The sequence below is a fragment of the Pseudonaja textilis genome, chromosome 11, assembly GCF_049901715.1.
Source record: "Pseudonaja textilis isolate UNSWEBS1 chromosome 11, rPseTex1.2, whole genome shotgun sequence".
In the NCBI taxonomy this organism is placed as follows: Eukaryota; Metazoa; Chordata; class Lepidosauria; order Squamata; family Elapidae; genus Pseudonaja; species Pseudonaja textilis.
In genome coordinates this window covers 8,962,224-9,106,402 of record NC_142000.1, presented here as the reverse complement: position 1 = coordinate 9,106,402, position 144,179 = coordinate 8,962,224, and the positions used below count along the sequence as shown (strand labels likewise).

The window sequence follows — 144,179 nt, the reverse complement described above, 5'->3', positions numbered from 1 at the left end:
CACAGACCTTTGCATTTTTAAGCATTCACACTGAAAACTGAATGGGAGGCAGCTAAATATTCCACCTGAATTGTTGCATTAGCGAAGAAAGATTAATGAAAGTTCAGGATTAACAACAGAGGCAGCTGAAATCAGCCACAGCTACTTGAGTAGAGCTTATTCTTATGTGTGTACCTTTTTATTTTTATTTTGTAATAACTTTCAAGTTCAAATCCATCAAAATGTAGAAAGGAGAAGAACCTGAATGCAAACTTCTCCCACTGAGCTCTCGCAGTACCGATTATGAAGACAATCCTACCCTTGAGAAACAAGGGGAGGAGTGTTGCTTTCCTTATGCAGATAAAATCACCCAACTCATTTCTCTCTCCATAATTTGGTTCAAAAGGCAATTTATTTTCCCATACCCTTACATCAGAGCATAGCTACTCTTCATTTTATTAAAAGAGTTATAAACTGTGTATCAAGAATTATGAACAACTCTGTCCTGGTTTCTTTCCAGCTCCTTGAGGGTAATTTAAAACAGAAAGAGAAAACAATAATAAGGAAATGTGACCCTGCATGGGCCATGAGAATTAAGTAGGATACCAAGAGATATTTCCTGGCTCCAGTTTTTTGAAGAGCTTTTCATTGGTCTCACAAGGCGAATTAAATAAAAAACAACAACACCTTATTGTTCTCTGGTTTTATCTCTTACTCTTTTCAAAGCAGCAAATTTCCATCTGGTGCATTTTGGACTTAAACTGTCCTACAAACCAAGAAAATTTAAAGAGTTCCTTTTAGAAGTGCCACACAAGCTATAAAACCTTGACTTTGCATTCTTTCAGGACCTGTGCATGCAGCTCTATTCAGTTTATCTCAACCACCAAAGACCCATTTCTTCTTTCATCGAAAGTATAAAGATCCAAACAGTATGCACTTCTTCAGTACAGAAGAAGCTCTGTACTGAATGCTGTTATTATCACTTAAAATGAGCCATATCCCTGCATGATTCATGCTCAAATTAAATCATTTCAGTCCCCTTTCAGCTCAGTGGGAAACTCTGTAATGCAACAAAAACTAATCATATTCCAGTTATATTTGATGAAGCTGGATTATAGCTCAGTCTCCAGCCTTAATATTGGTGTAGCTATTGTGCTCTGTGTGTATGTGTCCTGGACAATCCATCGCTCTGCATTAGCCTGGTATTTTAGGATTCAATTAAACCTCAAGGATAGACATCAAATGAGATACATGCATGCACACAAATGCACACCCACTTTTAATCTCCAAAGGAAACAGAAAAAGGGAGGGATAACACAGAAATATAAAAAAACCCTTCCAGCAATTTATAACAATAGATTATACCTAAATAGACTATGGCATGATCCAGTCTCACCCAGTTGAGACTGGCCCATCCCACCTGTGCTGGCAGGCAGGGCATACTGAGGATTCCATCAGCCAAGGAATTTCAGCTGATGGGCACCAGGAAAAGATGGGCTTCTGTCCTCTAGATGGAACATCTTATCCCTTAAAATGAGATCGATTCCCACTCTTTTCATTTTTCAAAAGAACCTTCAGAACCTCCCCAAAGCGGGGAGCTTCATACTGGAAGCTGTTGACTAATTCAAATTCAATACCACCTCTCGTGTGGGCGTCTCCCTTTCTTGCCATCTTGTCCTCATGATTTTATCTATTAATGTTATATTTTTTATAATCGATGGTTTCAATGTGTTTTGTGTGCGCGCGTGTGTGAGAGTGAAATACCATTATCACAAAATCTCCAGAACCGTAAAGACTACAAACTTGAAATTTGGCATGTATGTTCCTCTTGGCTTCTAGGTGCTCATTAAGAAAGGATTTTTTGAAATGACCATCAGAGCATTAGCATTTCCTATATTATTATTATTAACACACTCTGATGCTAAGGAGTTCTACTCCCCCTCCCCACCTGAAAAGAAATCTCTTCTAAATGCCAAACACAAGCAGAGGAGAGGAGTTTTCAGTTTTAGTTTTAGTTTCACAGCACCAAGCAGCTTTAGTGCAGAACAGTTGAACTAAGCCACACCCAGGCTCCTTGATGTTTCCTTCTTGCTTACATAGCAAATACTGTTTCAGTTTCCAAACAGCCCTCGACTCTCTCACACACTGACAGGATGATAGTCAGATGAATACTGATGGATGCTGGTAGGCAGAGGCAGAATTTTTTCCCCTTATTTTCCTCCCAAAAAACTAAGCCCGACCACATAGTTTCATAGTAAAGTACGGGTATCAAGCTAGTGTTTATATATTGTAAGTCATCTAGAATCATTGGATACAAGATGGGCAGAAAATTCATTTTACAAAGAAACAAAGCGAACAGTTAGATAAGAGATATGAGAACCTTCAGCAGCACAATGGGTAGAGCAACAGACTCAGAAATGACCCCCCCTCCAAGTTCTCAGGCTGTAAAGGTGACAGTGTGAGATTTGTACTCAAACTTGCAAGAATCTGTTAATCTGGTAGAATTAATTTATCTGATCATGTTTCCCAGTTAGTTCACCTGATAAGGCTGGAATCAAAGAGGCATTCCCCATGGAACTGTTCTAGGTCCAGACAATCAAGATGACATAAGAGAAGTGAAAAGCTTTGTCTCTCACACACACAAGAAAGAGGGAAAACTCATCAGCCATGACACAGAAATTTAGGCATCAGGAAAAGCCACCAATTTGAAATCAACCTGCGAATTAGAAAAATAAAAGTGCAGGAAGAAAATTTCTGAAGAACCGCAAAATCTTTTGCAACCACATTGAGATAAGGCTCTTTTAAAAAGGTTAGGAGTGAAAAGAAGACTAGGGATGACATGATAGTAGCCTTCCAAATCTAAGAGATGACCATAAAGAAGAGGGGGGCCGACGTATTCTCCAAAACCCCTGAATGCAAGGCAGAAACAATGGATGGAAACTAATCAAAGAGAAATCCAACCTAGAACTAAGGAGAAATTTCCTGACAGGGAGAACAATTAATCATTGGAACGTTTTGCCTTCAGAAATTGTGGGTGCTCCATCACTGAAAGTTTTTAAGAAGAGATTGGATAGCCATTTGTCTGAAATGGTATAGGGTCTCCTGCTTAAGCAGGATTTTGGGATAGAAGACTTTTAGGATCCCTCCCAAGTCTGTTATTCTGTAATTCTCTAATTGTAAGGAGTGTCAGAGGGACGTGCTAGCTCAGTGGCTAAGACGCTGAGCTTGTCGATCAGAAAGGTCAGCCACTTGGTGGTTAGAATCCCTAGCGCCGCGTAACGGAGTGAGCTCCCGTTCCTTGTCCCAGCTTCTGCCAACCTAGCAGTTCGAAAGCATATAAAAAACGCAAGTAGAAAAATAGGGACCACCTTTGATGGGAAGGTAACAGTGTTCCGTGTGTCTTTGGCATTTAGTCATGCCGGCCACATGACCATGGAGACGTCTTTGGACAGTGCTGGCTCTTCAGCTCTGTAACGGAGATGAGTACCAACCCCTAGAGCCAGAAATGACAACCACATATGTACGAGGGGAACCTTGACTTTTACTTAAGGAGAATCAAGAGAATTCTGCAAGATGAAATGCTGCTGCCTAAAACCTCATTTGAGACTGCTGGGCCTCTTGAAGGGATTTCAATTCTACCAGGTGTGCTAATGCTCCTTTTTTTTCTGCTGAAAGGCAAAAAACACCGACACCTAAAAGAGGCAGCCCAGGAAACTATTGCTAGCCCTGCAAAGTTTGTTCTATTCCACTCAGCTGTCATTCTGACATTTCCTTGCAAAATTTAGAAGGGAGGGGGATCTCCTCTTATTGAGATTTCTCTTGGCGAGATGTTAGCAAGCTTCAACATTAACAAAACATCCCGTAAATGCATATTGTGCTTATCGATTGAGTCCTTCAGTAATTCTCAGGCAACCAAGCTTCAGGGCTCAGCTTTGTTTTCTTGAAAAACCCAACACGCACTATCAGAGAGCCTGCCTCTTTTCATAAAGCAATGGATTGCAAGTGCTGTTGAAGAGGATTACAGAAACCAGGAGTTTGCACTATAAGATTTTACTTTTTAGCGTCTTAATACACACAGGGTAACTTTGCCCGACCCTCTCAAATAAGTAAATAAGACCATCAATCATCCTGCTAGGGATAAACCCTAATTCCTAGCCTGGCTAACAGATTTTAAAGGTCAAGGATGAACAGAAGTGTTTGGCTTAATTTTAAATGCCATCGTTAGTCTTGCAAGAGATCATGGCCGTTTATTCCTACCCTGCTTACTTTCAGGAAGCTACTTAAAAAGGGATACAAACTTAAGATTATGAAATCCAAAGCAGTATCCGGACATTGAATTCTTTAAAATAAAATAAAAAATCCACTTTTAGGGCAAGGGAAAGAGGTTTCTCAGGTTTGCTGGGAAATGTAAATGTTTGGAGATTTACACCAGTTCATCTGGTTCAGCTATGGTTTCTGAAATCAGAATCCATGCTGGGGATAGCACACAAGCAGAAAATGAATATCTGAGCTATCTTCTACCTTTTTTTTTTACATACAAATGGAAGAGGAGGCGGACATTCATTGGGGTGGAGGCAGGACCATGTTTGCAGCAAGATTCTATTGCTCTAGTTCAGTGGTCTTCAAACATGACAGCTTTAAGATGATGTGTGGACTTCAACTCCCAGAATTCCTCCTCCAGTTATGTTAGCTCAGGAATTCTGGGAGTTGAAGTCCACAAGTCTTAAACTTGCCAACTTTGAAGACCCTTGTTCTAGTTCAACAGAAGCAATGGGAGAAAAACCTTGGCAGGAAAAAAAGTTATCATTATAATTGTGCTTTTTTTCCTTCAGCCATGCACTAATCATGCTAAACAGAATATCTACCCCATGGTATTTTACAATGCCATAATTCATTGCAGAGCCTGATTAGAGCTTAACAGGCTGATCTCATGGTGCACCCATGTAATTTTCTTGATTACTATTTTTATAGTTGCCACTCCCTTCTTGTACAATGTTTTTCAACTTCCTAATCTAGCCTACCCTTCTGCTCTTTCCTGCTAGTGTTCCATCCAAGTATTAATCAGGGACGCTGAGCTTGTTGATCAGAAAGGTTGACAGTTCAGCAGTTCGAATCCCTAGTGCCGCATAACGGAGTGAGCTCCCATTACTTGTCCCAGCATCCACCAACTTAGCAGTTCAAAAGCATGTAAAAATCCAAGTAGAAAAATAGGGTCCACTTTGGTGGGAAAGTAACAATGCTCCATGCGCCTTCGGCGTTTAGTCATGCCGGCCACATGACCATGGAGACATCTTCAGACAGCACTGGCTCTTCAACTTTGCAATGGAGATAAGCAGTGCCCCGTAGAACCAGAAATGACTAGTATGCAGGTGCACAGGGAACCTTTACCTTAAGGCTTAAGGATACTTAAAAATCCAGTGCCACACCAACATTGACAGAGCCAGCTACTTGAATATAAATAGACAAATTGCCTGTGGTCATTCCTTGATTAGGGTACGGTTCCTTGCTTGTCTGATGTTAACCCCACCACTCTCTACAGCAGGGGTGTCCAACCTTGGCAACTTTAAGACTTGTGGACTTCAACTCCCAGAATTCTCCAGCCAGCATGGGGAATTCTGGGACCATGTTGGCTGGGGAATTCTGGGAGTTGAAGTCCACAAGTCTTAAAGTTGCCACGGTTGGACACCCCTGCTCTACAGCATGGATGATGTTACATAGTTGGGTAATGAAATATCTGTGTGGGATGATAGGTTGCCTGCAAATTAGCCAACACCTGAGGGGGTTTGTAGTTTTGAAATTTCCATATTTTGTAAAATCAGTGGGAGTCAGCAGAAGATAACTAGAAATGAAATAACACATAAAAATCCAGATTATGCTCCCTTCCTGCAGGATGGCAAAATGAAGCTACTGTAGCTGATATGTTAAAGCAAAGTGATTGGATGCATTTAGGCTACTAAGTAAAAGGCACGGAGGGATACACATTAGATCTGGCCACACTACCAAAATGATTGGAAGAAGCTTTTTGAACTTCCCACATCTAGTATTTCTTGATGCATACATAACTTTTTCCATACAAGCAGGTCAAAAGGTGCAGCTGTATTAAGAGTCACGTTAAAGATGTCTGCTTTAATTGTTTCATTCATTCAAGATGACTCTTGTTTTTTTAGGCTTGGGCAGATGCCTGAAAAAAATCATATTTTAATGAGTAACAGAGGGGTGCTATATTTGCATGAAGTCTGAAGCACATCTGCCTAATTGTCCTCAAGTATACAGAGTTATATTACCTGATAACACTCTTCAAATATTTGAAGAGCTGTCACACAGAGAAGAAAAGCACATTTGAGCCCTTCCCCACATCTAAATGTAATGTTTTGTTTTGTTATATAGTCATTCAGTTGCTTTTCATTGCTTGGTACTTAGACATAGTTTCTTCACAGCTGGATCTAAGTCCCTGTTTTCTGAGTTCTTGGAAGTTCATGCTTCCTTTATCAGTGATTCCACCAAGCCTGGTCCTCTGTTGGCTTCTTTTTCAATTGCCTATAATTTTTCCAAGCATCAGGTCTTCAATTCATCTTCATACTATGCATCCAAAACAATTAAGCATTTTTATCGTTAGTGCTTCCAGTGGACCAGTTGAGTTTTATTTTCATATCAGATGACTTTCTTCTTCAATCCAAGGTATTTTCTCCCACAGTTTCCAAGACATCAACATTTCTTCATTTAGCCTTTCTGATGCTCCAATTTCCACAGCTGTGTATTAAGATCTGGGAATTACTACTATTTAAGCAATATATGTATTTCTAAATTCAGCGTGATGAAATGGCAACTTTATGAGAAGGCAACTTTCAGCAGAAATATTAGGAAAAAATATTAAGCATAGTATCAGGATGAACAAAATGGTGGATTCTCTCTCTTGGATGGTCACTTGGGATGCTATAGCTCTGTGATTTTGGTACCCATAAATAATTCAAGAAGAGGTCTTCTAATGGTCATTTATGCTATTATTTTTATTTTATTAATTTTTTAATTAATATCCAAGATTTGGGGGAAAGGAGTACCAGCCAAAGCAAATGAATATCAAGGCAGTGTGTGCATTAAATCCATCACATTTATTTATAGATGAAGAAAGCAACATTTCTGTCAAAACCCAAAGTTGCTTGATGTGTGAATGAAAAATAGCTTTTGACAAAAATGCACTGGTCTAGTCAACTAATAAATAAAGTGTCATGTAATAACTGTGTTCAAAAACCATCCAAGAATGCACTAGATATGAATGTTGGATTGCTTGTGTAAATGAAACAAAAACACTGTTTTCAAGGAGAGTGAGAAGATTTGTGTATTTTGCTTGCTAATGTAACAGGATGGAAAAACAATTTGAAATGCTGAAAACTTGAATTATCCAGTTCAAGGATGACAGGTACACAAGCTCTTGTTTTAGTAATGTCAAAATCATTTTCATTAAAAGAAAATGTTGCTTAAATCAGAAAGACTGTATTGCAAACTTCATTTACATGATGTTACAATCATTTTCAGAAGTAGAAAAGAAACTCCTGGATGTTTTAGATGGAAGCCATGCTTAGAGTTAATTAGCCGATTAATGGATTAATGTAGTGGGCGTAGGAGTCAATAACATAGGCTATCCTAGGTAAACTGTCATATACTAAAGTGTAAATGAGAATCCAAAATAAAAATCAAAATTAAAGCAAATTATTAGAAACAAATATAGGTAGTTTGCAGATGTGTAGAGACCTCTAGTGTCCTTTAAAATATGAAATTCAAGGATGTCTGTCTAAAGACAAATGAAGAAACCCTCATGTTGAAGTTCTTCCCTTTTTTCGTTATATTTTTTCCCCTTCTGAGACACTACATTAATTAAAACCAAATGAGATAGAGAGAGGAAAATAGGCTCATAGCAAGATTTAGTCAATCCTAATCTGCTGAATAAACCACAATGTCTGCAAGTCAGAAACTAATATGATTTGTTAGCACAGCCAGTAAACTCAATTTATGGTTTTCTCTAGTGTTGAATCCCAGAATATCTCTTCTCTATAACACAGCTACCAACAAACATTAATGAAAAAAAAAATGTTTGATATAGGTTGTGGTGCTTGATCAGGGGGCTGGACTAGAAAACCTCCAAAGTCCCAACTCCATTCCATTCCATTTAATCTTGATCCTGGGTGAATTAGATGCAGGATTCCCGTCTTCTTCATCTATCTATCTATCTATCTATCTATCTATCTATCTATCTATCTATCTATCTATCTATCTATCTCTAATTTCTTAATCACCCATCTCCCTCATTTTAATGGGTATAAGAAATGACAAATTCTAAATAAGAAACTTCATAAAACCATAATACTACACCACATTGTATTCTGTCACACAGACAAAAACATCCTTAATATTTCCAATACTTTATTCAGACCTTCCATGAAATATTTCCAATATCAAAACAAAGACCAGTTGTATTTCAAATAATATGCAGCCTTGCCACAGCATTTTACTTGAAGTAAATTTGAATTAAAATAACAACATTAAAATAATTACATTGTCCCAAAGACAAAAAATACTAGAAATATAAGGCCCCAGATTGCCCACTTTACTCCTCCCTCAACCAGTTTCCATCAACTCTTGGCATTCATGTCTCATCCACCATTTTGTCAAACACTGGACCTGAGGGGGAAAAAAAGTAATATCAATTTCTGAGGTAAATAATTTCTCCTTACCTTGAAAAGACACTTTTTTCATTTCTGAAGAGACCCACATGAGCTGAGAGAATTAAATCCCCAAAGTCACAGTCTTTAATTTTTGTATTCAGAGGCCATGTTTCAGAAAACTTTGTTCTGACCTAGCCTTGTGCTGTTAACAGCTAATTGGTAATCAGAAGGTGAAATTGTTCACAGGTGAGAGCAAAGACTTATCAACTACAGACATCTCTAGATGAAGCTGCTATTTAAAGCCTGGGAATAGAGCAGTTTTTTAAAAATAATAATAGAAAACTGGGCAAGCCTGCTTAGAGTATTAAGAATTGCTTTGCTGAATCAAGCAAAGGATTATCTAATTCTTAAATCTTATCTCAAGGGCTATCCTCAGCTGCTGGGAAATATGCCAAGAGAACATGAAGTTGATGGGTTGACTTTATCTTTCATCCCTGTTTCTTTTATTCCAAAGAGCATTCTGGTTGTACTGAGATAGAAGCAATGTTTATGACAGAGTTTAGTGCATTTATTGTCCAAACCAACTGTAATGTATAACCCACAGTTTATGGTTTGCAATGTTCTGTGAAAGCAGTTTCTATGTTGAACAGAGTATGATTTAATAAAGGTTTGAATCACCTGAGTCTCATTTGCATTGGAAATTGTTTATTTATATCCTGCCTTTATTGTTTTTATAAATAAGGCAGCAAACATATTCAACACACCTTTCTCTTCCCATTTTCCCCACAGCAACAACCCTGAAGTTGTTGGTTTGGACTGAGAGACAGACAGTGAATGGCCCAAGGTTGTCCAGCCGCTTTCAGTTTATAATCTTAATTCAGTTTGAAATTCAGTCTGAAAGCAGTTAAATTGAACTATTGGCGTGAATAAATTTAGTTTTAAAATGTGAACTGGTTTGCTGATTGCATCTCCATGCATATGTGCTGAACTGATTTGTAAAATTGTTAAATTGATAAAAATTGAAAACACAGTCTGAAAACGTGCTTCCAAGGAAGCCTACAATTAAACATAGTGATCTGTACTTAGAGACAATGATACTACAATGACAAAACATGCTTAGGGGTGTCATGCCCTCAAACTTACAACATGTGACAACACATGTAAATGGAGTTTACATTGCAGTGGGCAGGATTTATTTTGTTGTTCCCCCTTCCACCATCATGGTCAACTATGGGATCAGATCACATATGCTAATAAGAACATGGTTTGCTCAATCCAATTTTTTACTTTCACACCACCAAATGAACCATTATAGGGACTGAAATCCATATAACCTGAATACCACTAGAAAATAATCCAGAGACAGAAAATTCTGTCTTTGCTGCCCTCTAGTGTTTCACTGAGATTTTACAACCAGATAAAATAGAACCCGTTTGTTAAATAGTTGACAATGTATTAGAAATTGTCTCTCTGTGCCGTTTCCTTCAGTAGGCTATGTGTAATTGAGAGATAATTCTATTTTCTAGTACTAGGGCAAGTAAACCTATAAAGATTGAATAGCACGCTGTAGTTGACTATCTCAGGATCTTGTCAAAGTGTTTCAGCCTAAAGTATTATTAAATTGAAGTCAAAAGATATTCAAGCCAGCTCTCTATGTCTTCCTCTTCGATGTAAGTTTTCTAATTTTTAGAATTATTACTAATAATTCCTGGAGAAAGGAGCAGTTTGTCAAATATGTATATTTTAACAAGTGTTTCAAGAAACACATTTGCTACAGTGAATCCCACTAATGAGGTTAGACTGCCATCTACTGTTTTTCAGTGAAATAGCTTTAATAGAGATGGAAACAAAATCAGTTTTAAAATCCCTTTTTTGCAATATCTGGGGGGGACGGGACAAATTTGATCTTTGTGTATCCCAATAGGAAAACAGACCTGGTCAGCATCTCCCCAGGAACTGTATCTAATATTAGATACATATTCTTGCATTCAGGTTATGGAGGACCCATAGCATAAAATGACCAAGTTCTCATCCTTTAGAAAAATTCACTGCAGTTTTTACAGGCATGTTGAATTGAATTCTTTATTGTCATTGTATGTATATACACAGTATACCCACACAACGAAATTCACATAACACCCAGAGACCAGACCCAACACACATGCACACATGACAATCCCCAAACACCCCCAACCAGCCAAAATTTTCCACTCCTAAAAACACACAAGCATCCACACAACAGACCAAGTAATACTGTCCAACAGCTCACTGATGGTGGTCCTTAAGTTCATTGTTAAATGCAATTATATCTCTGGGATAAAAACCGTTCGGAAAATGTGTGGTCCAAGTTTTAATTGTTCTGTATCTTCTGCCAGAAGGCAACAGTTCACCAAGATTGCAAGCAGGATGGGAAGAATCGCTTGGAAAGTTGTGCAACTTCCTCAAACAGCGGGATGCAAAGATGTCGCCCGGGGTTGGTAGCTGGAGCCCAATGACATTCTGGGCAGTTTTAATGATTCTCTGTAGAGCCTTTTTCTCCACTACAAAGCTGCTCTCATACCATGCAAGGATGCCATATGTCAGGACACTCTCAATGGTGCTGCGGTAGTAGGGCAGAAGTAGATGCTGAGATAGACTTATCTTCCTGAGCATTCTCAGGAAGTACAGCCTCTTCTGTGCTTTTTTCACAAGCATGTTAGAACCTTTCTAAGATAATGTATTGGTAGAAATATCCCAGAGTAGCAAGCAGAGTTCTCAGACTGCAAATCATCATCATCATCATCATCATCATCATCATCATCACCATCATCTATGTTTAATCATATGTCTACCTTCCATGTATCCCTCTTTGAGGGAACAGTATTATAATTAACAGGCTGTTGCTGCCAAACACTCAAGAAGTTTGAGGGCATATCTTATATCATGAAGGGCCCATATGAAAAGATTATTTGTCTTTCTTGGAAACCCACAGTGAGAACTGGGGGGGAAAAAAAAAGATGTTTAGCTATAATACCCACAAAGTCACCTCTGAGCATAGAAGAGCCCTTGACTGAAATTCTCAATAAAGGAAGGAAGGAAGCTGAACTTCATTACTTTGGTTCACTCTTCCTAAAGAAGCATTTTCAATGTCGTGAAATATGTCACTGTGCTCTAGTAACAAGAACCCTGCAACTTCATGGCCCTCCTGAGTTTTGTGGAAAGAGTCGTTTGGAACAGTTACTGCTTACTCAAAAGAAACATGAAGCATAACTCCATCCGTTTACTGAATTATTCATTAGAAGAAACACACACAAATCTCTGTGTGGTTGAGAAACAGAGAAGATCTGCAGGTACGGGAGGTGGGTGGAAAAAGTGCTTTTTTCTGCATCGGTTTGCTACTCCTGTATTTAAATTTGTGTGGAAAGTTCATTTTTCTTTAATGGCAGCCATCATTTACCAAAAAAACAGAGACATGGTATGTAAACCCCAGACATTCAGGTTTCCCTGGATGAGTTGGCTCCCTTCTTTTGATTTTCTTTTTTTAAATTATTATTATCATCATCATCATTATTATTATTATTGTTGTTGTTGTTGTTGTTGTTGTTGTTGTTGTTGTTGTTACTATTTTAACAGGAGGTTAAAATGTGCCTTTGAAAACACACAGAAAGTAAATAAAAAGCAAGGAGAGTGAGAGGAAATTATTCAAGTACTGGAGGAGAAATTACTGCAGGCGACAGTTTTCACACATTGTTGCTCAAATCAGGCTTACGAGATGACAGTTCTAACTCTCCTGCCGACTACATTCATGGTGACTCTATTACATTATTTACTTCTTGTAAAATAACATTCTATTACAGCTCTGGCAAGTTGCTATTCTGAGTTCAAGGATAAAATATTCTCTTCGTCTGTAATTTGGGGCTCCCAGCTCACTACGATAGATCTGTGGAGACCTTTATTAAGAAGATTTGTGTACCCTCTCCATTTTACTGCCTCAGGAAAAAAGAAAAGGAGGGGGAGAGACTAATTCTCAGATCATTAGATCCTGCTAGCTGTGATTAAAATTGGTTCCTAGGTCAGAGGAAGGTCACTCATGCCCTAGTCATCTCTCAACCGGATCACTCTAAGGTGCTGTCCTATCCAGAAGCTTCAGCTAATTCCAAATAGAGATGTGTAGGCAGTTACGCGTGCTTGTAGAAAAGCACAAATTGCTTATCAACAAGCTTCCAGGTCCTAATCAAGGTGCTGGTTTTGACCTTTAAAGCCCCACAGGGCAAGGGACCAGGAACTCATTGTTAATTGGTTCCAACAGGCACAACGATTAATGAAAATAACGAGTACCAAACAACCTACATGACTAAGGCATGACCCTTTGTTTCAGCTGGAAAGGGTAATGAGCCATGAGGCAGATGACACTCACAAGTTCTAGCCTCTGTGTTGAGTACAAAACAAACAATGAGTACTGGGATAAAATTTTTGCATTAAAATGCCTCAAGTACCAAATTTAATGAATTTCAAAGCGGTCAAGTACCAAGATACTGCTGCATTTGAGGGACATGATTATATCTACCCATTCGTTCAGATCTGGAAGAAGAAGGCATGCTACAGGTCCTGTTGTGGCAGCTCTGCTGGCAGTGGACTCAGACAGTGAGGAGGTTGGGGAGGAACTTGAGCTAGTTCTGGAGTCTGGACAAGGCTCTGATGGATGCTCTGCATTGGAAGCAGAGAGAGGGCCAGGGCCATCCAATATTTCCCAGCTGCCTTTGGAGCCTGAGTTAAGTGGGGAAGAAGAACAGCTGGAGCCTGGTCCATATGTGTGTATGCACAGAGCTGTCAGGAGAGGAGCACTATTAAGGAACAGGGGCCACAGGGGGAGTGGGAGGAAGTAGGAGGGGAAAGGCATATGTGGACCCTGAATGGCCCCTCCCTGGGGAGTAAATAGAAGCAAAAGGGGAGTGATGGTTGCAGTAGGCAATTAGTTTGCTTATTATTATGAAGATTTGCTTATTGTGGTTCGTGTCTCGGAGACTCTTTTCCAGGAATTAATGTACAGCTTTGCAGGAATGAATTCACAGCTTTGCATCTGGAAGCTCTCAACCTGGCAATTATCCAAGGAGTGGTAAGGTCTTTTCTTGCACTTAACCCTTGGAAGGATTAGTGCCGGTACTTTTCTGTGTGAATGCTATGAATTCACAGTAACTAAATAAAGAGGGGGTTTCGGGACAAGGAGTCTGCTAAGCCTGGGTCAGAACAGGTCCCATCTCCTAGGGAGCAACATTTGATGGGTTCCAGGAAGCTGGCCTTCCCTGCCATGGCACCTGGCTTATGGAACAACTACACACGCATATACACTGAAGTGAAGCTGGCTCCATCCCTATTAATTTTCCAGAAGCCCCTCAAAATCAGGTTTGGGAGTCCCAGAAGACCAAAAAGGTACTGAGGGGATTCCAATATTGTTAAAATATGCTGTATTCTCTTAAAAAAAAACCCTTTGTGGGGGGTTTTCTGATTGTTTTTTATATGTAATGTGTCAGGGCTCCGACAATATACCCCCATTCAAATCATGAGTCTCTAGCTGTATCTCTCAGTGTAAAAAAAAAATTGATTTATTAGGAGTGACCCTGTTGGCGTTAGCTGGGTGCAGCCGACTCTAAGGCACATTATTCATCTCACCCTTGACTCTGGTCTCCCTCCCGCCCCCTGGATGTATATTCTCCAATAGGACGCATCCATAGCCAAGAGTCATCAATCATGCTCTCCAGTAATAATCTTGCACGGCAACAGCTTAGCTGCCTAGCAATTATCTGAAGCATTTAAGGAATGCCCTACTTTCCCTGCTCCCTTTCTGCTGGCAACTAAAAAGATCAAAGAAGTATTTTTTAGTTGACATAGTGGTTTTATCATTTTAATGTATGCCACCCATATCATCTTTTTGTGAGGGCAGCCATATACATTTGATCAATAAATTAATTAATTAACATGCTAAACTGGATTAAATTGAAACACCCCTTGTGGCTTTTGCTAAATGAGCTACCTCTGAGCAAAGAAACCATGCTTTTGATTTCTTGTGATGGCCTAGCTTGTATATCATGCTAAGACAATAACTGGATTTCTCATAACACAATGAGCTGCAAACGGCCTCATCTCATTTTAGCCTAGCCTAGTATTTTGTGCAAACCCAACCATTAAATCAGAATGAAACATTGAATGGATTTTGATACATCCTTGACAAGAGATGGGAGCTCGCCAGCATGGGGCACTTTAAAGCATACAGAATTGACTCTTGGCTGAAACGATTCAGAATACATTTGTAGAATTCACTAGTGTGAGATGCCATGAGAGGCACCCTAGATAATAATTACCTCCCCTTCCTTTTCTGTCATTGTTATCTGACTTGTTCTCTTGAGTAGCAGGCATTTAAAATGGAGCACGGTTGAGAAGCAGCTGTTCCTATTTCCTTCTGTCTTTCTAGGTTTCTAATTCGTTCATTTTTAAAACAGTCTTTTTGTAGAGGGGTCAACATTACCCAGTGGCATGTTTAGCACTTGATAACTGCTGCCAGATTATAATTAGCTAGGGGAGAGGAAGAGAGAGTGGCATATAAGAAGTTTGGGTGACAATTGTCATGGGATTGCGTGTCCTTCATGATATAAGATGAATTCCAGCCTGCAATAGCACTTAGACTTATATGCCTCTTCACAGTGCTTTACAGCCCCTCTCTAAGTGGTTTAAGAGTCAGCATTTTGCCCCCGACAATTTGGGTCGTCATTTTACCCACCTCAGAAGTCAACCTTGAGCCTGGTAAGGTTTGAACTGCCAAATTGCAGGCAGCCAGCAGTCAGCAGAAGTAGTCTGCGGTATTGCACTCTAACCACTGTGCCACCATGGCAAAATTTTTAGATTGATAAAGATAGCCAAATCAAAAGACTCAAGATCAGGACTAGATGAGCTTCCTAGGAGATGGTATATGACAGAAATATGTTGGCATGAATTTTTGAACTTGAAGGATAAGCTCATAAGGGTTCACAATATTTAAACCCAAGGCCAGGTCAGACTTTTTCATTAATTCTAGTTGATGGAACAGATGACACTCTTCTTCTTTTCATTTCATTTATCCCCAAGGTAATAGAGATGTGAAAGAAGATAGAAGGATAATTTGTGCAGCATATATTGTTTTATTGACCAACAAAGGGGACAGACAGCTAAGACTATTTTCTTCTTTCTCCTCTTAGGACTGTTGCAGTTCACTTAACAGATAACAGATAATCAGAGTTGGAAGGACTTTATAGACTGCATCCATGCATCATGCCAAGCTGTAAAGCTATTGTTTATTTTGGCTGTGAACCCATCCAGCTTCTTTTCAAAATGATCATCCATCATGATAAGTTATACTTTTTGTATCTTTATATGTTCAAATTCCAGTTGCAGCATTCACAAATAGGTCATGTAAATTCATGGCGAGAGTTTAAAAAGCCTGCTGAATAGTGATACTGCAGACAAACCTGCAACTAACATTTATGTAATTCAGTATGTAAATGCTAGCAACAGGAATCCTTTTTTATTTATTGCAAAGGCTAGCACATTCATCAACTTGCCTAATTAAAATTTAGCAATTAATGAGTAGGGGCCAAATGGCACAGTGAGGTCAGAAGCAGCCTAAGCAAACTTATCATCAATGTGGAGTACAGTGGAGTTTCTAAAAAGTTCAGGCTTTGCTTAATTAACCAATCTAATTACAGCCTTGACATCACCAAATGTAAAATGTTCTCTTCAAAAGACAAAAAGTCAAAGGTTTAATAGAGCAAGCAACCTTCTTCTTTTTTTCTAGGAAAGCAAGACAGAATTCTGAGTGGATGGCAAGAAGCTTTACTAGGCAATCAACGGAATTGTTGCAGTATTTTTGACTGAAATTAAAGCTAAGCAATAGAGAAGAATCCCAGCGCAACAAAGGAACTATAAGGGAATAAAAACTCATGCATATTCTGGGACATGAACTAACACCAAATCAAGGCATTTAATAATCATCTTTCTTTGCTAAGATGTTAGTTTTTATTCCATGGCCTCAAGCCACTAGTTGTGGGTGGGAGAAAAACATGTCCATCTACAAAGAAAGCAAGCTTTGGGATTATCGTTTCATTGATCCAAAACACACACACACACAAAAGCAGAAGCAGAAATATTGTTCTTGCTCTATTTTCTGTATTAAATAAAGAATTACTAGGGGTGGGGAGAGAAGGGAAGCACTGATGCTTGCTGACTACAAGGATTCAAATCTCATTCCAAAAGAGATTATAGGATATTCAGTTTTGTCCAGATTTAGTTTTTTGGTCTGGGAAAGAGAAACAAATGCTGGTTGAAAACTTTCAGAGTCAAGGAACAATCTTTGGTTGGGTTGTCTTTGTACAAATCAGATAAATAGATGGAGAGGGAGGGGGGAGGGAGGGAGGGAAGGAGAGAGAGAGAGAGAGAGAGAGAGAGAGAGAGAGAGAGAAAGAAAGAAAGAAAGAAAGAAAGAAAGAAAGAAAGAAAGAAAGAAAGAAAGAAAGAAAGAAAGAAAGAAAGAAAGAAAGAAAGAAAAGAAAGGGAACAGAACTATACAAGCAAAATCAGAACCATGAATATAATGGAAATTTGATGGATGGTGGTAAATCCATAGGTTGATTACAAACCTATAAAAGCTTCTACAAGACCAAGCTATTCCTCTAAGTTTTGGGGGGAGAAAATATTAAAAGACTGGCCAATTAATTAGGTTGAATTCCTAAGAAGGATTCCAGTAAGAGAATGTCAATTTATCTTACAAGCATTGCAGCACAGGTAAAATTGCCTTTTAGCCACCTCCTCCTCCTCCTCCTCCTCCTCCTCCATCATCATCATCATGGTATTCTTTCTAGATTAGGTAGTGACGTAAAAATCCCACCATGGTGATTTGGTTCTAAAAATAAATAGATAGATAGATAGATAGATAGATAGATAGATAGATAGATAGATAGATAGATAGATAGATAGATAGATAGATAGATGATGGATGGATAAATAAATAAACAAATAAATAAATAAATAAATATTACTTGTAGAGAGCAATTTATTACCTTTTTTGGCATTTATACACAGGCAAGATTTCTTGTCAATTCTCAGACAAGAGAGCCAATGAGAATATCACATTGGTAAATTCATATATACATTTTTAAAGGGACTATTTAAAGACATCAGATCAAAATATTCTAATGGAACCACCCTGGGAACAAAGAAAGCAATTCTTTGCAGATCAAAACAACATGGTTTTCTAATGAATCTCCTTTTGGAGAACATCCTATAGTCGAGGAGCCAACGCAAATACAGTAGTTGCATTATTTCATATAAAAGTAAAGTGGAAAGGCGATGCTTAAGAGTCCAAAGGCCACAATGTGTTCCAATTCACTTTCTCAGTAATTGTGGTGAGGGAAAAAATAGACCTCTTTTTTGAAGTTACACCAGAGGTGGTATTCATCTGACCAGTTCTGGAGAACCAGTAGCGGAAATTTTGAGTAGTTCAGAGAACCGGCAAATCCCACCTCTGACTGGCTCCACCCCCATCTAGTCTCCGCCTCCCATTGAGTCCCAGCTGATTGGCTGGGTCTTCTTTGGTTGCCCTGCACAGGAGAATGGAGCTGGAAAGCAGGTTAGTGGGGTGGGGAGGGAATGGGGATTTTGCAGTATCTTTCCCTTGCCACTCCCACCAAGCCACACCACGTCCACCAAGCCATGCCCAAAGAACTGGTAGTAAAAAAAGAAACTGAATCCACCACTGAGTTACACCAATTTTTCCCCCTATCCAGAGTCCAACAGGAGATTCGTGTACACGCACAAAGTCTGAAGTTTTGATGGCCTAATTTCTAATGTGAGTATATAAACTATGTTTTTGATGAGTGAAGACAGTTTTTTTGTGAAAGATTTCTGGAGCCTGATGGGGTCTTATTCATTTTATTTGTATGTTTCCATATTTCCACGGAATCTTACAATTACAGCAGAATACTTTGAACAAGAACAACATTATTTCTCAAAGGATTTTGCATTTTGTAGTGGGGTGGGGAACAGCTCTATATCCAGTGATCTGTGATTCATGCTTGAATTATTTTTTCCTTCTTCAAATTTCTGGAAACTATCTGAAGATGCTAATCATTACAGTTATAAATCTAGGAGAACAGCTATTTGATATCCTAAATTTCTTAAAAAGCCAAAAAAAAAAAAAAAAAAAGCCAGCTAGTTTTGTTATCCTTTCTCTCCCCCTCTCTTTTTACTGGCTTTATTTTCTGGTACTAAAGAGTTTTCAATCTTCAGATAAGATCATTTATTAATAGTAATCCAAACAAGCAAAGTTGTTCACCATAACATATAGCCCAGAAAGGGTATAGGAAAGAGCAATAAATTAGTCTTTGATGAAAAAGTACCAAAAGAGCCTCAAGAAAATCTTCACATTTAATGATCCAGCAGCTTTAGCGCTTGAAATTTATATACTGACTTTGGGCAATAAAGCAAAGATAAAAGATTCAGTCTCCTCATTGACAATCCCTTTTATAAAGATGCAAACCGGGAGTGTACAGAAGGATGAAATTATTATTCATTTTTCGTTTTTCTTTTGTTCCCTTTTAAGATTAGGAAAACAGAGAATTGGAAAAGAGGCATCGAATACCTTCTCAAAAGATATAGCCTTGATTTTAGGACTCATTATCCTTGCATTTGAATGTCCAAAACAAAACAAGTGTAAGTTGTTCTTCTTGACAAGATGTGCATTCTTCTAAAGAAAGAAGACAGAACAGTTGAACCTTTCTAATTTACTGAAGGAGAAAGGTATTTCAACACACCACTGTTCCTATTTCTAATTCCTCCAGAGCATTACACATTTGGTTGTTATAGCTGCCTTCATTCGAGAAGCTGAGAATGGACAGAGAATGTCATGAGCTAATCAGGAATTGTTTGAGAGAATTCCTTTTTTTTTCTCTCTCTCTCTCTCTTTCACTTGATCTGCTCAATCTGTATTTTGGATTCTGTGAATGAGGAGACGGTTCATCTTCTTCCTTGCAGTTGTGTGCAGAGCTTGAAGGTGAGTGATCCTCAGTACTTTCAAGAGGTAGGAATTACCAACATCTGATGCCATTGTCTCCAGTCTACAACACAGCCCTTTCAGCAGGTCTGAGAAGATTCCACAACCAATTGCACCCAGATTCAGGGCACAAATAAACCCCAAATGGCCTCACCAGCTCTCAGACAGAGTGCTAACAACCAGATGACTGTAAAGAAATATAATCCTTCCATCCCTCCTCCCGCCCCCACATCCTATTACAATCTATCCTTTCATCCTTCTACCATCAGAACTGATGAAGCTTCTTGGATGAGAAGCAAAAAGTTTCCTTCTTCCCCCTCAAGGAAAAACCAGTCCAGTTGTCTTTGGAAAAAGACACCCATTCAATCAACAGTAATCAATCTTAGGTAAGCCAAAACACTGAACACCATCTCACTTCTTCAACTTCTACCAAAGGGCACACCTAATACACTACCTTGTGTGTTATCTTTGTCATTTATATAGAATATTTTACAATTTCATTGATTTTGGACTAGCATGTTGAAAAAACTATCTATGACATGGATGGAAAGTTTTCAAATCACTCTTCATACAGAAAAAGTAATCCATTTCATTCTGCTTTGTTTTTAAGTGTTTTATTTTTGACCTATTTTATTTTATTTCTTCTTTCTCCCTTTTTTAAATTTTTCTCTCCCCTCCCCACCCTTCCTTCTTTTCTTTTCCACTTAGTTTTAGGCAAGCAAAGCCAAAGCTTGTCATTCTTTCAGCTAAGCTTCTCTCGCTGCCTCCCCCAGACAAACTCCTTTCAGCTTGAGGGCAATGACACATAAGGGAAGAAAGGACCCGATGAACTTAGGGGCTCTGATGTAGAACTGCTTTGCCATTTAACTGCAAGTGTTACAAGACAGAACCAAAAATAATCTCCAGGAAAAAGACAATTGTTTTGCACAGCCCTTGTTCATTTATCTTCTCTAGCTGTTGTTCAGGGTCTTCTTCCAGGTGCAATTTTAAAAAAAGAAGAAGAAGAAAGATCCACAGTGTTTTGACATTTAAGCTGGAGGAAGAAAAAAAAATAACAATTACACCTTTGTTCTGTCTCTCCCAACCATGATCTTGAGCAGAGTGTAGAAAAGGGTACAGGCTGCAGATAAAAGATCAGAGTTGAGTTTCTCTTTGTCTACCCATCCATTCATTTTATTGCTCCAGTCCATCTGTCTTTTAGTGGCTTCCTGATTGTATCAGATGTCACTTTAAGTGCTATTGCTAAATGCCAAAGGATAATTTTGCATAGGACTGTGCTTGCCTTACATTGTTTTGCACTGATTTGTTAAAGGAGCTGGTGGATTTCCGTATTAAGACACAGCTCTAAATATATGAACAATACAGTTCTGCGGAACCTAGGAAGACTACTGCGTGGACATGTATAGGTTGCCTTATTAAAGACTTATTATTCCTGCCTTTCTAAAGTATTATGTAAATCAATTCTGTGATTACAGCTCAGGGTGCTATGCAAACCCCAAAACTGGATTATTAAATAAATCAGAATTAAGTTAACCACAAGTGCAAACATTACCTAAATGAGAATCTCTTCTCTTCTCTGATCCTTTCTCTTGAAGCATGGCTGAAATCTTTCAAGACAAGGCATTCTGAGAAATTGCTCAGGCTTGGTCAGATTCCAGTTTATCAGGGGGTTTTAGTAGATCAATCATCAGGGGATGCTCTGAGAAGACTCTTTGAGTGTAGGAATATTTATCAGATCTGGAAAAAGAATCTGAACTATCTCAAAGGTAATTTTTTACAAACCTGAACATCCTTCAGATATGTGGATTTCAGTATCAGAATTCCTAGCTGCCATAACTATTACTGAGCATTCTGGGTTTTGAAATTCTAGAAGATGCCCACATTAAGGAAATATGGCCTCAGTTGTCGCATACAAACTCTCTGGTTTAAGTTTTTACATTTTGTGGTAGTGCTGATAAAGCTCTTGCTGTAAATGCTGAAGATCTGCTGCTAGTCTATGGCTATTGTTCTAGGTTTTTAGTCAGTATATTTCCTTTTGTCTTGGCCAATTGGATCTATTCAGCCAATGAGAGGTTAATTGATATATCATATCTAAACAAATCATGATTCAGTGTAATATGTGAACCCAAACTGTGTTAATCATGTTATGAGGTCTAAGTACAGGGTAACATATACTTTGTTCAGGTATTTTCCCACGTCATTATAATTGTGCTTTTAAAGTTGTAGTAACATTTCGGCAGAATCTCATCTGCCATCATCAGGCTTCTGTATTGTGTTCGTCTGTGAGTCAGACTTTCACAGCCATTTCTGTTTCAAATTTGGGGCTAGCCATCTGCTGTGCCAGAATGGTTTTCTCTTCATCCGGATTGGTTGGGAGTCTTGGTCTGTGTTTATTGGTCTTGGAGTTTGCTGTGTTCTGCTTGATTGGTGTTTCTAATATCTTCTGTCTGTTTTGTAGCTTTTTTAAAATCTTGATTGGCTGGCAACATTGTGTTTCCTGTATTGGAGGCTTTTAGTGCGGCTTGGCTCTGAGTAAACAAATGGCTATCATTTATTAGGAAGCTAGGTTTCCTCTGGATGCCTGGTTGGGGTGTGTTTGAGCTAGAGTTATCGGGGGAGTCTGTACCCAGGTGCTTGGCTGGCTTGTGGTGTGGAGATTTTTTTGCTTGAGAGTGCAGGCTTCCAGATAATTGACAGTCTGGTGGAATCATCTCTTCTATTCATGCTTTCAATCTTTTTTCAATCTCTATGGCTTCTCTGATAATTCTGTAGCTGGGATTTTCTATAGTGGCTAGGGTTTTGGTGCCATTGAAGTCGATGCTATGACCTGTGGCTTTCATGTGTTAGACTAGTGAGGAAGTGTGGTCCAGCTTTTTTATGGCATTTTTGTGTTCATCTAGGCAGGTACTTATTCTTCTATTGGTCTGTCCATTGTATGTGGCAGGGCATGATGCACAGGGACCTTCATATATGCCTTGGTTTTCCAGGTCAATTTTATCTTTGGGGTTTCTTAGGATGGCTGCTATTTTTCTGTTTTTCTAAATAGCAGTTACTCCAGCAGTTCTCATCTAATTTCATGGAAGAGAACCTGCTTTTCAAATTTCCTTGAGAGGTGATTTTTTAAAGATATTTTTAGACATTTTCAAGTTATCAAAATGGAAAGTCACAACCCGTTTACTCTTCCTTTTGATTTATCTACCATCATCTCACTGCTCCCTTCAATCTGTTCTATACTAAAAGAATTTTCATTTGCCTTTCTTATGTAAACAAGTCAATCTCAGAAGTAGTGAATACATGTAGTTCAAAACTGAATTGTTTGCTGGATTATTGGTATTCTCGAGAGCTTGGCTATTTTTCTGCAGATGTTTTGTTACCAAGCTAGGTAACATGGCAGAGTGAACTTCCAGATGTTGTTGTTGATGGATTCCAGCCTGGTAACTAAACATCTGCAGGAAAATAACCAAGCCCAGAGAATACCAAGAATCCAATAGTGAATCAATCTCCTTAGCCTGTCCCTTACAAACTATAAAATTTATTTAGGAATGTATGAATCTCTGGAAAGATGTGGGTTGAGCCATCTATTAAATGAGGTCTAAATATAAATATGACCTCAGGGAAATGATTCAAAGATGCTATCCTATTGTTTGCACTGAAGCACAATTCAATTATTCATCCAACTTCCATTCATGGGTCAAAAGAGCATCATTTCCTCTTGGATTACTGAAGTATTATGTCTTTATCCTCCTCTTCCTCATGTCTCAACCTTACTTCTTTTGTTAGCAAGTGAAAGGAGGGGGGGGAATGCCTCTACTCCTCCATCAAGTGAATGCATGGAACTTGCCAATGGTTTTGTGATTGCCATGCAGAAATCACCTTGCCATGTACTTCTCTAACAGAACCTTGAGAACAAACCTGATTAAGTTACGGTTTGGAATGAAAGCATTGAACAGATGGATACAGGTCGCTTGGGGCTGCATAGAGGGGTGAATCAGGAATATGTATGAAGGTTGCATTGGGTTTTGAGGACTTGTTTCCCATATGAAAATGCCAGCGCATCTGTCTGTCTGTTGTGGGCTCGAAAAAGAAACGTCACCTGTAATCTAACTCCGATTTGCTGTCACTGGTATCAGGAAATCAAAAAAGGTAAAATAGCATCTGCTATAACATAAGACAGAGCGTTCGCCCTCCCCAAGCCAAGGAGAGTGAGTGGAATGAACAGAGAGAACCAATGTACTAACAGAGAGAACCAAGTACTAATACCACTCTATAAAGCCTTAGTAAGACCACACCTAGAATACTGCATCCAGTTTTGGTCACTACATTATAAAAAAGATGTTGAGACTCTAGAAAAAGCACAGAGAAGAGCAACCAGGAAAATCAGGGGACTGGAGGCTAAAACATACAATGAATGGTTGCAGGAACTGGGCTTGGTAGTAAAGAGAAGGACCAGAGGAGACATGATAGCAGTCTTCCAATATTTGAGGGGCTGCCACAGGGAGGAAGGGGTCCAGCTATTCTCTAAAGCACCCAAAGGCCAGACAAGGAATAATGGAAACTGAACAAGGAGAGATTTAACCTGGAAACAAGGAGAAACTTTCTGACAGTGAGAACAATCAACCAATGGAACAGCTTGCCCTTGGAAATTGTGGGAGCACCATCACTTGAAACTTTCAAGAAGATATTGGACTGCCATTCGTCAGAAATAGTGTAGAGTCTCCTGCTTGGGCAGGGGGTTGGACTAGATGACCTACAAGGTCCCTTCCAACTCTGATTATCTGTTATCTGTTTCTAGCAAGATTGGCAGCTGGAGCTTGATAGACTGTGTGTAGAACAAGACCTGGGGACATCAAGCAGTGTTTTGCAGCTTTGGGAAGAGGCAAAAACACTTAAAAGGAAGATGAAGGTAGCACTAGTCTCTTTGCTGCTGGACTGTGTGGCAAGACATTTGTTTTGTTATTTTTCCTTTGCCAAGGCTGATTATTAATACCTTGAATTCTTCCATCTGTCTGATAATATTTGATGACATACTGACACAACTGATATTAAAGTAATGTCAAAATTGGCCTTCGCTTATTCATAGTTATAGGCCGGATAAGTACAGGGAGTAATGTTTTCAGTGCTGTCATAACAGTCACCAAACAAAACAGTTATTAAGCAAGGATTATCTGTGACAGAATACTATGGTCCAGGATTAACAGCTGCAAAAGTAAACATTTCATATGTAATCCAGGAGTTCCTTACCAGCTCATTGGCCGTGATGACGACCAGAAACTCTGATCTTGAAGCTACAAGATCCTCCTAAAGTTTATTCAAAACATAACCTTTGATCCCCAATGACATTTGATCTACCCACTTGAGCTGGACATCATGTATAAAAGTCTTGTCCCTATTATAGTCTTATTCCCTCAGGACGTATTTATTGGCTCTAACAGTTGCAGAAGCAGCATCTTTGGTTCTATAAATACCATGAATGTTGTACACATACTTGGTAATTTCAAAGGGATGGCCAGCATTCTAAAAATACAAATATAAGGTTATGTCTCAAAATACTCTAATCAGTATGTGACAAAGACAGTGTGAGGCTCTATATGAAGATAATGCTGAATCATCTGCAAATGATGGTTGGATTAGAAGCATCCTGCATGCAATTGGCCTACGAGCTTGTTACTTGATCTGATTTGTTTGTTAATGTATTAATGAACATATCTAAGGCAATAAAGGGTTGCCTTTTTAAGTCTGGTGGTCAACCTTGCAAATATTATATGGCATTATATTATGCATTTGTACCACAGGCAATCTGAAACAATAGTCAGTAATTTTGAAACTTATGGAGGGACATGCACAAAATGTTATTTTTACTTCCAGAACAAGTAAGCTCACTTGCAAATAAATAAGTAGCAGGGGTATAACCGAATGGTTTTCTGTAACCTGTAGTCATTGCTGAAGGGGGAATTCTGTCTTTAAGAAATTGTCAGAGAACCTTTTTTCTAAAGGAATTGTCAATTTCTTTGCCCACAAATATGAGAAAGAATTTGAGATGTAACTTGCGTCCATTTCTAATTTGTTAGTGATGATAATTGTGTCAGGGGAGAGGTACAGTAGATGTGTCCCATGGTTTTAAATTACATTGTCATCCATTAGGTCAAAAGTTCTAATCAAGGATGAATTCTCAGTATTCTTTTCAAATACAGCTGCATGTGAAAAATGCAAATCCTTGCTGTTATTCCTTAACATGACCACATGATAGCAGCCTAGGAAAACCAAAGACTTTTATCCTTAAGCTGGAATGACAGTGAATGTTTTAACTTTAGTTTTTTCCTGTTATACAGTAGAGGGCAGCAAACGAATGGACGGGAAACAGGTACAATGGTCTCACACATAGGTAGTCTTCTACTTACGAACCCAAAATTTCTGTTGCTAAGGTGAGACATTTGTTAAGTGAACTTTGTCCCTGTTTTATGACCTTTCTTGGCCCAGTTGTTAAGTGAATCACTGCATTTGTTAAGAGGATCTGGAATTCCCGTTGATTTTGCTTGTCTGAAGGTTGCAAAAAGTGATCACAAGGCCATGGGAAATTTATACAACCATCATACATACTTGCCAGTTGCCAAGCATCTGGATTTTGATCACGTGACCACGGGGATGCTGCAACAGTCGCAAGTGTGAAAAACTATCATAAGTCACTTTTTTTCCAGTGCCGTTGTAACTTTGAACAGTCACTAATTGAACTATTGTAAGTCAAGGACTGCCTGTACTAAGTTGAAAGGAAAAAATCAAATATTTGAGGAAAATCAGCATGTTTTCAACTTGAAATATAATATCTTAGGACTATCTGTATTGATCTCCCTATATATATATTGGTCCACATATTTATTTAATATCCTCTTGCTTGTATATTGCTGTTTTACCTTAGCAATCAAAGCAGACTATACAAAACTTTAGTACATAAGAGTAATGATGTTGACACATGGATATGACAGGGACATATGCAAGTTTATATAAAAATTTGAAAGGAACAAATGTTATTTCCTTGGATCCTTATTGTAGCTCCACTCAGTATACCTACTAATTCATTAATGAATCTCTTACAATGAGTTACGAAAAATTAACTCCTTAACTTCAAAATTTAAGGAAGGTCTTCTTACACTGGAATTTCTTAAGAATATTAATAATTGAATCCAATTATTCCTCCAGAGAATACAACTTTCATAATTTCTTATGTCTCATTAAGGAACACTAAGCAGGAGGTCATATCTGGACTTTCAGTGAATAGTGAATAGGGTCATAACTAAGAAGAAGGCATGACCATCATATTAATTTAATTTAATTACTCCCCGAAGTCTCCTATAAAATTTTCAAAAGCTTTCTAAGCTGTACTAAAAGTCTCTACAACAGACTTTTTTGTTTTTTCCCCTACCTTATTCTCAGAGTATTTGAAGAGTTGCTTAAAAGCTTTGATTTGGCTGTTAAAGGTGACCAAGAGCATTATTGGCAACTATTCTTTGTTAAATATTTTTAAATCACTCCAAAACTGTCTAGCTGCCCTTACTGAAAAATGCCAAAAGGAACTCCTTCCTTGTGTTTTTCTGTGGAATTTTAAATATGGAAAACCAAGGAGGATGTGGTAATCTGGAAAACAGGAACACAGTGAAATGTACTTCTGCACACACCCTATTTTCTCAGTTGAAGGTCACCAGAAGGAAGGAAGGAAGGAAGAAAGGAAGGAAGGAAGGAAGGAAGGAAGGAAGGAAGGAAGGAAGGAAAAGGAAGGAAGGAAGGAAAAGGAAGAAAGGAAAAAAGACAATTTTATTTTCTTTCCCTCCTCTTTCTTTCTCTCTCTCTCTGTCTCCCTTCCTCTCTCCCTCTCTCTCTTGCACATCAGCACAACAAGATACAAGGACAGTTTTTTCCCAAGTGCTATCACTATGCTAAACAACTAATTCCCACAACATTGTCAAATTAACTACCAAGACTCTATTACCATTCTTCTTCTCATCTTTACTAGTACCTATCTCTTCCCACTTATGGCTATATCCATGTTGCTTATATTTTTACAACTTATATTGTTTTTGTTGTTTCCTATTATGATTTTATTGTTTATTAGTAACCTATGTCTATCATCACTAAATGTTGTATCTTATGATTCTTGATTAATATATTTTATTTTTTCTTAATGTACATTGAGAGCATATGCACCAAAGACAAATTCCTTGTAAATCCAATCACACTTGGCCAATAAAGAATTCTATTTTATTCTATTCTATTGTGGTGACCTTCAACTCAGAAAATAGCAGGGTTATGCAGAAGTACATTTCCCCGTATTCCTGTTTTCCAGCTGACTCCTTGATTTTCCATATTTAAAATCTGACAGATGAAAGTATTTTCAAAAGCAAATTTTCTTTTATTAAATCAAATGAGAACCTATAGGGAAATATGTAGATTCATTTTTCTGCATAGCATTGATATTGGACATTAGCTTTTTTTTAAAGAAAAAAAAGTTGCACCACTCACAAAAAAACTGCTATTCTTGGCCTTAAAGCTGGTGGATTAATATGAAAAATTAAGCCATGATACTGCAGTTGATTAAACCCTTCTGAGACATCACTTGAGGGAAATGTTTTCTCAGAGGAGTCCTAAAATGTGTTCTCAATCTTCCTCCTCCTTCATTAAAGATGACAAGAGAGCAGCAAGCGAAGCAAATCTTAGACAGAGCTTGAAGTTCAGAAGGTAGCGGCTAAATTGTTGTTTCTAAAGCTATATATTTGGAAGCAGGAGAATTTGCCTGTCAAAGTGGATTAATAATGCATGCTTGGGAGTAAAATCTTTCCCAAGAAAGAAAGAAAAAAAAATTGTCTCCGGGTGGAACAAGGCAAAAGAAATAAAGAGAGCAACCAAAAGGGAGCTTCATTATCTATTTAAAACATTTGGCAGTGGAAAAATCTGGTTATTAGGCTCAAGTGCGTGTTATCATGAAAAATACTCTACTAAAGGGAAGTCTGTGCCTTTGCAAGTGTATCTTGTGGGTAAAACAGAGTGTTCGAAAAGCCTGGCATAATTCCAATCAACATTTGGTTCAGGAAATTTCAAGACAAAAAAAAAATCAAGAAAAGACATGTATGAAAAACCAGCCTCAAGAATAACAAACTTTTTCAGCTTCTCTCTAACCAACTCAAGAAATGAGAAACGGCTACCATCTCAAAATCAGAGAAAGCAGGGTAATTAAGTAATTTCAGAAGAAGGAAAATATGGGATGTTATCAAAGAGATAAGAGCCTGCAATCTTAATTCTATCTTTTTTTAAACAGACTCGTTTTAATGAGCTGAGAGTTTTGTACACTGCATTCTTAATGGAGGGTTGGATGTTGAGAGTTCACAATCTTCCTTTCCTTTCCTTTCCTTTCCTTTCCTTTCCTTTCCTTTCCTTTCCTTTCCTTTCCTTTCCTTTCCTTTCCTTTCCTTTTTTCCCTTTCCTTTTCCTTCCCTTCCTTTTTCCCTTTCCTTTCCCTTTCCTTCCTTTCCTTTCCCTTCCCTTCATCTTTCCTCTCCTCTCCTATTTTGGTTTTCCTTTTAACTACTTTTCAGCATCAGGGCCATAGTCTCTTTCTTGAGAGAAAGAGGGAACTTGGAATAGTGATTTCAACAACTTCAATTCCTGTCTTTTTCTCTAACATTCATCCAAGCTCCATTTGTATTCTAGTAGTCCAAATCCTCCACTGGAGGCTGGAACAAAGAGGCTTTTAAAGGCAGATCATCTCCATCAATGGCAGCCTCCAAGCTGTAGTTGCCTGCCAAAGAGAAAAACAGGAAGGAAAGTGGCCAAGGCATCACCATAGGAATTGAATTCTAAACTAATCAAGACAGAGAAAAGGAAGTAGAATCAAAGAGTTGGAAGGGACCTGGGTGGTTATCTAGTCCAACCCCCTGCTCGAGCAGTAGAGTCTATTCCAAATATTAGCCTCTACCTAGGATCAAACTCACAGCCTCCTGATTGTGAGGAAAGAGCTCCACCACTAGGACATCGGAGTCCTGCTTATTTTTACACAACATATAATTAAACCTTGGGATTCATTTCCACAAGATATGGAGCTGGCTACCAGCCTAGCTGGCTTCAGAAAACGGGTTGGACCAATTCATGAAAGCCATGGGAACCTGTGCTATTGACCTTGATGACATTGTGATTGCCTCTGCGATAGTCATCTGTTCGGAGATTAGTAGGCTTCTTGTAAAGATGGTTGACTATGATGAAAATGAAATGACAGGCTATCACTAGATAAACCAGGAATCCAATTCAGCAGACCCTATTTATGTCCTTATGACTGAGGTCTCTTACCCCTTCTGTTTGTCTGCCAATGCTGGACAAGACTGTAGATTACAATGCTGTGACCACTATCTTGCTTGTTTCTCACAAATACATACGAAGCTGCTTGAAAGGGGATTTAAGATTTGTCTTACAAATTTCTGCCATCAGAAACATAATGTGCATCAGGCTTACATTAATATTCTACCTTCTGCATCGTTTCAGACTGGTTTATAGAATTTATTCAAAGAAGTAGATGAATGGGTTGATTGGATTCACTGAACTGAGTCAATTCAATCACCTTCTTCTATATATCTGTGCATACATTTAATTATTGGAATGGATGGAACTGGAGGAATAGAGGTGGAGATTTGTCCCAATCAATTCAGACTTCTGGATTCAGTTAATTGTATGAATCGGTCTGAGCAGTCAAACTGGACAGAGCTTTCAAACTGAATTATAACTCTGTATTCTTTTTTCATACCTCCCGTTTCTAGAATTGTATTCTTTTTTCCTTTGTGAGGAGCGATTTTCAAATTTTAAAAGTTCTTCAAATGACTATCAAGATTCTGGAGGTAGAGGTAGATATCAGGAGGACTTTTAGATAACCAAGGCGAGATCCAACCTAGAATTAAGGAGACATTTCCTGACAGTGAGAACAATTAACCAGTGGAACAGCTTGCCTCCAGAAATTGTGGGTACTCCATCATCGAAGAAGAGACTGGACAGTTATTTGTCTGAAACAGCAATAGCACTTAGACTTATATACCACTTTATAGTACTTTACAGCCCTCTCTAAGCGGTTTACAGAGTCAGCAACAATCTGGGTCCTCATTTTACCCACCTCGGAAGGATGGAGTCAACCTTGAGCCTGCAGTACAGCACTCTAACTACTGTGCCACCAAGGCCCTGGTATGGTGTCTCCTGCTTGAGCACGGGATTGGGTTAGAAGGCCTTCAAGATCCCTCCCAACTCTGCTAATCTGCATCTAGAAAAAAATGGCTGAAATTTTAAAAAGAGAAATGCGGATGACAAATTAAAAGGCTGACTTAGATACTTTATCCTATTATATTTATCAAAGAGGCTTGTTAAAACCTTAAAGTACTCTGTGTGATGAGACAAAAAAGAAATGAAGATAATTAAAATCCTACAACAAAATTGAACGAACGTTGAAGAAAAAGTGATCTAGTCAAAGGACGTGGAAATTCTGGAAATGTTATATATAACTCACCACATTGATAGATGTGTAATTTTAAGATTTTTTTTTTTTTCAGGAAAAAAAAACCCTCTAGTATTTTAGAAATTGACAAGGGAGAAAAAAAAGCCAGTTATAATAAAGTGGGAAGAAGAACACTTTATGCACGACTATATTTAAGAAATCTGAGCTTCTAGGTGTGGTTTTGTGTATACCAGTTACACTTCCACTAAACATTGTTGGTTTGGATAATAATAGCTGTGCTTTATTTTTAAGAATAAACTTGCATGGTTATTTGTTCTTTAAAGTACTGGTGACACTCCCTTCCATGTATACACAGCATCAGCTGCAGAAAACAGGGCCACAAAGTAAGGTTTCACAATTTAAGGCAAGGCACGATCCCTACTTGTGGGATATGTAATTACAGTGGTGTTCTTTGAATGGTTGCCTTGAAAGTTAAATGCCAATTAATGAATGCCAAATTTGAAGGGTGTGGCAGAGATGATAGAGGGGATTGGGGTTTGGTTGTTCAAGAAGCCAGAGACACAAATGAACACATCACAATTTTTTTTTTTAAAAAAATAGATAAATTGAAAAAGACAATTTGGGCTCTCCCTCAGTACAGATTTTTATGGGAGGGGGATGGATAACATCCTATATATAGGAGCAGAAGAGAGGGTGGAGTAAAGAGAGTTATAAGTCTGGAGTCATTATGTTGTCACAAACAATCCAAGTCCAACCCCCCCTTGAATTCCATTGACTCTTATCTAGCACCAATTTAGTACAGGCTGTTAGTTGACTAGATTCTTGTGTATAAGCTTCAGCAATAAATCCTTTAAACCACAACTTCATGTATGCATCTGATTCTTTGTTCCTGACATTATGGGAGGGTGTAGAAATGGGCTCCCTATTTTTGCCACAATTGCAAAAAATGTATTGTCAGGCTTTCTAATTCCTAATTGCCCAGGAAGGCTGACATATATATATTTGTGTGTGTTTCTATTAGTCTGTAAAGTGACTTTTTACTAACTCTCTTTCATGGAGATGGCAATTAAACACACACACACACACACACACACACACACACAACTTGAGATATCACCAAGGATTCAGAAATAAAGACAGATCCCGAACAATTAATAGACAATGGAAGAGACAACCATTGTCCGTCTTTAATTTCAAACTCATTTGATTTTTTTTTTTAAGTTGCATCTTAGTAGCTTCATCCTGAAGTTTTCAACTTCCTTTGCCCCAAGGGGTTTCTTCTACCATGGTAGAAAAAGTAGGGCACTTTGGCGATTGCAATATGTCTTCATAGAAGATTCAGTGGGTTTTCAGCCATGTCCCAGAAAAACCAGGCAGTTACAGAGAAAGGTTCACATACTTCACAAAGCTATAATGTGGTTTATTTGGTTTTGGCTTTCTAAAGGAAAGCAAAATGTATAAGGCAGGGCCGCATGTTGTCCTCCATTTGTAGCCCTATTATAGCCGTGTTCTTTTCACTCTATGTGATCTTGTGGCCAAACTGTTCATTTGTCTGCCTTAGTTTGTGTCTTTGGGTCCATGTTATCCCTTCAAAGAATATGTGGTTCTCCCAAAAAAATGTTGCATTGCTTTTCTTTGGGTTTAAGGTGAAACCCCATGTTTTCCATGGGAGAAATTTAATATCTATAAATATCCATATATTTGCCTTGAAAGAACAAAACTATTATCATCCCAAAGAAGACATGTTAAGCAAAAGTTTATACCCACCCATTTGAGAGAAACCTCTATTATCAGCTCCCTCGTGTTAATACAGTTTATTCAGTAGAAGTTATGGATTACAGCTTGTTTGTAAGCTTCAGAAGTTTCATTTATTAAGCCTGGAGCCAATGTTCTTGCTTCAGCTATTATTTAAAAGATTTGTTTTAAGTTTTAAAAATACATGTAGCTTCATTGCTTCAAAGCAATGTGCCGGTTTCCAATCTTATCTTCCTCCCCAAATATGCTATGAGCAGCTATCGTCTACTTCTTCCTTTAGAAGAACCATCAACTTTCCCACCCACCAAAAGGAGATAATGAGAGATAATCTGATAATTCTGGGGAGCAGTCTCAGCAGTCTTATAGTAAATTTGACTGGCTACACCCAGCATTGCAGCTCTTGGGTGAGAACACCTTGATGTCCTCTGCAGTAAGTAGCAATAGCGCTTAAGACTGCTTCACAGTGCTTTGCAGCCCTCTCTGAGCAGCTTACAGAGTCAGCATCTTTTCCCCCAACAATTTGGGTCATCATTTTATTGACCTTGGAAGGATGGAAGGCTGAGTCAACCTTGAGCTTCTCAGAATTGAACACCTGGAGTGAGTAGTGAGTTAGCCTGCAATACCGCATTCCAACCACTGTGCCACCACAGCTCATACAAATCAGACAGTTGGTAATGCAAGTTTTAAAAACTTATCAAAGGGAGATCCTCCAGAGCAATAGGCCAGAACACTAGAAAATTCTATATACTGGTTCAAATACAGAGCAAAAGCAAAAGGCACAAAGATCTGAAATTGTCTGGGAGGTGGCCTAATATAACCCTAGGTGCTAGCAAAGTTTGATGAAAGATGTTACTGTCCTATCAAGAAGATAAGCTAATCATCTTTGTTCAGTTCTTCATTGCTGCTGGTTTGTTCATGGACTGGGCAACCTGTCAGAATCCCACTCTCATTATCTGAATTGGGTCTTATTTATTCAAGCTCTTTATCGCTTGAGGCTGTAATAGATATATGAGTACAACAACAGATAAATTCAAGTATTGTAGGGTTGAAATGAGGGGTCCTTGGTGTTCTCTGAGCTCTTAGCTAGACTAGCACTGATGATGTTACCTAGTTTGGGTAATGAAAACATCTGTAAGAAAACAACCAAACTCAGAGAACACCGAGGATCCCTCCTATGTGATTGCCTTCTGGCTTTACAGTCTGGTCTGCCTCTTTAGTCTCAAAGAGATCAGCAAGACCTCCGCACCATGATACGTTCTTGAAATTGGAATATGTTTCTGTCAAACATGTGTGACCTAGAGTACCTTCTTGTACAATTTCATTATCTACTTTCATTAGCCATCCAGTCATCCACCTTTAGCTTCTGTTAATAAGATAGACATTGTGCTCTTTGTGGGTCATTTAAACTAGATAATGTTCCTCAGTTTTGTAGTTAACACTCTTGTCTTCTACTAATTGGTAGCCTGAAGTGGGTAATTCAGAGACCAAACAGTGATACTCTCTAAACAGGATGATTAAACCATCCCTTTTTAATGAGTTTCTTACAATGAATTTATTTATTAAAGGTGCACAATTTCCAACAAAAATTATGACAAAGATACTCCAGAAGAACTGACTGTTAGTTTGATTTATCACTAGCTTTCAAAATGATGGAGTAAGGGGCATAATCTTGAATATGCTTTCCTCACCTCTTGAGAAGTTTGATGAAGTTCATGAGTTTAAAAAAAATGAACTGGCTTTCCTAATTTGGTAGAAAATATAGAAGCACTGCTGAAACTTAAAAATTAATGCAAGGGAACATAAAATGGTGGCTTGCTATGCTTATTGGAAGATGAGTAGATGATTTTTGAGTCCTACATTCATTTGAAAGGAAGATAACCCTGAATTTTCCCTCAAAAAAAAAAAAGAATAGAAAAAAGAAAAATAAGAAACACAGATTTTTTTTAAAGAAATCCCAAGACATACCTAGCTGGTAATCTGCATCATAAGAGGGTCATTGAAGTACTTGGAGGTTTATCTGTGTCTTCAAGGTCATCTCAGTACTACAGGAACCAGGAACAATACTCAGATGAGAACACAAATAAATCTCCAAGTGCCTCAATGACCTGCTAAAAGGATGCAAATGACCAGCTGTCTGCAAGGAATATAAATCCTTCCATTCCCCACTATCCTGTCAGAGCTGAAGAAGCTTCTTGGATGAGAAGTGAAACCTCTTCAAAAGAAAAAACAGAAAAGTTCCGTTGCCTCCTGAAAAAGCACCTTTGGGATATCAGTTTGTAGCTTCCTCCCAGGCAAAGCAGCTAAAAATAAGAGAGGCAAATCTGGGGACAAATGGGGTAAAGTAAAGGATACCTGCCTAGAGAAGAAAGTGTGGAGATTTTAGAAGGGGAGATAGAAATAAGACAAGAAAAACAAAGAGTTAAATTCATAAAACGCATCTCATTCTAAAAAAAAAAGGCTAATCTTGATACTCATCTTCAAAGAAAGTCAGGTTTTTCAGCAGCCGTGATCTTTGTAGTCAGTTGCACAAATTCCTTTGTTTTTAACAAGTTATTTCTAAGAAAATCTAAAAATGACCATCTCTCCCTCCCTGCCCAACCATTTAAAGATAATTATTTGGGGAAACAACTCATTTATGCCCAATGATGTATTTTTAACTGCACTTATAGAGCTGTTTTACTTGAATCTACATTGGCTAAAGATTACCCTAAATAAGGCATTAACTGTGTGTATGCAATTACGTGCCCTTTTTGTGCATGAAGCAATAGAGCCACATACTGTAGTAGTATCTGCATCATTAAGGGGAATTTAATGTTTTAAGGAGCTGCTGATACAGTTCTACAGAGGAATTATTGAGTCTGTCATCTGCACCTCTATAATTGTCTGATTTGGTTCTGCAACTGAACAAGACAGACACAGACTTCAGAGAGTAATTAGGACTGCAGAAAAAACAATTGCCACCAACCGGCCTTCCATTAGGATCTGTATACTGCATGAGCCAAAAAAGGGGCTGTGAAAATATTTACAGACCTCTCACATCCTGGACACAAACTGTTTCAACTTCTGCCCTCAAAATGACACTGTAGAACACTGCACACCAGAACAACTAGACACAAGGACAGTTTTCCCCCAAAAGCCATCACTTTGCTAAATAAATAATTCCCTCCAACTATTTACAAAGTCTGCATTACTATTACTATTAATCTTCTCATCACTCCTTATCACCCATCCCCTCCCACTTGTGATTGTATGACTGTAACTTTGTTACTTGTAACCTAACAATTTTTTATTGAGTGTTTCCTAGTATGATTTGATTGCTTATTGTACCATATGACTATCATTAAATGTCATACCTTATGATTCTCGACTCTTGACGAATGTATCTTTTCTTTTATGTACACTGAGAGCATTTGCACCAAGACAAATTCCTTATGTATCCAATCACACTTGGCCAATAAATAATTCTATTCTATTCTATTCTATTCTATTCTATTCTATTCTATTCTATTCTATTCTATTCTATTCTATTCTATTCTATTCTACTTTTGTGCATGAAGCAATAGAGCCACATTCTGTATTAGTCTCTGGGCCAGAGAAATGAGTTGAGGGGAATTTTCTTTTCTTTCCTTACATTTTAACAACAAAAAAATCTGTTTCTGAAATTTCTATTAGTATTTCAAACAAAGCTTCCTTGATGTCATTGGGAGGTTGTTTTTTTTTAATGAAATGCAAACGGCAGTTTCAAATAAAATTTGTAATCAGGACAATGAAGGAGAAAAAAAAACGATGAACTTTCCCTTCCCAGAGGTCTGCTAAGTTCCACTCACAGAATAGCAGTTAACCTCCCACTGTGTTTGGCTTCAAAACTGTAATGTCGACCCAATGTGGAATTTCATGATTACCCCTTTAACTTTAAATAGAATCTAAGAAATCAAGAGCGTTTTGATTTGCTCTGTGTGGTGATAATTAATTAACTACATATGGGAGGGTTGAAGGCTGAAAGGAATACTAAGTAACCCTGATTAGTGAAATTGGTTAAGTTTGTTTAGCACACTTTTTCCCCCTTAAGCTAAATTATAACCTTTTTGGTGGCAAGTAATAAATAGTTTGTCTATAAACCAATATGGTTGGAGGCTAAATAAGGAAGGAAGGAAGGGCATGGTTTCCCCAGAGCTGTGGCTTCCTGACCATGTTCTGAGGCCAAAAAAGAAAGAAAAAAATGCAACCCATCATGAATATTGGAACAACTATATCAGCGGAGAACTCAAAAAAGCCATCAATGTGTGGAAATGAACTATTCTTTGCCTAGAGATCAATGGGGGAACTATTAAAAATCTTATCAAATTTTCAAAATGTGCTCACAAATGAGCAGGTTTAATACAGACAACTCTCAGCTAACAACCACAATTGAGCTCCAAATTCATGTTGCTTGGTGAAACATTTGTTTAAGTGAGATTTGACCCCATTTTACGAACTTTCTTGCCACAGTTAAGTGAATCACTGCCGTGGTTAAGCTTAGTAACACGGTTGTTAAATGAATCTGGATTCCCTATTGACTTTGCTTGTTAGAAGGTTGCTAAAAGTGATCGTGTGACTCCGGGACACTGCAACTGTCGTAAATATGAATTAGATGCAGCATCAAGGATTAGCTATGCAAAATACTGGAAAAATGAGAATACCAGAGGTGGTATTCAGCTGGTTTTGACCAGTTCTGGAGAACCGGTAGTGGAAATTTTGAGTAGTTTGGAGAACTGGTAAATTCCACCTCTGACTGGCCCCTCACCCATTTATTATCTGCCTTCCAAGTCCCAGCTGATTGGCTGGGTCTTCTTTGGTTGCCTTGCTCAGGAGAACGGAACTGGAAAGCAGGTTAGTGAGTGGGGAGGGAATGGAGATTTTGCAGTATCCTTCCCCTGCCATGCCACCAAGACAGACCCACAGAACCAATAGTAAAAAAAATTAAATCCCACCACTGGAGAATACCCCATCAGATGAGGAGGTAATCAGGAAAATCCTAGAATGTGCCGAGATGGACAGATTAGCCTTAAAAATAAAAGAAAAAGAAGACTCACAATATTACTTGATATGGAATAGATCTGATGAGTGGTTAAAGTTAGAGGGAGAAAAACGATGAATGTTTTTATTAAAAACAGAGATGGTGTATATAACTATAATCTCTATAAGCACTAAAAATATGAATGAGTTAAACATAAAGAAAAAATGTATTTGTGTTATTATATTATGATTAGTAGTAGTAGTAAATGAGAAGATATATTTTATAGTATTAGCTATGGTTTTTGTTTCTTGTAAATGGTATACTCTGATAAAATGCTGTAGTCAACAATGTTTATGAATAAAACTTAATAAAAACATAAAAAAATAAAAATATGAGTCAGATGCCAGGTGTTCTGAATTCTGATCATGTGACCATGGGGATGCTACAATGGTCATAAGTGTGAAAAACGATCATAAGTCTCATTTTTCAGTGCCATTGTAAATTCGAATAGTCACTGAACAAACTGTTATAAGTCAAGGAAGGGCTGCACTGAAGTAGTGCCCCAAATGGGTCCCAACCCGACACAGGCTGGTAGGAGATCCAATTAGTAAACTTGCTATTTTTTCACTGACTGACATTTTTCAGTTAGCCCGATGATTCGAGTTGAATTATTAAACCTTCATATTAAGCCTTCATGATTTGGAAAGGCTTTTGACCTGAGAAAAATTGAATGACTCAGTTTTTTTTTTTTTTTTGAAGCAAGTTGGAATGATCAACCCAAGCAATGGTCTGAATCAAACCATTGCTCTCGTCTGAATAGGTCTGAAACCAGCTTGCAAACCTTAGCAAAGACTTTAAGAGGGTGAAGGGGAGGAAACAAGAGACATACCTTGGTGGAATCGTAGAGAAACAAGATGTACTACAGGGAGTTAAATCTGGATCTGTTTAACAGAAATCGTATCCCTCAGAGAAGTTTGGCTGAATAGTGAAGATGCTTGAACAAGCCATGCATTCTTCACTCACATTCATAATATATGTGTTATTGTTAACAGACTGAAATACAAAAAAAGTAGGAAAAAAAGCACTACATTTAGATTTAGAAAAATAATTTAAAAAAAGATAAATTGCTTTCTAATCATACTTCCAAGCACTCCCTTCCATTTATATCACCAACTTCTAACCATTGTTTAAATATTTAAGCTTTGCATTAAAGATTAAGTAATGATTGCTGGTTTCTATTTAAGTCTTAGAAACCATATTGCAGATGTCTAAGTCTGCCTTGCTGTGATATATTTTACACAAGAGAGTCGATCCTGCTTCAATTTGGGTAAAAAAAATATGTTGTGGACATTTTACTATCAATTTTGCCATTGTAGCTTAGTCTCCAATCTTGTATATAGTAGCTAAAGTATCTCTTTTCCAATTGGTTTAAAATATGGCTTATTAATGGTGTGACATGGGACTGCAACATGAAAAAGTGCCATGATTTGATATTCTATGAAACAACCAATATGTCGTGAGATCTGGTTTGAACTTCTTCATCAACAGACCGAAACCTTGTCTCTGTGAGGCTTCGATCTGTGCTCGCCGCTAGAGTGCCCCGAGCTGGCTGGTTTCGGGGTTAAGCCACCCCATAGAGGTGGTGAAGAAGGGGGAGACTGCCATATCTCTCCTCCCCAGCTGGCCATTACTCCCTTTCCTGAAGGCGGTTGCAGTGGTGGTCCGAAATGGCCACCTCAAAGAAGAACTCAACTGGAAAAGAATGTGCAGGAGGAAGATAAGAAAAGAAAGTTTTTGGATGAACGGGTCGAACTGGAAAAACAACAGTGTAAGGTACCCTGGAATTTGAATTATAAAGAACAACATTGTTCCCAAAGAAGACTTTGAAGCTGCGAATGAGAGAGGGAAGGGAAAGGTTGTATTTTTATATTAGAAATAGAAATGAACTTTGAAAATATGAAACGTGTGATTAAAATGATAGATAAAATACTCATTGTAATGTAATGGAATGTTTAATAAATAAATGAAATAAAGAGAATGAGAGAATGAAATTAGGAAAGGAGGGGAACATTTTAATTATTATAAATGTGTTATAAAAATTTAAGTGAAGAGGAATATGAAAGAAACATGAAAAAATTATCGAAATATTATAAGTGTTCCTAGAAGTATGATATCCTATTGAAAAGGAATGTTAAAGATGTCAAAGATTATAACTAACATTAATGATAGAGCTGAATTGGAATAGAATAAGTATTTTATTTGTTGTTGTTATATATATATATATATTTTCTCCTTAAGAACTTAGTGCGTATTTTAAGAATGTACCAAGCAGAATTCGACTGGAAGTTATGTGTTATATTGAATGTTATAATTGTAAAGGCATAAATTAAAGTTTAAATAAGAGTTAAATGGATAAAAATTAAAAGATACAAAGGTGTCATACTCCAATTAGTAACTACAGGGGAAAAAATTGCTTAATGAGAAAAGAAAATATGAAATTGAAACAGGACAGACAAAAGTATAAATATGATGACTAGAAAGGTATTGAAACTTAGAATATATATTATATATATATAATATATAATTATTTATATATATATATATATATATATATATATATATATATATATATATATATATATATATATATTTGAATTTAGAAAGGAATGAGAAAATTAAAAGTAAGATTGAGAAAACTAAGGGAAAAATTATTGAGAAAATGTTAAAATAGTAATAAGATATGGAATAGAACACAAAGATGAATATGAAAATGAATTTTGTCTGAATGGAGAAGTGATAATCCGGGACCATGCTATTCTCAAAAAAAGAATTTTTACTTGTATTATGTTTTATGAAAACCCAAATAAATTTTATATATATATAAAATAAAACAACCAGTATGTCAAGCTTCCAAGTAATATGTTCCCGAATGAACATCCATTAAAACATAGCTACATATATGTCAACTTTGGGGTCAATACAGTAAGTCTGAAAAAGCACAAGATCACAGATATGCAAAAAACATCGAGTACAGCTTCCATAGTTTATTCAAGATTTGTACAGGTACCAAAAACATAATGGAATAGAGTATTTTTATTACAACTTATAAAACAATTAAATAGTACAATTTATGCTTTAAGTTTGTTCATTTTTTCCCCTTTTACATCACAATCTATACTTCTATGCAACATTTCTTTGCATTGCCATCAGTTACTTGGGTAGCCATTGATAAAATTAAAAAGAAGGGACAGCTATGCATTAATAAATTAATATTTTTACATCAAATAATAAAATATGACAGTTGTAGAACAAAATTAGTCAACATCTTCTCTCTCATTTTAAAATGTTCAGGAAAGTCTACTTAGACCTCAAGATTGTTGGAATAATCATTTTTTAATGCATCACATTTCATGTTGTTCCTTGCAAAAAAGGAACTGCTAATTTTGACTGACCACTTTCTGACATTAATGTTGACATGTCTAATTTTAGATCAGAAATGATAGTTTGGAGAGCCATAAATCTGAACTACATTCTTCCAGGGATGATGTGGGATTGGCTGGAAAGAGGACAAAAATGTCCAGTGTAGCCATGCCCCAGAAAATTACATCAAAATATAAGGTTCTTTAGCTGTATTGGTTTTACCAAAGACATCTTCTTGTAGTCTAGTTTACCATTTGAGCATTCAAAATATATTCTTTCCATATTAGATACAAGTTGTTTCTACTTATTCCTCGAATGGTGAATCCACTAATATCAGTTGAATGGCAAAAATGGGCTGTGACTGTATTTATGGGCCAACTGTCCTAGATCAAATGGGGAAAAATATTTTCCAGCAGAGAAACACAAGTGTACAGGACCATCAGTTTGACTAACTAATGCAAAACTCTTTTTTCTGATACAAAGAAAACACAGAATTTTATTTTATTAAAAAACAAACAAACAGGCAGCTATCCTTGGCTCAGTTGTCATGTTCATCAACATCTTTTAAGAACAGGTTTCTGACTTACCATGGTACACTTAATAGCTGTATTTGCACAACACTTAAACAGATCACTGAATGGTATGGTAAGTTTATGGTTTAACTTGTTCCATAAAGAGGTTGGGTTTGTATAATGTGGCAAATAATATAAAGAACACAAGATAAGGACAAAATTAACCAGACATAGCATGTTACCATATCTGAATGCAGTTGGTAGATCTTTAAATAACCTGTTTAAAGTGTTATACAAAAATAGCCAGTGCATTTAATCCTTGAGCCTATAAATCTGTAACTGTGTTTGTGTTTAGCACGACTGAACATAGAAAAATGCAAGTTCGTTTCCTGGCCCTGCTCATATAAATGAATCCATAAAGAAATAAATTTCTTTCAAGCGGTTTGCAGATGGAATGGATAAAAGAAAAAATATAACTATTTGTCTGCATAAAAGTTCAAGTAATTGCAGTTTGCATTTATGTTTGAATTCAGCAAGATCAGTGAAATGATTTAATGAATTTCATGCAATTCCTACTATTTCAGCAATTTCCTTCTCATTTCTTTTAATGTTTGGATGAGAAAAGGTCTGGTTTTTACAAGGGACACCCAAGTTCTGAAACAACTTCAGCAAAAAATCAACTTCAATGTTGAATGTAAACAAGAAGATGGTGGAATTTTTGAATGCCTGTCAATGTGAGTGATAACAAGGCAAAGCCCATATGTAAGAAGTTCACACAGAATGAAATTCTACTTTGCTCGTACAACACAGAAATGCTACTTTGTTGGAAGAATATCCCAAGGCATGCCAGCCCATTCAAGTGGCTAGTACACTATGACCGATTTATTGCTAAACATGGAAAGAATAACACAAAAAAGCAAGGAATTCTATTTTGATATAGCCCTTAGTTTCCTAGCAGCACCTGAAATAGAAAAGCACCTTTAGTTTTGTTTGTACAGTATAGTGTTTGTCTAGATATCACACCTCTGTTGTGTTTTAGCAATTCGCAGTCTCAGCAGCCACTGTTGTAATAAGCCTAAAGGACATTCTCTTTCTTACAAAGATCTCTGCTGACAAACATCACATTAGCTAACATGTCTCCATAGTATGTTCTACTTCCCTATTTTTAGGCTCTTGGTAAAAAAGGTTGGACCACTGTGCCAAACTTGCCAATCCAGTGGGGTTGGGATCAGCTTTAGCCATGAAGAGATTCTCAATTTTATACCATCCTATTTTCAAAATCCAATCCTTGAAGATTCTTCGTAAGGTTTACCACTGTGATTACGGATCCATGTTAGAAAGTTACCTTTTTCCTTGATAATTTGGGCGACATTTAGTTCTGGAAAACTCAGTCTTGTCAAAACAGAATCAACCAGTTGAAGCCTCAGCCTGACATGTTCAAATCAGTTCTTCCACGTGCATGATTTGCAGCACTGTTTGCCATAAAATTTATGATTGCAGACACCGTGTTGAGGAACCAGGTGGCACCAAGCAAAGAAGTCCACACAAGAAGGATCATCTGTTTTGATGAAATGACAGACAGTATATTTAGTGTACAATTCAAATGAAACACAATTAATATTTCATTCTGTGTGTTGTATAGCCTTCACATTCTATCAGATTAAAAAAAATGATGAGAAATATTTGATAATGTTTCAGGGAGTTTGGATATGCAACAAAGCTGTTTTCTGTGGACTTACTTGCTAGAAAAAAGCTATAATCCAAGAGTTTGTGAAATTAGTATTTTGCATTATATGTTATTTAGCAGAGTTAGATGAGGAATGGGAAGAAGAAAGACCGCCATAGAAAAAAAGAATTCCCATTGATTGTACTCATATTATAAATTATCCTTTAAGCTGAAATCAGTTGATTTTAAGATACTGCATGGCCAAATAATTGATTTGCGGTTCATGTTCTCTTCATAAAGCATGTAATCATGTAGGTCCTATACAAAGCAAACCACATAAGCATTAATGTACTGAAATGAGTACATTAGACTGCAGCAAACTTTAGTTGTTTCTGAAATTAAAAAAAAAACAACTTTCAGTTTATTCTTAATAGCTCATAGCAAAAGGGCAGAGGAAATTGCCAATACAATATCAGAACATTGAGTTTAGTATTGTGTATGTTAGAGAGGTTTGAATCCCTAGCACTGCATAATGGAGTGAACTCCCATTACTTGTCCCAGCTTCTGCCAACCTAGCAGTTCGAAAGCATATAAAAATGCAAGTACAAAAATAGGGACCACTTTGGTGGGAAAGTAACAGTGCTCCATGCACCTTCGGTGTTTAGTTATGCCAGCCACATGACCACGGAGTTGTCTTCGGACAGTGCTGGCTCTTTGGCTTTGAAACAGAGATGAGCACCACCCCTAGAGCTGGAAATGACTAGCACATATGTGCGAGGGGAACCTTTACCTTTACACTAGAAATGGGTGATCTTCTGGACTAAGAGATGCCCCATAGTTATGGGAGTGAAACAGACAGATGATGATGATGATGATGGATGATGGATGATGATGATGATGATGATGATGATACATAGTAGTTAGGGCACTTCTCTCCCATCCCACACAGCTCCTTTTCCTGGGTGTTAGAATATGTGTGATCATTTTCCTTCTTAACTCTGATTTCATTAACTTCCAATCCCCAACTGCCATTGATTTTTAGCAAAATGTACTCAAAAGTGTGGTATGGCTCCAAAAGAAGGACTGGTGGTGTGTTTTCTTGGGGCCACATAATGTCAATTTCTGCTTTCCAGTAACCAATTGCAGCTTCCCAAAGTTATAGATTTTTTTAAAAAATCAGCCTTATCAAGACTGGCATTGATCCTGGGGATTTTTGCAGACAAAGCAGAGGTAACATAGTTGTATAACTTTCCATAGTCTTTTGTTTAGAGAAAGAGAAGAAAAACCCTTGGCTGATACAGCTTCTCCAGGGGGGGGGGGGGGCCCGATCTTCTAAATTCATTGCAACTCATCTTTCATGTGGGATCATCCTGTTAGGACTGGAGAATTGAACCATTTTTGTACCCAAAACTGTTTGCTATTTGCCCAATTCTGGAGGAACAGTGATGAAATGTGAAACTTGGTCTTCTTTGCAAATAGCTCAGCCAGCCGCAGCATGCATGGTTTTCTTCCAAGAAAGTTAAATTGACTTATAGTTTTGCATTTTACAGGACTTAACAAGATACTCAAAATGACCAAGGGAGCAGATCAGCTTGTCTAGGGAAGCGTGTTCATTCTCCCTAAAAAGCTCTTTTCTCTCTCTCTCTCTCTTTCTCTCTTTGCCCCCATTATCTCTCTCCACCTGAGCAATGTGGCGGGTGAATAAAAGTGTCTGGCTTCAGTGCGGTTCAAGCACAGCTGGCCATGTTCGTTGGTGAAAACAGATTAAAACCACAGGGGGAAATAATTGATCTCTAGAGTCCAGCGATCAGTTGTGAAAAAGCAAAAAAAAAGAGGTTTCTGCAGCTGGGAAAGAAGAAGGCTAAACCAAAAATGAGCAATAGGATCCATTTAGAGGGGTTTCATTTTATTACTTTGCTTCCTTGTGTTAGATAGAAATTATTTCTGGGTGTACAGGGCAAAGCTAAACATGGGTAAAAGGAACCACCTTAATTTACTGGAATAATACTTTTTCAAAGGTCCAGGCTTCCATGCATATTCTAGAAAGGCTGGAAGGAATCAGGCAGAAGCTCTAAAAGGAAATAAATTCCGGCAGGAATAAGAAAGCCATGTTTTTGGATAGAGAATCTTTCCTTCTTTCCTAGCTATGATGCAGAAAATTTTGATGGTTTAAGACAGTGTTAGCGAACTTTTCTGGCACTGAGTGCTGAAAAGGGAGCACATGCATGCATGCACGTAGGGGAGCACCAGAAACCGGAAGAGCAGCTCTTCTTCCGGTTTCCAGCACTCCTGCGTGTACAAGACCAGCTGGCCAGCATGCATAGGCACACCGGAACCCATAAGAGCAGTAGGCGATGGCTGACGTGCCCAGAGAGATGGCTCTACATGCCACTTCCGGCACGCATGCCATAGGTTTGCCATCACAGGCTTAGGGGAAAGTTCTGACAAACCCACCCCTCAAAAGCCACACTGAGATATACAAAAGTGGTATTTCACATTAGTTACAGTGAGCATGTGTGAGAAATGACCGTTCACGCAGGCCTTTCTTTGCTGACTCTTCCTGTTCCTGCAGAGGTGAGATGAATGGGAAAGACTTCCTTCCATTGGATGTTCGTTGCAATGGTCAGAGTTACTTTGGGTTTTTTGGCAGAAGCTTTAAAATATTCATCTTCATGTGCGCTTGTTGTTTTTCAGTCAGAATAATGATAACAGAATAACAGAATTGCAAGGGATCTTGGAGGTCTTCTAGTCCAACCCCCTACTTAAACAGGAGACCCTATCTCATTTCACACAAATGGTTGTCCTACCTCTTCTTAAAAACCTTTAGTGTTGGAAGAGCCATAACTTCTGGAGACAAGCTATCCCACTGATTAATAGTTCTGTCAGAAAAAAAATTGCTTAATTCTAGGTTGGATCCATCCATCCACGTTTCCATCCACTGCTTCTTGCTCTGCCTTCAGATGCTTTGGAGAATAGATTGACACCTTCTTCTTTGTAGCAGCCCCTTAGATATTGGAAGACTACTATCATGTCACCCCTAGTCTTTCTTTTCATTAAACATCAGAGGTGGTATTCATCAGGTTCTGACCAATTCTGGAGAACCAGCAGCGAAAATTTTGAGTAGTTCAGAGAACCGGCAAATACCACTTCTGACTGGAGATTTACAGTATCCTTCCCCTGCCGCGCCCACCAAGCCATGTCCACAGAACTGGTAGTAAAAAAAAAATTGAATCCCACCAATGTTAAACATACACAATTCCTGCAACCATTTGCTAAGTCATCTCTGCCTCTTCACAACCCCATAGACCAGGGGTGTCAAACTCAAGGCCCAGAGGCCAGATCCAGCCCACGGGATACTTAGGGTCACCTTAGGGCTACAGGGTCAGCCTGGAAACAGCAAAGGACCGGCCCATAGTGCCTCTGCCAACAAAAATGTTTTCACTGGCAGAGGGTTGCAGTAGCCCATCACAGCCCAAAATGGAGCTTGCAAGGGCCATAGGCAGCCCTCCCAAGGTCCGTTTTCACTGGCAGAGGGTTGCAGTAGCCCGTCACAACCAAAAGCATCGCTTGGGAGCCCATTTTTTGATGACAGAGTGCTTGAGCTACCACAGGCATCCTGACATGAGTGATGTCAAGCAGGACATGCCCACACCAGTCTCCTGGGATCAAACACAACCCTGATGTGGCCCTCGATAAAATGTAGTTTGACACCCCTGCCATAGTCCATAGCATACCAGGCTCCCCTGTCCTCCCCTGTCTCCTGTATATCTACATTAAATTGCCTGCACCTCCAATCAAGGCTACTGAGTTGGCCACATTTTAACAACTTGGCATGTATCAGGCAACTCTGTGGACGCCTTGGGGGTAAACTGTAGCTCAGGTGAAGGACACCTGCATTGCATGCAGACAATCCAAAGTCAAGGATGTTCATCTTCATTTAAAACAAATGTGCCACCTGCAGGCCTGCAGCTATCTCTGACCCCTGAAGTCCAGCACATTGTAATTTGCACGGGACAGAACAGAAAACATGACTGGGAAAGCATTCATACAAACTATAGTTAATTGTTAAGAAATGCAATCCAATTTAGTTTTTGACCTGGTCTCAACCATCGCTTTTGGAGAGCAACTTGCTGGATTTGCACAACACCACTTAATTCAGCACTTTTTTTTGGGGGGGGTTACACACATCACTGCACCAAGACAAACCTAACAGGTTGGATTCACATAATGTGCTCAGCCAAAAAAAAGTTAGCTAAAGTTAACATTAACTAAGCTTTGCAAGTTATGGAAATGCAGAATAGAATAGAATTCTTTGTTGGCCAAGTATGATTGGACTTGGTGCGAATGCTCTCAATGTACATAAAAAGCAAAGATACATTCATCAAGAGTCAAGAATCATAAGGTACATCACGATAATGATAATCATTAATGATAGTCATAGGTGCAATAAGCAATCAAATCATACTAGGAAACTGTCAATAAAAATTGTAAGGATACAAGCGACAAAGTTAAGTCATGTAGTCACAAGTGGGAGGGGAGGGGTGATCAGGAGTGATGAGAAGATTAACAGTAATAGTAGTACAGACTTTGTAAATAGTTTGACAGTAGGTTAGGTCTTTAACTGGTCCAATTGTTGAAAACCCCATCAGTGTTTTAGATTTTGTAAAACCATTTTTACCTTTCTTCTCGGGAGCAAGGCAGAAATTAGTATTGCAGGCTCGTGACATTGCAGGCTTCTGATGAAGCAGACACCCAGTAGCTGGCTGGCCTTGAAGGAGACACTGCACACTCCGTGTTTGTACTCCTCCACCGCATGTCACTGTGCACTGTACGTGGAATGCAGGAGTAAGAAATTAAAACCTTCGCACTTTCTCCATTTTCAGGCAGTCCTCGACTTGTGAGCACAATGGAGTCCAACATGTCCAATTGCTAAGCAAGGACATTGTTAAGTGAGTCCAGCCTCCCTTTATGACTTTTTTTTTTTGCCACAGTTATTGAGCGAATTTCTGCAATTGTTAAATTAACCATGCAATTGTTAAAGCAAATCTGGCTTCCCCCATTGACTCTGCTGGTCAAAAGCCACCTGGGGAGATTACAAGGAGTGAACCCTGGGATAGTGTGATTGTCATAAATACATGCCAGTTGCCAAGTGCCTGAATTTTGATCATGTGACCATGAGGGATTCTGCAACTCTCACAAGTGTGAAAACATTCATAGGTCACTTGGCTCAGTACCATTGCAACTTCAAATGGTCACGGAACAAATGCTTGTAAATTGAAGACTACCTGTAATCTTTATGCATAAGGTTGCAAATTTGACTTGGATCTAAGCAAATACAATTTAAAGTTCTCTATACAGCTGATGAGTTCACATGATGAATTTGAGCCATTTAGTTTTTCCATGCTCATAAACTCCAAAGAGTGACTGTTATGAAAATAAAGTGAAAGAGATCCATTTAAGTCATTTTGACTTTCTCCAAGGAAAGCTACAATTTATATACAATTAACACCTTAATAACATCTTTTCTTTTTAATGCTCTCTTTATAGAGATTACGACCATCTCCAAAACTATCAAAAAGTATTTTGGCCGAACCCAAGATCATTTCAATATTTATTTTTTAAAAAACAAATAGTTGCCATAGAAATTACTCTCCATTCTTATATCTATTTATAGTCAGTGATTTCAGTTCATATTTAAGTTAATTCTAGTTCATTATGTTTGTTTTAGGTTGTAGACATTGTGCTCTACAATTGATATTTTTCAATGAACATCTGAAGTTATTTAGTAAGATATACTTTGGCATTAGTGCCAATTTTTTTTTTCTCTAAGGTCTTAATTATTACAACTGAGATTGACTGGCTCAAATTTTCTCCCTAGTTAACTAGTTAGCTTAGTTTCTAGTTAAGTAGAGACTCCAATCTTGATTTTAATGAACCAAATCCAACACTATATTACACTTGCTCTCACTGGAACATCACTTGATCTGGAACACAGAACATAGAATAGGGTTCATAATAAGGTTGCAAGGGACCTTGGGGATCTCCTATTTCAACCACCTGCTCATGCAGGAGATCCTATATCATTCCAGACAAATGGCTATCCAGTCTCTTCTTTAAATCCTCCAGAGATGGAGCAGCCCAACTTCTGGAGCTGAGCCATTCCATTGATTAATTGTTCTCATTGATTTCTCCTTAATTCTAGGTTACAGCTCTCTTTCATGATCTTCCATGCCATTACTTCTTGCCTGCCCCTCAAGTGCTTTGTAGAATAGGTTGACCTCTTCTTCTACATGAGAGCCCCTCAAACACTAGAGTTTTGTTCAATATTATCTTCTCTTTTGACATCAGAACTTCCAAATATACAGAAGTACAATAAGTGGCCTTTTAACATTTTTAAATTTCTTTCATCTGGAGTCATTTGATAGCAGAGAATAACCTTTTGTGGGCAAACTGTCTGCTGTCCCAAAACGTCTCATCTGTTTTTGCTCACTGACAAATCTGAAAACCTATCAACTAGGCTGAACTTGCAGAGAAGTGCTGAGAGATAAGCACACTTTAAATTATTTTTTTCTTTGCTTCTTTGTTGGAATTTATATTGCCATGGGCAGTTAGGAAATGTGAGGAACTTGCTCTGCTATTCTATGCAGGAACAAATAATGAGTTATTACAAGTCTACCTAGAAGAAATTCCCTGAAGCACTGGTGATGTGTGTGAATTTGTCTACCAAGGCTATGTCTACAAGACAAATACAATCATTTCCATCAGATTATTAAACCTGAGCATCCTTTATGGTCTGTCAAATGGATCTTAAGAGACAGATGACCCATGCAATGAAATAATTTCCAAAACACAGAAATGTGTTTGCAAGGCACACACTAATCCAGACATCACAGTAGCTAGAGAAACCCAAACAGCCTTTGTTGGTCCTTGAACTCATGGATTGTGCCTGAAAACTTTAAATGGTTCAAGTACAGTGCAAGTCTTTGAAGAATGAGTTGAGGGGGGGAAAAGCACACAATGCACAGGGTTACAGCTGCAGGGATTTGGTGAACCCAGGGACAATTTTCATCTGCAACAACTGACTTAGATCCACTAGTTTAATTACAGGTAATCGACAAATTACAATAGCAATGGAGCATGCCCGCCATGGTCATAAATTGTGATGGTCATAAAGCAAGACATCATGAAATCGCCCTGATTTTATTACCATTAGATAGAAGTTAAAAATGGTGAAAAGGGTCTTCTCCTGGAGGCATCCTATGGTGGTTGTAGGAAAGACAAGATTGATCCAAATGGACATTTAGTTGATTGCTATGTATCATCTTATGTTTATTGCTTCTAATTATTACTCCCTTCCTGGATGGGAAAGCACTCACAGGTTCCTTTTTCCAAATATTCATACAACCCAAAATTTGCAATAAAGAAGTTGACATAATTATAGGTGCCTTTATGTTGGCCCTTGCACATTGAACTCTTCATTCCCCAGTAAGTTCAAGGGCTTGCATATGCATAGCCTCTTAGTCTGCACCGGAACATCCTTACCTGCTGCCAAGGTGAAGAATACCACCCTGATATCCTATTGTACAGAGGATGCATAGGACATGGTCCTTGGTGGCATACTTCTTCCAAATCAATGCTTGGCTTCTTAAGATTTCGACAGCGACGCAATGGGAAAGTGATCAATTTGCCACCAATACTTTTCTCAATGCATTGCATTTCTCGCCTCCTAATGCCCAGCCCACAGGTAGAGGAACACTGGGGACAATAAAAGAGGTACAGAGGTTCATTTAAAGCTGGTTTACAAAACATACAGCCCCACCACCAGATAAACTGCAGACTCCATATCCTTCCAAAATTGGACTTTTTGTGCTTTTGGAGATAAATGGGAATGTGAGTATTTTAAGCCTTTCAGAAGCTCGGATGATCTATTTTATCCTTATAATACCTGCCTATCAGACTGACTTTGGGTTCTGGCCTCATCAATTTTTGGAATGTGGCTCTTGACATGTTAAATAAAGCCCATAATGGCTCTTCAGCTGCCCAATGGTGCATTTATTTATGTATTTATTTATTTAGTCAGGCATGTATTTGATAAACATGAGTATTAATACATGAGATAGATATGAATAAAATGGAACATTAAGACAGGGACGATGGTGCATGTGTCTGATTCCAAAGGTATGTGATTAAGACCACTGGATATTTTCAAATACCTCACATCAGATCATTCTATTGATCCAATCAGATCCATTTTGTCTACACAAACTCCATTCACACGGCAAGCTCCCATTTATTAAATCAACCACTATCACACCTCTAACAGTTTTGCAGACACAAGCAGTAATCATGACTTCTTCGACCAATACTTGGGGTTTTTTTCCCCCTCTTCTTTCCCTCAAAATAATGCTATGTTTAGATACTTCTGTAGATTAGCCTTAAAAGCTTGGAGAAGATGCTCATGTGTGCCTTTGGGTCAGTCTTATCTTCTGGCAATTTACTGGACAAGTCCCTGGAGGGCATTTTGCCCCTGCAGGTGAAATTTTCAGAAGTGGTTTCTCATAGCCTTCTTTCTAGGACTGAGGCAGTATCACTGGCCCAAAGCTATCCAGGTGACCCATGGCAGGACTAGAACTTACTAGCCCAGTACTTTTAATCACTATCCCAAATGTCTCTCTAATACAGGAGTCTTCAAACTTGACAGGTTTAAGACTTGTGGACTTCAACTCCCAGAATTCCTCCTCCAGTCATGTTAGCTCAGGAATTCTGGGAGTTGAAGTCCACAAGTCTTAAAATTGCCAAGTTTGAAGACCCTTGCTCATTCTAACACATCCTACTTAATGTCTTTACTGATGATGATAGCAAGTTGATTTTTGCATTTTTGGCGTTCAAGTGCTTCAGCTCTTTATTCCCCTAAATTTAATGTTGCAAGTCTTTGTTAGAGTGCTGCTTCTGTTAGCCTTTATCTATTAAACTGTAAGAAGCTTCTTAGTGAAAAATAACGAGAAATAGGAAAGTAAACCCTGAGGCTTTTCTTGACTGTAATATTTATAATGGACCATGTCTTGTGTTAGATCCAGCAAAGTTCCAAGATCCTTAAATCTATTTTTAAAAAGGTGGGTGGGACATCTTTAACAATAGATTACGTGTTTTTGTATATTTTTCGTGTTGTCTTTTATAGACAGGCCTCATTACATGACTCAAATAAGCATCGTTGCTTTACCTCACTCCAAGCAGAGATCACCCATTGAAGACGCTCATTTTTAGGGCATCGTCCCAACACGCAGGTCTGTTGCACTTCTGGCTTGGTTCCGCTGTTGCACAAACTCTCTGGCACGATTTTTAAGATGGATGTTCCTACACTTTTGCAGGAAACATCACGTTTCATTATGCCTCGTCCACAGGTTTTGGAACACTGTATGGGATTGGGAGAAAGTCTGATGTTAGTAACCTTAAAACTGAGCCTGTTCTACTGTCATAAGACACTAAGACACATTTCATCCCATTCTTAGTTATATACTGCATATATAACTATCCATTTTTCCTCCAGGAAAAATCCAACATATCAAGTTCCCAGGAAGATTTCCAGAGCAGCTATTTATTTATTTTATTTCCATCCTGCTTTTCTGTTTCTTCAACAACTGTAATAGTTTACAATGCCTTAAACCAGGATCCCTTAACTTCATCATGGAACTTAAAGCTATGCTCAGATTATATATTTAGCTATTTATGAGACCAGATCAAATTATATATTCTTAGGTAGTTATATATATTCTATGGGGATGTGATAGCTCAGTGGCTAAGATGCTGAGCTTGTTGATCAGAAAGGTCGGCAGTTTGGCGGTTCGAATCCCTAGTGGTGCGTAATGGAGTGACCTCCCATTACTTGTCCCAACTTCTGCCAACCTAGCAGTTCAAAGCATGCAAAAATGCAAGTAGAAAAATAGGGACCACTTTGGTGGGAAGGTGACAGCATTCTGTGCACCTTCGGTGTTTAGTCATGCCAGCCACATGGCCACGGAGATGTCTTCGGACAGCGCTGGCTCTTCAGCTTTGTAACGGAAATGAGCACCACCCCCTAGAGCCGGAAATGACTAGTGCCTATGTGCGAGGGGAACCTTAGGTAGTCATCATTTCTGAAACATTTCTGTTGACCATTTTCACCCCACTCAATATACTCCAGCAATTAAGACAGATTCTGTGAGTATTCGGCAGGAATTAGCTACCAGTTAGAGCCACCGATAGCTCTCCAATTTATCCATAAGCCCTCCAAAAGCTGACTTTTTGATTGCATTTTGCAAAAAAAAAAGCAAAAGCCATTTCATCTTCATCCTGCAATCTCTACTGTATCCCAAACACCAAACGTCCTTTTTTTGCTAGTCACTTCTAGCTTATAACTCGGGCTAATGATAGATGAAGCAGTGTGTTTCAGAAAAGTAAGATAATACTCTCCCATCTTAAAGAATGCTCATTAAGAGAAAGAATTTGATGGGGGAGGGAGCTTTCATAGCTGGGGCTCCCCCTCTCTCTTTTTTTTTTTTTTCAGAAGAGGCTGAAAGATTTTTTTTTTTTTTTTGCAATAGCATATTCACTTAAATGAAATCTGGGATACGTCTGTCTTGGCAAGTGTACAAAACAGCAAGACTTTGTTTCACTCCAGTGAAAAGGCTGCTAGACATTTCATATCTTTCAGAAAAGGGGTGTGTGTATACATATTGGAATTTGCCTGAGGCCCTATGCTACCAACTCTGCTTTTAAGCGCAGGGTTTTTTTTTTTTACTATATTATGATATTAGGTTGCTTGAAATGACACATTATCTAAATGCGGGGGGCATCCTTCATTTTGCTGGATGTTGTTGATCATCACTGAACATTTAATGCCTACTTTGGAAAAATGAATTTGCACGTGCTTAGTGAAGTAATTAATAATAGCTGTCTCTAGCTTATTCAGTTTTTTTTTTAATTTCTTCTTAGTACTCTGCTATGGAAAGTTTAATTTTGCCCAGCTATGTGTCATTTGTTGCCCTACCTGGGGGTCTAGGACAACTCAGTATGGCCAACTTGCTGCATCCAACTCACTGTGGGGCAACTTGTCATAGCCAACTTGCCACGGGCAAAATGAAATGCATATGACAATTTTTTTAAAAAATAAATCATTGTAAATACTTAAATTGAACTGTTGGATTTTCCCACAGAGAGTTGTCCCATGGTGAGTTGGCTATGGTGAGTTGGCTGAACCAAGTTCTCCCATTCCACTACCTGGAGGAATTGTGAAGGTAGCACAAGCTCTTATCACCATTTTTTTTTTCTGGACTGCTGCAATGAGCTCTGTATGGAGCTACCTATGAAGATCATCTGGAACTACAAAGTGCCACAACCTTAGTTGAAAACTAGGTGGAACTACAGGACAATATGACCACATGCTTCAGGCCTTCCATGGCTTTCTGTAGACCAATACAATTCCGACTGCTGGTTTTACTCTTTAAATCACTATTGGTTTGGCATTGAAGTATTCTGATCTAATTTTGACCCACCCAACATATGTATCTCAGGAGAATCTGCTAGTGGTTTCTCGTTTCCACAAATTAAGGGAGATAGAGGTTCACCAATTTTGTTGCCCTTTTGTGCACCTGGAATAGCCTGACCACAGATTTCCCTCAAGCCTCACATTGTTAACTTTCTATTATTTAAAAAAACCTGAGCCAATTTCGAAACTCTTTGAAGTATGATGGGATACAATTAGTTTATTTCTTTGTACATATATGTGGTTGTTGAGATTTATTTTATCTTTTTAATTCTGCCTTAATTTACTAGGTTGTGGATAATTTACCATACTATTTTATGGATGGACTACAAATTGCCAAATATCAGAAAACAAACCTACTAACTTACCTTGAAAAATGAGATTCGCGTGTTTTCATAAATTTTGTTTGAGATACTCTGAACACATTAAAAATTGTATGAACTGATTCTGTTCCCAATATCAAAATGATTTCTACATCCATTCACTGATCGCCATGTGTTTAGAGATCAGAAGTGCCTTTCCATGGAGTACAAAAGCTTTATTATACGTCATAGAATAACAGAGTTGGAAGGGACCTTGGAAGTCTTCTAATCTACTCTCTCCTCAAACAGAAAAAACTATGCCATTCCAGACAAGTGTTTGTCCATTGAAAACCTCCAATGATGGAACACCCACCATTTCTGGAAGCAATCCATTCCAATGGTGAATTGTTCTCACAGTCAGGAATTCTCTCTTTAGTTCTAGGTTGGATTTCTTTTTAATGCTTTTTCGTGTTATTTCTTATTCAGCCCTCCAGTGCTTTGGACAATAGATTGACCCCTTTTTCCTTATGACAGTCCCTAAAATACTTCAAGACTGCTATCATGTCATCTCTATTATTTCTCTTCATAACACGAGACAAAGCTAGTTCCTGTAACCATCCAGATATCAGATAATCAGAGTTGGAAGGGACCTTGTAGATCATCTAGCTCTGCCCAAGTGGAAGTCCCTACACCATTTCTGATGCATGGCAGTCCAATCTCTTCTTGAAAGTCTCAAATAATGCTGCTCCTACAACTTCCAAGGGCAAGCTGTTCCGTTGGTTGATAATTCTCACTGTCAGAAAGTTTCTCCTTATTTCCAAGTTAAATCTCTCCTTGTTCGGTTTCCATCCATTGTTCCTTGTTTGGCCTTCAGGTGCTTTAGAGAATAGCTTGACCCCTTCCTCCTCTCTATGGCAGCCCCTCAAATATTGGAAGACTGCTATCATGTCTCCCCTGGTCCTTTTCTTCGCTAGACTAGCCATACCCAGTTTCTGCAACTGTTCTTCATATGTTTTAGCCTCCAGTCCTGTAATGATCCTGGTTGCTCTTCTCTGCACTTTTTCTAGTGTCTCAACATCTTTTTTTATAATGTGGTCACCAAAAGTGGATGCAGGATTCTAGGTGTGGTCTTACATTAGTGTGGTCTTATATTCATTGTATAGTTTACTAATATGGCTGCTCTCCAGGTACCTGAACTTCAACTCCTCAAATTCCAAAGTACACACACACACAGGTACATTTCTCTAATATGAATATATTGAGAGCTGAGGAATTTTTGAAATGTAAATAAATGTAAATTTATATAAATAGCCAGACTGTATGTTCACAATTAAAATAAACATTTCTGTCCAAAACAAGGATAATAAATGGTGCACACCAGTGTGTATTCAATTTTTTTTATTACCGGTTCTGTGGGCGTGGCTTGGTGAGGGTGGCTTGGTGGGCATGGCAGGGGAAAGATATTGTAAAATCTCCATTCCCTCCCCACCCCACTAATCTGCTTTCCAGCTCCATTCTTCTGTGCAGGGCAACCAAAGCAGACCCAGCCGATCAGCTGGGATTCAAGAGACAGCGAATAAATGAGGACAGAGCCAACCAGAAGTGGTATACTGGTTTTCTGAACTACTCAAAATTTCTGCTACCAGTTCTCCAGAACAGGTCAGAACTGGCTGAATACCACCTCTGGTTCACACTATGGAGATTTTCAGTCATCCAGATCACGGTTGTCCCAAAGGTGCTTTTTCAAAAGGCAACTGGATTTTCTTTGAATATGTTTCGTTTCTCATCCAAGAATTGGATGAGAAGTGAAACATCTTCAAAGAAAAACCAGAAAGTTCAGTTGCCTCTTGAAGAAACACCCTTTGGGACAAATGGAGGACACATATAGGATGATGTTCATAATCAAAAATAGACAGTCCATTCTTCCTAGATTATATGCTGGTTGGCTTCCAACCATTTTTTTTTAGGCTCCCATCTCAATAGAAGATTGTGGCAACTTTAAAAAAAAAAAAATTACCTGTGACCAAGGCCCAGGATTCCATTCCGGTGGACAGTCCTGGTTATTACATGCCTGTATTTGTGCTGGAGTGGTAACTGGGCAGACGGCATGAGCCACAACCTCTTCCTTATGGAAAGCCTTTTTCTGGACACACTGGATATGACGGCTTTGCTGTCCCCCACCGCAGGACTGGCTGCAAATGCTCCATTCACCTACTGACCAACTGAAAAAATACATAGACATATATGGCATATCCCCTTGTGGTTCCTATTAGTAGTATAAGTCTTCCTCAATTGCAGGTCCTCTACCAGAGGCCTGGGAATTTGAGTGTCCTGTGCAGAATCTCAGCTATTCCTAACACTGTGCTCTTCTGTCTCTAATATTCTTGGAATCTATTGGAACCACTTGCCCAGATTAGGTGTCACAGCCTCAGTTGCTCCTACCACCACTGGGATCACTTTGACATTTATTTTCAACATCCTCTTCAGTTTTTCCTTCAGGGCCTGGTACTTCTCCAGATTCTCATATAGCTTCTTTCTGAAATTATTGTCACTTAGCACACCTATTTCTATCACTACTGCTGTTTTTTTTTTTGGTCCTTGTCTACTACCTTGATGTCTGGTTGAAATACATGTGTACTGATTCTGAAGCAGAGGTTGAATTTGTGGCTCTTGGTCCATTTTCTTGCAATTTTTTAAAGACCTGTGGAAGATGTGAAGCCACAACTCGGGAAATAATTATTTGCCCCCTTTTTTCAGCTGAAGAAGGAATAATGAAGGTACTAAGCGCTGATTGCTTTAGACTCATTTAAAATTATTCATGGGCTATGTTTTAATTAACAAGTTATTCAATCAAGGAGCCAAATAAAAGCACCTACATACAGATTTATTTAGTTTATATTCTATTTTATATGTTCAAAAAGAAAGAGAAATATTTCAGGACAGGAAAAGACAGTAAAAAAAACACTATAACTTTAATTAACAAGTCATTTTGGGAGAAAAATGTTGAATAAACCCAAATGTCTCTTCAATCTGAATGCATGTAATTGAAGCATAACGACATGCTTGATGTTTTTATATATTTGATGCCACTTGCATCAAATGAAATAATCTGATGAAAATTAGATAAAGCATCAATTATGTCATTACACAGATAAGATAATTGGTGCAAATGATGAAAACATCAATTAAGTCATTACAGAAATGATGTAAATAACATTAATTGTTTGGATAAACTTCAGAAACAAAGGACTTCATTATTCTGTGGGGGTAAATTTTAAATGCAAATTTGGCCTCTTGCATTCAAAGTCCATTAAAAGGAGGTCATTGAATGGAAGTTTTACTTGGATTTTTTTTTATTTTAAATGTGATCATTGTGATCTTCAACTCTATTGCTTTAGAATTTTGCTCTCAGGATAACATTTACTTGAATCATATTAGATATATGATGTAAAAATTAAAGATATGCAAACTGTTTTGAACTCAAACTACTTCCAATTGTAAATGGTTTGTATTTATTTTTTTATAGTTGTTGTACAATACTCAGTGGGTTGAGAATGGGGTGGAGAACAAAGTAAATTAGGAGAACAAATAATAAAGCAATTACATAAAATGGGCTGTACAGATCCCACTCAAATTCATATCTGTATTATTTTACTTCACTGTCTTCTCTCTCATTTTATCTGGTTTGCATGAATTTTGATTCTTATTAGAGATTCCACCTACGGCTGCTAAGGTAAATAATTTGGACAGTGACATGGATTGTTGTACATTAGCCTAAGGATTCTGATTTGAACATACTTTGCCTGGATGCTGAAAATGTTAGCGTTTTTTAATCTCAGGGCAAAACAAAGTTAAACCAATTAAAATTGAATCCTTACATTATTAACACTGAATATACAGGCAAACCTAACATTCCTCAGAATTAAAAACCTTCTTACATTGGCAAAACTCTTCCCAGACTTCATCTGAACTGCTCACTCCTAAAGGACTTCTTCAGTTTTATTACAAGGCACGGCCTACAACCATTCCCCTCCTACAGGTGTATTATACCCTTGAAACTGGGAAAGAAGCCTGGCTCCATGATGTGTTAACTACATGGAAGAAAATCAAACTATGAAATGCACATGGCAGAGATGCAGTAGATATAGGTCATGGATTTCAAAAGATGTAAAATAATTTAGTTCTAACTGTGCTGTCCCAGCCAGTCTATGGGAATTGGATAGTTACTTTGGAATTATGAGCTGTCCCCTTAAGGGAATGCATCATGGTAAATGTAGTTAAAGGTATCCTGGGAAATGTAATTCATGTCACGCGGCCACATTTGTAATCCTGATTGGTCACTAGTTTGACCCTCGAGGGGTTGAGGGAAGTTTTCCTCATTCTTTGTCTGAACTCTCTTACTCATGGCACCTTCTTTCTATCGCTACAAGATGGGTTAGGAGATAACCATCTTTTACTCCAAGGCAGATATACAAAGGATTGGTCATAAAAGAAGAACTTTGTCACAAACGTGAGTTATGAGGATACCTGATGAACCAATAAATGTTCTTTGTTATGGACGTCCTGTTGAGTTATCTCTCTGCATCTGTACAGTTTATAAATCCACCTCTGCACAAGATACAGAAAACTAACTAAAGCCTTTCTTTGACCTGCTTCCTTTTCTGTGGCCAACAGAGCTGGACAGCTAGCCTTGTCACCAAAGGATCACAGTTGGAAAACAGTATCTTCTAATGATACATTTAAGATTCATACACCAGCTGGAAAGTACAGCTTGTATTTAGCACCATAGCCAAAGCATGCCACGATAGCTACTTGTGTGGTTCTTTCACCAATTAAAATAAATGCTATGTTTTGGAAGCTTCCAGCCACAATTAAAAGGCAAACACAAACATCTACAAGGAAGACTGAAGGAAACTTAATGGAAGGCTTTTCTTTCTGAGAGAAAGCAGAGCCCAGGGTATAGAAATAAGCCTTTGGCAGAAGATTAGTCACACCCAGACAGAATCCTTGGCCAGAGAGATTATCTTAAATTAGTTGTCAGACAATGGCATGGCTCAAAGCAAGGCAATAACATTGCTAAAACTATCACATGATACGTTACCCTAATTAAACCTTATCTCTGCCTTTTTGTGATTCTCTTACAGTTTCCTCTGCATCTCCTGCAGTGTGTGTTTGTGTGTATGTGTACAAGTGCTTACGTGTCAGCTACCAGACTCCTTATTACAGGGGAGCAGAACGTAAGAATGCCAATGAGCTCAGAGGTGGGATTCAACCAGTGTTACTACTGGTTTAGTGACTACATTTTGCTCTGTGCACGCGTGTAAGAAACCTTAAACTATGCCGCCCAGACAACTGAAAAGCACTGCATGGAGGTGCACAGCGTTTGAAAAGCCACTTTTTTCCTGCTTTTTCAACCTCAGCTGTGCCGTGCAAAGCAGCTGAGATTGAAAAAGCAGGAAATAAAGGACAGGTAAGAGTCCGGGCAGGCGGGTGGGCCAAAGAGCAGCAAACACAGAACCAATTCAGTGTCTGCTGCTCTTCAGAGCTACTGGTTCTACAGAGCCGGGCAGAACTGGTAGCATCCCACCCCTGAATGAGCCCTAAGTTGGTGCCTCAGAATTGGAAGTCATCAGGTTAACTTGTTTAACATTAATGTTAAGTATTAACAACTATCTCCACCACTCTTTACATCTACCCTTGCTTTCTTCTGATTGGTTTTGGAGGACATCCCCTGGAAAGTCACTCAAAAGTCCAATATGGATCTAAGTGTGGATCATGATGACAGGAAGGAGCATTGTGATTAGGAATTTGTATGCAGTAGAAAATCACTATCAGTGGAGAGTCTCAAGTAACAATCGTGGAAGGTGCAAAATAATTTCCAGATAAATAGGGCTGGGCAAATCTTCACAGTACTTTACTCATTAAGAGCTTGAGCTAAAGCATTTCTTCATAGCAAAACTGTACTGTACTGAATTTACAAATAGTAAAACAGAGTAGCTCCCTTGTTTCTTTTTGTTGGGTATCTTGAAGCATAGATCTTTCTGGTAATTTATCTAAAATCACATTTAACTACAAAAGAATTCTCTTTAAGAATTCAGAGCTTTCTCAGTCTGGTCTGCAATTGTCCAAATTCACTGAAATTGATCAGCACTAGATGCTCATTATCTAAAGATATAATCCTCAAAAAAAGTTTGTTCTTTGCATATAAAGTTTCAACTGTGAATAAGATATGGCTTGATTTTATCCTGATTAGGACCTGTTTATTGCACAAGCTGAACATTTTATCAGTCCCTTGCTATTGTCCTGCCCTCAGAGAATAGGTCAACCCGCTCTTCTCTGTGACAGTATCTCAGATATTGGAAGACTGCTATCATAGTCATTCTCTTCATTAGACTGGACAAACTCAGTGTGATGACCCAGGGCACAAAGGCATCACAATCAGATACTCAGTAGGAATCCCTTTATTAGCTCCAACTTTGCCCCCAATGTCCTGGTTACCCTTCTGGGCTGGAAAAAAACTCTCCCGGAATCAAGTCCAAAACGTGGTCAACAAAAACTGTAATTATAAGTTCAATCAAGGCAAGATGAGGTAATTAGTTCAGCAGGACAAGAGAAGGAATTCCAGACATAAAAGAATGGCAGTAATTCAACACGGTTGGGAGGATGCCAGGAACGCAGATAACCAAAGTCAACACAAGGTAAACTCACATTTGTTCCCAGAAGATGCTGCATCTCTTTTAAACTCTCTTCCCAAGTGTGGCTAATGAAGGGAATCAGGGCCCTTTCCTCCCCCGTAAGCCATGCAACCCACATTGCTCTCTGTTCCTCCCTGCATGCCCTAGGATGGAGTGGGCCAATATTCCTCTGAACTCCCTCTCTCTTGTTCTACCTCTCTCCTGCTCTGCCCAGCCAGACCTTGCCCTTCCTCAGTTTCCTCCAAAGCCAATGGAGCCCCACTCCCACTCCCTATCAACTGTTCATCTTCCTCCTCAGATTCAGACTCCGACAGGGGCATGACACCCAGTTCCTGCAACCATTCATCATATGTTTTAGACTTCAGACCATTTATCATCTTTGTTGCTCTTCTCTTCATTCTTTCTAGAGTCTCAACATCTTACTTTATTGTATTGTATTGTGTATTGTATTCTATTGTACCTTCAGTTACTTCAGTGCAGAGACAATCTAGGACTGTCTGAGTCAGAATTCAAGCTTTTTGCTCCACTGCTTGTCTATGCAAGCAGCACAGTTAAATCTTCACAGTTGCTCCACAATCATCCTTAAACTCTAGTTACATTTGGGGATTGTCAGTTAAAGCAAAAGTCTATACTTACTAGGCTGGGCAAGGATTTGCATTGCACATCATTGTTTCTGTTAAAGGTTTTGTCCTTGGGCCACAAAATGAAGAATTTACACGGGTTTGATGATCCTGTAAACACACAGCTTTGGCTATCAAATGCCCTGCAAGGAATTTTATTAAAAAAAAAAAAACATTTAAAGGAAATACAGAAGATACTAAATAATTCTCACAAAAATATAAAGACATCTAACATGCTGATACCATTGGTTTAATTCTTCATGCCTATTTCCGCCCATCTTATTATTTAAATAGCAGTAGATAACATTGTCTTAATGAATCCCATTCTCAAGCTTGCAAAACTCTTGCTAATTCTTTATTTTTGTTATTCTAATGTCAAAATGTTATACCAACACAGGTCCCATGGTGCAAAGCCAAAGCCGGACTGGTACTTCCAACAATGCTTCTAAGAGGCCTCAGAGGCATTCTTAAAAAATATAAATGGTGGGTTTTTGATTACCTGTTTAGAAACATTATAAATGTATGCTAGAGTGGCCACAAATATTCTACAGGGCTAAAGGGAACCCTGAGGAGCAATCTCATTAACTTGTCTTCTAGTAAATGGATATGTTGTAATTGGCCATACCCATCATGGATCAATTTTATGAAGAGGCAAGCCCCCACATGATAACCATTTTGTGAGAAACACAACCTGACCTCATAACTGTATCCAATATTTAGCCGTAAATGTGCTTCTCCCAATCAAGTAGGAGGAAGTGTTGACGCATGCCTGCCTTTTCATTAAAATAATCTTTTAATAAAAGAAAGAAAGCAATATAAATGTTACATGGGGAACAAAGAGTGACAGAGCCAAAGATACAAAATGCCTATCGCCAAGTTAAAGACAATATGAGCAATCCCTGAAAGTTTTTTTTTTTTTTTAATGTGGTCTTTGGCCGTAAACTCAATGCCAACAGCTATGGGCTTTCTCACAGGGAACTGTTTTTAATATTACTAACAATGGACATTCTTGAAACTCCTGATTTTATGAGCTAACAGGAGGGGAGTTAACTGACTGAGGAAATCAACTTTGTCAGGAGGAATTCAAAAACAGAAGACCAAGAGGCAGGAAGGAAAAAAGAAGCAAATTTTAGGAACTAGAAATGTAATTCCTCTGCTTTGATTTATTTTGTGTGTGTGTGTGTGTGTGTAAATAAAACAAACCATAAAAACACATCAAATCAGCAATACCTAAATCACACACAGTGATCTGTAAAAAAAAGTACACAGAAGTTGTAAGCCACCCAGGGTTACCTTGAGGTAAGTCAAGGGGCCTATAACTTTTATAAATAAGATAAAAAAAATAAAAAGTATGTAGAAATACAAGAAAACATACATCAACAAAAGACTTGCTACAACTCAGTTTGTAAATCACAAAGTGAAGTTTGATCACAACAGAAGATATTGCCTAATATTTCCTTTATACTAATAAAGACACTATTCAAAGGTTGAGAGGTGTGATAAAAATTAATCAAACTTTGGTATACAGTATACCGAATATAAAACAGGTCAATTCTTCTCACATAGAAAAACTCAAAATCATTAGCAAACAATTAAGCAATGCTTTGGCACCTTTAAATTTCACTTCTTCCCAAAACCCATAATAATTGTTTCCCATAATAATCAGAATCTTCAATCAATAAGAAGCTACTGAAAAGATTTTACCAATGCATATATAGTAATGTACCTTCAGAATTTATTATTATTTTTAATTTGTTAAATTTAATTGCCTCCTCTCTCACTGTGGGGCTATTCTAGGTGGTTTATAACAGTAAAACTAAAGAAAAGAAATAAATTTAACAGTAGCAAAGCAATGAAAGAAAGAATGAAAACACAGCAAGATGAGATTGAAAGATGGATGGGAGAATGCTGAAGGGGAAGGAGGGTTTGCTATCAATCTAGTAAACACGTCCAGTGTGATGACTGCATCTCAAATCAAAGACTGACAACAATCAGCCTTTTTAAAATATCCTCTGAGAATTCCAAAAGACTCCAATAAATAAGTAAACCTTGTTTTAAGATAATAATACAAACATGTAATGCTGGTTTTATGATAATAATAAATGCATTTAGAGTTCCTTATAACCTTTGGAGCATTTCTACTCCAAATTTCCTGGATAGTCTTTGTGTGTATTTTAGCATAGTTGTTTAAATTGTCAATAAAATGTAACCTTGGTCTCTAAAAATACTTTCTCTAACACATTCAAACCTGTAGGGGTTTCTGAGGCAACCAACACACCTGCTCCTAACAAAAAGAGTAACAAATGCTTACTATACTTCCATTCAGCTCTTTTTGGAAAATCATATTCTCTGGGAAAAAAATGTAAGAGATTTTCTGCCTCAATCAATGAAAATTTTGAAGGTATCTTAGTAAAAGACTTTAAGAATTTTGTCTCTCGGTATAAAAAGTTGAACTACATACAGCAGGGGTCTTCAAACTTGACAGCTTTAAGACTTGTGGACTTCAACTCCCAGAATTCCTCCTCCAGTCATGTTAGCTTAGGAATTCTGGGAGTTGAAGTCCAGAAGTCTTAAACTTGCCAAGTTTGAAGACCGCTGACATACAGGGAGGAGGTGGCCCTTACTCAATATTCAGTGACTGTTATGATGGTGTTGAACAAGGGGAACCGGTCCTCATTTTTGCAGCCATTGCAGTGTCCCCCGTGGTTATGTGATCACAATCTGACTGCTCAGTGTCCAATGGGGATTTAACTGGAAAGAAATGAATTGAGGGCCAATAATTCAGTAATTATTGGATTCAGTAAGTTCAGTGGATTTCAGTGTTAAATTCTGCAGTTTTGGACAATCCTAAATAAATAGGGGAAAAAAGAAGACATATTTTGGGCAAATTTGACATACTCACCCCCACCACAGGTCGCTGAGCAATCTGACTGCACCATCACCCATGAGTAGCTGTGTCTTTTTGTGAATATCTTATTCTCATTATTCACCATAGATAAGGCATACCTCCACGAAATGCCAGGATTTTTCCCTTGTAACAGCACCTAATTATCATAAGAGGTGAAAAAATGATGGAGCACCCATAACTTCAGAAGGCAATTCATTCCACCAATTAATTGTTCCCACTGATACAAAATTTCTTCTTAATTCTGCTTGGATCTCTCTTTAATGAGCTTTCACCCATTGCCTCTTCTCCTGCAGTTGGGTTCCTACTGAATTTTCATCCTAGGAATTTGGTACAAACAAACAAACAAAAGAACGGAAACACAGCCTATTGCCTGGCTTTGCCCACTCACTTCCTGCTCATAAATGCAGTACAACCTCCTCATTTTGTGGACTACCCACATCTGTCTTTTTCATAATGACCATGTAATTAGACAGCTGTCAATTATGAACATATTAGACAACTAATAGGAGGCAGGGGTCTACCCGTTTTCAGTTGTGGCTTTTCATGGAGAGAGGCTCTGGCATTTGTAAACAGTCTTTATTGCTTTCTGATTGGATTACTGCAATAAACCCTACAGGGAGCTGCAGCAGACAACTATTTTCCTGTCAATAAAAATTGTGATCTCAGTCTTGACGTGTTACTATAATTTCATTAAGTATATGGGCCATTATGCATCCCTGCTTTAGAGTGAAATCCCTTTTTATTCACTCTTGTCCATCTCAGATGATATAGAAGAACTGAAGGATACAGGTTAAGATTTTGGTGATAATAAGTGTGAAATTAATGCATTAAGAGTGTTTAATGATATGCATTGATGCAATAGATTTTTTTTTTTTTTAGAAAAAGCCATGTAAAGCAACAACAACAAGATTCTGCAAAAGACATTTCTGATCATTTATAATTTAAATGCAAACAATGGAAGATTTTTAAACACAATCACTTTAAATTAGGGACAAGTATCTTTCTCATCTCTTTCACATCCATAAATCTTCTTTGCATTATTCATGAATGAATTGACAAAAAATCCAATAAATCTTAGGTAAAGGTTCACACGTAAGCATAATTTATTTGCATTGTATTTTTCTTTTTAATTGCTTTATAAAACTGTAGGATTTAGCTACTTCCTTGAGAAAAATAAAAGCTATATTATCAGTATTTTAATATTCAAGCCTCCCCATTTGATTAATCTGTGCAAGGTTAAAGTGTGAATTCCAATTATGTCTTTGTTTTGAAGATGGATTTAATTGACAGAAACATGGTACACTGCCAATATCAACTGGGCTAAATCTATGGAGGGATGTAGAAAATAAAAGAGAACTAATAAGGAAAAGTTTCATAGGGGAAAAACAAAAATCAAGATTAATTAACATTTTTCAAGTCAAGACAGTCAGATATGGAAGTGGAGATCACATGTGGGGAAAATGATCTAAAACAAAGTCAATTGTTACTCCCAAAAAAGTGGGGAGGTGTCCTTGTCCAGAGACACTGAACATACAACATCTGAGTAGTTTTCTATTGACTACTTGTACAACAAATTGTGTGGTTTGGGATGGGAAAAGGAAAAAAAAGAAAAATTGGAAGAATGATATGTTTTCCAGTTCTATTAGCCAGTTTCTATTTCAGTCCATGAATTCTGGGAGAACTCCAACATGGATATCCACCACCGAGTCCAGCAGTATATTGTATGTCCATTCAGAAAAACTAATAGCTTGGCTTTCTGATTTATTGCAAGATCCAGAATTGAGAAATTAGGAAGATGTAATATAACATATGAGGCTTTTTTTAAAAAAAGGGATGTTTTTCCTCCATATCCACCCTCATAAGGGGCTAACCTATGTTACAATACAGACTACAAAACATTCAAAAGTGGTTGATCATTAATAACATTTCAAAGACTGTGGAATATAGATTTAGTTGATATAAAGATAGATGTAGATGTAGATTAAATATAGATATGAAGAGGCAGTTTGGTGTATAGATTAAGGTACAAGGTTAGAAACCTGGAGGCTATGAGCTCTAGTCTAGTCCCATTTTAGGTGTAAAGCCAACAGGGAAACCTTCAGCCAGTCGCATTCTCTCAGCCCTGAGAAGGAGGCAATGGCAAACCACTTCTGAAATTTTGCCAAAAAGAACTGCAGGGACGTGTTCAAGCAGTTACCAGGAACCCACATTGTCTCAAAGCATCACAAAAAGATTGACAGATATAGATATTGCTATAGATAATTTGATGCAATAAGATAGTGCTTAATTTTTTTATTAGAAGCATCCTGGATATCTCAGTGGCTTTAATATAATCTATTTTTAAAGCCAAGACTGGGGTTTTTGATTCTGTCACGGATTTACTCCTATTACTCAAATAGTAGCATACTGAAGGGCAGCAATCCTGGAAAACCACTTCAACATCAAAGTTTGAATTGGTCTAGACCAGGGGTGTCCAACCTTGGAAACTTTAAGACTTGTGGACTTCAACTCCCAGAATTCCTCAGCCAGCAAAGCTGGGAGTTGAAGTCCACAAGTCTTAAAGTTGCCAAGGTTGGACATCCCTGGTCTAGAAGATTTCCAATGTCTCTTCCAACTCGGTAAATTCTGTTATTTAATGTTTTAGTGTGACTGCTGGGAGCAACAGGAATTGTACAGGGCTGGGTCAAAATCTTATGTGAATGGCGTTCAACTAGATTTCCCTTTTTATCTTCATCCAGAGTGCCCATTTCCCTGATTGGCACCGTCAGATACCAGACTGCAATCTAAATGAAACCTAACCAATTAAAATTTAATCCAGACACTTAAGTATTTGGTGGAGAGAGTTCAGGATCTGAGATCCTGTGCTGTTCCTGAACACTCAGAATAGGGATGATGGCCAAGAACATTGATGAGCAGCTGTAGATGATTCTGAACTACATCCTGTCTCTAAAAGCTCTTTTCCTTACATTGTTTATTTCTATTTAGATTTGTAGGAGACTCCTCATTGAGATATCTTTAATTTGCAGAGGGTTCAAAATGTGGCAGGAAACCTCTGTCAGGGGTCTCCTGGTAGGAGTAGCTAACATTTAATTTGCCTAGCAAATGCATCAGGAAATTATTTTTCTTTGGGCTCTGATGTATTTTCTGGTTCTATTGTTTAAGGGCTTCCCTTTAAGTTCAGAGCACAGGGATATAACTGAGCAAAATCAAGTCACAGAAGTTAAAAAATAGAAAATTAGCTTGAAGATGGCCATAGAAACCCATTACCGGGCCCTTCTAAAAACCCATTTATTTATCATCCAGCTTCAGCAAGAAGACATAGGAAATCCCAGTTGAAAGCTATGGAAAGTTTGCATGGCTATGAAACAAATACTCTGGCTTTATCCTGAATGACCACGAAACTACAAAGCATATCGTGTTCATGTTCTTTTATTAAGACAGAATTGCCATTAAACTAGGGACGCGGTGGCTCAATGGATAAGATGCTGAGCTTGTTGATCAGAAAGATCAACAGTTTGGCGGTTCGAATCCCTTGCACTGCGTAACAGAGTGAGCTCCCGTTACTGGAGCCAGAAATGACTAGCACATATGTGCGAGGGGAACCTTTACCTTTACCATCAAACTGCCTTCTATACAGAAGCAAATTCCTACAGAATACATCAAATGAATGTTGGGCATACATCTGGAATGTTGCCATTCACAATGATACAAGCACATTTGCTTTTGAAATATTTACTGAAGGAGAAGAGAATTTCAGGGAAATTTTCAGGGTTGGAACATTATGTTCTTGTACTTCTTTACTGACCAAGTGCACAAAGGCGAGAAAGGAAAATTTCCTGTCTTTCATTATACAAGCATCTCTCCAGGGTTCTGAAACCTCTTTGGATTCCCAGGAATCCATTCAATCCCAAGGGAAGTTGTCCACAGAAATCTTTTCCAAAAGGCCTTTTTTTTTTTTCAGATTCCGAATTGTGGGTGATCTGGGATATTTCAGAGGGAAGACGCATCCTGGGAAAAACCCAAAATTCCGACAGTAATCCTTCACAGCAAAGCAACTTACAGAGAAAAAAAAATGGCCAAGAGAAATGCAAGAGAATTGTTCCAAATCAAAAGAAGCTTTAGGAACAGAAGCCTCTTTCTCAGGAGGAAAAAAAAAAAAAGAAGAAGCTTCTGTTGATTTGCAAGGTCAATTTCATCACAGCATTAGATAAAATAGCTCTGGCTACAATAGTGTGAAGTGTTCAAGTGCCAGGACAATCCCCTTTCTGGTAATACAATACCCAAGGTTAGCAAATAATGCCTTGTGACAAAAAAAACACGACAATTTTGGAAAGGCTTCCAAGCACTTCCATCTACTTACCTGGAGAGATTCCAGGTAGAAACATCCCAGCCAACTGGCATTAGTTCTTAAATTTACAGCTGGCAAACAACCCCCTTAAACATTTCCAGGTTTTCGACATAACTGTTTTAATGTCTACCTTTAATACACCAACCACCTGACTTCAGGCACAATGCTCAACAGCTCTGACCACAGGGCTTTATACATTCAAAAACCACAGACTTAACAGAATTAAGAATTTGCAGAACCTGTTCATAAGAATACATCTTTTGCCCAAGGCTTCAGGAAGCTTAGACAATGGGCAAACTGAAATCTCTTACCAATAGAATATTTGTAGCTCAGAGCTGAACTGTGAGATCTTTGATGCTCTCTAAGCTCTCTGAAATCTCTTAGTTAAATACTTTTTTTTCCTTTTCCTGCCAATTTTGATTTGATTTGAGACTTTGGGCCATAAATATCCTTGACCAAATAGGTATCTATTTCTTTTCTCTTCCCTCAGTATTTACCAGTACTTTGGCAAGCCAGTTGAGCATTTTTTGTTAACACGTTTGTCAACACTTTCTTTAATATGTCAACCTCTTAAAGAGATTTTAGTGAGAATTATGCAGCTGGGTCTGACCTGCCAGTCATTACACTGAAGATACGTTATGAATTCAAGTTCTGAGATTTGCTGCACCAGCAAATACAAAATTAAACTACAGAGCAATTATGGGCATGAAGAATAATTTTTCACATCCCACAAACAAAGCCACTGAATGAGCAAATAGAAGAACTGTAGACAGGTTGAAACACATTTAAGGAAGGAAGAAAAGAAGGAAGGAAGCTGAAACCACTGAACATGTTATGAGTTTTGCCCAAACTGATTTTGGTGCAGTTTCTAGACAATTGCAAGCCCACTTTAAAAAGTAGGAGAATCAGTTTGCAAAGTGAGTAGAGAAAGGTATAATGTACATCCATAAGAAACTCAGGTCTCATCAAAAAGAGTGAAACATAGTTTTTCTGAGTTGTATTATGAGGCTGAACCCTTAAATGTTTATTTCAAAAAAAAAAATCATCTAATACATACCTAGATACTAGAGGGTAAGGGAGTCACATAAAAAATATGGGTATGCAAAGTTGAAATTATACACATGCAGTCTTCCTTATTAATGGCTGGTGGGGCAGAGGATTTTGTATCTTATTGTTGTGGCCTGCCAGTGGCCAGCAGAGCTGGCAGCAGACTCGGACAGTGAGGAGGTTGGGAAGGAACATGGGCCAGTCCTGGAGTCTGCAGAAGGCTCTGACAAGGGTTCTGCATCGGAGACAGAGATAGGGCCGGGGCTGTCTGATAGTTATCAGCTGCCTTCAGAGTTGGAGATCAGTGGGACAGAAGAACAGATGGAGCCTGTTCCCAGTGTGTGCTGCACAGAGCTGCGAGGAGAAGGGAACAGTTAAGGAACAAGGGACAACTTGGGAGAAAGGGCACAGGTGGACAGTAAATGGCCCTTCCCATAGGGAATAAAGAGGATCAAAAGGGGAGTGGTGTTTGCAGGAGACAATAAGTTCAATTCATTGGGTGAAGATCTGTTCCTGACTTCTTGCCAAGTAATTTCTGCAACAGTGCGGCAATTTGGAAGATATCAGCCTGGCAGCTCTCCAAGCCTGATAAAGGTCTGTAGTTGTGAAATCTCTTGAAAGACAGTTGGCCAGAACTTTGCTGGAGAGGAATTCCCTTTAAGGTGTTTTATTGGGACGAGGAGTCTGCTTCATGATCTTGGGAAGCCTAAGTCAGAACACTCATCCGAGACATGCATAAGGCACCATATAGCAAATACACCATAGTACTTAGTGCTTTAGATAGGGGTCATCTGCTCCTCTTCCTGAGTGGTCTAATGCTGCTTATATTTCACAGCTGGGGTGGCTATGAAATGCTTTTAGTGGGTCAACCTTCCAGTGACCCAGGCAATGATATAACACTGTGATGGCGAACCTATGGCATGTGTGCCAGAAGTGGCATGCAAGAGGTTGCCTGGAAGAGCCCCACGGCACATGTGTGCATGCCACCTGTCCACCAGCTGATTGTTGAGTATCTGGTGTGCACGTGTGAGGGGCGGGGGGGGTGCGCAGGAGATATGCTCACATGGGCAGAGATGTGAGGTGCACGCATATGCAGAGATGCTCAGCACGGGGGGTGTCACATACGCATGCGCAGGGGACGTGGAGGGGCCCGTGCATGCATTGCCTTCTGGGTGCTGGCACATGAGGGTGCAAGCGTACAAGCACGCAGGCAATTTTTGGCACAGGAGCCCAAAAAGGTTAGGCACCACTGCTATAACAGATCAAGGTCAAAAAGTCAAAATGACAGGCCCTTCACCCCATCCCACTGTGACAGGAAGAAAACATTTTGGATAGTTTCCAGAAGTCAGGCAGCACTGCGACGAAATGTGCCAAGAACCTTTCTGAACCTGTATGTTAGGTAGCAAATAGGATGTCGGGATCAACCCATGTCGTCTTGCTTTTTATTCACTGAATTTTGAATCCAAGATAAAATTTGACAGGAAGGGTGAATGGTTTCCAGGACAGAATGGGAGAACCAGAAGCAAAAAAGGAAAAGGGGTACAATATTTCCCTGCAATCTTTATGGAATATTTTCCAGATTCAGACACTTTATTTTTTTTTTTAATTTTAAAATAAACTTTATTGAATACAAAAAATTAAAATATACAAATATACAAACTCAAAAGACAAAGATTCATCAGACAAACATCACAATAATCTCTGTGCTAAAACTAATTAAACTCCTTTAATACATTTGACAGTGAGTTAAATATTTCCTAATTTATATTATGTGGCAGTTATTTCTTATGTTCTATCTAACATAATGTTCTGTTATTAATGTTTGTTATTGGATTATGCTTATTTATTTTCACTGATGAATTCAGATGCTTTAAAAGGATGTTCACCCAAAAAGAGTTCTTGAAATCTCCAAGCAAGAAGGTTGTTACGCATCTTGATTTGTTGGGAAGACTTTTCATGGCAAACTTTAGAAATAATATGAATAACTCTGAATTCACGCAACCCTGTACAGTGCATTAAGGAAATTTAACCGAATCAGAACATCTTCTTTATCCCTTACAATGAATTTACATCTGTGTCTCATAAATAGGCTTCCGCTCAGAGCAACACACATTCTCTATAGGGAAAATCGAAACTAATTTGTCAACCAGAAGCTAACCATAAAAGTAGAGCTTCAAAAGTACACACTGCATTTTACTCGGTAATGGCTAAACTCTCAAAAACATCCTTCTATCAGGAATGATTTATCGATTTTAATTAGCCAAACCTTTCCCAGTTTGAAAATAAATTCTTTCTTCTGTTGAATGATTGCCACTTTAAACATTCCATCCATCTCTTACAGGTTACAGTACAGTAGAGAACACACTTATTTTACAGTGGATTTTGTAATTCCCTTGTTCAACATTGGACAGATTTTTGAAGCTGTGAAGCACATATTAGTTCTGTGAGATGTTATAATCTTTTTTTAAAAAAAACCAAAAACTTTATCTGCTTCTGCATATGGTAGCAACATCCGGAAAGATAGAAACAGATGGTTTGATTCTAATTCTTACCTCTACAGTGCCTGCAGAAACTGAGTATTCAGTATAAACAAATATGATATAGGTAATACCATATGGCTCAAAAGAGGCTCTGACATAAATTTCATTTCCATAATTCTTTCTCTGATTGTGTTTCTCATTTAAAGCAGGGTGTGACAGTCTGCTCAATTAAACTGCCTTATTATCTTTTCTTCTTTCTAAGATGTTAATTTTGAAGGCTGGATTGTAATACAAGCAGTAATAACTTCCTGTCCAGCCAGCCTCTAGTCCACAATTTTTAGAACAAGTATTAAAAATTAAAACCAAATGACCTTAAATTACCTCCTCCAGAATCTCCCCCTCCCCCGCCAAAAAAAAAACCCCACTTAACTGGATTGCAATAATAATAAAAAATATTTCACATGTCTTCACTTAAGAAGACACAACTATATTACCAAAACCATATGCCAAAAGACTGGTATTACTTACATTGCCAGATTATAGCTGCTCTAATTTAGCACATATCCATAACACGACTTCTATTTTCAACTCCAGTCATAATCATGGATTTTAGAATTTTAGAAACAGGCTATATATCAGTTTCCCATCTTTAGTAAACTCATATTGCCTGCATGTTTGCATCTCTAGGAATGATAGGCAAAAAATTGTTTCCTGGGTTTATTGATTGTACTTACATCCAAATTTTCCTCTTTGAGGTTAAGGTGGCTTGTATGAAAGTCTTTCCTAATTTTTCTACCCCACACACAACAACCCTGGGAGATGCGTTAATTTTTCCAGTGTTGGATGCTTCCCGGGTCTCCTATGCCTTGATTAATTCCAAAGCAAAATATCACAAGAGAAGCTCTCCCATCAGCCTTTTTCTGATTAGCAAAATGCAGCAGCTAGGGAGGTCTTAGGATGAAAACAACAGAAAACTACACCAGTGCTCTTCAGTGTTTGATGATAATTGGCTTGATTGATTTTATTACATTTTATTTGCTCAATGTACGAGCACCTCCAATTAACCAAATGACTCTCGGTGCCATGCAACATATGAAAATTCTCAGACAAGTAGAAAGAAATTAATAGATAACAACCAAAGCAGTCATGTTTATTATTTCATGAGAAGGATAAAAAAACAAAATATAAGGGTCAGTGCAAGTTCAGAAAGCTCCTTGACCCAAATTGTAAAACTTACAAAGCGCTATCTTTTTTTACCCAGTAACCAAAACATATCAACCACATTTCTGAAGTTTAACTGATATATCTGAAATCTTTGCAAGACCAGGACTTTCAGATATATCAGTTGAGAAAATAGAGTTTGACCACTGTCATTTTTTTTTAAAGCTGTGTAATTTTCTGTAACATCCAACAGAGTGTGAGTCTAACACTCCGCTAGAGAGAGGTTCGCTAAGAATGGGCACCAGCATGAGTCCAAAAGCTGGGAAAACTAAACTTCTGGTCCTGGTGACCAACTCAGATTGGATTCTGAAACATTATTTTTGGACAAGTACATTCACTTTCAGTCATGACAATTTATTCCAGTGGATACTTGCTACCCCAAAGTAGATTTCTAAAACAAACTTCAAGAAGAAGAAAAGAAAGAATAGTTACACTTACTTCAAAGATGAGTGTCTCATTAGTTGGGCCAGATGCAGACAGCTTCTCTGGATGGCTAAAAGGCCGTTGATAATCAAACATTGTTCCAGCAAAGTAAAATTTTCCAGGCCAGTCAACTGTCCAGTCTTTGGTTAGGTAATATTTCTTTTTCAAATTGCGAACTGCAAGGTAGCTGCTAGAGATGAACAATTCTTGGATTTCAATACCACAAGCTCCTGCAGGAATTGTGACAATGGGATAATAATCTAGAAACAGAAAAAGATCAGTTGGTTACATCCGTGTCTGAAACATTTCCTTTTTTTTATTTTTATTAAAAGCAGGTTTCTGTCATCATTTCACCCCTATAATGTTAATATTTATAGTGGTTAATAATATGAGTTGTATCCTAACTTTCTGCCCACAATCCTTGCCAAGCTGTAGCAGGAAAAAAAATTCACAAATGGCATCGTGAGAAACTCAAAAGGCATTCTCAAACGGTCTGAGCAGAAGGTAGAAACACATCAAAAAACTTTTTTGAAAGAAAAGAATGGATAGATTTTGGCACAACTCTAATAAGAGCTGTGGTGGTTAGAATGAAGTATTGCAGACGAACTCTGCCAATTGCCAGCAGTTCGGTCCTCACAAGGTTGACTCAGCTTTCCATCCTTCCAGTGGTGGGATTCAGATTTTTTTTTACTACCGGGAATGGTAGGGGAAGGATACTGTAAAATCTCCAGTCAGAGGTGGTATTTGCTGGTTCTCTGAACTACTCAATATTTCCTCTACTGGTTCTCCAGAACTGGTCAGAACCTGCTGAATACCACCTCTGCATCCTTCTGAGGTCAGTAAAATGAGGACCCAGATTGTTGGGGGCTGATTGTGTAAACTGCTTAGAGAGGGCTGGAAAGCACTATGAAGCAGTATATAAGTCTAAATGCTATTGGTAGTTCAGTGGTGAAACCCATTTCCCAAAGAACTGGTGAGTTACCCTTTGCTGGATATCTTCTAGAAGAAGTATGGCCAAACAGCATAAGTCAGAGAAGTGTTAAACTGATGCCTTTACTATACATAGTTAAACAGTTCTTCCAGGGATGGGATTCAAATTTTTTAACAACCGGTTCTGTGGGTGTGGCTTAGTTGGTGGGCATGGATTGGTGGTCGTGTTACTGGCTGGGCGTGGCCAACTCAACATCACTCACATCGAGGCATACTTCTCCTCCCCTGGCCTCACGTGACTGTGGGGATGCTGCGGGGATGCTGCAACAGTCATAAGTGTGACAAGCAGTCATAAGTCACTTTTTTCAGTGCCATTGTAACTTTGAATGGTCACTCCACACAAGCAAAGTACCAGCAAAGGAGGGGGGAAAAAACTCCAGGGAAGTTCCAGAGACAGGAAGTCTAGTCCTGCTAAGAATGTAATAAGGGTTAATGGAGAGGCAGTTTCTGTAAGCAACACCAGAATGTTTCCTTCCTGCCTTCCTTACAGGATTGGGCCAGTAATTTCTTCTAAGAACTGGTTCTCTGAATTGCTTAGAAAGTTAACAACCGGTTCTAGCAAATAGGTGCAAACTGGTAGAATCCCACCCCTGAGTTCTTCCAACTTTAGGATTCTATCATTCTAAGACCTCCAACTGTACATGCAAAGGTTTCTTTTTTCCCCAGCAAGCATCTACAATAGGCAACATTTACTTGATCTGCAGGATGTCTGAGATGGTAGCTACTACACCAGTCTCCCTCCCAACTTGGGTTTTCCAAATAAAGTTTTGGTGGAAAACATACAAAGACTGTTACAGTAATGCAAAGGGGAACAGTTATGAAAAGCATTGACTTAATTACACTGGGAAATGGTTTTCTTACTGTTAGTTTTATGCTGGGTTAAATAATGGCCCGAGTAGAATGTACATGAGGAATTGTCTCCTTTACAAACTCCACAAGCATCAAAAGTAGCTTTGGATCCAAGACGATGATCACACCCCACTTGCTGCAACAACAACAGAGAATCAGTGAAAGAACAACAGGTAGAAGAAACTTGTTGCCTACCTTTCTGTCTATCTATCTTTCCATCCATTTTGAAAAGCCTGCTACTCCTTTACTTGAAAAAGAAGCTAATAAGTTAATTCAACATCAATTGAACAGTAGCTATTTAAAGCTTACCTAATATATACTGCCCCAAAACACATATGACATTATGACTTGGTTCACACAACTTGTTAAGACATTGGCTGGTTTATATGGTGATCCTTAAACTACCCAATCTTGTTTTAGGTGAGTCTACTGTGCAGGGTATGCCTATTCTACTAATCCATCAGAAGCAGCTCTATAAGATGTTCAACAGAGAATTGTTTAACTTAGAGGTCACCAACATTTGCAACAGATACAGGATGAAGTTGCAAGCAAAGTATACATGCTTTACAGCCGAGCTAAACATTTTATACTGAATAGAATGCTGAATTTCATCTTACTTCACAAACCCCATCAATGCACACATCTTCTTTATACAGTGAGCAGGGGGTTCCATCCTTTACTCGGTTTGACATGGCGAAGAAAAAGTCAAAATCTTCTGCTGTACAGTAGAGTTTGCAGCGATCTTCCTCTGAAAAGAGACCAATACAACATTCTGACCTGAAGATTTACTGACCAGACAGCAATACAATGGAAGAAGCAAAATCCCTATGCTGTATTCATACTCCTTTGAACTACTCGGTAGTCTGCAATATCTTTTAACCTGGGTTGAAACAGCTTTGCCGATTTCCACTTCCACCAAACCTGCAAATTTGATTTATTAATCCCTTCCCAGATTGTAACCAAATATCTGGGACCATTGTTTTCAAGATACTTAGATGAAGAGCACTTTTGCAAGGCAGCTGTCTTACAAAGTTGGGCTGTGAGCCTGAAATTATCAAGGACAGATAATTTTCTATCAAGTTACTCATTGTACAAAATCATCAGTGAGTGCCAGCCTTGTTTTAAAACATCTTTCTGAAGTGGTGCATATTTTCAAGGTGGTGCTTTGGGTTTGAAGGGCTTCACAAAGCAATACAAAGAAAATGTCAAGCTGCAGATCACTGCCGTTAAGTTAGTGACACGGTTGTTAAGTGAATCTGGTTTCCCCATTGATTTTGCTCATCAGAAAATCACAAAAAGTGATCACATGATCCCAAGACACTGCAACTATCATAAATATGAACCAGTTGCCAAATGTCTGGATTTTGACCACATGACTCTGGGTATCCTTAATGGCTGAAAGTGTGAAAAATGGCCAGAAGGTGTTTTTTTCAGTGCTGTTGTAACATTGGATGGTCATTGTTGTTAGACAAGGACAATTTGTATTCTCTTTTTGTTTAAGTGACAGAATCTTACTGCAGTTTGTATGGATCTGTTATGATGGCTTTAAATTAACATGTTTAGTGAAAAGAAGGACTAGAGGTTACATGATAGCAGTGTTCCAATATGTCAGGAGGTGCCACAAGGAAGAGGGAGACAACTTATTCTACAAAGCACTAGAAGACAGGAGAAGAAGCAATGGGTGGAAAGTAATCAAGGAGAGAAGCAACTTAGAACTAAGAAGAAATTTCCTAACAGTTAGAACAATTAATCAGTGGAATGACTTGTCTCCAGAAGTTGTGGACACTCCAATACTTTTTAAAGAAGAAATTGGACAACCATTTGTTTGAAATGGTATAGGGTTTCCTGCCTAAGCAGTGGGTTGGACTAAAAGACTTCCAAGGTCTGGTAGAGTCGAGTCGAGTCTATTCTTCACCAAAATTGATCCTTATTGTATCTGATTCACCTTCTACTTTGGTGTAGGGTTTCCATTTATAGTACCATCCACGGAAAGGTTTGCTATTATACTCAGCACACTGCTGGGCTCGGAAGTCTGGACTGTTCGATGCACAGAGCTGAGTGTTGCAAAGCTGATAAATGCGACTTGAGCCTTGGCAAAACTTGCCCCCATGCTGGGGTCTGCAAAGAAAAAGAAAATCTGTTTGTAATAACAAATATACAATAGATAATTAACTGCTGGATGCATTAGCATCATACCAGTTTCTATTATTTAATATAAATATAAAGTTAAAAAGTTTTTAAAAAAACCAAATAATTTAAATCTATGATGACCTGCATGAAATTGCAGGTTTTGTTTCGTTTGCCTAAACAATGAATCTAGTATAGAGTTTTAAGTTCGGCCAAAAATAAGAACAATCTGCTATTCAATACTTGATTGCTGAATAAAATTGCTGATCAACCAGAAAAATTCTCATTTATCAGGCATGTATACACCGGGCTAATTTATCTTATCTTCTGTGCCTGCAATACAAAGGGACCATTGAATGCACACAAGCATATGAATCAAATCAAACTTTGCTAAACCAGCCTCAGATCTCTTGATCTCTCTCTTCTTTCTTTCCCTTCCCTTTCCTTTTAACTTAAAAGTATCACTGGGTGGGAGGTCTCCATTTCACTGGGGTTTAAATTGAGGTCCTGGCCAGTCATGTCTTCCATCAAAAATTCCCCAAAGCTGTCTTGCTAGGTAGAACATCATGTCTTTGGCCTGTTGTGGAAAAATAATGCTATAATGCAACCCGAAGGCAGTTGCATCAGTGGTCAGAAATGGCCACCACAAAGGAAAACTCGACCGGAAAAGAATGTGCAGGAGGAAGATAAGAAGTGAAAGTTTTGGCTGACCAGGTTAAATTGTAAAAGCAACAACTAAGGTACCCTGGAATTTAAACTTACAAAAATAACATCTCTCCCAAAGAAGAGTCAGAAGCAGTGAAGGAAAGTGAAAAGGGAAAGGTTTGGCTTTTTTTCCCCTTCTCTCTCCTTCCCTATACTGACAACTAAGAGACTTAAATAAGAAATCAGAAAAATCCACTTTGATATTAATAGGCAATTAAGCTGAAAATAAAACAAAATGCCAAAGGGATAATAAAGATTTCTGGACATTAAAATTTTTCTTTTTCATAAGCAGGAAGGGAGAGAAAAAGAATAAGGGCAGGATCTGGAAGAGGGAGGAGACTGCCTAGAATTAAAAAGAATCTACAGTAAAACTTCAACAAGACTTCTAAAAGATACATTTTAACTGAAACTTTGCAACTAAATAGTAACCCCAGGAAGAGAAAGTGAAAAAAAAGAGCAAAAAAGAAACAGCTTGCATGTATTTGGATTATTTGGTGATCTTTGGATTCTTGGTTATTATATTTGAATGACTAAAATCAATCAGGTGGTTGTTTAAAAATTTATACAATGGCACCACTTCTGGATGAATTGAAAATGGAACTTAAAAAGTACAAAGAAGATGCACAAGAAGGGAAGGGTTCTTTTGGCTTCGTTTTTCAATTCTTAGAAATGGAGATTTGGAACTATGAGAAACAACAAGAAACAACTGCAAAACAAGAAGACTGGGACAAAGAAGAAGCCATCTTTAATGAACAAGTAATTTTATGTGGGGAAGAAAAAGGAAAGGGGGGGAAGAGAATGGAGAATTTAAGATTTAAAAAACAACCAAAAAAAAGAAAAATAATTCAAAAAATAAGTATAATACTGGAAAGCAACAGAAAAGGGGAATACAGAAGAGAGAAATTGAGGTAGAGAGACAAGAGGGTAAAAAGGGGAGAGAGAAGAAGAGAGGGAAGAAGGAAAGGAAAAGAAGTTGCAAAGGACTGGAGCAAGATATAGAGAAACAGGACCTATTTAGTGATAATGGGTGAAAATCTAACTGAAAAAGGGATTCTGTAAAGATACATAAGATTGTATTGTTATATTAGTAATAGAAATAACTTTAGAAAATTGGAAACAATGTATGACTAAAATGAGGGATAAAATAGTTAGTGTAATTTAGTGAAATGTTTGTGAATAAAATAAGTGAAATAAAATAAATGAAAAATTGAATTAGGAAGGAACGGGACCATTTTAATTAGTTAATGTTTTATAAAATATAAGTGAAGAGGGGGGGCTTATAATTGTTCCCATAGAAGTATGATATTTAATTGAAAAGTAATGTTAAAGGTGTTAAAACTTTAATGAATATTAATATTAATGATAGAATTGAATTGGAATGGAATGTTGTTTTAATTATATACATTTATATTTCTTTCTTTTTTTAAGAATACAGTGTGTATTTTAAGAATGTACCAAGCAGAATCCGAATGGAAGTTATGTATTATATTGAATGTTACAACTTTAGGGGAAAGATATAAAGGCGTCATACTCCAATCAGTAACTACAGGAGAAATTTTGTTTAATGAGAAAAGATAATAGACAATTGAAACAGGAAAGACAAAAAATATAAATGCAATGATTTGAATTGAGATGAGATAATTAAAATAAAATTGAGAAAATTAAAAGAGGGGAGAAGCTACGCAGAAAATGTAAAATAGGAATAAGATATGGAATAGAATATAAAAATGAGATGAATCTGAATTTGTGTCTGTACGAAGAAATGTAACCCGGGATTACGCTACTTTCAAAAAAGATGTTTTATTTGTATTTTTTTCTCTTTGTGAAAACTCAAATAAAATTTACAAAAAAAAAGAAAAAGAAAAAGAATGCTTTTAACTGGGATACAGTTTAGTCCAGCAGGAGAAACTGTTCCTAACTTCTTTCACAATTCCAGAGTCATCCTGTAGCAATATCTGGAGTATGGCTGTGCCAGAACTGCTTTAGATTCTTTTTTCATATTTTTTTTTCTCCCCTAGGATGTTTTTCTACTTATTGTCAGGGTTCTCAATGACTGCTTCTGAATTTATTTTTTTGCTATTTTTATTAATGGAAATGATGGAATCTCCTACAGGTATAGTCTTGCCATGCTGAAACCTTCTTGGGTGCTTAGATTTCCAAATAAGAAAAGGCCCCATGGGGGAAATCTCCTTTCTGATATCATCTCTTGATTTGTTGTTGTTGAATCGAGGAGAATGTTGACTAATAGTGATATGACTAATATAATAATGCACAGGATGGTCCCCCATGCCTCATGGCTACCTACTGGTGAAAATGTGTGTGTGTGGAGGGAAGAAGCACACTCCACTCATAAGCATTTCAGGGAATTTCTTTTCCTCTTTGAAATAAATTTCAGAAGTGACTTCTCTTCCAGCACAATAAACTTTTATAAGGGGGGAGAATTTTTTTGATGTAATACACTAGCCTGGAGAATCTCCAGGGTCTCACTCCTAATTTAAACCAAAAAAATCAACCAGGGACACATTTTGCTTCTATATATACACATCATCCTGCTGTACATATTTAGAACATCCAGCAGCTCTTTTAGGAAAGGGGACTATAAAAGCATATTGAGCCATGGTGGCACAGTGGTCAGAGTGCAGAACTGCAGGCTACTTCTGCTGACTGCCAGCTACCTGCAATTTGGCAGTTCGAATCTCACCAAGCTCAAGGTTGACTTAGCCTTCCTTCCTTCTGAGGTCGGTAAAATGAGGACCCAGATTGTTGGGGGCAACAAGCTGACTCTTTAAACCACTTACAGAGGGCTGTAATGCATTATAAAGCAGTCTATAAGTCTAAGTGCTATTGCTATCTTGTATGACTTTTCATTTTTTACAAAGCATTGTAAAATCTGATCCTTCACTACAGTTTTGAGATATATATTGGCTTACTTAGTTACAGGTAGCCCCAACTTGCAACCACAATTGGAACCAAAATTTTGATTGTTAAGCAAGGTAGTTAAGTGAATCACACACAATTTTGTAACCTTTTTTTGTTATGCTTGTTAAACAAACCACTACACAGGTCGTTAAGGGAATCCAGCTCTCCACCCCATTGCCTTTGCTTGTGGGAAGCTGGCTGGAAAGGTCACAGATGGAGATCACATGACTCAGGATGCTGCAACCATTGGAAACACATGCCCGTTGACAAACATTCAAATTTTGATCACTTAGCTATAGCATTTAGACTTATATTTCACTTCACAGTGCTTTACAGACCTCTCAAAGTGGTTTACAGAGTCAGCCTCTTGACCCCACCAATCTGGGTCCTCATTTTACCCACCTCAGAAGCATAGAAGGCTGAGTCAACCTTGAGCCTGGTGAGAACTGAACTGCCAAACTGAAGGCAGCTGGCAGGCAGCAGAAGTAGCCTGTAGTACTGTACTCTAACCACTGTGCCACCGAGGCTCTATGATGATCATAAGCGTGAGGATCGGTCGTAAGTCACTTTTTTACTTCAAATAGTCACTAAACAAATAATAATAAGGCAAGGGCTACCTATATTGAATTTCTACTTGTGACATATTAAGTGGTTCTAGATTGACCAGAGCTGACTTGTGGTTAATGGCTCCATATCATTGATCATTTGTTTAGTTAAATAAGAGCTACGTCATTTTTCACCTGCACACAACTCCTAAATATACATGCCATTAAGTTGCCCCTGGGGTAAATTTGGTTGAGTTGATCCAGGATTTCTTTTCTTGTATAAAATTGTACGGATACATTATGAAGAAATGTTCAGATCAACACATAATATTTATTTGAGAAATGATGCCTAAATCCTTATATTGTTAGTCATCACTTGAAGTTAAGCCTATTACAAACCACTTGCCATCATCTTACAATATGCTATTCAGTTAAATCCATCATGGAAAGAACTTGCTAACAAATGCAAGACAGGAACCCAGGTGCCATTTGCACAATCTAGGACTCATCTATCTGCAAAACAAGACGGAACTTGTTGCCTTGGTTTCCAGGAGTTTAATGCTTTGTTTGAGAGAAAAGAAACTTTCTTCCTTTTGCTAAAGAATTTGGGAAAATATGCTCTCCCCTAGACAAGTGATATGAAACAATGAATTTCCTTCTTGGATAGAAATTGTGAACTCTCTGGGAGCACAGCAACCTTCAACTGAATAGCCCAGTCTTAAACTTCTTGGACAAGTTAATTGTAGCTAGTATTCAAAGAAAGTTGACTCTACTATTCTCAAACTCTACTATTCCCCAAAATATCTTTCTGTAATAAAGCTACTGTATGTCCAAAAAGACACTGTATAGATGAGAAATGTACAAGAAGGGACAGTCAAAATGATCATGAGGCTGTAGCTACCAGAAAAGCAGCATTTAAGGCTGTTTAAGTTACACTGAAGTAAAGTGAAGATATGGTAGAAGTATTTTGTACACTTACAAAAATATTAGAAAAGGGGCATTCTCTGATTTCTAATGCACTCAATGCAGAAAGATTCAGGGCTGATAAAAGGAAACACCTCTCAAAACAAGATAATGGTTAAGATTTAACTGCCTTTAAATGTGGTGTCATCTACCCATTGGAGAAGAAGGAAAACACACAAGAAGAAGGAGAAAGAGAATCAGAATTGGCTACAAATCTTAATTCATTTTTGAGGGCTCCTGAATCATGGCCAGCATATTTTCCAAATCAACTATAGAAGAGGAGAGAAATAAAAACAGCTGTGAGCTTTGCAAACGCACCTGGCTGACCACAGTGGATGAAAATGATAAGCATGACCTGAGGTAGCCTCAGGGCCCTTTTTGTGATTAATGTATATTTTAAGATGCCACAAGGCATACTAGCTTTTGCAGCAGTGGATGACACAGTTATTTTTCAGATAATTTATGGAGGGCAGATTTGCTCAATGACTATTATTCAGGTTACGGGATGCTATTGAACACGAAGTTCTGCAAGTAATATGAGTGAAAGCCACAGGTTTCCTGCATGGCTTATGGACTTCCCAAGAACATTTGTTTAACTGCTGCATGAAACAGGTGGTTGAACTAGACTGAACTCAAGTAAAATCTAAACATACTGTAGGCAAGAAATTTAAATCAAAGCTAACTGTAGAAAAGGTACAAATTTAAATTTATACAATATTACATTAATATTACTTTTAACATGCTACCACTAATGAATTTATTAAAAATGTTTTTTTTTAAAAATGCTATGCTTAGAAAAAGATAGCTATTAAAAGGGATGATTAATTTTTAATAAAATCCTTTGTATTCTGTGTGTGTGTGTGTGTGTGTGTATGTTTTCTTAAATTTTCGTGGGTACTTACATGTATGGTATTCAGCTTTGTTCGTGGGAAAATACCCAAACAAAGCTGAATACTATCTATGTATGTATGTATGTATGTGTGTGTGTGTGTGTATGTATGTATGTATGTATGTGTATATATACACACACACACACACACCACACACACACAACATATACGAATATATATATATACATACACACACACACACACACACACACACACACACATATACGAATATATATATATGGATCTTTGGTTGTTCGGGTTTTCTCGCGTAAGATTCGAAGTATCTAGGCAGCGTTTCGATGAAGTCTCATTCATCATCTTCAGGCTTCTGTCTCGGCTCTGTGCTTCTCAGAGTAATGTGAGATTGCAGCTGCTTCCTCCTTTTAACTGCCAGTGGGGGTGGGACTTGATTGGGTGGGGGCTTGGCTATGTTCTGATTGGGTGGGGGTGTGTTCTCATTGGTAGGGGGTTTGGCTGTGTTCTGATTGGTTGGGGGTTGCCGTGTTCTGATTGGTTGGGCGTGTTCTGTTCAGGTGGGGGCTTGGTTGTGCTCAGGTTAGTCTTAGTTGCTGGGGATTTGAGCTGGTGAGTTGTGATCTTGCTGTTTGGCTTCTAGTTCGTGGTTGTGCTGCATCTTCATAGTGGGTGTCGGTTTGCTTCATGTATGGCCGACACCACTGTGCGCAGCTGCAGCTCACGGCTGCACCAAGTCAAACTGCCTGGCTCAAATCCCAGCAACTGACAGAGCTAACCTGAGCACAACACCCACCAGCCAATCACAGCGCCAAACAATGAAACACCTCAATGAACACAGCCAAGCCCCCCAATCAAGTCCCACCCCCACTGGCAGTTAAAGGAGGAAGCAGCTGCAATCTCACATTACTCTGAAGCACAGAGCGAGACAAAAGCCTGAAGATGATGAATGGGACTCATCGAAAGCCGTTCCTGCTCGAATCTTACGGGAAACCAGACCAAGATCCATATATATGCTATATATATATATATATATATATATATATATATATATATATATATATATATATATATATATACATACACACACACACACACACACACACACACACACAAATTAATATATATTAAAGAATATGGAATTCTTTAATATATAGTGAAGAATATTATATATATTCATACACATATACATCACTATCAATCAATCAATCGAATTCCATTGTCACCTACCAGAATTAGAGATAACAACAGAAACATAAGATAGCAAGGCCTTACTTGGGATTGTTGCAATGTCTCTCTTGGTATGTGACTCCTCCCCCACAGGTCCGAGAACAATCTGACCACCTAGTCCATGCTGACCACTGGCCATTCACAGGTTTGGGACCATGGTCTCCAAATGGTACACACTGGCCCCTTCGACACCACTGAAAGAAAGAGGAATAGAATCAATGAATCAAAGCATGGGTTAGAAGCAAGCGCAGCTTTCAGGGAAAGGGAAGGTCAGGGCTGGAATGGGTGGAAAAGACAAGAGATTTGTGATAAAAAAATATGGAAATTAAGGATGAGGAGAGAAGTAGTAAAGTGCAGTTTCATTATCTCTACTCATTCCCCATATTGTGGACGAGGAGGAGGAGGAGGAGGATCTGCTTATCCGCTCTGATTTTAAACATGAATACTTAAGTATGAGCACTTTCACATTACCGATATACATAAATCATAAGATCACAAAGAAGTTTACTACTTCTATAAGCAAATGGAGGCGCCTGTCTGTAAGCATAACTATGAACATACTAGCTACAATACTGATGCTGGGACCTCTTGCTTCTGTCTCCCACATCCACCAAGAAAGGTTTGGAACCTGGATTTTGATCCCAAGATCCAAATGCATTCTTTAAAAGTATCCCAGATCCATCATGGGCATAGTGTGCTGTTAGATTCCATGTTCAAAACAAGTAACTACCGACTACCCCCAAAACATGCATTTCAGCCCAGAAGTGGTGTGCATTCTATTGCAGTTTCTGTAATTTACCATGTTTATTCCACACAGTGTCCCTTCTGCAGCAGGCATAAACTTCGTCTCACATCGATGGCCAACCTTATGGCACCAGAGTGATTTGCATATATCCTGAATATATATATATATATTTTGGGGGGGGGGAGAGAGAGAAGGGGAGAGAGGGAAGGGGAGAGAGAGAGGGAAGGAGAGAGAGAGAGAGAGCACTCTTATCACTTTTAGTTTTCATATTCAAGGTAAACCAGCATTTTCATTCCAAGAGTTTCGTTCTTCTAGAAACTGTATAATCCATGCCATTTATATTGTAAAGCGTTTAACTGTTTCTACGGTTTTATTCTTCTGTTTTAATAGATTGTAAGGTTATAACTTTTCCAAATGGTTCAGCAGGTGGCAGCATCTCGCTGACCTTGGCTGATTTTGGAAGGATCGAAGAGTTTTGATCCTAAATAGGATCAAAACTCATTAGCCCTCAGGTGAGAAAGTTCCTGAGAAACTGTTTGTTGGCTAGACCAGACAAACATCTGTCATTTTGTTAAGAAAGCTGCCCAAATGCCCTAACCAGGAGTCGAGCTGGACTGAATAGATCTTCATATTGACCTCCCTCCAACCGGTATCTACATATCCTCAAAACTGAGCTCTGTGCCCATGATCGATAGATGCCATGAATGAATTGGGAAACTGAGGCATTCTTATTCCTCGATCCTCATCTTCCTCCACAACACAAAGACATACAGTCATTGTATACTCTCTACAATTTGCTTCCTGTAAGCCCAATCCTTTTCCTGCAGTTACAGTGGACTTCATCGACTTCCAACAGAAGCAATACCTTCAAAGCAAGCCACGTCTTTGCCCAACCATTTTAAGATTTAGACCATGAAGACCCTGGAGCTGCTTGGAACTCCTCCATTCATTCATAAACCTCTTGCTAAGATCTCATTGTTCTTCCGCGGTGCAAGTTCTAACATTGTCAGGAAATTGCAATTTTAAAAAAAGGCAACCCACATTTAAAAGTACCTTCACGAAACTCAAGTTGCAGAGTTTTGCTTTTCCTCCAAACTGCCACTTGCATTGTGTATCGGCATCGTAGATCTGTCCTGGGAGTTTATCAGGATACTTGTATTGTCCAGCTTGTTTGGGCTCATCTATCAGACAAGCTGCCTGAGCAGTGCTGTGAAAAAGAGCAGCAACCACCTAAAAGCTGTGCTCTTCCACAAAAACTGGTTGCAGATTTCAGATTTGAAAAATGCAATTCTCTAGGCTTGGACTTACTTGAGAAACTTGTTAAGGTACTGCCGGCTACACACCGACCATGAAAACACTCCATTGTTGCCTATGAGAGTGGGTGACATGATGTTACCTTCAGCTTTTCGACAAGGGTTTCCTTCTCCATCGTGAATCATGCCAAAACTGGGCACGCCAGGGAAAAAAAAAAAGAAATCAATTTATTACAGCACCACGGCCAGATACAATATAATACTGCTGCTATAATATAATACAATATAGTACTGCTGCCTACTTGTAATAAATATATATAAACTTTCTTAAGTTTTCGCGGGTATTTATATGTATGGTATTCAGCTTTGTTCAGGTATTTTCCCACGTCATTATAGTTGTGCTTTTAAAGTTGTAGCAACGTTTCGGCAGAATCTCATCTGCCATCATCAGGCTTCTGTATTGTGTTCATCTGTGAGTCAGACACAGCCGTTTCTGTTTTAAATTTGGTGCTTGCCTAATGCTAGCATGACTCACAGACGAACACAATACAGAAGCCTGATGATGGCAGATGAGATCCTGCTGAAACGTTGCTACAACTTTAAAAGCACAACTACAATGATGTGGGAAAATACCTGAACAAAGCTGAATGCCATACATGTAAGTACCCACGAAAACTTAAGAAAACATATACATATATAAAAGAAGTTTTGAATTTAATGGTGCAGTGTATGGTAGGGATGGTAGCACAAAACTGGGCAACTAGCACTCAACAAGATAAGACAATTTATAACTGGAATAAATCTTTTTACTATAATGATATTAATTGGTCATCATTACTGAGAATTCTGGTAACTGAACTCTGACACATCTGGAGGGCATCATCTTATAAAAGCTTATCTGGGTGATCTAAGATCGCAATATTTTAAGACCAGAATTCTGCCTTGTGAACTAATTTACTGACTTTAAAACACCAGAATGATCTATTAGTTAGGCCTTTGAAAAGGTTGTGGAAAACTGAAGTTCAAACCAGCTATTCTTGATATTTCAAAAATAGTGGTGGGGGTAATGCAGGCCACAGTGAAATTCCTTAAAAGAAGAGTGGTGTGTGAAACTAAATAAATGCTTAGTTGAAGACTAAGCATTTATTTATTTTTAAATGCCTCGTGTTATTTTGCAAAGCTGGTGGTGATTATTGACACAAAACAGCCATCTCAGTGATGGAATCTGGACTTTAGCATTGCTTTTCAAAGAAGATTTGCTTCCCCCATTAATCTTTTGCCATCTAAAGCCATTAATAGGGCAAGACCTTATAGTTACAAATGGTATCTGAGACAGAGATCAATTGGCTTATGTTCAGGTACAGCATTAGATTCCTACTGTTGTTAGTGCAATACTCACATATGTAAACTGCTATTCTATATCTTCTCCTTTCCCCCAAACAGCCTTGTCAAAGTTTTAGAGACGGAAAAGTTGAAAAGAGGGGAGTAAATCAATGGACAGTTTTTTTAAAAAAAATCATGTGCCTTCTCCTTTTACTACATCTATAGATCATTGCTTCGCAGACTTAGTTCAGTGACTTAAAAGGGATCTGTGGGGCCCTTGGTGCTCCCAGAGGTTGGTGGTTTTCTTGCAGACATTGCATTACCAAACTAGGTAACATCATCAGAAAACAGCTCAGAAAATCCCAACAACCCACCGTTCAAGCTAATGAGCTAATTATTTTCTCTAGCATTGGTTAAATGGGAACTGCTTGGAGCGGAATGCCTGTTTCTTTTACTATTCCTTGGTCCCATGAAAAAGAAACAGAAAGAGATGGAATGAATCTCTTTCAGGACCATCCACAGTGATGCTGACTCACCAGAAATGAAAATAAAAGAGAGGAAATGTTGAATAAAACTGTCTCCGAGTCTCCCTGCCAACAGCTTCTATGACTGAAAAAAAATGACAGCCTCATCCATCTCAGATCATGCATTATTTGCATATGGAGTAGTGTTACCAAAAAAAGTCTTTCTCCACTTTGTCAACTTTAAGATATGTAGATCTCTTCATTTTCCCATTGTTGCAAACACAATACTTGCTGCTGTTAACGCATGTAAAATTAGATGTGTATTTCCTTTATTACACTGTTCTGGTAAGATACCTAACAAAAGTATTTCTGGTTTAAAGTCTACATGTTGCTTTATCATTTTTTTCTAACCAAGTATGTATTTTGGTCCAGTATTTTTTTTGGCCTTTGGGCATATCCACCACATATGATAATACGAACCTGGTATCATACCGATTACATTTCTAATATTTAGCTGACATATTTTCAAACATTTTTGCTAGCCTCGCTGGTTGTGCCACCTATAATATGTGTTCTTCAACTCCCCAAATTACCATGCTGGTTGAAGAATCCTGAGAGTCCAGGCATGTTAAAATGGTTGAGGTTGAGATAACACTGAGAAGGGATGGTGGCCTCACTCCTGCAAAGAGAGCCCACCGTTTCTGCCTTTTGCTAAGAGAATGAATCATTTTAATTATGGAATCTCCATCAATGTTATCTATCTCCACAAGCTGGATAGAGAATTTGGGGGTGTTACCTCTTCTAGTTTTTCCATTTTTAAACTTCTGTCTTCCATAATTGACATCAACTTCATTGGTGATATCCTTCATTTCCAAATAAGGATGTTCTATTAAAACTTACAAGGTTTTTTTTTTAAAAAAACCCTACCTATAATTGTTTCAAACATTCTCTCCCCTCCATAATTACTGTCTGACTGCTGATAGGAGCATTAGGCAGCACTTCTAAAGGATTGTCTGCCTCTAGGCAACTGAAGACCACTGCTGCCAATTTCCCATATTATTCATTTGGAAAGGCGTATGCTTGGACAAACTGTGGTGAGGGAATTTCCTAGCAGTTATTGGCAATGAACCTTCGTTTCTCCAAGATGCTTTTTTCTTTTTGGAAGGCATTTCATAAATCCTTCCTGTCCGGATATCAACAATTATATGAAAGAGAAAGTTAGGAAAAAAAGAGGAAAAGGAGAAGAAAAATCCCAGAAAGAGTGTTGTTTAGTGTAGACTCATCAAACCAAAAGATTATAATGCAAAATCATGAAAAAAATTATCGCATAATGTTTTTTTTTATTCTCACTGAACTCATTCTATTATATATACAGAGGACATCTGTCTCCTGAAACTCTCATTAACCATCCAGTCAGAATTGATGAAGCTTCTTGGATAAGAAGCTAAACATCTTCTTCCTCAATGATAAAATATAATCTAGTTGCCTTTTGAAAAAGCATCTTTGAGACAACCATGACTTAGGTGACTGAAAATCTCCATAGACATCTTCCAACAAGGTGGATATCCAAATAACTTCATAAAAAGCATCTGACTGTTCAAATCCATTATAGCAAACTAACCACAAGCTGTGAAAATGTTAACACTGCCATACAACAAAACTATCTCAAACAGCCAACAGTCTATTATAATCACATCCCCAAAGCATACAAAGCAACTCCAAAATATGTATCTTAAGCAAACCAAAGTAGCCCGAGAAGAAAAAACAGGAGTCATCTAAAACATATAGCATAAAGACTATAACAAGCACTAAAAGGCAGAAGACTAACAGAGCACATTCATGAACACCAGATAAGTCAGAAGACAACTTCTTAATTTCACAACACATGGACAGATATAAGTATAGTTTCAAGTTGAGAGGATCCTAATAAATTAAAAAAAATACTAGGGAAAGGGGAAAATACTAGGGAAAAAATACTAGGGAATACTAGGGGAAAAGTACAGGGAAATACTAGGGAAGCTTGGTACAGACAAATCAACCATCTACAGGCACATAGAAATAAACAACATTTATATAATTTATGTAACAGAAAACAAAAAGGGCCAGAACACTTCCTCTCCAGCAATTCACACCCAAATAAGCAGGGGTTAACACCAGTCAAACAATGAAGCAGTAAGCAAATGAACTTTCTTATTCAATCTGCCTTTTGGCCACTCACACAGGGTCAGATTAGGTAATCATACCTCTTCAGCCCTTATTCTTAACACTGGTACACCACAGGGTTGCGTGTTGAGTCCCTTACTCTATACTCTTTATGTGCATGACTGCATTCCCACTCACGCTAGTAACACTATTACTAAATTTGCAGATGATACAACCAAGGAGCTTATAGTGGACTATAGAAGGAACAGATCAGACATCCAGCCCTTGCTTATCAATGGAGACAGAGTGGAACAAGTGGTCAGTATTAAGTTTCTGGGTGTTACCATAAAAGAGGACTTGACTTGGGGTGCCCACATTGCAGCCCTGGTCAAAAGGGCCCAGCAGAGATTATACTTCTCAGAAAACAACAACTGAATGAAAAACTGCTGGTGATCTTCTACCGCTGCACCATAAAGAGTATCTTAACTTACTGCACCTCTGTATGATTTGCCAATTGTACAGGGACAGATAGGAAAGCACTCCAGAGGGTTAATGTCATTGCTCGGAAGATCATGGGTTTCCTTCTCCCCTCTTTGGAAGAGCTTTATAGCTCCTGCTGCCTTAAGAAAGTTAAAAACATTCTCAAAGATCCATCTCAACTAAACAACAGCCTAATCAAGGAACTACGAAGGAGAAAACAACATTTCCACCAGTTCTGTAAGGACAAGTTACTATATATAAATAAGCCATGTTATGTCCAAAGGCATTCAATTGCTACCCTTTCTGGTAAGCAAGTGTCTAAAAATAGGACCTTAATCAAACTATAAAAAAGGAATATGAGTTAAAGAAAAACTACATATAAAAATGTTCTGGCCTCATTGTTAAGTAGGTCATTCCTTTAACAGAATACAAATTGGATACATAGAGAAATACATGGCTGAATCTCTGGATAATCCCTGTTTTTTCTGACCTTGCCTCTGGATTAACATCTCTCTTTACTTTCCCTCACCCTGTGATTGTGTCTTATGGTTTTGGCCTGTCAGTTCATTTTGCCACTTATCTATGTGGTGATCTGATCCACAGACCCATGAAGGGACCTAACCAATCCCTGTTATCATAATATTACTCTGAGAAAAGAAGGGTAGAATTATATCACAACAGGATTAACCAATCTGTGGTGATTAAGCAGACTTTTGAAACAGGAAAAAAATTGATTCTGAGAAGAAGGTTGTGGGCATGCCTCAGTTGTAACTGAGTGTGTCCCTCCCATAGTTCTGCCTCTCTCCCTCCCCTCCCCACTCCCCCACAAAACAGTGCACATCTCAATTCAAAAGGTCCAAGGACTGAATTCCGACACTCATTTTTTATGGTTCGCCTCCCACCCACCCACCGAAACAACGCCTGGCAAAAATTAGCACTGGGTTAGGATTAGTCTTTTAATTCCTCATTTCCTTTCAGATGAAGAGGAATCAGTCAAAGGGCCACTCATGCAGACATGAGGTCAGAGCCAGTTTTTCACTGTGTGTTTACAGAGTCGGGACTGAATAGCTTGGAACAGCTCATGCAGAATTGGGGATTCACCCAGCATGTGAAGACTGCAGCTTTTGGCTGTTGATTAAAAAAAAGGGATGAGCTGAATGGAGCTGTCAACCAACAAAGGAGAGCTTCTGTGTGGGAGACATTTCTATAGAGTGTCCTCACAAAAGGACATTTGGGTTTAATCTTGATACCATGCTCAAAGCCATGGTTAGATGCTACAGAACCCATGGGAATGCAGGGGTATGAAGAACCATCTCTTGTTTGAATATGTCCCTTGCTGGTCCTTATTATAAATGCTAAGTGCAAAACAGTAGGTGTTAAAATCTCAAATGTGTAATAAAATGCATTCAAAATAGCTGTGTGACCGCAAGGACTACAACACAATTCTTCCAATGTAGGAAGATAAATGTACTTAATGAAACAAGGAAATACCTATTGAACCCAGCATCTTCAGATAAAGACTCATAATCTGTGTTAAATAAGTTTCCATCAGCTCCAGCCATTAAAGACAATGGATATTTAAAAACAAATAACCTAGGTCTATTCAGAAAAACCTTTTAGAAAAGCAAGCAAAAGTTCCAATATTCCAAATAACGTAATGAATCTTTCAATAAACATGTATGCTGTAAACCAAATGTCTCATTCATATCTGATAATCAAGTCTATAATTCAGTTTTATTCTTATCAAATGCTTGGCAAACCAAGAGAATACATATCAAATGCATTCTTTATGTTGCTAGAGAATCAAATTCATAATGCAAATACCAAGACATTTGTGAGAAAGGAGTCCCAACTGACTTTTCTTTAAAATATTGGCATGCCCATATTTTTCCAAATGTTGATGCCTCCCCCAAAGTCATATCAATATTTGGAGGCAAAATGACTTTTTGGGGTAGCCCCCATCTAAATATTATGCTAGAGTTTCATACATCAATTTTGACTTTGAACTGTCCTCTGACATTTCTCTATAACCTTTGGTGATTAAAGATATTGTCTTCTCCTTCTGTTATAATGCCACTATAATCCTATGACCAGATCTCCAAACCCAAAATTTACATCAAACTGAGCATTAATAGCTCAGGGCACCACGTTACGATACCAAGATTACAATGAATTAAAAGCATTTATTTTTGATGCATTTGGTAGGGATAAAATGCATGAGAAATTGCTTACTTGTGTCCAGATTCATGGGCAATAGTAAATGCCAAACCAAGGCCAGTATCTTCATTGATGGTGCAACTCCGGTATTTGCTGCACATTCCACTGATTGGAGCAAAGCCTGCCAGGAAATTATAAGAAATAGAAAGCATAGAGGAAGGAAAAGAATGAAATTATGAAAAGAATTGCATTCTGCTGCTACCTAACTTTGTGGAAATTGAGGCCACGTTTTAGAGGCTGAACATTCACAGCATATTTTGTTTCCTTGTGTAAAATGGAATAGACAGACACATGGAAATAATGGGGTCAATCCAAGATAAATGCATCTTGTCTGCAACAGCTGGCCTTCAAAACTAACACGAGCTCATTTTCTCTGCTGACTCAACATCAGTCTAGGTCAGCTGGGAAAATGGTTTTAAAAAGAGATGCCAATTCTTTTCTGAAAGTCAGCCAGGAGAAATTAAGAATGGTTGGCTAGCGATATTTCCAAAATCTAAAACAACATAACTGGGAAGCTTCCTAAAGCACAGTGGCCATTAAACAGGGATGTTTCTCTCGCCCAGATAATTCTTCTTTGGGGGTGTCATTCATTCCTGCTGTTAATATTGACGGAATAAGTGAACAATAGAGATCAGTATGATTTTTCACAAGCTGTATTTTCCTATTGGTCTGCCTTGGAGTTTCGATTAGACATGCATAGAGAGGTTTAATGTTTTCCCATGCTCCTATATCTGTATGTGCACATGCATACATTCCCATCTCATGTAGTCCTGAGCCTAATATTGCTTCTCCTCTCTATATTCAGAATATTTAAAAATATTAAACCAACAGATGAACTTTAATATTAAAATTAATAATAAAATAAACAATAAAATTAAATTTAAATTTAATAAAAATATTAACTGATATCATATATAGCTTTGAACATGATCTTGGGACATGATTTATAGGAGATAGATTAAAGGACTGTCCATAACAGATGGACAGAAAGTTATCCAGAACAACAATTCTTAGTACCAACTAAGCCAATCACATTTCTCCTTCTTCAAACTATCTGCATGTTTGGTATTGATTGGCTACTTGCAACAGCAACCTCTGTTAATCTACAGTTATATTTCAGTGTTCAGTAAAACAAGATTTGACTGATGAATTCTGAAGCCATTTTGGGGTCCTTGGTTCTTTCTGAGTTTGATGGGTTTTTTTTTTGCAGACATTTCAATACCAAACTAGTTAATATCATCAATGTAGTAGTTGGGTAAAGAAACGTCTGCAGGAAAACCACCAAGCTCAGGGAGCACGAAGTTGAACCATGAGCTACACATATTCCCTTCTGTCAATAGATCATTTGCCGTCCACATTCGCATGTTTCTCTGTCTTACCTAAAGTGTCACAAGGTTCATTCTTCCAGGAGCAAATATCAAATCCAGTAAGCAAGATAGCATGGTCGTGCCTTTTCCCATTCTTTCCAACCAGAGCTGACTGCCATTGGCAAAAACTGTTCAGTGACTGGTCTGCATGATGGTTGATCACTAGTCCCCCCTACAGAAAAAATACAGATGATCACTCAGCTCAATCCCCAGGAACAAAAGAGAGGAGAATTCCTAGGGAGGCAATAAAAAGTAGATAGAGAATAACATGAAATATGCATTTGCTTTTCATTGTTAAAAACAATGCCGTTTAGGACTCAGTGTTTTGAAGGCCACATAGAAACATGGCGGGAAAGGATCTCGGGGATCTTCTGGCCCAACTCCTTGCTACAAGGCGAGACCTTATAAAATGCCAGGCACACTGTCCAATCTCTTCATTCCATTGATTAATTGTTCTCAATGTCAGGAAACTTCATGTTACTTCAAGGTTGGATCTCTCTTTAACAAGCTTCTACCCCATTATTTCATGTCCTGCCCACTGGAGAATACAGTAAGTCAGTCACGTTTTTTTTTCCTTTTCATTTGTTTATATTTAACTTATACCTTGTCTTAGTTCCTTATCTAACAAAAACCATTTCAAAATACACTTGAAAGGCTGCCAAATTAATTATCAACTGTTATCTCTGTCACCTATTATGATAGTCAAATTCAATTATATGTATATAATACCAAGGCATGCCGCCAGAACATACATGCACCTCTCTGGTATAACATTAAACAGAAAAAGAACTTGCTACTTTAGCATTCTGATGAAAAATCTTTTATGTGTAGTATCTTGAGTGTGAGTTTAAGAACCTTATAAAAATATAGCAGAAACCAGTAGTAATCCTTAGGCAATAGAGCATGGCAACCATTTTTTTTTAAAGTCATGTAACCTTTAAAGGCAAATTGTTGAGTAAAGCTAAGTGAAACATGATCTTCAGCCACTGCAGAGAATGTGTGTGTGTGTGGGGGGGTGTATGTGTGTGTTTTGTGTGTGTGTGTGAGAGAGAGAGAGAGAGAGAGAGAGAGAGGGAGAGGGAGAGAGAGAGGGAGACAGAGAGAGAGAGACTGTGTGTGTGTGTATTAAACTGAGTTCCAGTTTCAGTGCTTTTACCTTTCTGGAGCCCTTTATTGATTTGATTTTGAGGAAGACCATCAGTTTATCATCCTTAGCACAACACAACACCACTCACATTTTTCATATTCCATTTGAGGAATAAAAACAAGGGAAATTGAAGGTAAAGAAAAGGAGGAACAACACAACACATGGGCACATACTCTTGAGAATCAATGGACTTCCACCTAAAAGCCTAAAGAGGACAAAGGACATTTGCAAACATCACAGAAGAAATACACATAGCTATTCCCTTCCACTTCTAAATAGGGGAAGAGTTTCCTCTTAAAGCAAGGTAGTGCTAGAAAGAGAACTAAGAAGGGCCCAATTTAGTGTACACCTGATAAAGGATAAACTAAAATATATACAAAACCAATTTCCAAGATTCTATTACCTTATCCTTGCAATTTTTCCCCTGTAATAATTCTGGCTAAACAAAACCCTGTGAGAAACTACTTTTCTCGGTTACTGTCATGGATTTGACACTCATTGTGTTATTGCATATGGTTCATAAACTCAAGAGAATCACCATGAAAATAAATTCTTCAGAGCAATTTCTTATGCAAAAGGCTTGTGCGTGAGCCTCAATGCCGCAACCCCTAGCTCTGTGTAAAACACATTCTGACCAAAAATGATGGCAAATTACTCACAGGTTCTTGCTCCAAAAGAAGAAGGCTCACAACAATGATATTGATGTCGCTTCCAATTGTACCGTCCTTGAAAAGACTTGAGACCTGTGAAAAGATTAACATGGCAAAGGAGATAAGGAAGAAGAAACAACTGGTTGGCAAGTAAAACTGATAGGAAGATGAAATTCACTCCTGACAAAACTATGAAATTAAAACAGAAATGGACAACTAAAAGCTTGAGGGACACAAGGAACAAAATTTCTCTTTGTTTGAGCCTCATCAAAATTGTGCAGGAAAAATTGTGTGGAAACCAGCATATTTTGAAGACACTTTGGTAAACATGGGGTAGGGTGGGGGCATAAGTGATAAAAGCTGAAAATATCTCAACAATAGTAATCTATTCAATTATAATCAAGATTGACATATTAGCATTCCTAATTTTTGATGGAAACTCTAACAGACCATGCAAACATTGACAATGGAGAACAAGTATAATGGAGGAAAAAGGGCCTGGAATCACACACACAAAAACTCCCCTTTCCTCTCTAGTTTTGCAAATCAGAGTGGTTGATTAAAATAACTGTCTTAGCTAGGTTCCTACTGCACATTTGGTTTTGATATAACATGTTATGGAAGCCCCAATTACTGCATTTGGCTAACCAGCTTTTAAGTTTTGGTTATCATATAAATTATCGAACCAATTGTGGTTGACAATTAAACAAATCATGGCTTAATAGAGCAATTGTCAAGCCCGAAATTGACATAAGTGTAGCCATTTTAGTTAGTCTTAGTAGATATATTCTTTTTCTTACTTTCTCTGTGGCAGTCATGGGGGAAAGGTTTCGGGCTTGACACATTCCTAAGGGGGGAGGAGTGGAGATAAAGAGAGTTGCAACACCACAGAAAATACCCTTCAAAAAGACTTTGACTATGTATCAGAATGGTCAAACAAATGGCAACTTCCAATCTCAACAAATAAATGCTCTGACTTACATATTGGCAAAAAAAATCAGAAAATAAAATACAAGCTGAATAGTCAAGACCTTGTTGATGATCCAAACTCTATCAAGGACCTTGGAGTACTCATCTCTAATGACCTAAGTGCTAGAGCCCACTGTAACTACATAGCCAAAAAGACATCAAGAGTTGTTAACCTAATCCTATGTAGCTTTTTCTCTGGTAATATTACACAACTAACTAGAGCATACAAAACATTTGCTAGACCAATACTTGAATACAGCTAATCAGTCTGGAACCCGCATTATGTATCTGATATTAACACAGTTGAGAAAGTCCAGAAATATTTCACAAGAAGAGTTCTCCACTCCTCTACTCGTTGCAGAATACCTTATGCCACCAGACTTGAAATTCTAGACCTAGAAAACCTAGAACTACGTGCCTTCGGTCTGATCTAAGTATAGTATATAAAATCATACATTGCAATGACTTACCTGTCAATGAATACTTCAGCTTCAACCATAACAATACAAGAGCACACAATAGATACAAAGTCAAGGTTAACAGCACCAAACTTGATTGCAGGAAATACAACTTCAGCAACAGAGTGGTCAATGTTTGGAATACTCTTCCTGACTCTGTGGTTTCTTCCCCAAACCCCAAAATCTTTAATCTTAGACTGTTTACTATTGACCTTACTACCCCTTTCCTAAGAGGTCTGTAGGGGACGTGCATAAGTGTACCAACATGCCTACCGTCCCTGTCCTATTGTTTCTTTTTATTTTTCTTATATGTACCCATTTCATGTATCCATAACTATGTTTGTACTTATACCTATTATCTTGTAAGAGATCGACAAATCAAATAAATAAATAAATAAATATTTCTTCCCATGGGATATGAGCTGTCCTTGCTGGGCGCTTTGCGGTGGAGATTTGTGACATCAAGCAATGTTGAATTACTTCTATTGGAGAATGTGACTTTGGGGGGTTGTTTCTAACTTGTAATATTGTGGGGTAATTCTGGGTTGCGTCAAATCTGGAAATACCATGGACTTTGCCCATTTGATGCTTTCCTAAATAAAAGAAATATTTTTTGAAGATGGACTTTGTACTTTTCTTTTTAAACGGATTTCATCACTTGGAAACCTGACAGCAATAGGGCTCAATGCCATATCTGAACCTTAGAAAGCCACTGCAAAAGGAGGAATCAACTACGGAAAATGTCCAGAAAACAGTCTTAAATAGGTAAATTCATAAGATCAGACAATGATCTTTCAGAAGTCAGCAAGCGTGTTATAGCCTGAGACCAAATCTTTAAATTCCTTCTGCCAGGAAATAATATACCTTGGTATCTCCTCTGTCCTGAACTTCAGGCTCTATGCACCCTTCTTATTAATGAAGGGTTCAAGTAGTTGGGTCTACTGCCAAAGAAGCAAATATGCACTCCCACTCCTGCTAACACAAGCGAGGAAAAAGGTCAGGAGGGAAAAGAGGGAGCAAGTTCATAACCTCATTTCCTTCCTCACTTTGAAGCAAAGCATAAACACTCAAGCAAGGCCACAGCATTGATGGCTTTGTGCTATTTAATCCAACGTGACAACGTGGCTTATTTGTATCAGTGCTGGGCATGGACCCAGTCAAATCCTGTGGCAGAAAAAAAAATGGCTTATGAAAGCTCCATGCAGTACCTTTTGTCTATCTTTGTCGCTTGCAAGACCATCCGGCAAATACTAAACCGAGCCTCTTTCGAAGAGCCTTCTCTGCTTGAGTAGTAGTACATTCAGAAGAGATAGATGAATAAATATTCTAATAATAATATTCATAAGCACTTGGGTCCTAGGTGTCTTCCAGATGGACCACTGTAACACACTATCGGCTGGCAGCTCTTGAGGAGTATTCAGAAGCTTCAGCTGACACAAAATGTAATAGCAGGAGCAGTTACGTAGGCTTCAAGAATGACATGCATTACACCTCTGCTTTGCCAGCTGCATTGTTTCCCAGGTTGCCTCTGGATCCAATTCAAGGTGTTAGTTATGACTTTTAAAGATCTATATGGCACGGGAGGTTTTTTGAGGGACCACCTCTCCCCAGTGACATCTACCCATCCCATTAGGTCCAGTAGAAGAGGTGTCAGCCTGTGAGTTTCACTGGGAGAATTCTAGGAAGAACACCTTCCTGCTGTAAACTCTGTCTTGATTAACATCATTGTTCCAGAGGTGAAGCTGGCCCAACCCTGTTAGCCTTCCAGAAATGAGCTTTGGGCTATCATGATAGGGTGGAGCATTCGGGGTGGTTATATGATCATTATCTGATGCCTTCTCTGTATGCTTGCTACCACTTTAACTTTTTATTCTGTTTTATGTATTTTGTTTTGTCTACCACCCATAAGTAGACTAGGTAGATAGGTAGGTAGATGATAGATACTAGGTAGGTAGGTAGGTAGGTAGGTAGATCTAGCAGATAGATAGATAGATACCATGTTTCTCACAAAATAAGGCCGGGCCCTGAAAAAACGGCTAGGCCCTCCCACACCTAGAGCGGCCCATATGCACATACCTTGCCGCAAGGCCGCTTCTATCGGCCGATGAAAGCTCCCTTGAAAGCAGAGTCCCCAGCCGCTTTGGGGCGAGGCGTGGCTGCCCGTGTCCCCTTCCATTAGCTCTTTCAGGCTATGGAAGCTCCCCAAATGCAGTCACCAGCCACTTCAATCGGCCGGTAGAAGTGGCCTCATGGCGAGGGGAGTGTGTGTATGCCCTCGCCCCGAGGCCGCTTCTACCAGCTGATCAAAGTGGCTGGTGACTGCACTTGGGGAGCTTCCATCGCCCGAAAGAGAGTGCCTAAAGGTGAGGGGACACAGGTAGCCACACCATGCCCTGATTTAGCTGGGGACTCTGCCTTCGGGGAGCTTCTATCGGCTATCGGGGTATTCTAGCCTAGGCTACCTGCAGGGCACTCCTAAAGACAAGTTTTCTCCCCATCCCCCCACCCTTCTCCCCCATTTCTCTTCACCTCATGTAGTTCTAATGAACGATGTGAGAAATGGCGGGGAATTAATTTCACCTCATGCCTAGAAATCATGCTGGGCCTTCCTATTGGTGGAGGCCGTATTGTTGGAGAAACACGGTAGGTAGGTAGGTAAGTAGGTAGGTAGGTAGGTAGGTAGGTAGGTAGATAGATAGATAATTGATGGATAGATAGGTAATCAATATTAATAGATGACAGATAGATGATAGATAACCAACATTATCAAACTATAATCATTCTCAGCATCCCCTTGTTGAGTGCTCTGATGTTATTTGTGCATAGTTTCTTGAGTCCCATAATCTCTGATATATTTCATCTTCATTTGCAATTTGTATATGCATGAATATACATCTCCTTGTGAGCTTCCATTAGGGAATGCCTGATCACCATAATGCTACACTAGATAAATCTTAGGCCAAGCCAGATTGGCTCTATCCTGTTCAAATGGGCAGAGATGTGTTGATACTCTTAATCAATAATGCAAGTTGCAAATCATTTTCTAGCTGCACATCTCAAACTGCAAGTACATTGGGAAGTGCAAGGAAGCTGAGGTTCCTCTCAGCAGGATGCTTTGTGCCATAGAATGACATCATTCTCCCAATTGAGGCACAGGGGCAACCCAATTTGCTTCATTGAAGTGCTTGGCTTCAAAGTAATGGTACTTTCATTAGCTGGAACAGATTTTAGTCATGTAATATTCAGCAACAGAAATCTCTTCCAGTTCCTGAAAGTGTTGGATGGTTAGATATATTGAGTGTATCTTGAAAAAGCTTGCTTTCATATTATTCCCTTTTTATATTTTGCCATCAGTTGTATGAAGGACCAATTCCAGAAAATTTATGGAGAAAGAAATTGCCCTTGTCAGTCTGGGAATAGTGAATCATTGACCCACATAGAGATACTCATAGTAAGCTGCTAACACCCCTCATTAGGCCATTCTGTCAAAGACCAGATTAATTTTACATGAAGCTTCTCTTGGCAGACAAAGAGTCTAAAACAACACTAGCTAAGGCTGAATTTGCATTTGTATCTTACAGAACTCTGTAATTAGCGTGGGACCGATTACTGTTTCCATTAAGTGGGGTACCAAGTTTTCATGTTGTTCTTATATCACTTTACTATATTTCATTGGACTTTAAATTGATACGCATGGTAGTCTGTGACTGGTTATAAAATAAGAAAGTAATACTGGATGAAGCATTTTTGCCTGAGCACCCTAAGACAGACACTCCACTTTGTTTCTAGAAGCAGAAGGGTTCATACAGATGTGAACCGGTGTTTCCTATGAAACTTCCCCAAAGCAAAAAAATTCTCTTGAAACGCTGAACAATCTTAGTGTGCTTTTTAAACTAACATAGCCCTAATTCAAATACGTTGCATTTAGAAATGTACACTGCATTTCCCTGGGATCCAGATGCTAAGCTGAACTTCTCCACTGCTACCCCTCTTAACCTTGAACCCACTCCAAGAGCCACGGTTTATTTGTCCAACATCTTGCCTTACCATGTTCATCACCGTTAAGATATAGGTGGTAATGTTCTCCTTGCTGTGCTTCTCCAGCATTTTCCTATCTGCCACCACCAGGGTTTCAACATTCAAACTTCCACCCTTCTGATTTTTAATGGGAGATCTTTTCAACCTCACTTGGCTGCCATATTCGTCAGATAAGATGAATGTATTTTCAGTGGGTGGCTTAGGACTATCTGAAATGAAACAGAGCAGAGATTTGGAAAAGACTCAGAACTGATTTTGTTGTCGTTGTTGTTGTTATTCTATCCTAAGGTGTCAAGGAGCTAAAACCCTGAATAAATCTAGGAGATTACACAAAAAGGCTAAATGCCAATCAAAAGTTGCCAACCAGAGTCCTTTTCAAGATATGTTTGCTCAGTTTTTGGAAGTGAATGTGTTATCCCGCAACACAAAGAAAGGTGAACAATCTTGAAATCAATATCTCTCCCTATTTTTTTAAATTTGTCTACAGGAAACACACATTCATCAACCTCCAATAATTTCCTTCCTTTTTGTTTACAGCAGTGCTTTTCAATCTCTGGAACTTTAAGATGTGTGGACTTCAGTTTCCAAAATTCCCTAGTCAGGATGCTGGGAATTGAAGTCCACACAACTTTTAAGTTCCTGACATTGACAAACATTTTTCTACTGTATATAAAAAAAAACCAGTTCAAATGTTGGTATTGCTGTGCATGCATCCAGTCCTTTTCTTCTTAGTTGGGTGGCAGGCCAACCTGAGCACCAACAATTCCAAAACAGAGATACTGTACTGAGCGATAGTAGAGAATTGTGATAAGAAATAACACTGCAAGAAAGTAAAGTTTTAGGAGGTTTAGAAGAATAATGCTAGAAACATGTTTGCTATAAAATAAAGCCCATCAGGGCCAAATGAATAGAAATGCAAAGCATTCATCAAAATGGACCTCATGTTCGAGAGCCAGGTTTTGCAATGCTCCATCCAACATCATATTTAAAAATTAGCATCAAAACCATCCACGCTGCAGGATGAATCTCCTGTAAACTGTGTATTTTTCTAAAGAAAACTGATCAAGTTCCTGAGTTGGACCAATAAGACTTTGTTTCCATAGGATAACTGGGTCTTTACTGTTACCCCGTAAGTGCTTTTGGGAAACAGATTTTTGATTTTTTTTTGTTCCTCTACATATAAAGATGCAGACATCAGTTGAATTTGCAATTAACAGTTGTGTGCTTAAATCTAACTACAAAAATAGAATAAATGAAACATATGCACATACACACTTTTCCCAAGATTTCTAGAAAGACACAGAAGAAAGCAGAGGGCTGAAAGATGGAGAAACAGCATAGAGATGACTTTATAGTCTCACAGCTTTTAGGCCATAGACAGTAAAAGCACTACATCTTATTTTCAAGGCATAGGCTTAAAGCTCTCTTCAGTTGGAAATATAAGATCAGGAAAAGGTACCAATTTATGTTATTATTTTATTAATAATTTATTAAGAAATTTTCCAGGCTACCCTCTCTTGAGATCAGACTTGCCTTTGCTATTAAGAAGCAAAAGAGAAAAAAGAAATAATTAAAAAGAAGAAATATTAATATCAAAGCATACACTGTATTGCTAAACGTATCCCTTAATACCTGCCTGTTTTATAGGAAGGAAGGGAGGGAGGAAGGAAGGAAGGCAGGCAGGCAGGCAGGCAGGCAGGAAGGAAGGAAGGAAGGAAGGGAGATTGGAAAAGGGAAGGAAGGTGGGAGTTGTAATCCAACATGTGCAAAGAACATTAGGTTGGGAAGTCTGATATAATATCTATTATGAAAGTATGGAACCATTAGCATCCTAAAAAAAAAAAGACTATATTATCTGGTTCTTCATGTGCTCTTTAGATGCTCACACGTATCTATTGACACCAGCACTCGATCCTTCTTCTTAAAGATATTCTGAACATTCTGTTCTTATGGTGGCCATACTGCATATAGCAGAAATGACTGGCTCCCAAAACAGACCATTTCAAATGGCCCACGTTGGTTTAGTTTAGACCATTTCTGAAGCTGTTGGAAAGGTCTGCTCCAAGATAGAAAATTCTGTGACAGACTCTTCAGACACTTCTGCATCTGAATCAAGCCTACAAACCTTGAGTACAACAATAAGAAGCTAATATGCTTAGGGTCATTATGTCAAAGAGAGAGAGGAAAAGAGAGAGAGAAAGAAAGAGAAAGTGTCCTTACATACATTTCTTGCGCCGTCCACAAAAATGCTGCTTTTGAAACCTTCCATGGCGGTAATCGTTAGCTGGAATGTGGTACTTGTGGGCAGTGAGATTGCTGTGACGGTCAGGGGGAAAGTGGTAAAGATTTGGATCTACTTTGTGCTGGTGCACTTTCTCTTCGGCTGTCCGTTTATACAATACATGAGGGTGGTGTCCAGCAGGTGGCATATAGTGAAGTTGCTGTGCTAGGTGTTGAGGTAATGGTGATATAAGGAAGTCATTCTCCTGTGTCCTTATCAAACCTGACTAAAGACAGAAATATAAAGGAAACTAATGGTTATAAACAGATTCACTAAAAAAAGTTTTCTCAAATGCAGTCACAAATGATCAGCTTAGATCCTTCTTTGAGGCATCTATTCAGATGGATGATCCAACAATCCTCTAATATCTCTAAACCCCTACTGGTGTCAGTATATGGTCTATAGTGCTAGGTTTTTCCAATAGCTACCCAAACTTACACTAGGTAAGTTTTAAAACCATCAAAACAAGTGGGTATCATAAAGACTTTTCTTGGATGAAGATCTGGAAAGGCTCCAACATTTTTCAGAAGGAAACACCAAAGGAATGCCAAAAGAAGCAAATAAGTTTAAAGAGAAGCTTATTTCCTTCTCCAATTCCTCCTCCTCCTTTTCACATCCCAATCTAGAAAAGTGTCATCCATCAAAAGTACTTTTAGAAAGTTCTTGCTTTCTAGAAGGGTCTTGTGCATAAAATAAAAAATAAAAAATTGCACAAGGAATTCTGTCTTTATTCTCCTAATCTACCACTGCTTCACTCAAGCTAATTCACCCTGGATCTACCTTTGTTCTAGAGACGTATACTTAATACTTAATTATGATGAAGCTTCAAACAAAGCATCCTTTCAACCAATGAAAGCTAGGATTCCAATAATGGAATCCTAGCTTTTAGGCCTGAAGATGGCATCCATATTGTTTTACTTCAATCTTCATAATGCTTTCTCTGATATTTCCTGCAATCTTGGCTGAAAAAAATTACATCCATGTGACTCCATACAGATTCAGGAAATATGTGCTGGAGGGACTTCTTGGAGAAATACTATAAAATACTGTAAAAAACATACTAAGAAGTCTTCCAAGTTAGGGTGGCCATAAGGAATTTCAAAGCACTCCTGGAAGGCAGTCTAAAATCTAGAATCTACAGCCACCTTAATGCAGCTTTTGGATGACACTGAAGGTACCAAGTTACAAGATGACTCCCAAGTTGATTACCATCATTACAGATTGTAAGTTTATTTCAAGCCATATTACCAAAAAGCCTTTCAACCAGCAGCACAGAAAGTTAGTAGGAGCCTTCCATCACACTTTTGGCCAGAAGCAATCAGCTGAACAAACCAGCAGCACATGGTTGAAGCACATCTATGTTACTATGTCCTTCGTGGATGGTAGTTTAACCTCTGTTTCAGAACCACAAGAGATATAGATTCTTCCATCTGGGGCCATCAAGTATCTCCCAAATCAATAGGTCTGATTAAGACCCTGTTCCTATTACAAAGCCTCATCTGCCAAACCACAACTAAAGGCCAGTTTGAGAGACACTGCGTCCACCAACATAAATGTTTAATTATACATATGAAATGCTTCAGTTACATTCTGCATCTGCATTTCAACTAAACTGCCTGGGATAGAAAATCAATAGAACCATATTTGAACCTCTGCCCAAACCAAGGCAGGCTAAAATAATTTAATGCATGCTAGTACATCTAAATGCACAGCCACTACCAGTAGTAGACTGTACACTTTAAAAAATGTTGCATGCAAACAGTGGTACATATTCCTCCTTTCATTTAAAGGAGGCCTGAAATCTTTGCTTTTGTTTTTTTTTTTATTTAAGTAGGAAAACCCACTTTTGTGCATTTAATTAGAAGGCAAAGTCAGTTGCATAAAACCATAAATGAAGGCAGCTGTCAACCAAACTAGCCTTTTCAAATTCCTCATCCATTCACTCCATACAGCATGGCAAGGAAGTCTTATCAGCCATCTTCAACCAACAGAGTCTCTTTTCTTGGGGTAAAACTGAGGACTCTTGGTTTATCCTACTGGCTGTGGAATTCTCAGAGTTGAAGTTGAAGTTGCCAAGGTTGAGAAACACTGGCCTAGCTTCTAAAGGTCTACTTTTAGACCATACATCAAATACATAAAGGACGATCAGAATAGAGGCAAGAACTTAAGAAGGTGCTTGCATTTGAGCCTGGGAATAACAAAGCTAATAGGTTTTAGCCTCTCTGCAAATAAATCCAAAATAATGAACTGGCTCACATACTCAGTCCCAGTTTTTTGTAAATTAGCATGCCAAAGTCTGCCCCACAAATTTTCAATCAGGGGTGGGATTCTACCGGTTCTGTCCACCTTTATAGAACCGGTTGTTCTGAAGAGCAGCAGACACAGAACCAGTTCTATGTCTGCTGCTGTTTTGGCACACCTGCCCGGCTGGGCTCTTACCTGTCCTTTATTTCCTGCTTTTTCAACCTCAGCTGCTTTGTGCAGCATAGCTGCAGTTGAAAAAGCAGGAAAAAAGGGCTTTTCCAACTGCCGTGCACCTGCATGCAACGCTCCTCAGCTGTCCGGGCAGCTCAGCAGGTCATAAATTGCATTCGTGTGATGCAGAGCAACAGAACCGGTAGTTATACCGGTCGAATCCCATCCCTGTTTTCAATTCTAATATTTTGATTTCTGCTCTACAGTTGCTGCTGTTTTTCTCATAGCTAAACAAATATTCTGCTGGACCTGTTTATTTTATGAGAAGGATACTGATCTTGTGCAGGTCCATGTATTAATCTCATGCTACAGCCATCGTGACTAATGTGGTACCATGCAATTACCCCACCCTCAATACAGAAGTTTACTGATCTTCTAATTTATTCTCAGAATGCTGGATAATTGTTTTCTTCTTTCCCTTGGCATTTGTTTATCAGTCAATTTCAGAAATTTGCTGATGATTGTTATATGAGATGTGTAATTTTACTACTGTGCTGTTGTTGAAACTAATTTTTCTGTTAGACATCTTCCCATCATTCTGAAGCATCGTTGGTTGTTCCACTTTCCCATTCTAAAGAACTCCAATGACAGTTCTGTGAGATTTCATCAGAGCTATAAACCTTTATTGACTGTTTTTATAAATATTTGCACATCTTAGTTGGGTTTTCCAAGATGATTCTTGGCAGGAACAAAAGAAACAAAGGAACATTTTCTTTGTGCTGGCAAATCTGGACATCTTGAAGAGATAGTTTGCTCTCCTAGTTTGTTTTAAATAACCTAACTGGAAAATTGTAGAAAGTAGAATTAGCTCTTCCACTTTCCTATAATGCTATCAATGCAAGAAACATTTGAGAGTTATAGATGTCATCAATAGATCTGCCTGCAGGAAAAAAAAAACTGGCCCTCTAAATCCCTCATTCCATGCAAAAGAAGTGAAATTCCTCTCTGCCAATGGAGGAGACCACTGCTCCATCCAACTCTGTTATGGAAAAATATAGAGTTTGGGGGTACCAGAAGAACTATTTAGGATCTATTTCACAAAATAAAAAATGCATTATGCAACTGTAAAAGTTCTCTGGTATGTACCCTCTCTCTGTGTCCCTCTCTCTGTGTCCCCCCACTTTCTCCCTTCCCCCCTCTCTTGTCTGCACATACACAAACACACAGAGCTATGTCCTTACTCGTATTACTATATCCAGCTTCCTCAACTTCAAAGAGCTAACATGATCTTTATCAAGGTCAGCACCAGCACAATTTCTGTTAATCACTTATCAGCTTCTGTGGTTTGAAATTCTGCTGTTTCATTCAAAGCAGATGTGTGAAGAAGATCCAGGTTTTGTGCTAAACATCTCCAATTGGAAGGAAGGAAGGAAAGAAAGAAGGAAGGGAGGGAGGGAGGGAGGATGTCAAACTGTACAGTACTGGCCTCTATAAACTACTGGTCTGATTGAGTAAAAAGTAGCATAGTACCTTTATATAGATATTATACAGATGTATATTCTTGGCCAACAACAACACCCTTCTTGTGGGCTTTCCTGCAGCATCAAGTAGCACTATTTGGAATAGGATAAAGGATTAAATGGGCTCCCAATCTCAATGAAAGGGCAATCTTTACATTTTTAAATAAGTGATGATGTGATAGCTATAGTCAAAATTTGCATCAGCATCCAATGTTTTTGGGTAACTGCCAGACCTCAGTGCTCTGAAAGAACTGACTATTGATGTTAACCTGAGTCCTACTTCATTTATTTTTGCTAGCTTGTATTTCAAAGAGACTCTGCTGTTATCTAGCAACCTTCCAATTAAACATCATCCCTCTGAAGCAGACAGCTGTTGAATTCTGTGGGGGAAAAATTAAAGACAGACGCATTCCCTCAGGCAAACATAACAGGGATCCCTAATGATAAAGCCATGGGCATTGTGTGTGTGTGCCATATGTATGTATCTACGTGTGTACGTATTTATGTATGTACATTTTTGGATGGGTTTGATAGATATCTAAGGGTGATCATGGATACATTTGTCTTCCTGAGGCTTCCTGTTCCCATGCCCACCATAGTTTCAAAAGGGAAAACATTTGGGTGGTTTTGGGGAAGAGCATTAAGATTAGGAACTGGGAGAATTTTATCTTCCAGAACAAGGATGTCCAACCTTAACAACTTGAAAACCATGGGTGGCTGAGGAATTGTGAGAGTCATAGTCCCCAAGTTGAAGCCACAAGTCTTAAAGTTGCCAAGACTGGACATCCTGTACTGTGTCTCCCTTCTCATTCTAATCATCCATATTTGAGACTGGGAACAATCAGAGGATCAGAACTGGAAAGTTCTGCCACTCAATGTCAGGGCCATTGATCTCTGAGAACCAAGGAAACAAAACAGGCAACAAGACCGACAAGCAGCATGCGGACTGAAGGTTATCCATTTCTTGAATGTAATCCAACTTTTAAAAAATGTTCTTTTTTTAGAAGAACTCAAACAAACCTCACAACCACAATTTAATTTGTATCCCATATTAATTTGGTTGTCTCAAGTGACATGGTCAACAACTTGCTTGCTCAAATGAACAATTAGCTCCCCTTCCCATTAACTAATATACCAGTAGCCTTTGAATCACCAGCATTTTACAGTGGAGTCAGACAAAGGTATCCCCATTGAGGGAGGGAGGGAGATGATAGATGATAGATAGATAGATAGATAGATAGATAGATAGATAGATAGATAGATAGATAGATAACAGTTTTTATGATTTAAGTCACCAGGAAAAGGTGACACCATTATATACAGTTACGGGGAATCTCACCTTGGTATCCAGTATTTTGTAATAATAGCTCGTTTACTGGTTTGCCTATCTCTTAATGAGGAATAGGGGAAGAGAGAGAAACAAGAATACAGTAAATCTGTTTTAGACTTTGCCATTTAAAGGATTTCCAACATCTGAAATTATTCCTACAGGGTTCATTTCATAATTGATTCGAACCATATGGAAAAGAGTGGCCTGTCTCTCCTTTTTTTAAAAAATCAATCCATGGTGGACCCTTAACTGTAATTTTGCTATTGCAAAGTCATATTGGAAGGCAAAGATCTTCAGAAATGTATTAGGAAAGTTGTCCTGGTTAAGGCTGACCAGCAATTAAAAAAGGTTTAGGTGATTTATATTTACCTATTATTCTGTGGGCATGGCTAGGTGGGCGTGGCAGGGGAAGGATACTGCAGAATCCCCATTCTCTCCCACCCTGCTTTCCAGCTCCGTTCTCCTGGGCAGGGCAACCAAAGAAGACCCAGCCAATCAGCTGGGACTTGGGAGGAGAGAATAGATGGGGGTGTGGCCAGTCAGAGGTGGGATTGGCCAGTTCTCTGAACTACTCAAAATTTCTGCTACCAGTTCTCCAGAACTGGTCAGAACCTGCTGAATACCACCTCTGGTCTTAACATATAGAGAAGGTCATTGCAATTTTCAAGTATTTGTCTTTTCCCCAAAGGATTAGGATAAAGTGAGTGGCAGGTTCTCTGTGTTGGATTGTTTTCAAATGATTGTTCTTCCGCCAGATGTTTGGAGTTTTAATTGCATATTAAGTTTAGCTTCACTGCACACTGACCAGAGTCTTTAGGTTGGGGGTAGGGAAGGATGAGGTGATATTCAGCAGGTTCTGACCAGTTCTGGAGAACCAGTAGCGGAAATTTGGAGTAGTTCAGAGAACCAGCAAATCCCACCTCTGACTGGAGATTTTAAAATATCCTTCCCCTGCCACACCCACCAAGCCACACCCACATAACATGTAGTAAAAAAAAATTGAATCCCATCACTGAGGGAAAGTATATATGTAATATAAATAAATGGATGACCTACATGAATCTTACTACCATTGCATCAGCCTGACAAAATCACAGTCCTGAGAAAGCCAGAAACATGGTTCTAATTCTCCACCTAATTTAAATTTGTCCTTGCTGAGTGAAATTTATCTTTGTTGATTCCTCAAGAATATAGGCAGTCTTCAACGTATGACCACAATTGAGCCCAGAATGTATTTTGCTAAGTGAGATATTTGTTCAGTGAGTTTTGCCCCATTTTACAACTTTTCTTGCCACAGTTGTTAAGTGAATCACTGCAGTTGTTAAAAGAGTAACATGGTTGTTAAGTGAATCTGGCTTTCCTTGTCCCTCTCACTTGTGACTGTATGACTGTAACTTTGTCACTTGTATCCTAACAATTTATATTGATTTATATTGACTGTTTCCTAGTATGATTTGATTGCTTATTGTACCCTATGACTATCATTAAGTGTTGGACCTGATGATTCTTGACTCTTGACGAATGTATCTTTTCTTTTATGTACACTGAGGGCATTTGCACCAAGACAAATTCCTTGTGTGTCCAATCACACTTGGCCAATAAAGAATTCTATTCTATTCTATTCTATTCTATTCTATTCTATTCTACTCTACTCTACTCTACTCTACTCTACTCTACTCTATCCTTTCTATTCTGAGGGTTGCAAAAGGAGATCACGTGACCCCGGAACACTGCAACCGTCATAAATATAAGTCAGTTGCCAAACAATCTGAATTTTGATCATATGACCCTGGGAATGGGTTCATGGGTAGAAAAAATGATCCTAAGTCACTTTTTTCAATGCCGTTGTAACTTCAAACAGTCACTAAACAAACTGTTGTAAGTCAAGGGCTACCTGTAGTCATTTACTGACATGTCATTGCTTGCATGCTGATATAACTGAGCATGAAAGCAATGCTGCATATGTAACAATAATATCAAGAGAATGGTATTGTATTTTAAATGCAGGACTGGACACATAAAGAATGAATTGCCCTTCCCCAACTCTTTATATTTTTCCCTCTCAATCTGAAAAGCCTAACAGGAAGAAGACTTTTGAAGGCAGCATGTATCCATTTTGGTAGGCTGGTCAAGAAAACTTCATGGATGTGTACATCAAGTCATCAGCAGTTGAGCAGTTGGACTTGGAAGAGATTTTGCACTTGAGTACATCTGGAAGACTGCAAACTTCTGGAAAGAGGACTGTACTATGGAAGGAGGAAAAAACATTTACACACGCACAGCCACATGCACTTACTTCTTAGCCATCTGGTCACACGCTAATTAGAAGCACACTGCACAAGGGAGTTTCGCTGAAATTCCCTTGTCTTTTGGAAAGATAGTAAATTTTCTTTCCATCAGATTGAACAACTTTGGCCAAATGTTCTCTGCAATGTTAAACATTATTCGTGTTGTAATTGCCTACATGAGCATATAACAGGGGTGTGTCTGTAATTGCAGTATGTAATATTTGAAGGCAGCTGAGGAATTCACATCTCAATTAGTTAAAAATAACTTGCCCACATTGCATTTAAAAAAAAGAAATATTTTCTCCTCTCCCTATTATATTGTGTATGCATGAATTTCATTCCTGTGAACCTTAGTTTCATGATATAGCAATGAAATTGTGAAGAACAGCTCATCAAAATGCATTTAGGACTGAACAGGAATGGTCAATCCAGATGCAAATCTTGAATTACAATTTGGAACCAGATGAAATTCCATACTTAGGATAGAAGAAGACAATCAGACCAATGGTGTGGGCTCTAGACTAAACAAATCAGGATAATTAGCTCTGAGTTCTAGCAATGAATATATCCTAAACTACATTAAATGCCAACTTAAGGGAGACCAATAACAAAACGAGAAAACATGTGCGAGTTGTATAATCAGATCTATCCTGATGTTGCCTTTATTTTTCAAAGCAGTTCCAAAGGGACAAGCTGGATTAAGGATGTTGCATGGGTGAAATCAGAGTTCCATTAGTGTCCCATTCAAATTGCTTCTTCTAAATGCTGCTATTGGGTTTCTTCTCAGTAGGTAGGGATTAACAGCAACTGTAGAAGGTTAAAAAGTCACGTGCCCAAGGAATACATGTCTTATGTGCTATGCAGGCTCAAAGGAACTTTTATATTCCAAAGATTTAATGCTGGCTTTAAAATTTGCTTTGGAAGGAAGGTCATTAATGGCAAACTGATTAATAAGATATTAATAGCTATATAGGGCAGAACTGAAAACTTATGCATAGCTAGAGTATGAGAATTGAACCCAATGGTATTTATATATGATTGCAAAATGTTCGACTTATACGTGAATTTTGTAGTTAAGAGGCATCTTTGGCTGATAACAAAGCTTAGTCTTTATTAAAAGGCTTGCATTCTTTGGGGCAGAAAGTGTAATTTAAACTGCCAGAATGAAGGTATGAACATCATCAAAGGGAAGGAAGTATTCAGTCTCTGCCTGATTATTTTCCTACTTCCTACATATTAAGTTGTCAAAAACAGGAGCAACTTTTAAAATCCTCATTATCATCTCATTCAATTGTCTTGAGCAGAGCAAATCCAACAATTGCTCACCACCTCTGACAAGACGTGTCAATAGTTCTGAACTGAAAAGCAAGCCCTAGAATTCTGGCCTCTTACGGGGAGGTGTCTTTAGGTTTGGGGGTTTCAAAAATCTGGACAAACAGATTTGCTGGCATTTAATGGTCTGGATTTTGGCAGGTCAGGTGTGTTGCTGCCATAGTCAATGAAAAGCGTCAAGGGTCTAGGTCAAGAAAATGAAAATCATTCTCCAGAAGGTTTACATTCGGAAGGTTAAAAGACTTCTCCCATCGAAATTCATTATGTAAGACTGTTCGTTCCTCTAAAAGTTCCAGACAATAGTCCAAGTTGTTTCATTCATTACGTGGAATTTTTTTTTTAATTTTGGTTAAAACATATGTTGTTTCCATTGGTTTTGTATATGTTTAACTATATCATTGATATGCACCATTTCACGAGATCTCTTTCTAACGTAAAATGCAGAAATAAAGAATGCACGTTTCTCCCCATATATTATCCCCTCCTTTTAAAATAGTTTCAAAACCCCTTGCCCATCTTCTCCATACTGCAGATTTACCAACAGCACAGTTGAAGACCGGATGTTAACAATAGCCATCCATTCAATGTAGGCTGTTCTAACAAAGCTAAGTAGAGTTGGGTCTGGTGAGCATTTGAGAGGATAGCACCAAAAAATTGCAGAGCTGTAAATTAGACTATGAAGTAAAAAAAACAATCCAGAAAAAGGATAGCAATTTCACTTCTACTCCAAAGAAAAGTACTGGAATATTTCCAAAGTTTGAAGGAGTCCAGTCTAATTCAATTCAGAAGAAATGTCACCTTCACTGACTTCTAATCAGAAATGGTGTCTCTAGCTGTTTTTATGATCACTGGAATAACAATATGATATTTTTCCCCCAAAACATATATCTTTCTGCATCGAGCCATCAAATCTACGTTCCAAGTCAAGCAAGATTTCTGCAAGTTCAGGATAACAGTCTAACTACTTTATTCACAGTGACAGTTCCACCCAGCATTGCAAAGCAAACGGGAAGCCACAGGATTAGGAGAGGAATTCCCTAATGCTTCGCTTGTTTTACCGTGAAAGAAGGCAGCACTGTTTGAATTGCAACTCATGCACCAACAAGTAGCTGATGAAATGTTAAAATATAGGTGAGTGATAGGAAAACTTTGTCAGAAGTTGGAGAAAGGCAGTCACACATAAGAAAATCAAATGGCTAATCAAGTCATTTGCAAAATAAATGTGAAGTTAGTGCAAATAGCAGGAAATCTCTTTAATCAGTAATATTATTTCCTCAAACAATGAAGACAGATGGTAAGGCTGATAGACATAGATCTACTTAGTCTGTTGAGTAATAAGAGGAATTGCTTGAGGAAATTACAGTTTGCAGAGACCTATCTTCCCCTTCCTTCTTTCTTTCTTTCTCTCTTTCTTTCTCTCTTTCTCTCTTTCTTAAACTTTTAAGCATAATCTCAAAAGTACTTTTATTAGAATAGCCCCTGGCACATCTGTGAAATTCCAAAACTAAAAGTTTCCAAGCTTCCCCACAATGTCCCAATCTACAACCGATCCCCTTTTTACTCATCATCACATCACATGAGCCAATCCCAAAGTAAGTTCCGATTCTTTCTGTGCCACACTCTTTAACCTTGAACTATCAAAAGAATTATATTTTGTCTACTAAGAGCTACTCAATTAACATCACCCCTCCTCCCACTTTCTCCAGCTATGTGGCACCGATGGATCATGATTCCATAACTGACACTGGCTACCTAATGAGAAGGAAGGACTCACTAGAGAAGAGCCTAATGCTAGGAAAGATGGAGCGCAATAGAAGAAGTGGATAACAGAGAATGAGGTTGCTGAATGGAACCACAGAAGCAGTCGGCATGAGCTTAAGTGGACTCCAGAGGACGGTAGAGGACAGGAAGGCCTGGAGGAATGTTGTCCATTGGGTTGTGATGGGTCGGACATGACTTCACAACTAAAAACAACAACCCATTTAAGAAATTCTTGGGCCCATCTGAATCCCATTCTCATATAAAGGGTGATAAAGTATTGAACTTAATCCCTTCTTGGCTACAATTCAAGTTTTGTTAACTCAGAATTCCAAAAGAGCTGTAAACATTAAGGTTTCTCTTTTATCCATAAGTTTGCTCCCCACTACATTGTGATGACCTGGGGTATGGCACAAAGGCAACACAGTCAAATAAGCAAAAAGAATCCCTTTATTATCTCCAACTTTGCCCCCACTGTCCAGGTTACCTTCAGCTGGAGAAAAAGTGTCCCAGGAACAGCCTTTAACTGGAGAAAATTCAGTCTAAAACAAGGTACATACAGACCGTAACCAAAAATCCAAACAAACCAAGCTGAAGTAATTAACTTGACAGGGCAAGAGAAAGACTTTCAGACTTGAAAGCATGGCAACACTCACACAGTTGGGAAGACACCAGGAACACAGATAAGCCATGATGATACCAGATAAATTCATGATTTGTTCCCAACAACTTACTGTGCACTGCTTCCCTTTTTAAACACTGTGTTCCCAGCTGCAGCTAATGAAGGGAATCAGGGCCCTTTCCTCCCCCGTAAGCCACACAACTCACATTGCTTCTTTCTCCATTCCTCCCTGTGTGCCCTAGGATGAAGAGGGGGTGGGCCTGGTTTTTCCTCCGAATTCCCTCTCCCTTGCTCTACCTCTCCCCTGCTCTGCCCAGCTGGACTGTGCCATTCCCAAGTTTCTTCCACAGTCAACAGAGCCACACTCCCACTCCCTGTCAGCTGTTCAGCCTCCCCCTCCGAATCAGATTCCGACAAGGGCAAGACATACATTGAGAAGTCTATGGTATTCATAAAAAAAAGCCATGATGATGCCTGTGTCAACAAATCAAGGAGAATCCAAAGCCTTTTGAAAAATGGCTGATAGCAGAAATACTAGGCTATTCTAGACAAATAAATTTGAAAGATTATAAAAGTACTTCCTCCAACCTCATGAATTATCACAAGTTATAAAAACAAAATATGAGAGATTTAGAAGAACAGGTAGAGCCTGAGGGTGGAGTCAAGAGAGGACTCAGTCTAGAATCATCACTGTCCACAAATGCTCCAAGTATAGCCGTCCTTGAATTCTGTTGACTCCTATTTAGCACCAGTTTTATGCTAGTCAATTTAGTGCTAACTGTTAATTGACTAGATTCTTGTTTATAGGCTTGAGCAATAAATCTTCTTAACTGCAACTTAATGTATGGTCTTGGTTCTTCACGCTTGGCATAGCATCTGTGGCTCTACCACTTGCAAAAGCTTTCTCTCAATTCCATATGGGGTAAAATCTCTTGTGAGAACCCAGTGTTGAAGAAAATACATTCTCCACCTGTTCCTGGGCACTTCTATCTGGTGCTGATGATAAATAAGGTTCCTTTGAATGAGCTTTTCCATCATTTGAGTGCACCTTATTTAAGCATCACAGCCTTTTCTTTTCTTTTCAAAAAAAAAATGCTCCCTTCAGAACCACACGTGATGTGCTTCCAATTCCAGCATCCCCTACAAAATCAGCTACATGCTGTGACTTTTCAGGCACATGCATCTGGTTGAGGCAGGCTGTCTTGTAAACTGCTCACTGTATGGAGATCATTTGTCATCTGCAAAACAGATTCAATATTGGCCGCCTGGCAGAAACTTAAAGACTGCAGTCATAGAGGAAATTAAAAGAGTTACATGGGAACTAGGAAGCAGTCCGACCCCCACCCCCCAAATACTTTTTTTTTTCAGATGTTTATAAACAAGTCTGGGCTGGGAAGTCAAAGAAAAGGCAAAGAGAACTACGACTGTTCGCATTTTCATGCCATGTGGCAGGCATGTATTAGATTTTGCTTTTTTTGGTTTCAAGCTTATAAATATCATTTCTTGATGAAAACCTTCGCAGAATGGAAGATGTCCAAAGTTTGCTGCCTAGAACAGCATGTTCCCAAAAGATGATCTCAAAGACCACCAATAAACTGGCATGCTCTTTGATTAGCCTAGAAAAGATCATGGCATCAAGAAGAGTCACTTAAGGATGATCTGAGAATTTTTCCAATTTATCAATTTAAATTCATGGCAGATTTAAGCTATAAATTATAGCTCTGAATTGTAAGGAGTGGGACTGCCTTGGCTCCAATGGCAAACTGCTTCTTAGTTTTGGTCACTGGAGAAGCAGAATTCTGCCTTAAATTCTTAATCTTATCTTCAGCTATGATAAGGATATGGAAAGATACCTAAGTATATGGGATGTACTGCATGGGAATAGAATGTATATGAATAATGAAACATGAGGTCAAAAGTTAACTTAGTCCAGAGTTCTGGGACAAGGAGTGGTCAACAAGATATAACTGAGATGCACACTATTGTTATTTTGTGCAATTCAGACATGCAGTAAAACACAAATACTATAAATCAAAAATAGAGAGAGGGGAATCCACCCCAAATTTAGGATAGATAAATATATGGACTTGAAACTAATCTGGAAGAAATATTTGTGCACCACCAAAAAGCTGCACAAAAACAGAACACAGCCCTGTATGAAATTCACATTTGCTTACTTATATGCATTCGATACAGATTCGGAAATAATTCAGTAATTAGAATAATTAAACTATCTTCCTGGTGAAGAAGGAATTAGATAAGTCAAGCTGCTCACTTTTCATAGGAACTTCAAATGCCCTATTCTCACTCCTTACAGTTATTTAGTTTTAAATCAGACTTTGACCAGGCAAATGGAGAATATCAAAAGGAGACAGGACACTCGGAACTAAAACATTAAATGTGCTTCTGACTGTAAAAACTAAAAAGAGGAGCTTAACCTGTGGTCTTCTAGATACTGTTAAAGTACAACTAAATAGCCTTCACACTTGATCATGTTGACTATGACTGTTGGGAGTTCAGGTTCTGCAACATCTGAAGAGCCACAGATTTTTCTCAGACCCATGATCTGGCAGATTTGAACACAACATCTGGTTAAACGAGTATGTCCCAGCATGGAATTCTCTGCAATAAGCAACACTGTGTGGAAGTTAAACAAGTGGCACTCTAGGGAAAGGAAATTCTTCAGTCTGAGCCTTGTTATCAGAAAACATCCTATCTTCATATCTGGGCAAAGAAACAAAGTTTTACTTAGTTATAAGCTGCGCAGCATTAGTTATATAAATCCTTCAGATTTTGCATGGAGCAAGCCTAAAGCAATGAGAACTGCAGTACAAGAAACACACATAACTATATTAATGTAAATTCCAATGTTTGTAGCTTAAAAAAAAGTTCGTATCTTTTTTTACAGGATTCATCCTTTCAATGTTTTATCTGGATTTAATGCATAGTTATAGATGGCAACCCACTAACCCTCCCACCTCCTAAAAGAGGTCACCAAAAAAATTAAGCCAAGAGTGTGCGTCGAGAATTGGAAATTCTCTTCAAATATTCAGTTGAATAAATGTAGGGTTTCACACTGAGTGAAGCAGAGAAAACAGAAGTATAAATATGCTCCCAGAATTGTCTGTTGTTAAGTACCAGTCTCATTGCCCCACATGTCTAGATAGATAAGACAGATAAACAGACACTCATGAAGTATAAGCTTCTAGTACCTTGGAATCTATTTGGCCTTCTGATAAATAAGTATTTATCAGTCTAATATGGCAATCTTTTGGGGGAATGAGCCATACACTGATCCCAGGATTCATTATATTCTCCTGATCCAAAGAAATAGCCTGCAGAAGAAAATGAGGTAGCCCACTCTTTTCTCTCTGATCTCCACACATTTAGACAGACAGTAGGTTTCCTTGCTTATTAAACCAACTTTTCTTCTCTATATTGGAATTATGTCCACGTGTCCAAAAGTTTATTATATGGAGGGATATGTTATATTTTGAAAGTCTGCAAAGATTTAAAACAATAAGATGTCAAAACACCTGGAGAAGATACCAAAGAACTTCACTGCCTAATGCATCCTTTGGTCAAAGGCCACACTGTTTTCTTATCTAACAATTCAGCAATAAGAATGGCCTGCACCCTAGCTATTTCTTTTATATTATATTATTATTTTATATTATTATAAACTAGTAGCAAAATCAGTCAATTCCTTCAAGAAAATAACTGACTAAAGACATCAGATGGGTGTGCCATGTGTGCAACAGCTGGTTGTTTGGGTATGTTGGTCTGACTTTCCACCTATATTCTATATTTGTTGCAAACAATGTTAATGCCAAATGGTCATGAAATTATTTTGTCTACTCTAGCTGCTCCCTATTTGTAACTGAATCCATGACTTAATACAGACCTCAACTGATGCATAAAGGCACATTAGAAATCTATGTTCAGTAAAGTTCGTATTATTACATAAGAATGACTTCACTGGATCAAACTAGCAGCTAAAATGATCCAGGCTTCTGTTCTTCGAGCAGATAATTAATTCAAGGATCCACCTGTAGCATCTTTTTACTAGCAACCATGTTCTTGAGCCCCCGAAATCTGATAGCAATGCTAAAAAGTAAATGGGTGAAAACAAGGGTCATACTCTCATGGAAGACCCATCATTTGACCCAAGGTCATGTCCACCAATGTAGCTAATCAAGGGAATAGTCCCAGAATATTTCTTCAATAAAATCTAGTGGGAAGTTTGAAATTCATGCTTCTGTTGGCTTAGATCTGATGACACTTATTCTTCAGCAGGATTTACTCCACCCAAATACAAGAATTTCCTAATTCAGGTTGTTCTCTCTTTCGAGTAGTAACCTGGGACATTCACTGTGGTACAAAGGTCATTTCATCAGGAAAGATAAAGAGTTAATGGATACATATGTACTGGAGGGACTCTAGTAAATCTCCATTCATAGGCTAAGAACCATTTTCTACAAACCATTGGTGAAAAGTACCAGCACTTATCCCAGACATACAAGCTGCTGTAATGATATATCAAAAAGAATCATTTCAAACACAACCAGTCCAGCTCTTTGACCTTCCAAGATTGCTCCCATCAGCTGGATCTTGTGGTAGTTTAGACAGCATTCATATTAACACTTCATTAATTATGATTTATTTTGGCAGTAGAAAAAATGCCTTTTAAGAGTATCTGAAATTACATCATTTCACCAGTTTGGAGATGGGAGATGAGAGGGGGAGAAGGGAAAATGGAGAGGGAGGGAGAGGGAGAGAATAGCAACTTTTATTCACAATGGACATGTTGTAACAAGTAACTAAACAAATCTACATCTTGATGAACACATCAAAGCTTTGCATTATATCAGTCAAGGGCAACAAAATATAATGTAACTTTTACAAAGTTCATTTAAAGATTCCACAGTCAACATGTCGAAGTGTTACACAAAGTTGGGCAGCTCAGCTGCAGATGTTGTATTTCTGACCTCTGCAAAATGATATACAAACATTCAGCAGGGAGATTCACACCATAAATCGCAGGAACTGTTTTATAAGTCATAGTTCAATTTTAAATAGTTCCAACACAGCAGGACTGAAAGGCAAGACGTTGAATTGTCCAACTTCCTAATGCAACAGCCCAGGAAGATATCTCCCTACGTCTTCCATTCTCTGTAAAAAAAAATTCCACTTATACTGCGCTAACTATTTTGTGTCCTGTTTTGCCCTGTTATCTTCAATGTTCCACCAAAAGAAATGTATTCATTTAGTTATTTAATGTATGGCATAGAATACATGGATAATAGTAAAAATGTATAAAAGGAGCACATAATACTATGGCATATGTATAATGGAAATATGTATTCAATTTTGTAAGATATTATGAATTCAAGAAGTTGTGTAGATATTCTATATATCTATATCTATCTATCTATCTATCTATCTATCTATCTATCTATCTATCTATCTATCTATCTATCTATCTATCTATCTATCTATCTATCTATCTCTTCTGTAATTAGTTATAGGTTATATTGTGAAATGTATTGGTTCATGGGAATGGAATAAATGTTCTATATATTAATATCAAGGTCATTTATCCATTTAAGTGCAGTATTGGTTAGTTGGAGAAAATCTGCTTTTCCTCCTATATAAGCTTTCAAAAAGAAATTCCTTGAGTGTAACAGGTGCTAAACTTCTGAACTTGCCTTCTTAATCAAGGAATTTTTCCCGGCCTTTTCATCAGTTACAGTTCCCAACTACTGGCGGACCTTCCCCCCCAATTGTGATATTTAAAAAAAATCCTACCTTCCAGAAACATTTTCAATTACAATATTAACTTTAAACAGTTCCTGCTATTTGGACTAGGCTAATTGAAAGCATATGCCATGGGAAATAATATTCCATACAGCTGCCTTCTTTAAAAATGGGGAAAAGTGCAGAAATTGCAAACATGGCTGTACAACCAGAGATGTCCATGTGGGGGATTAAGGAAGAAAGCTCCACTGTTTCAAACATGTGTTCAAAGATGCACAACAAACTTTTCACCCTTCCATACATCATTATATAACAAGCCACACATCTTACACCATGATGTTGTGCGGTGACTCTGAAGAAGCTACTTGGATGAGAAGCGAAAGGTTTTCAAGGAAAAAATAAACAAACAAAAAATCCAGTTGCCTTTTGGGAAAGCACCTTTGGGACAACTGAGACTTTAGAATGCAGGTGGATTTCAAGGAAATCATACTGAGCTCCAAGAATTCATGGCATTTTTGAGCACTCAACAAAATCCTTTTCAAGATGATGAAGTTAAGACAGGCAAATGCTGGTTCTAACAGCATTGATTTTTAGCACTGATATCCTACTGAGCTCCAGGAATTCATAGCAATTCTGAGCACTTGTCAAAATCCTTTGCAAGATAATAAACATAAGACAAGTTAGTGCTGTCAAATGGTACTGATATTTAGCACTGATATCCCTAGACAAGTCACATAAGGGCAGAAAATATATTGCCCCCATGCCATCAGTGAAAGCCTGAGATTTGTTGTTATCAGCTCAAATGCAATTCCCATTTGACTAGTTCTACACCCATGTGACTTCCATCTACACATGCAGCGTATCTATGACTTAAAAGACATACCCTACTGTTTAAAGCCCAAAATAATTTTGCTTTCAGCGGTCTTGAGCAGAGCTAGTCAAACCAAGGTCAGGATAATCTGCAGTGCCCTTCAAACCTACAGTAGGCCTGCCAAGGAAGAATTTGGCAAGAAAGAAGCAAGGCCCCTTTTCCACACTGAAAGGCAGACAATAATATAATCAGCAAATTTCTTACCCAAGAATTCTCTAACTAGGTCATATCTATACAATTGTTACTTCATTTGCACACACACCAGGCTGCTAGTTAACTAAGGACTTTCATTATGTTGACACAGCAGCCTTGGACTAGATCTGTAGCAGGGGAGTAATGAGGCAACAAAACTCCCCCAAAAGAGAAGCTAAGATATTGCTGACCAATTAAATAAATGCAGATTTCTCAGCCTAAACTCTTGAAGTTTCCCAAGACCATATTTTCTAGTGGCTATATTGTCATCTTTGTTAAGTGGTCTTTCTTGATGGCATGAGGAATTTTCTTTTGAAGGAATCACCAATGTCCACTTGTAACATTTGCTTTTAGGTAATAACTGAAGATACCCTTATTCACCCAGGCAGCTAATGATCCCAGGACCAGACAAATATCATTGATTGGCAAATAAATGTGTGTGTGTGTATACGGTATATATGTACATGTGTAAAGCAAATAAATATATATATTATTTTTGCATGTATTATTTAAAGGGTTGTTGGTTTACTAAATTGAAAGCTTTGCTTAATATTTCCTTAATTGCAGTTCTGGAAGCTATCTGACCTTCTCAAAAAAATCCATCTCATCCCTTAAGAGTAATCCCAAATCAAAGATATGCTCTTCTTTAGGAAGTCCACCTGGTAATAAATTTGAACTTAGTTTGGAAGTTCCAAGGCACTCACTGTGTAACTGAAGCCAACCAGGACCATTGCATAGTTGAGACAGGAAAAGATAAAACAACTCCATACTACACATGATGGATGAAAGTGCTACCTGCAGTGAAACTAGAGCTTAGTACAGTATCACAGATGAACAACATTAGTGAAACCAGCTGATGCATCTAGTTCCAGTTTTATTGGGCTATCATACAATGATGTATTGTAAAATGCATAAGATTCTGTTTCATATAGACCTCCTGTCATATAATCAAACACTAAGGTTGGTTTTTCCTTAAGATACCCTCAACCCCCAAGATCTAGGTTAAAAAGATCAGCCAGACCCATCATTGTATCATCATGACTGGCCACTGGAAAGACCCAAGATAAAATATGACTAATTTTGCTCCATGGATTAGTAACCAGTTGACCAATGTCTATAGTAAAAGTAGGTAACCTTTGGTCCTAAATCATACATTCCTAATGCCCTGGAAAACAAACAATTCTCTAGCAAGAATGATCTCTTTCTCTCACTGGGGAGCTATAGAACCACACTTTGGCAACTTATGACCCACAACTGTCTAGGGACAGGATGCAGAAGCTCCTCTGATGCCAATTCCAGATTAAAAATGTCAACTTCAGAAGCATATTAAGCTCATTGGCCAGCTGTTCCCTTAAAACCTTTTTGAGTTGACCTCTGAACTTTTGTCTGTTGGTCAAATAGAACTCTGTCCTCAACAGATGTTGTATCCTTGGCCTCATAAGTAGGATATCAAGAAAGCTGCAATTCCTTTATTCTTCGTTTCTAGTGATAATCAATGTGTTTTGTCTTTGGTCTCTCCCAATACATTTTCTACATAGGCAAGAGCAGCAAAGCAGCAGCTGAGAGCCTGGTTTTTCTGAACTGCTCACACATGCACTCCAAAGCAAGCAAGATGAAAGGATCCCTGCTGTCCATTAAAATGCCATGGCTTCCAAATCCCAATGTGATGCTTCGGGTTTAAAAGAATAGGCCACTGCACTTGCATTGTAGGGAAGCTCCTGCTAACGAAAGGAACAATGGGATGATTAGCGCTACCAACCATGTAAAGCAATGCAATTGTTTGTTTAATTGCCAGGGCTAAAATGAATAGAAGAAGGGCAACCTAATTGTGGAAAAGGGAGGAGGTACGGATAGTGGCATTTACAAGCATCACATTGATACTAGAGTTGGCTTCACAAATCACATCAAGGTACATTCCATTTGGTTACTAAGCAATGACTGACTGGATGCATACAAGTCAAAAAACCTTGCACCTACAGATGTTCAAAAATTGAACCTAAGGCCTAAGTGCCAAGATGTTATCTACCACAAAACTAAGCTGGTTTCCTCATCCAAGAATCATTGACAATATCTTGCAGCAACGATCACCAAGTATACACCAAAAATCTAAGCCACCATATTTCTTTTCTTTCCATTCAATCTTGTCCAATTCGCAGAGACCGCCTAGGCAAGACCCTGAGGTTTTCTTGGCAGGTTTTACAGAAGTGGTTTATTATTGGCTCTTTGCCTCCACTGAGAGAAAGTGACTAGCTCAAGGTTGCCCAGCTAGCTTTGTATCTAAAGCAGAACTAGAACTCATAGATTTCTGGTTTCTAGCCTGGTGCCTTAATTACTACACCAATCTGCTCTCCAATGCCAATAGAGGGCAGCAAAGTGGGATTGAAATCCTTTGTTGCCACCTAGTGGTCATCTAATTTTTTAGCCCATATTGAAGGCCTCCTTAGAGAGTTCATACAGGTACTTCTGAGTAGTTTATTACATTGCTTTACCTTGCCACTTATATTTTCTGCTGTTTTCACCTCATGGGATTTTATTGGAACAACTACAGTAGCAATTCAATACCCAAAGAGCTTTTTACAGCCTGATGGTTGTGGAGTTCAAAGAGATCTCCTCTAGCACAGTAGATACCCTTATTCCACTGCAAGTATTTCAAGGTGAACTTATAGTTTAACCCAATCAACTGTAGACTTTCCTTTAAAGAGGGAATTTCTGAAGGCTAGATAAAGATAATCCTCCCTTAAACCAAGGTTAGTTTCTGATGATTTCATGCAAACAAATTATGACATTTTCTTGGCAACAATACAAAGTATTTGTCAGGTCCAAAGAACCAAGAATGGCATGTGGATTTACCTCTGAGTAGTCTCTTTATTGTTGTTTACCTACAGAGTCTTGGCAAACTAAAGCAGTGATCTGCAAAATTATAGATAAACTCGGTGAATTGCTAGGGAGGATACATCTTTGCTCTCTTCCTGCTCAACAGATATTCCAAGATTCACTGTCTCTTTGCTCTCTAGGAAGGAGCCCTTCCTTCCTGTGATTCCAGGTCACATTATTCCATCACTTTGTTCTGTTTTTTTCCCCCAATTTTTCAACCTAACCTATAGTCCTGAGATTGCCTGATCATCCCTGTCTATGAACTAATCAGTTCCAATCCTAATTTTTAGCAGTCAGCTAAAATGGACTAGATTGTGGATTGGTGTATCATGCACCAACCCAAAGCTTGGAGTGCAATTACAGAAATTCTCCAAAAAATGCCACTGAGTTGCAGGATTAAATTGCACAGAAATTTAAAAAATGAAGTATTAAATATACAGACCTTCATCAGATTGAATTATGTTTAGATTTAATTTTGTCAACTTTTGTTGCTTTTTGTCACTTTTTGAAACATGCCCCTTCCAACATGTCCCACTGCTACCCTCAACTAAAAAAAAAGTTGTATGATCATGTATGCATACTTACATCTATGCATCCCTACATTTCAGTTGTACAGCAAGTGAAAATACATCAATGAAATTCCACCATGCCCAGATTTCAAAGAATGCATAATAAAATACATGATGGGCTTTTCTATGGAACAGAGATCCAGTCCTCTGAATCTGAGGATAGCCTTTGGAAGTCTTGTTTTTTTTTTACTACAATATTTGGAATTCACTCCGCAAGTGTCCATGTAGGTAAATGAGTCGTAAAACTGAGAAGGTAATATCTACAGTACATAAGCCTGACATTTTAGTAAAGTGTTGCCCATCACTGTGTCAAACATACATCCAATATATTTGATGCAGAAAAGGAATTCCCATAAATGAACATCTGTCCTCCAAGTGTTCCCACCGCTCAAGAATCCATTTGGAGAATCTTTGTTTCTCATGCAATGATATCATCTCTATCTAAAACTCTTGCTGAATGCTGAGAAAATAAGGGTGAGGTGGGGTGGAGGCAAATGTTGCAAGATTTTGATAAACGTGCCAAAAAGAAGATCTCATAAGTAGCAGTTGTTTGGAGAATTTTGACAGTGGATTGGCTTCCCACATTGCACTTGCTTGAACATAGCCTACCAACGGATCACAATTTGTCGAGTTTACAACAATCCACCGAGCTATAAAAAGCATGGGTTATGAACACCACAGAAGGATTCACCCATCTTGCTAAAGCTGAAATGTACCAACCACATGATGATTTAGCATGATGCACAATCTCAGACTGAAGGCCTTCATGTCACAAGATAGAACTTAATTGGCTTCTGAATGAGATTATATAGACTTGCCCAGAATAAACTCATCCCAGAGTCCTGAAGGAAGGACCCTGCTAAGGGGTCAAGCAGACTTCTCTGGCACTGTGTATGAGGGAACATATGCATCTGTCATCCATGGACGGTTGCATAGAATTCCTTGTCTGCATCCATATGTCTGCGAATTTTAATGTTTTGGCTAGAAGCTACTTAAACAGCAAAGCACAGAAGTCAGATCAAGCAATCATCATACAGGATGTGCACTCCAGATGGGCTCTAGGGATTTTTTTGTGTCAGCCCATCTTCTGCACATACCGATCAACCCCTCTCTCTTATGGAGATTGTCAATTATTCAGGTCATGTATGTCCCAAGGGTGCTTCTCCAAATTCCTTGGACTTTCTCGTTTGTTTGTTTGTTTGTTTTCTTTGAATTAGAACTGAAGAAGCTTCTTGGATGAGTAGCGAAACATTTTCAAAGGGAAAAAAATCCAGTTGCCTTTTGGAAAAACATCTTTGGGACTTAGCAGCATACGTATGAAGCAACAGTTGCGGGCAGTTGCAGGCAACTTTAAATCAGCCTAAAGCCAACAGGAGAGAACAAGTGTAGCAGAAGGGGAACAGTCTGAAAACCAAGCAACAACACATAACACTTACCAAACCTGTGCACGTGGATATGGCAACGGAAGAAGAACTGTAGTTCCTTATAAATCCCTGATAGAAACACTGTTCAATATCACGAACCTGAGAATCTTCAATGCCATCTTTCCCAAGCACCTGGATAGTCACGTTCTGGCTCAGAAAGTTGGAGGGCTTCAGCTCGAGATGCAGTTCCTGTCCAAATGCTGAAAACCTGTAGTGCAAAGAAGCTTTCGAGTTCAGGGTGGATCTCTTTCTCCTCGCGCTGTGCAAAATGTCATGCGAGAGATAAGATCCGCTGGAGTCCACCTCGACTGGAACAACAAAGGTGTAATCTGGAAGAAGGTTGAGAACAGGGTTAGCCACCAGCCTTCATCTCCCCTCAGGCATGTGTTTTTTTTTTGGGGGGGGTGTCTTTCTTGGTTTTATGGATTCCTCGTTGGAAGAAATATCCATCTGGGTTCCGTTCCAAGTTGGGGAAGAAGACACTGGAAACGTGGGGACTGATTGGAAAGATGGTTTAGTGATGGAGAAGAATCGGCAGCGGTCCTGGGTCAGCTGACCAATTGGTTTGATGAGTACATGGATCTGAATACGGTTTGTTCTACACCGTTTTGTAATTTAGAGGCTTGCTTTGTGCCTTTTTGTTATTTGACTTTAATTAGTTTGTCTCGCGAAGGCCGGCACCGAGTCTAAAGATTGAAAATCTTTAGCAAATATAATTAATCCTAGCTGCTGGCTTCCTTGGGGTTTTAATCCTGTCTTGAATGGATTATTACCAAATCTGCATTTTTAACAGGTGGCCTCCTCAGTTTCTTGCGGGGAGGGAGATGGAGTCTGCTTCCTGGCTTTTAAGAGCATGTTTCTTTATTTCTCCTTTAGGGAAATATAATATTTGGCCTTTTTAATATTTCTCAAAATATTTCATTCTTCTAGGAGTTGGGGGGCTTCCCACTCTAAAAGTTAACTTTCCTGAGATGAATCAATGGAACCAGACTATTAGAGGAACTGGGATGCCACTACCATTCATTGGGCTCAAAACAGGAGGTTTTACTTTTCAATTCAGTCACAAATGCCCCAATTTTGCTGAAACATGAGCTTGGAGGCTGCTGTCCGTTCCTGGGAGCAACAGTCCTTTTAGGTTGCAATTGGTTTTAATATGATATTGTGTTTGTATTACCTTATAAGTCACTTACAGTCATGTTTGAATTAGAGCAGCTTATAATTGAAGACAGTAAAATAAATAGTTTGGGACCAAGTTCCCCACTCCCCTGCACCCCCATCCCTTCCCAGGGCAATTGCAAAAAATTATAAAATCTGATTTATTCCTTCCCTACTCTTGGAACAGTCCTGATATTCTGACCCAAACCCTTTTCCAATAAAACAAACACAAACCAAAGGGAACAGAAACCTCTTAACGATTCTTACGAATCCCCCGTTAAAAGGCTGCTATAAACTAATTAACTTTGATAAGTTAAATCGCCAAAACTGTGTGAAGCTGCCAAGAATAACAGATAAGAAATATTTTACAACACAAGAGTCTTCAAATACCAACTTAAGATACTGCAATGTCCACGAGGCTGAGTTTCAAAACATAGTTGCTTCCTACAAAGAATGTTCGATTCACAGCTGGCTTTTATCCTCTTGAAGGAGAGGCCATTACCTTGCAGCCTTATTCCTGAATCGTCTGTGCAGATGTAGCTGCTCTCTCCTGTGAGCAGCTCTGCATGCACGCACAGAGCTCCTCGGGAGCCTCCTCATCGCTGCTGCAAGCTCCCACAATCCCTGAAGGCAGCAGTCCACTCCCTAATGGTCCTGCCCCCTCATCTGAGTCCTCGCTCTCCTCAACCATCCACACCTGCTGCCAGCTAACCACAACACCTGAATACTGCAGAATAATGCAGCTGCAGACTTCCCTGGTCATTCTTGAACCATTCGTTTGTCGTTTATTTGACGGCAAAGATTACCTTTATTGGAAACCAACGCTATAACTCAACTAGACAGTCTTCTTAGCTTAGCCCTCCCCCCACCCAATAGGTTCTAGTGGGAAATGCTTGAGTACATCAACAGTATGCCCTGTTGAGCTCCTGCAGGAAATCTAACAAATAATGAAACTCATAATAAGATTACCCCTAGGTAGAGGCAAATATTTCTCTCTCTGGACACACTGGGAATATATCTGCTCTGTATTGGTGATAGGAAGGGCATCTGGCCATTAAAACACTCTGCTAGTTCTATTCAGTTGCCCAGACTCCACCTCGCAAGGGATTATGGGGCCATTAAAAGACGACGCTGACGACGCTGACGATGATGATGATGATGATGATAAGATTATTTTGGGCTTCAAGATTTCTGATTGCAGAGTCCTTTGCTGGCTCTTCTGTTCTGCCATTGGACTATAAAAGCTTCATCCAGCGTCATATAAATATGTCAAGCAACAGATAGTTGTTCCTCTCTTCTCCTTCATTTCCCAAACCCCTGCACATTATTCCGATCAAGAGCATTATGGGAAGTTACAAGGTGGCAGATCCACCTGTACTGTGCTAGGTAGGATAAAGAAAGGGGCAGGGTGGGGTTTCCCTGAGTAAATAGGCAAGGATACCAAGAGCTGTTTCTAGTCTTGGATTCATTGCAGAAGGATTCCTACTGAAAATTATTGGTATGGAAAAATCTCAAAGAGAGTCAACTTATGCAGGTTATAGGATAGCAAGTGCCAAGTACACCTAAGGAGTGGGATGAGGTTTTATGGGTTTTTATGATGTGGGGTTTTAATGTTATAAACCACTCAAGAGTCACTGATGTATGCGCTGGGCATCCATATAAATTTGTTCAATAAATACATTTACTCTGACTACACCCTATGTTGTTTCCATTTCTTCATCCCTCTGCTATTCCATAAAACTCTGGCCATGAGGATTTGGAAAGCGCCACAGATACATTAGCTGTGTGTCATCACAACAATAGCATTTGAGAAGCAGCGTCCAAAGCAAATAAGATAACAGAATAACAGAGTTGGATTGGGACCTTGGAGGTCATCTGGTCCAACCTCCTGCTCACAAAGGAAAGAGGCCTGAGGCCACATCTTTTAAATTCTAGATTCCGGCTTCAAAGTACAGTACCTCTAACTGAAGCACTCAGCTGAACTCCTATGGTTTTCTGATCTTTAATAACAGCTTGCATTTTAAGTTTGTAAGCTTCTTAAGGGTTTAAGTGGGCTATTTTTAGAGCGCCATTATCAGATACTTTGGAGTTTTCATTATTATTATTTTTCATTTGATATGGTCATAAAGCTAATAAACTATCCATCTTTCCTTCGGGACGGACGGACATTTATTAATAACAGATTTTAAATTCCTCCTCACCTGGGACTTTTATTATTATTATTATTACTAACCCTGGAAAAGAAATCAAAGAAACCAGTGCAAGCAAGCAAGCTACACTGCTTTTCTCTGTTTTGTAAGCTTGGGAAGAAAAGCTACTCTTTCCTTGCACCCTACCCCTTGCTTGGAGAAACAAAGTTATTTCTGAATTGAGTTTTTGTTATCTCCTCATCTTCACAAGGTTGCAAAGGAAGGCATCGTTGCTTGCTTCCCCACCCACCCACCACCCACCCCCAACAATAGGGAGAAGGGAAATGTTCTGTCGAGAGCATCTCACTTTTCACCAGCAGCGCTAAATCAGAATTTCAGGATGCTAAGGAAGGCTGGTAGCCAAAACTACAAGCAGCTGCATGAGAAGGGAATTCCCCCAGTGAGCAAAGGCTCCAACACTGCAGAGCAAACACTCTGCACACAAGCATGTATGCTCTTTCCGCCACAAAACGAGGCTCATTAGCATGCCCAGTGAAGATTTCCTACTTCTTCCTGAGATCCACAGCCCTGCAAGGATTTCTTCAAGCAGTACCTAATGCTACCGGTTTTAAACATTCTTGCTTGCAGCCTGCACTGGAATGTAACCAGCACTCTGTGGAAATGCTTGGAAGCCTCTGCCCTGTTTGTCTTTTTCTTTCTTTCTTTAATGTGAGATGAACTTTCAATCAATGATGCCTCCCCGTCTCCAGCTCTCTCTTTGAAATCTAGGAATCCTTCTTTGCCTGTTCACACATGTTTTCCTAGAGTGCGACTTCTCACAAGCTTCCCATCCCCCTCCCCATTCCCTGCGCAAAGGGTTAGAAATGCTGGATTTTCAAGTAATTCTTTCTTCTGGTGCTATGCTTCAACGTTTTTTTTTTTTTAGTGAGATTAACCATTTTCTTTCTCCCTCTTTTTTTTTTTTGAAGTTATTCCTCTGTATTTCTTTCTTCACATTCGTGTTATGAGGGTAGATTGAGAAAGAACTGGCCCCAGTATTGATCTGTAATTATTTTCCCCTGCCTCTTGTTCCTACGGAAGTACATTTTTTCTGAATAATTCCTGTAATAAGTTGAATATATATCCCAAACCTCTGCTCCATACAAGAGCATGGGGCAATTGCAATCTCAGATTGTGACTAGGGAAAACCTGGGTTCAAATCTACTCTTGGAGAAGTAGCCCAGTGTCTTCTCTTAGCCCAGTCTACCTCGAAGGCTTGTTGTTGAGGAAACACCCAAAAAGGGGGGAAGTGTTTTGTCCATCCCCTTAAGCTCCAGAAATAAAGTTTATCAAGAATTAAGTGCACTTGTTTCAAACAGATTTTTGAAACTCATGGTGAAAACAAACGGACCTGTTCAAGGTAGTCCAGACAGGAAGCGCAGCTATGAGTGCTAACTCTTTGTTTACTGTAAGATCAATTAACACAATCTTGCAAGCCTAAAAGTATTTCTCCCGTCTTCTCCTTTTACTCTCTGGAAAACTAGCTGCTTCCCAGTCTCCTCTCTATGGTGGGCTCAGCTATATTTTACTTGAGAGTTGTCCAGTCTGAGGTTCTTCCTCTTGTCTCCCGAGGGCATTCTCACATATCAGTTCACCTAACTTTTGTTCACAGCTACATAAAGTAAATCTGCAGTGTGGGTGCAAATTTGCAGTTCTCATGGTTATTTCCCCATTAGGATTAAAAGGATAGCAGCTGCATTTGTAAAACATCTAGAGAGACGGACCAAACACCTCATCTCCTAAGAAGCTCTCTGTCAAAGGTTCCCAGGAGGAATAATGCTCATTACTCAGAGCATCTATAGAGATTCTCAGAGTCATCCAGTTCATTGTTGTCCCAAATGTGCTTTTTTCCCCCTCAAAAGGCAAGTGGACTTTCCAAGACAAAAAGCACCTTTGGGGCATTACTCAAAGTGTATCATGAGTGCTCTTCCAATTGACAGGATAAAGAGAAGAGTTTACACCCCAGGGTGCTAACAACAGAGGAAGGAAACACAAGCAGGAGTGAAGATTTGAGTACATTGTCCTTTCATTTACATGTCTTTAGATTTGGGTTCAGGAAGGAAAGACAAAGGGGATTAAGGGATTCTGTCAGCAGACCAGACCAGCCTCCCAACCCTGGCTACATCTCAGCATCTGATGTAACCTGAGGTAGGAACACTCCATAATCCAACAATGCACCAAAGATCTAGCCACTACTGCAACATTTTAACACACCTGGTCTGCAAAGTTTAGCCTGTGCGCTTCTAGAAGGAGATCTTCTCCATTTCAGCACTTCAAGGCATTGGGAAAACCCCATTTTTTTAAAGATGAGCTATACCAAGGCTCTCCTCTGTCCACAACCCACTTGGCTCAATCATGTCAGGTTGAAACTTAGTGGGGGGAGGGGGGGCACATGTCCGACTAGAAGACTTCCAAGGTCCCTTCCAACTCTTCGACTTCCAACAGAACCACCAACGCATCTGAAAATTAAAGGCTTCTGAGCCAAATCCTTTGCTGCTGTCCTGTCACCTCAGCCCCCAGCAAGACGAGAAAGAGGATGCCCGTTCGAAACGTGGGAAGCTCAAGAAAAATACCAACCCTGGTTGAAGGCGCCGAGGCTACTGCTGTCACCGGGTAACGCTGCCGCCACAACGCCGCAACAGAGGCAGCACAACTGGAGAATCTGCAAAGAGAGAGGGGGAGAAAGGGGGAGAAAAGGAATGAAAGGGGGAAACACACACACACAAAAACAGGCAGAAAGAAAAAGAAAGAAAGAAAGAAAGAAAGAAAGAAAGAAAGAAAGAAAGAAAGAAAGAAAGAAAGAAAGAAAGAAAGAAAGAAGAGAAAGAGAGAGGGAGGGAGAGAGGGAGGGAGGGAGGAAGAAAAGAAAGAAAATAAAATAAGGAAGGAAGGAAGGAAGGAAGGAAGGAAGGAAGGAAGGAAGGGGAGAGCGGGGGAGGGAGAGAAGGAGAAAAGAAAGAAAATAAAATAAGGAAGGAAGGAAAGAAAGGGAGGGAGGGAGGGAGGGAGGGAGAAGGAGAAAAGAGAAAAGAAAAGAAGAAGAAAAGAAAAGAAAAGAAAAGAAAAGAAAAGAAAAGAAAAGAAAAGAAAAGAAAAGAAAAGAGAAAACTCCGAGGTGGGTTTGCTCTACTCGCCTGGGACGACTGGGAGACCCTGGTTTCCCTCAAACCTGGCAGCGGAGACCCCCCCACTTACCTTCGCAACGCTGCCCAGCCAGAGGAGGGTGAGCGCGTGCATGGAGGGGCTCTTGCCAACCGCCACGGGCAAAGCCGACGGGGGACGACAGCTGGAAGCAACGCCTGGGTGTCTCCGCGGGACATCGGGGTGGAGTGCGGAGGGGCGGAGGAGGACGGCTCTACCTGCCGCCGCCTCCGTCACCGCCGCCGCCACCGGCAGCAGCAGCAGTACCACCACCACCTCCACCACCACCACCAGCAGCAGCAGCACCAGCAGCAGCAGCAACCGAGCCGTGCGGCGGCCTCTCCAGTCCCCACCACATGTTCACAGCGCCGGGGGCAGCCCGCCTTGGCATCCCCCCCACCCCGCTGCACCGCCCCCAGCGGCGGGCACCGGCGCGGGGCAGCCCATCCCGAGAGAGACGCGGCGCGGGAGCGGGGGTGGGACGGGACGGACGGACGGACGGACAGGCAAGCCCTCTTCCTCGCCTCCGCCTCCCCCGCACCCCACCTCTCGGCCCAGCGCGCGCACCGCCCGCTGGAAAGGCGCAGCTGCCCGGCTGGCTAGTTGGCTGCGCGGCGCGCTGAGGCGGAGGGGGTGGGTGGGATGGAGCGGGAGCGGGAGGGCGACACGAGTGGGGAGGGGCGGAGAGGGGAGAGGAGGGAAGGAGAAGGGCCAGTCAAACCGCCTGTTTTCACCCCTCTTAGCTAGCCCGTCCGGACCTGTCCGCAGAGCTCCTTCCTCCCCTCCTCCCCGCCTCAGGCAGTCCACGGGGGGCGTGGGAAGGCAGCAGGTGCGATAGGACGGAAAGGTGCGATGGAAAGGAAGCGGTCCTGGTGGTAAAAGAGCGCGAGCTCCCAGGTGGGCAATCCGGGATCGAGGTGAAGTCAGTTAACTCCGAGGGCATCTCTCGGGCGTTTTTTTTTCTTTCTTTCTTTCTTTCTTTCTTTCTTTCTTTCTTTCTTTCTTTCTTTCTTTCTTTCTTTCTTTCTTTCTTTTTTTTCGGCTGAGGCTTTTTCGTTCAAGACAGACCGAGAATGAAATGATAGGAGCAGAAATCCCATTTCACTGATACAGTTTCCTTGTTGCCTTTCTGGGAGGAGGAGGAGGCTCCACGGTATCCGAAGCAGGACAGACAGACAGACAGACAGACAGACACATCTATATGCATGGTGCAGGTATATATTTATGCAAAGAAACGGAGGCACAAGCTAGTTTTAGCCTGTGGCCATCTTTGCATTCACCTGTGAACCACAGATCCAGTTTGTCTGAAATACAATTCTAGACCAGCACGCCTATTTTTCCCAACAGAGATATCAATTTGGAACAAGGCCTTCTATAATCTTTTAACCCTTCCATTGAGGACCTGTATACTGCACAAGTCAAAAAGAGGGCTGTGAAAATATCTGCAGACCCCTCACATCCTGGACATAAACTGTTTCAACTCCTACCCTCAAAATGATGCTATAGTGCCCTGCACACCCGAACAACTAGACACAAGAATAGGGTTTTTTTTCTGAACGCCATCACTCTGCTAAACAAATAATTCCCTCAATACTGTCAAACTATTTACTAAGTCTGCATTACTATTACTATTACTATTAATCCTCCCATCCTTCCTTTCATCCATCCCCTCCCACTTATGACTGTATGACTGTAATTTTGTTGCTTGTATTCTATCTATTTTTATTGACTGTATGACTGTAACTTTGTTGCTTGTATGCTTATTGTACCCTGTGACTATCATTAAGTGTTGTACCTTATTATTCTTGACGCTTGACGACTGTATCTTTTTTTTATGTACACTAAGAGCATTTACACCAAGACTAATTCCTTGTGTGTCCAATTACACTTGGCCAATAAAGAATTCTAGTCTAGTCTATTCTACTCTGTTCTGTTCTGTTCTATTCTATTCTATTAAGGTTCCTCCTCCTTGCTAAAAAATGTCACTTTGATCATGCTGTCAAAAAGTGTTTTGTGCTTCTCATAAATATGAGAAGTCCTTGTCAGCATTACCATTGAGGTGAGCCTAATTCTCACCAAGGTGCTAAACAATGTATCTCAGCCATCATGCTTGGAGAACTTGCAGATGCTCTACTTCTAGAGTCAATAAAGAAAGAACATTTTCAAACCAAGTTTATTTATCATAAAAGATCACCCCGATAAAGAAAACATTAAAAAAAAACAGATACAGGTAAATGATTAATATTTTTTAAAACTTAAATCTTCCTTACACAAGAAAAATAAGCAGGCGCACACAGACATCTCCAAAAACTTTTTGTTTCCTGACAATCAGTATTCATCAGAAATAAGAAAAGAGGTCATCCTATAATATTCCCCTTAAATTTCCAGGTATTTATGCAGGTACAAATCTAGAAATGATTACTTAGATTTAAAATGAAGTCCAAACATGAATGAGTTTACACAGTTACAGTTGTCCACTGTGCTAAGCCATAAATGATGGTATAGAATAGAATAGAATAGAATAGAATAGAATAGAATAGAATAGAATAGAATAGAATAGAATAGAATAGAATTAGAAATAGAATAGAAATAGAATGTAGAAGGAATAGAATAGAATAGAATAGAATAGAATAGAATAGAATAGAATAGAATAGAATAGAATAGAATAGAATAGAATTCTTTATTGGCAAGCGTGATTGGACACACAAGGAATTTGTTTTGGTGCAAATGCTCTCAGTGTTCATAAAAATTAAAAATACATTTATCAAGAATCGTAAGTATAACACTTAATAATAGTCAAAGGGTACAAATAAGCAAATCATACTAGGAAACATAATAGCAATCAAATCAAATCAAATTATACTAGTAAACAGTCAATTTAAAAAATCATAAGGATACAAGCAACAAAGTTACATTCATGCCTTCATAAGTGGGAGGAAATGGGTAAAAGGAAGGATGAGAAGGAAGGATAAGAATAGTAATAGTAATAGCAATACAGACTTAGTAAATAGTTTGACAGTGTTAAGGGAATTATTTGTTTAGCAGAGTGATGGCGTTCGGGGAAAAACTATTCTTGTGTCTAGTTGTTCTGATGCGCAGTTCTCTATAGCATCGTTTTGAGGGCAGAAGTTGAAACAGTTTATCTCCAGGATGTGAGAGGTCCGTAAATATTTTCACAGCCCCCTTTTTACTTGAGAATTATACAGGTTGTCGATTGAAGGCAGGTAGGTAGCGATTGTTTTTTCTGCAATTCCAGAAACCATAATGGGTAGATTCACACGGCATAACAAATCTCAAGATGGCTTCGGATGGTGTGTGTGTGTTCAGATCATCTTCTCATAATGGGAAAAGACTTTAAGGAGGTGCTCTGTCCATAAGCCCCCCCAAAAACAATTATCTCTCCAGCTTCTCCTGGAACACCACTGGCCTGTCCTCCCAAACTGTTCCTACTTTGTATCCTAAAGTTCCTCCCAGCAGAGTAAACATCATCTGCTTCATGTGGAAATGAATGAATATTGCCAAAATCTTTCCTGGATGGATGGATGGATGGATGGATGGACGGATGGATCAATCTGTGAAATGCATCTGATAACGTTGGACTGAAAATAGTTCAAACCTTTGCCGAGTCTCCTTTTTTGGCTGACTTTAGGAAAGTTTAGATATCCTTTATGTGGTGTATAGCTTGCATTTGGAATTTTCAAGGGTAACGTCCTTTATCTAATTATTTTGGCATAGAAAAAGGTTGGAAAATATGGCAACGGTGGATACAGACTCTTCCACTCACTAGAAAGTTAAGGCAGAGGGTGGAGGTGAGCCAATTGCCAGCAACTCTGCATAGGTGTGGAGGGAGAAAAACCTCATGGAGTCAAAAACAATGCCCATTTGCAGTTTATCTGAAATTGGTTTACAGTGGGAAATTGCAGACACAAATCAAGCGAATTTAGTCAGTCTACCTTGTTTCCTGACCATAAACATTTAGTAAATTCTTGTTTGGAGAAAAGTCATTTCTCTTTGTAGATCCTTCAGAAGAGATCTGTTTGAGATAAAATGGCCAAGTGGGGGCTGTTTATGTGTGTGTTTGTGTGTGTTTGTGTGAGGGAGGGAGGGAGGGAGGTTTGGTCTCTTTTATTCTATTTGTGATTGAATTTAGGGACTCTGAACCTAAGCATCAAATAAATAAGGTACTTAGGCAAAGAAGAAATTAACGTCACTTTCATTCCAGACTCTTCCTGATTTTTTTTCCCCATAAGCCACTTCCATATTAACTTTGTCTGGACTGACAAATATCAAAATAAGCACATCTTCTGTCTAAATATCTGCTCACATGATTACTTGATTTTCATGAGCATGCTTGCCCGTACAAGACCATGACCATTCTTCCCCATAAAAACATTTCATAAAACCAAATTTTTATGGGCTAAGGCTGTGAGTCTTATCACTTTAACCAGAGTCACCGAGGCATCCTCATTCATCTTTACCTGTTATTTGGTAAGACTTGATGCTTAAAGTTGGAGAACTAGCATCTAGATTTGACCATATTAACTTTTATTTAGATTCATTGGTGTAAACCAAACTCGGCAGATTCCAGCCTTGCGGGATTGAATTGCCTTTTAAGACAACTCCAATATCCTTCAGTCAGGGCCTGATTCAAACGTTAGAGCTGATAATTCTGAATTCAGGAAAGTACTTAGTATCTCCATTCATTTAATGGACTACTTTAAATGAATGGAGATCACAGCCTGCTTCCTCTTAGCAATATAATTTATGGTATTAGGAAGCTACTACTGTTATTACAACAAAATCAGGAGACAGAAATTCTTCCATATCTATCACGGGTTGTTAAGAGATCTGCCATAAAATTATACCTATTCTCTGTTTGTGTCTAATATATAGCTTTGACGGATGCTGTTTTTGTTAGCCTATATAAAGTGAATCAAAGGCTGAGTTTACACATGTATGTTTATTGTTCAGGAGCTGCAACTTCATCTGATGACATGCCAGTGAGAAATAGCAGACTAAGATCAAATACTATGGGAGAAACAAGTACCCAAAAAACAAACCAGGATGGAGGAGAAAAGTGATGGGTAATTTTGATTTTTTTTCCCCCTTGGTTTCTATTATAATTTTAACCCACAGACCACCACAAGGAGCCTATAGCAGTGAAATCATTGGCATTGATTAGGACGAATTGTTCGGCTTCTGAGTTTATTCCATGTTCATTTAGCTCAATGCACCAAAATTGCATTAAGATTTATCTAATTTAAAATTAATTAGGGGAGTCAGTTTGTTGTAGGGGTTAAGGCACTGGCAGACCTTGAGTTCTACTTTCATCTTGGGAAAAAAAAAAAAGAGCACCTGATGGGTGACCTTGAGCCAGTCCTTCTCTCTCAGTGAAGACAACTGCGGGGACTAATGTAGGCAGTTGCTAGGACTCATGACGGGAAGGAAGGAGGGAGGGAGGGAAGAAAGGAGGGGGAAGGGAGGGGGAAGGGAAGGGAAGGGGATGGGAGAGATGAGGAGAGGACAAGGGAGGGAAGGGAAGAAGATGGGAGAGATGAGGAGAGGGAAGGGAAGGGAAGGGAAGGGAAGGGAAGGGAAGGAAAGGAAAGGAAAGGAAAGGAAAGGAAAGGAAAGGAAAGGAAAGGAAAGGAAAGGAAAGGAAAGGAAAGGTAAGGTAAGGTAAGGTAAGGAAAGGAAAGGATGTTAAAAGATGATCATCAAAATATTCCCATTTTACCACTGGGTTTTTAGTGGCCTGAGTAGAAACTTTTGCTTAGAAGAGATGGTGCTCATTAAAATTAGAAATCACTCATGGATCTGTTTTTGGCTTACTTCCTTATTGGAGATTCTGGAGGTGGCACTTCCTGGTCTATTTCTAGGGCTATATTAGAAAGGGAAACGTGATGCAAAGCACAGCAACAGCAGCACAATCCCAGGAAAATACAACTTTGATTTAAGGAGCTGCTGACAGGTAAAATCTACACACCCATGCATGTTCCAAATCAGTTTCTTTCCCCTTGAATCCAGGCAACTGCACAATCCAGGTTATTTTTATTCCTCTCTTTATATATTTTCCAATAATTCTGAAGCCTCCCAGGTTGCTTGTATTGAAAAAAGGGCCCTTGGGAGGAGTTTCCTCTTCATATCTTACTTCTGGATCGAATGGAAATGTGTTACAGAAAGAATATTGTGTTTTAAAAGATAAGGTCATTCTTTAAAAATACTCCTTGGACCACTTAAGAACTACAGAAATATAAGAGGACCATGATCTACTTGTGAGAATTTCACTATTCTGTCCTTTGAAAGAAATGGACTGGAACTTAGAACAAGAGTTTGCAAATGCTGGATTCATGCCTTCAGACCTATATAGGAGAATATTTTATTTGATCAAGCGTGATTAAACACATGAGGAATTTGTCTCCGGTACAAAATTCTCAATGTACATGGAAAACAACAGAGTAATAATAATAAGATATGAGGTGATTCTTCCTAACCATGGGACATTTAAATGATAAATTGGTGCAGAGAATTGGGAAGGTGAGTAGCAATAGTATTTAGACTTATATACCGCTTCACGGAGCTTTACAGTCCCCTCTAAGCAGTTTACAGAGTCAGCATATTGCCTTCAACAATCTGGGTCCTCATTGAAATTTACCAACCTCAGAAGGAGGGAAGGCTGAGTCAATCTTGAGCCAATGTGGATCAAACCCCTGGCAGTCAGCAGAAACAGCCTGCAATACTGCATTCTAACCACTGGGCCACCACTAATAGAAATATTCCTATTCCGTAGGAAAGACAGATTAAAGCCCTGAATGTTTATTTTTGCTTTTTCTAAGTCAGGAAAACTGCTAACATCAAACTTCTCCCCGGTCTCAGGATTAAAATCTACATTCTGAGAAGCATCAAAATATTTGTAGTGGGAATGGAGATGTTTTCTCCAAAAACTATTAATATTTACACATTACCAAAACCCGTAAATTGCTGGCAAGTGCCAAGCAATTAAGGAGGATCTCAGTAGAACTGTTTTTTCCCAACCTATCTGCCACAGTATTATGACAGTAGATATTAATGAAAAAAATGTGGTTTCATTCATTTTTGCAAACCTTTCTAATCACGATGGAACAAAAGGCTCCCAAACTGAAAATCTGTTCCCCACCAAAAAAAAAAAAAACCCTCCAGCAAAATCGGAGGGCACCAGACCTCTCATTTCTAACTGATCCAACTTGTCTGATCCAAGAGATGCTTTTGATTACTGATATTTAAATAACAATTTTATGCTTACATGATTTTATAAAGCCATTCTAATTTGATTAGATTTACTCTCTGGTTATTGTTGAATATCCTCTCTCTGGAGTACCACAAATGAAGTTCCTGCTGACATTCCTGTCAGCCACAAGCAGCCAGAATCACTTAACAGATAACAGATAATCAGAGTTGGAAGGGACCTTGTAGGTCATCTAGTCCAACCCCCCGCCCAAGCGGGAGGCCCTACACCATTACAAATGGCAGTCCAATCTCTTCTTGAAAGTCTCAAGTGATGGCGCTCCCACAATTTCCGAGGGCAACTTCTGTTCCATTGGTTGATTGTTCTCACTGTCAGAAAGTTTCTTCTTATTTCCAGGTTAAATCTTCCCCTGTTCAGTTTCCATCCATTATTCTTGGGAGTAGTCTCAAGCAGAAGCTTTATTGCTAGACACTTATGCATCCAGTTTTGGTCACCACACTATAAAAAAGATGTTGAGACTCTATAAAAAGTACAGAGAAGAGCAACCAGGATGATTAGGGGACTGGAAGCTAAAACATATGAAGAACAGTTACAGAAATTGGGCTTGGCTAGTCTGGTGAAGAGAAGGACCAGGGGAGACATGATAGCAGTCTTCCAATATTTGAGGGGCTGCCACAGAGAGGAGGAAGGGGGTCAAGCTATTTTCTAAAGCACCTGTAGGCCAGACAAGGAATAATGAATGGAAACTGAACAAGGAATATTTAACCTGGAAATAAGGAGAAACTTTCTGACAGTGAGAACAATCAATCAATGGAACAGAAGTTGCCCTCAGAAGTGTGGAAGCATCATCACTTGAGACTTTCAAGAAGAGACTGGACTGCCATTTGTCAGAAATGGTGTAGGGTCTCCCGCTTGGGCAGGAGGTTGGACTAGATGACCTATAAGGTTCCTTCCAACTCTGATTATCTGTTATCTGTTATGTTACAAGAATCTCACCAGATTGACTGCATTCCCTTTGGATATGGTCATATAACGATTCAGAGATTCTGGGAGTGGACAAGCGGTTCCTGCGTTTTGCAGTGCAAGGACTATAAGCTCGAACTGTTCTTAACGCTTTCCTTCAATCTAACTGGAGATTCCATCACATCACAATATTTTTATTGTATGGTGTTCTACTGGACTGCATTGTATTGCACTGTACTTGGCTAGTCTAGTTTTCAAGACAGAAACAAATGCTGCATTTTCATGCTGAGTGCTTTAGAACCCGTAATTCTGTGTCTTGAAAACATTTTCAATCTGTCTTTGCTAAAAACTAATGCTTGGATTTGAAAAAAAGCAAAAAAGATTAACAGAGCTTTTTTTCCCCTAGCATCGCCAATAAGGCATTAAAGACATTGAAAAAGAAAATGGCTAGAAAGGGGAATTCCAAGTACGGAAACCAAAACAGAATACCTTTAAAATGCACAAATAACATACATTTTTTTTCTGGACCGCTTCCAAACACCATGATCTTCTGTTATCATTCACCAGAAAAATGAGCAAGAAAAAGGCTGTGACAGACCTCTGCCTTTTGTCCACAACAAAAAAATTAATAATGATGAGCATCATGATAAAATTCCCATTATTTAGCAGATAAATGCGGGGAAGGGATTTTGACAGTGGGTGGTCAAATTTATATTTTTAAAGGGTTATATTTTATAAGTGTTT

At 38.7% G+C, this 144,179-nt stretch overlaps 1 protein-coding gene across 7 annotated transcripts; it reads right to left on the bottom strand.

Annotated features, from left to right (window-relative positions):
• Nucleotides 1-40,942: 40,942 nt before the first annotated feature.
• On the bottom strand, nt 40,943-135,577 carry ADAMTS18 (ADAM metallopeptidase with thrombospondin type 1 motif 18). 7 transcript variants are annotated; one of them, XM_087940567.1, is made up of 24 exons: nt 135,302-135,469; nt 134,684-134,768; nt 128,775-129,091; nt 105,754-106,036; nt 103,539-103,738; nt 98,074-98,157; nt 96,280-96,439; nt 94,916-95,021; nt 88,330-88,467; nt 88,063-88,228; nt 87,076-87,171; nt 86,322-86,470; nt 78,870-79,042; nt 77,542-77,672; nt 76,937-77,060; nt 75,101-75,345; nt 65,561-65,702; nt 62,675-62,801; nt 57,361-57,565; nt 52,741-52,932; nt 51,063-51,275; nt 48,199-48,346; nt 46,328-46,399; nt 43,330-43,412 (listed from the first exon to the last, which is right to left on the bottom strand). In XM_087940567.1, exons 1-23 carry the CDS (start codon nt 135,341-135,343, stop codon nt 46,344-46,346), a joined length of 3,582 nt encoding a protein of 1,193 aa, XP_087796693.1. In that variant the 5' UTR covers nt 135,344-135,469; the 3' UTR covers nt 43,330-43,412; nt 46,328-46,343. The 7 variants fall into 7 exon arrangements, with proteins under 7 accessions (XP_087796695.1, XP_026569950.1, XP_087796694.1 ...); XM_087940569.1 differs by lacking the exon at nt 46,328-46,399 and having other exon boundaries at nt 40,943-43,412; nt 135,302-135,577; XM_026714165.2 differs by lacking the exon at nt 46,328-46,399 and having other exon boundaries at nt 40,943-43,412; nt 88,075-88,228; nt 135,302-135,576.
• Nucleotides 135,578-144,179: the final 8,602 nt, after the last annotated feature.

What these genes read in the sequence shown, in the direction of transcription:
- ADAMTS18 (XM_087940569.1), bottom strand. Translation starts at nt 135,343, where the DNA reads ATGCACGCGCTCACCCTCCTCTGGCTGGGCAGCGTTGCGAAG. An exon ending in TATCCACGTGCACAGGTTTG is followed by an intron (nt 106,037 to 128,774) that starts GTAAGTGTTATG and finishes TTCTGTCTTTAG; the next exon opens with TCAGGTTTGATAAGGACACA. An exon ending in TTCTTTTGGAGCAAGAACCT is followed by an intron (nt 96,440 to 98,073) that starts GTGAGTAATTTG and finishes TTTTTTCTGTAG; the next exon opens with GGGGGACTAGTGATCAACCA.